Source organism: Miniopterus natalensis, chromosome 13 (genome assembly GCF_054644295.1).
Source record: "Miniopterus natalensis isolate mMinNat1 chromosome 13, mMinNat1.hap1, whole genome shotgun sequence".
NCBI lineage: Eukaryota > Metazoa > Chordata > Mammalia > Chiroptera > Miniopteridae > Miniopterus > Miniopterus natalensis.
Window position 1 is genome coordinate 53,110,341 of NC_142093.1, and position 143,534 is coordinate 53,253,874.

Here is a 143,534-nt window from a genome sequence, read left to right on the forward strand (position 1 = left end):
AGTCATTGATCAGCTGCAGCCCGCAACCCGGGCATGTGCCCTGACCGGGAATCGAACCCTGATCGCCTGGATCCTAGGTCGATGCTTAACCACTGAGTCACGCCCGACCGGGCCTGTATACTAAAATCATTCTCTCTCTCTCCTCCCCTCCCTCCCTCCCTTCCCTTGCCTCCCTCCCTCCCTCTTTCCCTTTCTGTCCACCTCTCCCTCCCTCTGCATAATTTGTAGGACTACTGGCCAGGGGTCATCCGATTACTTGTATATTTGTATGTAATATTTATCAAAGACCTCTATTGTTGCTTTTTTGCTCTCTGCAGTTTTCCTGATTGATTCATGACCTTATTTAGTGATAAGAAGAAAAGTCCTATCTTCACTGAAGGATTCACTGAAGGATCCACTGAATTGTCTCATTAATTCAACTACATTACATCCCTGAAAACAACTCCTCCAATGTAAGCCTTACGTCTTTCTCGGTCTCTTAGAAAACATCATTCTAATGTTAATACAGATGTGAAAGAACAGCCAGCCTCTTCCTTTCCTTCCACGGCCAGAAGGCCCGCAGGGTGCTAGTAGGGGAGCAGCCATGCCTTCTTGTAGAAACATCTGTTTGCAGTGCTTTGTGAAATCTTGGCAACTCTCTAGCTTTGCCTCGCATTCCCAGTGAATTTATCCGGTTGAAGAATGGGAATTACTATGTTTTGACTTCAGTGTTTGCTGTAGTCAGATACATTATAGGCACAGTAGTATCAGTGAAGCTAGACGGAAAAAGTGAAAGCTTTAAGGACAGATTGGGAGAAGGCAGAGTCAGAACAAGATTCATATGCTTTGCCAAACACTGAACTGCTGCTGATCCCCACATTTGGGGAATAACTAGGAGTTTCAGGTGTTATGCTTGTGTTTGGGTTTATGTGGAAAACCACTGAAGGATTTCTGCCTTGAATGTGAGCTTTCAGTCCATAAAAATATAGCTTTGTACTTCATCCTCAATAAACACACTATCGGTAACTCAGAACTGTGCTATGCCCAAGACAGAAACATAAGCAATGTGGATGGATTTGTTGTAGCTTTCCCATTTTTAATATGACAGTCATCCACAGTTTATATTTAGCCATGCTTTTTGATTTAGCAATTCTAAATAAATTTTCCAATAACTTTTGTAATGTGTTTTGTCTTTGATACAGTATAAGTATTTGATTCTGCTATATGAGGTGTAACAGTTAAATGCTGAGCCGTAACACACACATGAAGACAAGGCTTATTGTTTTAATGTCATATTTGAAATTTGTTTATTCAACATTGTATTGATATTGTACATTGTGTGAAAATGAATAGTAAATGTGCCAAAGAAGCATAAATTACCCTCAGATCTTAACTCTCTATGTTAATAGAGGTGAGCATGTTGGAGGTATATATAGATTCCAGATCAGTAAGAATCACATATCTATTCTATTGTGAAATGTATTTCAGTATATTTTTGTGTTCATATATGTTTATATGTGTCTATGTGTTGTGTGTGTGCCACAAATATATTATCACAGATGATAATGTGTGTATTACATATTTTCATAATTTTGCTTTTTTCCTAAGGCTATTTTTAAAAATTCTAATTTGCATTTTCTGTGCAGTATATATACATATATATATACATACATATATTTATATAATGAATTCTCTAATGCTTTTAGATTAAAGATATTACATATTGCTTTTGAGCATTATGCCTTTCAGTCAGTTGGGTCTAACACACAGACATGCTATCTTGATCTCACTTTATTTTTTTTAACCCTCAGCTGAGGATATTTTTTCCATTAATTTTTAGAGAAAGTGAAAGGGAGGGAGGAGAGGGGGAGAGAGAGAGAGAGAAACATCGACATGAAAGAGACACCCCCCCCAAAGGTTTGTGCCCTTGACTAGGAATTGAACCAGTGACCCTTCGGTGCACAAGCCAATGCTCTAACCACAGAGGAAAGCCAGCCAGGGCTTAATCTCACTTTAAATTCATGACAGATAACCTCAATGATGTATTATGATTATCTCATGAACAATTTATAACACCAAATATAATCATTATAGTATTTACATGAATAAAGATTGAAAAAGGACATCATTTTACATCAAAAATAATTATAATTCTAACACATCCATGAGAATGTCTGTTTGCACGCACTAGTGATTTTGACAAAATCAAAGTGGCTTTATTTCACTTATATATTTAACCACGATTAGATACATTGATAATTTACTTCCTGGTATTAGTTTGATTTATGTTGAGGGTAAGTCTATTTTTAACTTTTTTATATGCTTTGGATATAACACTGATTTCAAGATGCTAACATTTCCTCTTAATATTTTGCTTGCTCTCTAGTTGACCTACTAACACTTCACAATGTCCGAAACTGGATTCAGCAATCTCACTTGGGATCAAGTTAGAATACTCGATCGAGTGTTAAATGAAGTAGTTCCAATTCATGGAAGGGGGAATTTCCCCACGTTGGAGGTAAAACCAAAGTATATTATTCATGTTGTGAAAGATCAACTGATAGAGCAAGGAATTATTGTTAAAGACACCCGGTTGAATGGCTCCACCGCAAGTTACATCCTCGCGAGCCACAACGGAATCAACTATAAGGATCTGGATGTTATTTTTGGTGTTGAACTATCAAGTAATCAAGAGTTTCAGGTGGTCAAGGATGCAGTTCTAGGATGTCTCCTTGACTTCTTACCACCAGGTGTAAAAAAGGAAAAGATCACCCTGAAGACCATGAAGGAGGCTTACGTGCAGAAGATGGTGAAAGTCTGCAACAAGCACGATCGCTGGAGTCTCATCTCCCTCTCAAACAACACTGGGAAGAACGTGGAGCTGAAATTTGTGAATTCACTCAGACGGCAGTTCGAGTTCAGTGTGGATTCCTTCCAGATTCTCTTGGATCCCATGCTAGACTTCTACAGTGACAAACATGCCAAGCTGTGCCAAGACTCCTACCCTGCTGTGGAAGTTGAGAGCATGTATGGAGACTTCCAGGAGGCGATGAGGCACCTGCAGTGCAAGCTCATAGCGACCAGAAAACCCGAGGAGATCAGGGGCGGGGGCCTTCTGAAGTACAGCAACCTGCTGGTCCGGGACTTCAAGGCAGCTCACGAGGCGGAAATCAAGACCCTGGAACGTTACATGTGCTCGAGATTCTTCATTGATTTCCCTAATATAGTAGAACAGCAAAAGAAGATCGAGTCCTACCTCCGCAACCATTTCATCGGTGACGAGAAGAGCAAGTACGACTACCTGATGACCTTGCGCAGGGTGGTGAGTGAGAGCACCGTCTGCCTCATGGGCAACGAGAGGATGCAGGCCATCAACATGATCACCCTGCTGGCGCTCCAGGTGCTCGGGGAACAGAACATCCTGCCCAACACGGACCGCGTAACCTGCTTCTATCACCCTGCTCCTTACTTCGCTTCCGAGGGAGGGTACCCCTCTTACTACGCCATCCCTGGACAGCCACCACCGATTTTCTTTCAGACATATCACCCACTGCACCTGCATGTGCCGAATTAAACACCTCTTCAAAGCAAGTTTCCAAATTCCGTAAAACGTAAGACCTATTTTTATTTTTCTAGAGTTGCCATTTATTTTCCATCATAGTAAATAAAATATCATCTGTGAACTAACCACTTCGAGTGACTCTCAGGCGTTATTGATTAGCTCTAACTACCTTTCAAATGTGGGGGGCCGCTTCAAATGATTTTCAAACCTTGCTACTTAAGACTTTCAAATTTGCTGTGACAAATACACTGGAGATGCCTGCATCTTTGGTTAAAGTATAAAAGAACATACTCATGGGTCAAAGTGCAGAGGGGAAGACACATGCCAACATTCTGCCAACTCCTTTATTACACTCACTTCACTTTTCCTAGTGAATGTCATTGTCAATGGATTTTCAGTACTAAGTAGAAATGACGAATTTCAAAGACAACAGGTGTAGAAGACATGAAAACCCTGGACTTTACAACCGCTTATTTTGTTTCTCAATTAAATTGGCTTAAATACCAAATCCTACTATAGTTTGAAAGGACACTTAAAAAAAAATGATACTGGAAAACATGATACTGGGCATTAGTAATTTATCAACTACAAGTAAGTTAATTTGTGCATTCGAAGAATAGTATCGTCCAGCTGTACAACCAATAATGTGACCAGTTACATAGGTTTCTTCATTTCTCTCCCCCAAATATATTGAAAAGAATGAAAATGACCAGCTCTGGCCCTGGCCAGCTTGGCTCTGGTTAGAGCGTCACCCCGAAGGCCTGGGCTGCAGGTTCAATCGCCGGCCCAGTCGGGGAGTGTGCGGGAGGTAACCAATCCATGTCTCCCTCACATCCATGTCTCTCTCTCTCTCTCTCCCTCTTCCCTCTCTCTCTCCCATCCACTCTCTCTGAAAATCAATGGAAAAAATATATCCTCAGGTGAGAATTAACAAAAAAAGAAAGAAAGAAAGAGAGAGAGAGAGAGAGAGAGAACAAAAAACAAACTTTTATATGTGGAATGTGGCTTCAATCCCAAATTGAAAAGTAATCACTTTTAAAATATATTTTTTTAATACTAGAAACTGGTATTAGATAGCCATTGGCACTGAAAATTTGTTTTAAAAGTTTTCTCTTTACAAATGTTCACCTCCCTCCAGGAAAATTAGTTAGCCCAGACATATATGAGAATTGAAAACGATGTTCTTTACACCTCCCACCCGACCTCCTTGAACAAAAGGATTTCTACATACATTATTTTATGGTTTGGGGAGTTTTGCTAGAGCAGCTTTGAGACATAGTATCAAGTGCCTTCAAACAGCACTGGTTGCTTAGGCGGTGAACTCCAGATAACCACTGTCTCATTGCAGCTCCTCCAGATTTACTTCAGGGAAAATGCTTTCAGACAGTGTCAGCTGGTAAGAAAATGAACAGCATAAGGGTTTTTCATTTGTTTGTTTTTGAGAGAGAGAGGAGAGAGAGGAAGGAGAGGGGAAGAGAGAGAGAGAGAGAAACATTAATTGGTTGCCTCCCATACATGCCCCAACTGGGCATCGAGCCTGCAACCTGGGCATGTGCCCTGCCTGGGAATCGAACCTGCGACCCTTTGGTGCACAGGAGGACACTCCCAACGGCTGAGCCACACTGCCCAGGGCTATAACAGTTTTTAAGGTTAAATAGCTACTTTTAAAAGCACCGAAATACATGTTGGCATCATCTTCTAGGTAAATAGTCAGGGACATAGGCATTGTACTCCTGACAGTTTACAAAAAGGGGGGGCAGGTACTTCATGTTCCTGAAAAGCAAGTTTTTAATTCCTCCCCCTTTTCTGTTACCTTTTCCTTGTTTGCAAAAATGATACCTCTCTGTGTTCACGGTGATAAGCCCAAGAAAGACATGAAGCCTAGGGCAATTTATTATGGCTTAGAGTACCAAACGATAAAATGACGTTTTTCTGAGGTGAGTTTCCAGTTGAGGAAGAGTCTGGAAATGTCAGGATTATTGACTCAGAAGGAATTGTGATCCCAGGTGACACCTTTCTAGAGAACAAAGCTCCCATGGATGCGTTGTGCAGAATCCCATTCTCGCGCCTCTGGATTTTCCAGGTTTCTCTGAACTAGGACACACTAACAGCACTTTCATAAAGGCCATGATTCCAGAGATAAACATTAACTTTTCCATTCTTTAAGAACCCTGAAATTCTAGGCAACTAAATGTGAAATTACTTACATGGCTTACTGTGTCACTCAGAGTTCAGACTGGTGTAAATTATAAACTAACTTTTTTTAGTATGAAATAGTCAAAATTATTTTTAAGCATGTGCTTTCGTATAATTCTTGGGAATTTTTTAAAGTTAGGTAAGAAGATGTATTTTAGTTTTGATTAGTATATATAAAAATTATAAGTCAAGTCGATCAAAGTTTTAAAGAACAAAAGCTATATATCAATTTAGATTTAATACATATGTCAAAGTATACAAACTGACAAAATTTTTAAGTCCTATAAAATTAATACATTAAAATATAAAACTATTAGTAGATGATTTATCTTCATTAATTCTAATACAGCATCACATTTATTGAAAATTTTCAGTATATTTCATGTATTTCACTCACAAATACCCCATCGGAAATAGCCTGTTGGATTGTCTGAATTTTTCAGCTATCAATCCATTCTGATTGCATAATATTGTCCTATGGCTATTTTTCAAATTTTTCTTTAAGTTATTTAAGTTCTCAATTCACAAATAACTAATGATAAAACTTAAGGTGACATAGCAAACTCTTAACTGACCTTTAAATAAAGGTATTCTGCTGTTTTAAAACAAATCCCATGCATCTGAACAACATATCTGCTTCATGCCCAATTGGTCTTAGTAGGTTTAATTGAAAAGTCAAGTTCACTTTGGCAGCTTGTGACTACTTATTTCACCTCACATAGTCCGTTTAGACTGAGTAAAATCAGTGTCAGAACTTCCTTCTAGTTTGAAAAGCATTCTAGAAAGTTCTTTCTTCAAAGTTCTTCTGTATCTTAAATGAAAGTCTCAGCCTGCAAAGCAAAGAATTAAGGCAATTATTCAAACAATTCCACCAGAAACATGTTACTAAGTAATGAACATGGAAAGGAGGACCTAAATTATTCAGACCAAACATAATTATTGGACATGAGAAAAGCCCTACAATACCATTTCACTACAGTAAAACTATTCCTCCAATAAGAATAAATGTAGTTAGAAGATCTGAATTCAAAGCTTAGCAAACAAATTAAAATCGTGAGTTTTTATCTTAAAGATGTGTTTCAAGTTCTAGTTCATTCAAATCCAATTGTTTAGCATTAAGAAAATACCAGTAAAAGGAATTATAGTTACTGAGTGGGAAAAGAAATAGAAACATCCAAATTTTACTACAGTAAAATTGCCGATATGGTTTCCTACACTAAGTAGACAGACTTACATGTTAACATTCAACAATTCAGCATTTTAGGAAAACTGTGAATATAAATATAGCTTTATAAATATTTTAGGTGCCTTGCAAGCCTCATAGTTTATATCACCGGTTTTAATCTTTTACTGCAAAACGTCTCAAGTGCTCTTCAGAACTTACTATGTTTTTGTAAATGAAAACTTTAAGTGTCTAAGAGATGATTGAAATGTCCAGAGTTAAGTGAAATGTGTATCTTTGCTTTCATGTTGACTCTATGTTAAATTAGGTTAATTTTTCCCTTGTGTTACTGCTCTTTACATAGCTCTGAGACATGCATGTACTATTTTGGAAAATATACTTACTATTGACAAAAATTAATGTTATATGAACAGTGCAGGTCTTTTTGCTGGAAACTATTTTTATTTTTATTTTTTCCTATTGCTTTATCAGAGAGAGTGGAAGGGAAAGAGAAAGAAAGAGAAACATTGAGGTGAGAGAGATTGGTTGCCTTCTGCACGCACCCCAACCTGGGCTAGGGATCGAGCCTGCAACCGAGGTACATGCCCTTCCCCAGAATCAGACCCAGGACCCTTCAGTCCAAGGGCCAATGCTCTAACCACTGAGCCAAACTGGTTAGGGTGATGGAAACTTTTTTTTTTTTTAATATATCTTTATTGATTACAGAGAGAAGAAAGGAGAGGGAGAGAGAGAGAGAGATAGAAACATCAATGATGAGAGAGTCACTGATCGGCTGCCTCCTGCACGCCCCCGGCTGGGGATCAAGCCCACAACCGGGGCATGTGCCCTGACCGGGAATCGAACCCCGATCGCCTGGATCCTAGGTCGACGCTCAACCGCTGAGCCACGCCCAGCCGGGCATGGAAACTATTTTTAACTGGATGATAATTGTACTTTTATTCGTATAATAGCTCTTGTACCTATTTCATTTGCTTTGTCTCATGCTTTTGTGCACTGGAAAAGCACTACAGAGATTCTGTTATTAGATTAAATAAGTTTTTGAAATAATAGCACTATGAAACATGCAGCGTTGTGCCAACCGCAAAATGGGTAAATGCCCATTATTTAAAACACCACCAGATTAATTGTTTGCAGTGTGTTCAAAAAGTACTTGCAAAGGAACTTTGCCCTGGAATTTGTACAGAATGTCATTGATAATCAACAAGAAGGGACAGATCTTCAGTATCATAGGGTTCTATATAAGTGACCTTTACCATTTATAACGGAGTAACCACGAGATAACCCCATTCGCATAGCCTACTTATATAAATGATTTGTATTTATTCATTTCTCAAAATTCATTTGATTTTACATTGGTAAAATTTACATATCTTCTCTTCCCTCTGAAATAAATGGTGCCTACAATACATTGGATAGGAACATAACTGGTGGTAAAATAAATAAAATGGTAATATCGCTCAAGTTAGTCAAATGAGTCAAAATGATATGATATTGTATTACGTCTCCAACCAGACACGCGTGTGTGCACACACACACCAGCACCATACATTTGGCAGAGCCAGAGAGTGTTTCCACGTAGGTCTGTGTATGCTGACCACATATCCAAACAATGATGTTAAGTGATCACTCTGTGGAGTTAAAAATAGGCTGAGAGATAGCATTTATTAAAAAAATAAAGAACTATGGTAAAAGTGATCAGGAAGATAAAATACCCCTAGATATGGTTTGCTTGAAGTTTCTATAGCGTTAGCATCACCGTAGCAACTTTGTAAAGGATTAAGTATCTTATGTGAAATATAGAGCAATATATCAGTAAATACCCTTATGCTAAAGATGACATATTTTCTCTATACAATGTAAATTATCAGATTACTAAAGGTTAAAGTAAAACACATGATTACCATAAGAAAACAAAATAAACCACCAACATGATGAAGACGGTTTTAATCCTATAATATGCAAGGATAAATTGTGCCTTGTCAGGACTTTAAACTTTTTTAAAAAAATATATCTTTATTGATTTCAGAGAGAGGAAAGGAGAGGGAGAGAGAGAGAGAGAAACATCAATGATGAGAGAGTCATTGATCGAGCCCACAACCCGGGCATGTGCCCTGACCGGGAATCGAGCCCCGATCGCCTGGATCCTAGGTCCACGCTCAACCGCTGAGCCACACCTGGCCGGGCCAGGACTTTAAACTTTAACAGAAAACATCAATATTATCCACTGACAAAAATAACCAACTTTACATTTATTAACAAATGGTAAGTAACAAATGTAAGCCGAAAGTATTCCTGTTTTTGTCCCACAGTGCTTTCTTTGTAATGTGCCAGTTAAATCATGGGCAATATTTTTTTTTTAAAGGGGGGCCAGTGCTAGGGAGTCCAAGATGGTGGTGGATTAGGTGAAAGCTACACTGACCTCCCTGGACCGAACTGGAATTACAGCTAAAATACAGAAAAATCATCCTGAATAACCAACTGAAGACCAGCTGGAGAGAAGCCTTATAACCAAGGACATAAAGAGGGGCCACAGCAAGCCTGGTAGGAAGTGGAGAGGCGCGAGAGGGCTGGCCAGGCTCCCACAGGCAGCAGCTGAAGTTCCAGAGGGATATCTCAGCTGTGGGGGGTTCCCCCTGAAGAGTCTGGGATCTAAACTCCAAACCTGGCTCCCTAGCCCAGAGCAACATGTTACTGGAAAGGGGACCTGGCCCTGAGTGGGTGTGTCGAGGGCCAGCCGGTAGTGTGTGGGTTCTTGACTTCATGCAGGAAAAACTTCACAGCATGAGTTCAAGTAAAATTTAGAGAATGTTTATTAAAGCTGGGGACAGTGAAACAAGGAAGGGCTGGGGAAATAAGCCTAGGCTGGTCTGCTTTGGCTCACTAAGAGGTCAGAGACAGGTTGGGGACAGGTTCAGGGGATTTGCCCAGGATAAATGCTACTGCTCGATGCTGTCCTGGTTGCAAGCCTCATGAGGTCCCTTAGAGTTTAGGAGATGCTTGCCGGTGGGGAAAGAAGGTGGGGGGAAAGTGCAGGTGTGCTCCTGGGAGGGAGAGTGTGTGCTGGGACCTTTGTTTTAAGGGATTTTAAAGTCTGGGTGTTTAAGGGAGGTCTTAGGGGAGGATCTCAATAGAATATTCATCAGCTTTATGCTGATGTACCAAAATAAGGTTTATTGTCTTAACTTTGTCTGTCTTAATTGGATTTCTGCTATCTCCCTGAGTAGTGTGATTTAAGCTATTTACCCTCTGGTTGGGGAGGAGAAGTGCAAACCATTTACTCTTAAGTGTCCCTGGTTTAGGGAAGATAGGCTTTACTAGATGGCTGCAAACTGCTTGGCATCTAGCTTTTCTAGATGGCTGCAAACTGCTGTTTAACTATCTGTCTCAGTTTCCCTATTCTGTGTGTCCTGGCTTACTAGCCTCCCTCAACCAGGACTGGGAGAGCACCCACATAACATCTGACTGTGAAAAGCAGCGGGTTTCTGTCTGCCAGGGGGAGACAGCTACAAATACAGGAACCCTCTTAAAGGGCCAAAGCACAAAATTTTGTTTGCAGCCATTCACCTTGGGTTCCAGCAGAGGGAGGGCAAAGTGGACTAGAGTCGTGTGAGGAGAGTCCAGAGTTGGTGGCTCTGGGGAGAGAACTGAGAGGATAGCCACCTGGATCCCTGTGTTGTCATTCCCCCATACTGCAGAAGCCATCTATCTCAGGCAGACCTTTCCCATCCATGCATTAGCCTGGGGGAAGCAATAGCCCCACCCTTTGGAACCCCTCTTGCCCCACCCTGTGGAACTTATACCTTGACTACAGCCAAAGGCTCATTAAGTGACTGAGACTAACAGACAGCCTGCAGACAGAGGCAGATCCCCGGGTGCTTTGAGTCTTTGCCTGACCTGTTCCTGGGTGAGGGCTACTAAAAGCAGACCTTGGTGTGCAGCTAGGTCCTTTCCATATGCACCTAAGCTGTGAGACACAAGCTGTGGATCGCTGATAGCTCCAAACAGGTTGCTCAGGGCCAAGCACAAACAGTGTCTGACATTGACCTGCACCAGAGTCCCTCCAAAAGAGGCCCAGAAACAGTACACTCAGTGGCTAGCTTCAGGCAACAACGGAGCAGGATCCAGTAAGCTTCACAAGCAGCATATCCACAGGGAGATATCGACAAGCAACAAACCCTGCTGAGGCGAATTCCATTGCATATGATCAGCATTTGCACAGCAGTCTACATGCTGTGTTGGGGGATCAGCCTCAATGCCAGCCAGACTGAGGATTGAGCCCACATACAAATGGGCCAATAGCAATCAAGACTCAAACCTAACTTTAAAATGTCTTTCAAGAAGAAATAGGAAATCTGAATAGCTTCTAAAACCAATCAAAACTCACACCACACACAATAACCCTAGCTTACCAGGTGAATGTAATTAAGCATTCAAGGAACATAAACTCTTTCAGAGTGAGAAAATTACTAAATTGGGTAAATCCCAGGAATGCAGGTATTTTTTAACATTAGGAAATCCATGAAGAGGGAAAGTAGTAGTAAAGGGTAAAAGGGGTCAAATATATGGTGATGAACAATGATTTGAATATAGGTGGTGGGCACACAAAGCAATACACAGATCATGATAGAAATGTACACTTGAAACCTATATGATCTTATTAACCAATGTCACCCCAATAAATTTAATTTTTAAAAAATAACTAGTCTGGCCGGGCGTGGCTCAGCGGTTGAGCGTCAACCTAGGATCCAGGCGATCGGGGTTCGATTCCTGGTCAGGGCACATACCACGGTTGCAGGCTCGATCCCCAGTCGGGGGCATGCAGGAGGCAGTTGATCAATGACTCTCTCATCATTGATGTTTCTCTCTCTCTCTCTCTCCCTCTCCTTTCCTCTCTTTGAAATCAATAAAGATATATTAAACAAACAAACAACTAGAAAATCCATGAATGTAATTTACTACATTAACAGGTTAAAGAAAACTATATGATCATCTCAAAAAATGCAGATTTAACTGGTGTTTAAAAAAATTATTTTTCAAAAGATAAAAGACACATTCCATTATATTTGTAGTCATTTTTATTGGGCTATACCAGCAGAAAGCATACATGATAGGTCACACAAAGGACTCTATAAAGAATACATAATGGTTATATAGCACTTGATACCTTACAAATCACTTCGTACTCATTATCTGTCTAATCTAGATACTCTCAAGTAGGTATCACATTTAAAAAACATAAACAGATTTAGCCCTAGCCGGTTTGTCTCAATGGTTAGAGCGTCGGCTCGTGGACTGAAGGGTCCCAGGTTCGATTCTGGCCAAGAGCACGTACTTGGGTTGCAGGCTCAATCGCTGGCCCTGGTAGGGCATGTGCGGGAGGCAACCAGTCGATTTGTCTCTCTCATACTGATATTTCTCTATTTTACCTTTCTCTCTCCCTTCCACTCTCTGAAAAGCAATGGAAAAAATATCCTTGAGTGAGGATGGAAAAAAAAAGAAACAGATTTAAAAGGGTGAAGTGATTTGTCCCAAATCCCAATTATTTTTATTCTTTATTTTGTTGGTTCTCTGATGTCCTGTGTTATATATCAAATTAAAAATGACAGATGTCTAAATACAGAGAATACATAATTTACAAAACCAAAATTCTGAATCCAGTTCTCCAGTGGTTCCCACATGCTTTTGGAACAAAAAGACCAAAAAAAAATGTTTAATTCCATAGTTTACATTCTTAGTCATATCTATCTTTCCTTCTCAAATTTGTAATCTATAATTAAACTCTACCTGCCGTGGCCTGTGTGGCTCAGTTGGTTGGAGCACTGTCAGGTAGACCGAAAAGGTTGTGGGTTCAATTCCCGTCAGGGCACATATCTAGGTTGTGGATTCAACCCAGTCAGGTCACGTACGAAAGGCACCCAATCAATGTTCTCTCTCGCATCAATGTTTCTTTCTCTTTTCCTTCCCCTCTCTACAATCAATAAGCATATCCTCAGGTGAGGATTTAAAAAAAATCACTGGTGTTTCCCCCATTTAAAAACTATAGTTTCTTCAAAGCTGGATGAAGCTTGCAGCCTGGTAGTTTCTACCTACCAACTTGGCAGCTTCTCTCTGGAGAACAGGTGAGCATGACCCTTGGTAGTTAATCCTGACTGGTTACAAACAACCTAGGTATGCCGCAACCTCTGACACAACTTGACATGTCACTTCAGTGTCAAAAAGGATGTCATGGAAAAGGTGGAGGAGTACTCTTTTCTATTTCTCTAAGTACAGCTAAAACCCTGGACACCATATACATATACAGTGTAAGAAGATTCTGAAAGGTGGAGAGGATCCAAGCTGCTGGGCGCCAGGGAACCTGAAGAATGACAGCACTGAGTCCCTTGGGTTTTCCTTTTGCCTCATCTATCCCAGGCTGGGTTCTGAGGATGCTGGCAACCCAAAAATGCCACAGGCACAGACCAAAAAAAGGTCTAAGAAAAGTCTTCTCTTTCCAGCCAAAGGACTAGGAAAGTAGACTCAAAAGACAAAATTTTTAGACATAACCACCCTCCTCCAGCCAAAGACCATGGGAGAAAACTTCAGCTCTAGTAATACCAACAAAGGCCAAGTGGGGTGCCTACACCCCCACCCAGTAGTAGTCAGAGAAGGTCAAGAGAGGAGATAGGATTTTCAAAAACAACCCCTCCCCCATTCCACTCCAGCAGTATCAGTGCAGACTATGTGGGGAGACCACGTGGGGAGAGCAGGCTTCTAACCCTACCCAGAGACCAGACATCACTCTCTTCCTTACTGGTTTGGACAGCGGAGGCCTAGTGGAGGGTCCGTACTTTCACTAACAGTCATGAGGTCGGTCACTCCCCATCCAACCCTACCCCATGGTGTCAGTGGAGGCCATCTGGGGAGCAGTGGAGCCCTTGTGGGGAGCTGTAACTCCCATTCCTGCCCAGCAGTATTGATGACCCCTGAGCAAAGAGAGGTAAATGATGAACCTGGACTTCCATCACCAACTTACACCACTTTCTCCACCAGGGCACTGTCAGAGGGCAGCCCAAATAGAAGACTTAAATGGTACAGAGTTTCCTAACATAATGCCCAAAATGTCCAGATTTCAATCGAAAATCACTCATCTTGAATGACAATCCACCAATGCCAGCACTGAGATGACCCCGATGTGAGAATGACCTGTTAGATTAAAACCACCGCCACAAAAACGCTTCAGTAAGCAATTACAAATATACTTGACACAAATTTAAAAACAGAAAGTCTCAGCAAAAAAACAGAATAAATGGGACTGAAAAATACAACGAAACCCAATGATGGGCTCACCAGCAGAAAGGGGCAGAAGAATCAGTGAACTTGGAGAAAGAACAATAAAAAATATCCAATGAGAAAGAGAAGAAATTGCTATGGACTGACTTCTGTCTCCCCTCCCCCAATTCGTATGTTGAAGCCCTAACCCCCAATGTGACTGTATTTAGACATGGGGCTTTTCTAAAGTAATTAAGATTAAGAGAGTCATAACTGTGGAGTCCTGATCTGATAGGTTGGTGTCCTCTAAGAAAAGAGAGTTCACTCTTTTTCTACAGACATGTACTGAGGAAGGGCTGTGAGGGCACAGCAAGAGCGTGGCTGTTTGCAAGCCAGACTCACCAAAACCAAATCAGCTGGGACCTTGATCTCAGACTTCCAGCCTCCAGAGCTGTGAGAAATACATCTCTGTTGTTTGAGCCCCCCCAGTCTGTGGTATGACAGTCCAACCAGACTAAGACAGATTGGGGTGCTGCTATACCAAATACCTAAACATGTGGAAGTAGCTTTGGAACTGGGTAATGGGTCGAGGCTGGGTTTTGAGGTGCATGCTAGAAATACAGATGTCAAGGACCATTCTGATGAGGTCTCAGACAGAAATGAGGACACGTTCCTGGAAACAGAAAGAAGGTAATCCTAGTGAAGTGGCAGCAGACTTGGCTGAACTGTATTCCACTGTTTTGTGGAAGGAAAAACTTGTGAGCAATAAAACTGGACATTCAGCAGAGATTTCTAGGCAAAGTTTGAAGGTGCAGCTTGGGTCCACCTCACTCTTTATAGCAAAATGTGAGAGGAGAGAGATGAAGAAACAATAGGTAATCAGAAAGGAAAAATAACTTAGGAGATTTGGAAAATTCTCTCTATCCATATTGCAAAATGAGAAAGCTTGTTCAGCTATGGCTGAATGGCCATTTGATAAAGAGACCATGGGTGTGACTCATGAATTTAATCAGCCATCTCAGCAGAAGCCAGGAATAGAGATGGGATTAAACCAGCAGAAACACTGCCAGCTGGTACTAAAGGGGACAGACAACACTAGACAAGATGAAGGCAGGCTGTCAGGCTTCTTAGATCCTACAGGATCAGGTAGTAGAGCTGCAAATGTGCCATATGCTGCAAGGAAAGGGGAGAATGATTCTGAATTGATTCAGAGGTCATCAAGCTGCCTCCTCAGTTCCAAAGGGTGGGGATGTCCCTGACGTGTTGACAGGCCACATGGCCTCAAACTGAAGCTTTAGGGGGCAGGACTGCTGCAGCAGAGGGTTGTGAAGGTGGGTCTGGAAGGTAAGGCATCAAGATCTGATGGAATTTGCCCCACTAGGTTTTGGGCTTGTTTGGGACCCATTTAGCTCTTCCTTCCTAGTCCTCCCTTTGGAACGGAACATCTGTTCTGTGCCTGCCCCACCACTGGTCTGGTTTTATAGGTTCACAGCTGGAGAGGAATCTGCCTCAGGATGAAAAATACCTTGAATCTCACCCACATCTGATTTATAAGATGTGTAGGTGAGAATTTGGACTTTAGAGTTGATGCTGGAATAAGTTAAGACTTTGAGGGTTGTTGGGATGAAATGAATGTACTTTGCAATTGAGAAGAACATCAATTTGGGGGACAAGGGCAAATGCTATGAGTTGTGTCCCCCCAAAATTCACATATTCAAATGCTACTTCCAAACATGACAGTATCTGGACAAAGGACTTTTCAGAGGTAATTACGGTTAAATGAGGTCATAAGGCTGGGGTCCTAATCTAATAGGACTGGTGGCCTTTAAAGAAAAGGAAGAGAGATCTCTTTCCACAGGCATATATCAAGGAAAGGTCATGTGAGGACACAGCAGGAAAGGACACTGGGAAGAGATCCAGCACCAGAGATCAAAGCCAACACCTTAATCTTGGACTTCCAGCCTCCATAACTGTGAGGAATAAATTTCTGTTGTTTGAACCACCCAGTCTATGGCAATTTTTTTATGACAGCCTGAGCAGATTAAGATAAAAATATACTGAAAAACAAGGAACAGAGCCTCAGGAACCTGTGGTATTACAAGCAGCGACCTAATATTTATATCAGCATCCTGGAAGGAGAAAAGTGGGAGTGGAGGTTGAAAATGTATGCAAAGAAATGATGGCTGAAAATTCTCCAAATCTGGCAAAAGGCATAAACCTACAGATTCAAGCTCAGCAAACAGGATAAACCCAAAGAAATCCACACAAAGACACATCTTAGTCAAACATGAAAACTAAAAACACAGCACTCAAAATATTTCCAATAACAACCTTCAAAGTTTCAATAAAATATATATATCATGTGATCTGCCTCTACCCAAAAGTAAAATGGTGAGAGGCAAGTATTTTAAAGTGTTTTCAAATTTTTGCAACCTAATATGCAGTGTCAGTTCAGGTCTACAACTAAATTTTACTATGGTATGAAAAAGTCTAAAGTACAAACTACATACAATGAACGTAAATCTGCATACGTAAGCACATTGTCAAGTAACTCAGACAGCTTAAAACAGACTGAAAACATCACAGGTCCCTCTGTACTCCCCATTTCTAGGCTACAGGTCTGACCCTGGTACCTAACATGACTCTCAGTAGATGTCTCAATAAGCAAAGACACAAAGTGCAGAAGCAAACTGCCAGGCCAATGTCTCTCATCAGGGGAAGCTGCTCTCATGAAAACTTTGTGACTGACCAACTCACGAGCTTCATTTTTTCCTGGGTATAATTATCTGAGTAGTTTTCCTAATCAACAATTTTCCCCTCAAGAATTGTTGACTGAGATACTCAGATGATTACTCACACCAGGAAACAATTTTACACAGTCTTATCCAGTATGAATTATTTTGCTAGCCAAAGGCTGAATGCTCACAAAAGGCTTTTCCAAATTCCTTGGTTTTCCCTCCAGCATGAGTTTTCTGGTGTTGAGAAAGGGATGAACTCTGGCTGAAGGCCTTTCCACAATCCTTACACTTATAAGGTTTTTCTCCAGTGTGAGTTTTCTGGTGCTTTGTGAGAGATGAGCTCTGGCTGAAGGCTTTCCCACAATCATTACATTTGTAAGGTTTCTCTCCAGTGTGTGTTCTCTGATGACGGATGAGGGCTGAGCGGTCACTGAAGGCTTTGGCACAATCACTGCATTTATAGGGTTTCTCCCCCGTGTGAGTTCTCTGGTGTTGAGTCAGGGCTGAACAGTAGCCAAAGGCTTTCCCACACTCATTACACTCATACGGCCTCTCCCCAGTATGAGTTCTCTGGTGCTGGATGAGGCCTGAACGATCACTAAAAGCTTTCCCACATTCGTTACACTTATAGGGCTTCTCTCCAGTGTGAATAACCTGATGCTGGGTAAGAAACGTGCTTTGGCTGAAGGCCTTCCCACATTCATTACACTCATAAGGTTTCTCTCCGGTGTGAATTCGCTGATGTTGAGTGAGATATGAGCTCTGATTAAAGGCCTTCCCACATTCATTGCACTCATAGGGTTTCTCTCCAGTGTGAATTATGTGATGCCGAATAAGGGCTGATCGGTGACTAAAGGCTTTCCCACACTCGTGACATTTGTAGGGCTTCTCTCCAGTATGGATTCTCTGATGTAGAGTAAGGTGTATGCTCTGGCTAAAGGCTTTGCCACAGTCATTACACTCATAGGGCTTTTCTCCTGTGTGAATTCTCTGATGCAAGACAAAAGCTGAGTAGTAACTAAAGGCTTTCTCACACTCATTACACTTCCAGGGTTTCTTCCCTGCACAAATTCTCTTATGCCTCATTAGATCTGAATTTTGTTTTAGGTTCTTTTTAAATGAATCACAATTACATAGTCTCTCTTCTTGCTGTTGAACAAGTAATGACCTTCGACCAAAATTTCTTCCAAATTCATCACACTGGTAACTTTTCTCTCCAGATTTCTTCTGAGTGACAACCTCTTGTATTAAATGTTTCTCATGGTTTTCCTGCTGACTCTCTAATGAATCCTCACATCCACTGTCACCTTCCTTGGGAAATCTTTCTATTAACACCCCAGGGGATGACTCTTCTTCAGAAGCATCGTGCTCTTGGGTTAGCTCCTTGCCTTCTGGTCTTGTCTCCCAGTCTAACAGAAACAAAAATGCACATGTGTCATTTCCTACACTGAGAGTAAAGTAATTACTGTGGTAGGAAAATAATAAAATAAACAAAAAATGCTACAAGGAACACATAAACTTGAAAGCTCTCAAAAACAGCCTTGCAATGTTGAGAGAAGATGAGAAAAGAAAATTGACTGGGCAAAGAAGTACAGCTGCATACAGGGAGGGTGAGTAGGCACTCACAAGTCCTCTGTCCAGTGGGGAGGAAATGAGGAACAATAATGGAACAAGACTTAGCAGAGGTGATAAAAAAAGAGAGTCTGGGATCCCGGCTGGTGTGGCTCAGCAGTTGAGCATCGGCCTACGGTCCAGGAGATTGAGGTTCAATTCCTGGTCAGGGCACGTTCCTGGGTTGCAGGCTCGATCCCCAGTAGGGGGCGTGCAGGAGGCAGTTGATCAATGACTCTCTCTCATCACTGATGTTTCTCTCTCACTCCCTCTCCCTTCTCTCTTAAATCAATAGACATGTTTTAAAAAACAAACCAGAGTCTGGGAAACTAGGCTGGGATCAGAGAAAGTTGGTATCCCAGAGACTGCCCACTGCCAGCACCACACCATGACCTTATCATTTCACGCTTGAAAATGACCATCATTAGCTGATCTCCTCCTGCTAATCTTTTCCCATTCCAAAATGTCCCACTCAATGCTAACATACTAACCTTCCAAAACTATCCCTCTCACATAAAAATTTCTGTTGGTTCCACTGTCTCAAGATGAGATGTATATTCTAGGAACTAGCATTCACCCTGGACAGTGTGGCTTAGTTGGGTGAATGTTGTCTCATGCACCAAAAGGTCGCCAGTTTGATTCCAGGTCAGGGCACATACATGGGTTTTGGGCTCAGTCCCCAGTAGGAGCCATGCTGGAGAATGCGATCAATGTTTCTCTCTCACATCCATGTTTCTCTCTCCCTGTTCCCTCCTCTCTCTCTAAAATCAATAAAAACATATTTAAAAAAATATCTACAAATTCAAATCATCACAAAGACCAGTAACTAAGAAGCAACTGGTCATCTCTGACTGTCCCACATCCAACAAACTGCAATGAGTAAAAAACAAACAAATGAATAATATGTAGAGAAGGGAAGGTCAAATCCCCATGTGCTCAGATTTGTCCCAACCTGTCAGGATACCTGTCCCAAGTCCTAGGCTTTCTAGTAAGAGTTTGGGGGGAAAAAGCTTCACTGCTAAAAATGTTTAAATATTTCCAGGCTTAAAGAGTCTTTAATATTCATTCCAACCATGATGGTACTTAAAATAAATCAACATGATCCAATGTTCTCAACTATATATTCTAATTAGGGAGGTGCCTGAGATTTTAAAGGACAAATAGATATAGGTTAAAGTCAAATGGGCTTCCAGCTAAGGGAAATGGGAAAAATTAAAGCCCCAAGTGTGCACGGAGAAAACACAGCTAACGGAGAAGAGTAAGACACTTGCCTGTCCGATGTTAAGGGTTCAAGCTGGAGAACAGAGAAGGTAAAATGGTTAGGCAGGTAGACTATCAAAGCCTTGAAAGAAGGTAGAGAAATGCAGAACTGAAAGAGTAAGAAACTCACTGTGGGGAATTCAGTGGGATTCTGCTGCCTCAATTAGACAAGACTAGACTAAAGAAAGTATAATCAGCCCTGGCCAGTGTTGCTCAGTGGTTAGAGCATTGCAACACTCACTGAGGGTCATGGGTTGGATTCCCAGTCAAGGGCACATACCTGGGTTGCGGGTTCGCTCCTTGCCCCCTGTCAGGGTGCGTGCTGGAGGCAACCAGCTGATGTGTCTCTCTTGAATCGATGTTTCTCTCTCTCTTTCTCTCTCCCCTCTTCCTTCCCTCCCTCCCACTCTCTCTGAAAAGCAATGGAAAAAACATCCTCCGGTGAGGATTAAAATTTTAAAAGTATAATCAGCTGGGAGTCTATTACAGTAATTCAGTCTGACAGAAGCAAGAGGGTCAAGGGTCAAATTCATGACATATTTCAAAAAAAGTTACCAGGACTTAATAGCTATCATTTGCTTAGCATATAGCCATCTACTGTTCTAAGCATTTCTCTTGGATTTTTTTCATTTGATCCTCACAACAACCCTATGAGTTAGTGTTATCATTGCCCCCATTTTATAGTTGGTGAATTTGAGTCAGAGAGGACAATTAACTTGTTAAAGGTCACAGAGCTAATGAGTAGCTGAGATTGGCTTTGGACCTAAGAAGGCTAGGTCCAAAGTCTGCACATGCTATGCTGCCTCTGCTTAGAGAAGGCGGCCAGGGAAAACTCAGAGATCAATTTATAGCCATTGCTGTCAGACAAAAAAAACACATTATACTCAGAGATAAAATAACATACATGGAAAAGCCTGATTTAGAGCCTTGTACTCATGCAAATTATTAACATACATTAAAATGCTAACTTCATTTCACCTTATTGGGGGGGGGGGAATTGGTTTAAAAGAGTAGAAAGTATTTACTTTCTAAAATGTAAATTATGAATTTATAACAGATCATCATTCACAGAGGGTAAGTGTGGCATGGGAGAAAGGGACTTCAACTTTCCCACCGGTCTACCAAAATCTGAAAGGCTCCTCCACAAGCCTTTCAAAGATGCTCTTCCCACTGACCATCTGGGTTTTAAGTTCCCTATTTCCAACACTCACTCACCTGGACTAGTAGCTTTTGAGGCTTCTCTCTCCAGCTTCTCCCCACACTCCAACTGAGAGATTACGTCAGGCTTGGAAATCGGAAGCCCTGTTCATGGGGAAAGAAAAAGGAATCCGGTAAAAGACTCCAGGGTTAGCTCTTTGGTCATTAGAAAAGACAGTATAAGAGAGAGGTGGGTTGTGGATTTCTCCTTCACCAGCGCTCAGAAGGCAGGAAGGCTGATATGGGGTCTATCTGAATTCGGAACAACTGAGTCGCTTGTCTTTTCCTCTCCCTATTAAGAGTATAAGCACCCATTTCTTAAGAGATGTTTTCACTAGAACTTCATCTTAATATCCTTGGTCAGAGAGTAGAAAAGAAGGTTATTACCACCTGGGCAAATACAATAAAAAGGGGTCCATTTCTAACTCTAGGGGGTGTTAAAACCACATCCAGAAACAAAAAGTAGAAATTACATGTCCTGGGCCTTTCAGGAATTAAGACTCTTTTACCTAAGAACCTCTGAGTTCCTAGGAACTGAGGAAGCAAAGGTACCACTGAGTAAATTCACAGGGGAACGAGGAGCCATCCTTACCCAGCAAGACCAGATTCCTATGCTTCTCGGGGACATCTCCCTGCGGAGGGTTCAGCTGTCCCCACTGGGTGAGAGCCTCGGCCATATCCCTGATCATGAGCGACTCCTGAAAAACCAAACACATCTGTGCTCACCAAGGGACCTCCTTCCAGAGGCCTTTGGGAAGATCTCAAACTGACAGCACAGAAGACAGGAAGGACAGGAAGGTTAGACAAAATGACCTCTAACATCCCTTCCGACACTAAGATTCTCTGGTGTACAACAGTCCCCCCTTATCTGTGGGGAACATGTTCCAAGATCCCCAGCAGATGCCTGAAACTGAAGGCAGTACCAAACTCTATAATACTATTTTTCCTATACACTCATACCTTTCCGCTTAAAAGAAGCACTTATGGCTTGTCGTTGGCATATTTGAATTGCCAGCATCACTACTCTTACACTTTAGGGCCATTATTAAGTAAAATAAGGGTTACTTGAACACAAGCACTGCGATATTTTGACAGTAGATCTGACAACCGAGACAGCTCCTGAGTGACTAACGGCGGTAACGTGAACAGTGTGCAGCCGCTGGACAAAGGGACGATTCACCTCCCGGGAAGGATGGCGCAGAACACCATGAGGCTTCATCATGCTGCTCAGAACAGTGCACCATTTAAAACCTATGAATTGTTTATTTCTGGAATTTTCCATTTAATATTTTTGGACCATAGGTGACTGCAGGTAACTGAAACTACAGATTGGGGGGACAGCTGTATTTGTAGCCACAGACTGGCTCCTCGCCTCCATGCATTGGGGGGACTGCATGGAAACTGCAGGTAAGAAGGAAAGCACCTTTGACGTGAAATCTGAAGGTACCAAGTTATTAGTTTAGGCATCAATACATTAAGTTACAGAACTATAGACACCCTTACTATTTAGACATGGGAAAGTGGAGAAAATATAATTATGAATGACTTATTTTCCTTATGGTGTCGTTTTAAAATACAAGAGGTTTAAGAAATATGAAATATTTATCTAATTTTCCTTTGGGAGTAAAATCAGTCTAAAATATATTTAACATTAAGGTGTTTGCTACACACATCACAGAAATAGACTTATTTGTAAAGCAGTATTATTATAAATGTCCCCAAAGTGTTCTTGCCTTTTCTCATAGAGGCCCTGATGGGTCTGACTCCCTCTCGCCACCCACCCTCTGCCCAACCATACACTGCTCCTTCTGCAATCTCAGTGCTACAATTGGTGGCCGCCTTTCAGCTGCTTGAAAAGTGTGCAGCATTCCCTTTGGCCCCTGTCCACGCGCTGCTTCCTGTTCCTGAGTGCTCTCCCCTTGGACATCCTTTCAGCTTTCTACATCCCACTCATGCTTCAGATCTCATCTCAGGTGTTATCACCTCAGGGAAGCCTTCCCTGACTCTCCGGGTTGTAGCACATGTTCCTTCCCTTCTCTCGGATCATGCGCACATCGAGGAGACTTTCTGATTAACATCTCTCTGTCCCACTCATGGTCAGCTCCTGGAGAGCAGAGGCCAGGTCTGTTTTGCCAGCCCTAGTACCTGGCACACAGCAGGAACACTATAAGTGTTTGTCTGACAGTTGAAGGAAGGAAGGAACACTTGAACAGGAATTAGTAGAAACAGCTTTTTAAATGGTGTGTTCTATAAAAGTGTGCATGGGAACAGAGGTGGGGAGGAGAACAGAAGTGGATCAAACAGGAACTGTCTTCCTGGAGCTAGTGAGTCCAGCCAGGGCCATGGAGGGCCAGAGGGTAGAGAAGCTGCTGGCAAAGGCAGGATGAAGCCAAGAAGCTGCAGCGCATCACAGTGCACGAGGAGTTGGAGCTGGTGTTCGACCTGGGTAACCTGCTGGCCTCCAACTGGAACCCCCCATGGGCCTGCAGCACCAGGGACCCACGTTCGAGGCCAAACTGTGGGCTCTGGTGCAGGACAACATGTGGCTGCTCATCAACTGGCTGTGGCAGCTGCCCACAGAGTGCAGAGAGGCGGCACTGGTGGCATGGCTGCCAGAGCCCACTTGCCTGCCACGCGAGAAGTCGGTGCCCTGGCCACAGTAGCTTACAGGCTGGCAGCAGTGCACGCTCCTCAAGAGCATCCTACCCAAGAAGACCGTAGCGGGCGTAACTTAGCCCACGTGCATAAGATGCCCCAACTAGCTCGGCCAGCATGCACCCTACTGGATACCAGAGTAAGGAGGGGCAGGCCACACCTTGCAAGTGGCCAAGATCTCCACTGCTTCTGTGGGGCACTTCCAGGAGCGCCTGCCCAAGGAGAAGGCGCCCCGGGACTCCAGCAAGGAGAGGATGTTTCAGTCCCTTTTGGGGGACTTTGCAGGGGAGAAAAAGAGCCAGTCGGAGATGCTGTGAGTCATGAACAGCAAAAAGCCTCAGCCTGACATGACGAGGGCCACCAATAAGCAAATGAGGAGGAAGCGGCTAAGAAGAGAAAAATGAGCCAAAGGGGCAAGAGAAAGGGGGCCCAGCAGGGTCCTGGAGGCAAGAGGAAAGGGGGTCCACCCAGCCAGGGGGGAAGATGAAAGGCTTGGGAGGCAAGATGAATTCTGGGCCGCCCAGCTTGGGTGGCAAGAGGGAAGGAGGTCAACACAAGGAGGACAGGGGAGGAAGTAAAGTTCACTCTCCAGTTGCCTGCCTGTAAACCAAGAACAAGCCTAAATGTTAAGATCTAAGTCCTGTACGAGGGACGCAGAATAAGGTGGCCACTGCCTTCGTTGAGCTTGAGGTTGAAGGGGCAGGCCTCCTTGCCCTCAAGATAGTATGTAAGCATTGAACTTTACAAACTAATGTTTTTCCAACAACCAAGTCTTTGGCTGGAGGTTTAGAGGATATATTTGAGGACGTAAGAATTAGGGAAAGAATTTGGTCAAAACTGGGAATGAAACGGCCATCTTTTTTTTTTTTTAACTTTGGATGTGGTGTGAGGGAGAGTTGTTCATATTTCAGAGACTTAAAATAGGTTGATTTCTGCGTTAATTTTATAACAAGCTTCTGTATTTATCAAAGCAGGTGGGGGCACACAGAAAGAGTACATTTTCAGAACTGGCCTTTAAAGTAATTGTTGTTAAAGTTATTTAATAAAAGTGTGTCTGTTATCTTAAAAAAAAAAAAGTGTATCAAACATTGAAAGCATTGCAGGAATGTTTACTCTAGCGTAACCTTGATCTAAATGATAGGCACAAAGTTTAGGCTGTCTACTAAAATGTGGGGCAAGCGAGCAGGGTAGGTAATGCTATCCTGAATCTAGCTGAGTCTGCTAACGGCTAATAAGACAAATGTCTAATCATTTTTCCAATTCTGTAAAAAAATTTCTATACAACTTCAACTTAAATGAGCCACATTAAAATAGACCAGTCCCTGGGATGCTAGCAAATGACCCAGTCTTACCCCTTTTTGAGCCACCACTGTTGCCATAGCCCCCTGAACATATGTATAGCAGTTAACTGTTTATATTCAGCATTCTAACGTTCATGATATAGCCCTTCAAGAACAACAGGTCAAACAATTCACATAATGAAATAAGTTAAAAGAACTATCTACTTTGAAAATCCTCTGCCCAAAATAATTTAATTCATTGTTCTAATACTTGAAGTATGAAATCACTACTCTCTTTATTTTAGTTTATGGTCCCTTAAGGCCAAACACCTCAGGAGTGACTAACACAAGCAAAATACAGTTGACCCTTGAATAACATGGGGTTTAGAGGCACCGACCTCCCACCCTGCACAGTTGAAAATCTGTATACAACTTCTGACTCCCCCAAAATTTAACTACTAATAGCCTATCCTTATCAATAACATAAACAGTCAATTAACACATTTTTTGTATGTTACGTGTATTATATACTGTATTCGTACAATAAGTAAGCTAAAGAAAAGAAAATTTTATTAAGAAAATCATAGGAAAATACATTTACAGTACTCATTTAAAAAAACTGGCATAGAAGTGTACCTGTGCCATGCACACCATGTTGTTCAAGGGGCAACTATAATTTGTAGCCTTCCCCCTTTACAAACAATGCTCACAATAGCTGACAAACTGGCAGTTCCTTTCAGACTTCAGTTCCCTGAAAACCTCGGCAAGCAAATTCATTTATGGAGCTACTGCTCAGTGTAAGTGTGCTGGAGCTGGGGGCATGGGCAGACTAAGCAGAAACTGTTCAGCAGATGCTACCGACTTTCTCTCCCGCCTTCCTCTGAAGGAAATCTACAAATTCACAGATCAGAACCAGTACTGGTGTTTTCTCCCAGGGTTTTACACAAATCTTCATCTTCAGCACCTGTGTGCTACGAGGCTGGGGCTGAAGCTAAAAAGTAGTTCCAGTGCCTTTACCACAGGGTCTGCCGTTCTCTGTGTCCTAGGCCAGCCCTACAGAAGCATTTTGACCAGTATTCTCTCTCCAATCAGTTATGGCATGTTTCATCTTGTTGGGCCTCTAAAACTGTACTGGGGCCTTTAAGACCCAGTGTAGATTTTCCTGTGGTCCAGCTGCAACACACCCCAGCTTCCCTCACCACACTCCAACTCACTCCACAGTGACACACACACCCTTTGAAGGCCTTCAACTCTCTCATCACTTGGAGACTTTTCTTTGCCAAAGCTGTTCTCTCTCTTGGAACATTCCTGTATTCTACTCTCCAATTCCCTACTCTCTCTTGTTTTTCAGAGTATAGCTTTTACCCCAGTACTTTTTCCTCAAATACTCTAGAGGATGGAAAACCTCTTCTGTGGCCTATTATGACTTGTCTGTACCAGTCATTCCTGCATTTAAAAATATATATATTTCTTCTTGCTGTCGAAGTATTTTACTTATCTACATCTTACCTCCTCGGTAAACTTCATGAGATAGGAGCTACTGGCTTTTATTACCTTGTCTCTCACCATGAGGCCAATTACAGTACTGCAGAGCTACTAAATGTGCATCAAGCACTAAGTGGGCAGGGAAGAAGTAATGCCAGGAGGGAAAGTTCCGCACAGCAAGGAACATTTATCAAGAAGTTCATCACTCATCATCACTCATTACTGGGTAAACAAAGTGATCTAGGACTCCCGGCTGAGCAATTCCTTAACAATGGAAGAAACCATATCCATGCTCTGAGAACAGAAGGAAAACAAAAAAAAGTAATCAAGACCCACCTGGGATGCAGAGGTCAGCACGCCATTTTCTCCTGGGTTTCCAGCATGGGGAAGGTCTGAATCCTTGGAAAGTGACTCTAGAAGTGGAGACAGGAGCTATATGACTACTCTTGCCTTGCGGTGAACTCGCAGAAACTGCTGTACACATCTACTTGTCACCTAAGAAGAACCAACCCAGGGAACCAAGGGACAATCCCACAAGGTCCCTGAATCAAGACAGCCATGGCCATGGCCTGCCGCAGGTTCCTCCTACCCTCCTCTTCCCTTAAACTCCAACAGAACTCCACTATGAGAATTGGGACACATAAGTTAAACACATATTTCTTTCTTTCATCTGTTGAGTGATAGTCAAAATAATAATCAAAGAATCTGTGTCAATCCGCGTCTCACTTAACTTAAAAGATCCATTCCTGTTCTATTCCAGGATGAAGGAAAACTAAATTCTTTTTGAACACTGATACCATACTGGCTTTCGCAAAAAAGCAATGGGTCTTGGGGAAATATCCAGGATTCTAGACAAATCCTGTGACTGCTCAAATTCTCACTTTCCCCATCCGCCAAATGGGTCTAATAGTCTCCTTCCTACAACCTTATGGGGATCCTGTGAGGACAAGAGGATGTCGTTATTGAAAGTCAAATTGTCAGCTCTGTTGGTTTGGGGGGCAAGGCAGGCATGCGCCACCCCACAGGCCTGCGGGCAATGCAGGAGGTAGCTGCTCTCCCTCCAGGACCAGGCTCTCCCAGGGAAGGCGTCTGCAGCCCATTCCCGAGCTGGCCCCAGCCGGTGGGCAACCTTTCGCCTTTTCTCTCTCCAGCAGACACCGCGCCGCATTCCTCGGAAATTCTCACCTCTGCCCCCAGGCTCAATGGCGACTCCTTCCCTCGGCCGTGCAGGAGGACCCCGCCGCGGGAACCGGGGTCCACCGCTCTGTCCACCCGGAGGCCCGGGGACGCGCGCGACCCTCGCCGGACCGCCTGGCGCCTACCCGGGGGCCTCCCTGCCGCCCTCCCTCTAGCCACTCAGGTTTAGAAGGGCCCGCGCTCAGCCCTCCTCGACCCCAGGCTCCAGCTCACGCCAGACACTGAAGAACCCAGGCCGGGGACTGAGGCATCTAGGAGCCCGCGGGACCAAGACGCGCTGGCCCGAAAACAAGGTCGAACTACAAGTCCCAGAACCCTCCGCGCGGCGTGTCGCGTCACTGGACGCCGCTTCCCAGAGGCCCCCGCGGCACTCCGTGAGGCTGCCTTACGCTGTTGGTGTGGTGTCTCCCTTCATCGTGTGTGCTGAGACTGGTCCTCCGGGAGTGCTCTGCCGCTGGGAAGTCGCCTTCGGGGCACTGGGAGGGTTACCCCTTTCCTTCTTCGAGGCTGCCTCTGGGCTCTGGCCCCGAGAGAGCCCCTCGGCCGCGCCAAATCGCGCCTCGCATGGAACGCTCACTCCCTGCTGCTCGACCCCGCGGACTGCGGCGCCCGCAGCCACTGGATTCCCTCCTCCGCTGCTGAGCTCTCTCGGAGGGGAGGCGCCTCCCCGGCTTTAGGCCCCTTGTGGCGGGGACACAGATCACCCAAGTAACCCAGGATGTTTATTCCAGCTGCACGTCGGAGTAAGGAAAGTTAGGATCTCAGCCCCGGAAATTACCTCAACCCAGAAAGAGCCAGGTCCCGCTGGTGCCGCGGACCTCAACGAGACTGGAGCCTGCAACTCCTCCAGACTCCTCACGAGCCCTAGGAGCCGCCGGCAGGGAGGCGGTGTATCTTCAGGCTAGTGCATGTTCTTGCTTACCTTCCCATTATAAAGTCACTAATTTTCCATCTAGTTCAAATCCCAAGAAAGAAAATCAAATTAGCGAGTCTGCCGGTGTTTCGGTACAAGCCGTAGGGTAGGTTTGGCCTTTCTCTAATAGAGCCCCCCCCCCCCGTTTTGCTAGGCCTTAGGCTTCCCAGAATAAAGATTACCTTTCTCATCACTCCTGCCTCTTGCCAGAGGGGTGAAAGGAAAAGTGATTATTACAGTGAAGAGGAAAGCCCCATGCTGGCTGGGACGAGGACAAGTCGTCTGTCATGGAGCATGTGGACAAGGTTAATACCCTAAGAATGGCGGACCAACAAAACAGAAGTGCCCCTGGCAGTTTGGTGGAACAGATCTTAGGCTTTTTAACATGAGATAGGTATAAACTGGTATTTTGTGTAAACCCCTATTATATTTGGTTTCTGCTACACAGATAACCACACTTAGCTAACTGGTCTCTAGGTTGGCTGCTTTTGGCCTAATCACCTAGGCCTGGAGGAGAGGGATCGTGGAAAATATAGCCCTGCCAGCTCAAAGAACCGCTGAAGAGAGTTGCCCCCCTCCCCAGCTTCCATCAGCAGAAATGGGCAGTTTCTTTCCAAAAATGGTGTGTATGAAAGGCCCCACCAGCTGACATATCTGGAACACCAGGAAATACTCTAATTTTTATTAAATATCCCCAATACAGAAATCCACCTCCTTTTTAAAAGTATATTTTTATTGATTCCAGAGAGAGAGGAAGGGAGAGAGGGAGAGAGAAACATCAATGAGAGTCATTGATCTGCTGCCTCCTGCACACCCCCCTGCTGGGGATCGAGCCAGCAACCGGTGGACGTGCCCTGACCAGAAATCACCTGTGATCTGGATCATAGGTTGATGCTCAACCGCTGAGCCACACAGGTCAGGCTCCCCTATCTTTTGTTACCAAATCAATGGTCAGTTCTCAGTCCCTTTACCAACAGTAGTTGATAAAATTGATTATTCCCTCCTCGACTGGTCACTCTTCAGTCTCCTTAAATAAGTTCCTCCTCTTCCCAGCCCCTAAACCAGTGGTTTTCAAACTGTTGCATGATCAGAATCACCTGGAGGGCTTAGTGAGTACTGCTGAAAACACCCCTGTCAGGATGGGATAAAGCCTGAGGGTTTGCACTTCTAAGAAGTTCCCAAGTGATGCAAGAGCTGCTCATTTGGGAAGCAACTAAATGTTGGAATGTCCCAGGGCTCAACAGATAGCAGGGGAAACCTGTACCATCCAAATGTGTTCAACTGCCAATTTATGTCTTCAACCATTAAATCTGCATTCCAGGTAGAAAGAAGGGAAGGACAAAAGCAAAAGGGAGTTTTTTAGCTGTTCCTCTGTCTTCTAAGGTGCCTTTCTGGAAGTCCTGTCCAACAGATCCCAAATGTATCAATATATCATTGCCTTGATATTTAATATATCAATATAACATTGGACTGATATTTGATATAGCAGCATGTCACTGGCCTAATGCCTCCCTGTAAGGGAAGCTGAGAAATATTTGGCACCCTGCTACTTAGAATGGACCCAGATTCCCTACTAAAGGAGAAGAGTGGTGACTGCTTGTTAGGCAGTCAACAGCCTCACGGCAGGAAGCATCACCCAGTGCCCATGCGGGACACTAGTTATCACGAGTTGCTTTATCGTGAGGTTCTATAAAATGGTTCAATATGTTGAACAGCTGACCCTAGGATATTTGGTCATGTGCCTCTTCTGCAGACTTTGCACAGGTTTCATACACATGTATGATGTAAAGAAATCTGCATCCTTACACAGTACCTCTGGCATGTTCAACAGGCTGGGCACTATACCAGGGGCAAGATCTTTGACCTTGGAGACTGATTTTTGTGGCCTCTGCTACTGGGCTTCACCATCAGTCCATTTGTCCTCCTGAAGTCCCAGGTTCCTGCTTATTAAGATGAAAGGAGAAAATGCCATTTTAATTCTCCATCCTTCATCCACTGGAATGCCAATATGGCACAAAAAACATTAATTGTGCTTTAAAAAAAAAAAGTATTGATTTCAGAAAGAGGAAGGGGGGGAGAGAGAGAGAGAAACATCAATGATGAGAGAGTCAATGATTTGCTGCCTCCTGCATGCTGTCTACTGGGGACAGAGCACATAGCCCAGGCATGTGCCGTGACTGGAATTGAACTGCAGTCTCCTGGATCATAGGTTGATGCTCAACAGCTGAGCCATGTAGGCTGGGCAAGTAATTGTGCTTTTTAAAAAAACACATAGACATGAGGACCCCTTCCTTGGCACTCACGCTCTCTCAGCTCTCTCTGGAATAACTGCTTTATTTCTAAGCAGGAATTCTCAGAGATGCAGGTGTGAGGAAACCAACCTGTTTCTACAATGTAGATGTGAGTAGGAGTCTGCATTTAGTTTCACAGATACTGATGTTGAGGGCAAGAAGGACACCGTCTAGTAGGACTTGGTGGCCTGGCTTTCAGTTACATTCTCATGTCCGCTGCTTTTGTACTGAAGGATGACCACTTATGGATGAGCTATGTCTGGAGTTGACTTTGACTTGGTGGTATTTGAGATTAGACATAGCCCCATCTCCTGGGTCATTGTAGCCTACTTAAGGCTGCAGCTGACTGTTGACAACTGGACTTTGAACTTTTTCATATGAATATTTTTACCTTTAGCAGCTATGAGTGAAAATGTGATGAGAAAGGGAAGGCAGCATGTCCGTGGTATCAGTGGGATATCAGGGCCAGGCTAAGGAATCTTAGTCATCAATCAGATTAAAACAGATAAAAACAACCACCACCCTAGAAACAAAAACAGTCGGGTGACAGGTTGGTCCACCAGAGGTAAGGTTAGAGGGCAGAAGAGCCAAAGGTCAGAGAATCTAAGGGTCTTGAGGAGCTGAAGTGGAGAACGAGAGCATATAACCCAAATCAGAGTTCCTTGAAACTCCATGTAGAGTGGACTAAAAGCCATTAGCACAACAGTGGAAGATATTTGCAGTCCTAAATCAGTATTAGCTTGATGTTTATTTTCCTACTGGTTTCTAGTTCTAGAAAGTACATTTGATTTGGGACTCAAGTTCTCATGACTAGACAGGTATTTATTCAGTGCTCATATTTTCTCTACCTACCATGCTCTCTTCATTTTAAAGTTCCCTAGCATTGCAGAGCCTTTCCTTTGAAGAGTTGATTCGTGGAGTGCTTCTGTTAACTAGTGTGGTAAGTATTCAGTTATCTTAAAATTTAGACAGGGCTTATTTAAGCAACAGAGATTATTTCATTTCCTTGAAACTAATTTCAAAGTCTTAGACTAAACCACTACAAACACTACCAAGTCTTCCACCTTTTGTCTAAAGAATGCTGGCATACTTCCAATTTGACCGGTTTCTAATTCCAAGATTGGATCTTACTAATGGCCATTAGGTGAAGCTAAAACCTCAACATTTAAGGCCTCTACTACTGCATGTCCTGTTGTGAGATACCAATTAAAAGGTAAAATGGCCCTTTAGAACTTTTAGCAGATGTAACAGTATTTCACATTTTAAAACATCTGCAGCCCTTGCCGGTGAGGTTCAGTTGGTTGGGCATCATCCTGTGCACCTTGCCGGTTCTATTCCCCAGTCAGGGCATGTGTCCTGGTTTCAGGCTCAATCCGCGGTAGGGGGCATGCAGGAGGCAGTCAATGCATGTTTTGCTCTCACATCGATGTTTCTTCCTCTCTCTTTACCTTCCCCTCTAAATATCAATTTAAAAAAATGTTAAGAGGAAGGGTTATAGAACCAACAACAAAAAAATCCTCTTCAGGATACCAAATTTGAAAAGGAAACAACTATTAAATTTATGTGCCCACTCCATTTTATTTAACTCTATTCAAAAATATGTTAAAATTCTGAATTCTAGTCTCATCTTGCTGACATTGCCAGAATATCTTAGGGAAATATTTGATCCTCAATTTACATTTAACAAGGCAGTAAGTGAAAGATTCAGAACTTTCAGAGATAGTCACCAGCCAAAAGGTTATCATCATAGTCCCTTTTATTTTCTATGTAACATTATTAAATATTATCAGATATCCACTTCAGTAGATTCTGTATTCTGTAGTGTTTTTCAAGTTGTTTCAAAAGTCCACACATGAAGTCTTCTTGCCACTCATCTGCTTGAAGAAAGGTGAGCCAAGACCAAGACAGACATTAGTAGGTTGGGAGGTCCTCTCCAGTTTTACCTTAAGCAAATGCCTAGAGTCAAAGTTGCCTGATGCCTAACCTTTGATAAAATACAAATATTGGGCTAGGCCCAAGGAATAGAAGAGTTTGGAGAATCAAGACTTAAAAGTTCATCAAGCCAAACCTTTATATTCAAGAACACTTGAATTAATTGAGGAGCAATTTTGCATCCTGAGTAAAACAAAGATGAGCAGAAGGGTCATTTGGAAAGAATAGCCTAACAGTAATATGCAAAATGTAACCAACAGCTATTGATGTTAACCAAATATTGAGGTGCTTGTTTACTTTCCTAGCCTCTTGTTGGTGGGTTCTGGCTTATGAGATGTGGACATTCCACAAGATCCTGCAGCTTTCTCTTCCATGATCACCTTGGAGGCAACATGTTTTAAGTAATGAGGGTGGAGTAGCCAGACTGACCCACATTGGGTTTTATGTGAGAAATGAATCTTTTTTATTTGGGGGTTTACTTGTTAAGACATCATAGCATATCCCTCTTCAGTGATGAAGAGGGAAGAACGAATCAGAAAGTGATTATAGCAGTAATACAATCCTTTAATGATAAAGGTATAGGCTAGATTGTGAGAATTCAAAGAAAGGATGTGATTCTAAGAGGTGTTTTAAATAGAACTAGGTAAGAAGTCATTAGTTCAGATAAATATTTATTGGGCACCTATTATTTGCAAGGCACTATGTGAGCTACAAAGTGCTTACAAGTTAGTTAAGTAGATAATAGATATACATAAATTATAAAACCAACTTTATAGCATAATGGTAAAAGGGATAGATTTTGAAAGTAGACCTGTATTCAAGACCTGGCCTCACCTTTTACTAGCTGTCACCTTGGGCGACTTATTTAACCCCTCTAAACTCCAGTTTGCTCACATGTAAAATTCAGGTAGTAAGAGTACATACTTAATAGGGTTGTTGAGAGGATCAAATAATCTTGCAAAACTCGTAGCTGAGTGCTTACCCCATAATAAGTGCTCAATAATTGCTAGCTATTAGTAGTAGCAGTACTAAAGAGATCTAAAAGCTGGGACACACAAAAAATGTCAGTGCCCAAAAAAGCTCCGAGAGAGGAAATACAGTTATAAAAAGAACTATTTGGGAAACAACAGTCCTGCTCTGATATAATTTTGCCTTTTCCCTCCTCTTGCATCCTCCAGTTAAAGTGCAGTGATACCAGGGGCCTCAGATAAGAGCTGTGTCTAAGGATCACCTCCTAACACTTATTCTGTCATCTGAGAAACTTCTGCAAAATGTTGACTCTTTACAGTTGCACCCTAATTTCCAGCAGAGGTAGCAGAGGCAGGAAAGAAGAGCAGTAGCCAGAATAGGTAGAATGATTAATTGATGGATTTAAGATGGGGAAGACCTATTTTAAGTTTTCATGGAGGTCCTTCGAATAAAGCTTTCACTCCATTCAGTCTATTCCCTGTTTGGCATAGCGCCGTTGATGTTGAATAACTGATGATTTAGAACTAAACACTTTCCCACATACGCTGCATTCAAAGGGTTTCTCTCCTGTATGAACTCTCTGATGTCGCGTAAGCCTGCTTCTCTGGCTAAAGGCTTTCCCACATTCACTGCATTCATAGGGCTTGTCTCCAGTGTGAATCTTCTGATGCTGCGTAAGGGATGACCGGTCAAAGAATGCTTTCCCACACTCACCACACTGGTAGCGAGGCTCTCCAGCATGGGCTTTTTGATGTCTATTTAGAGATGAGACACCATAGAAGGCTTTCCCACACTCAGTACATTCATAAGGCTTCCGGCCAGTATGGATGAGCTGGTGTCGAGTAAGAATGCTTTTCTGACTGAAGGCTTTCCCACACTGATTGCATTCATAAGGACTTTCTCCAGTATGAATTCTCTGATGTCGAGTGAGGGATGAACGGTCAAAGAAGGCTTTCCCACATTCGCTGCATTTAAATGGCTTCTCTCCAGTGTGAATTCGCTGATGTACAGTTAGGGATGAACGGTCGAAAAAGGCTTTCCCACATGCGCTGCATTCATAGGGGCTCTCCCCAGTGTGAGACATCAAATGTCTGCTGAGACTGCACCTGTGACTGAAAGCTTTCCCACACTCACGACATTTAAAGGGCTTCTCTCCAGTGTGAATTCGTTGATGTACAGTTAGAGATGAACGGTTGAAAAAAGCTTTTCCACACTCGTGACAGTCATAGGGCTTCTCTCCCGTATGAGTCCTCTGATGGCGGATAAGGGATGAGTGATCGAAAAATGTCTTCCCACAATCTCTGCATTCCTGGTCTCTGTCCTTAGTGAGAATTTTCCTAGGAGGGGTTGACCCTTGCCGCAAGCTTTCCTCCTGGGAAAGGGATTTCTTGCAGGTCTCCACTGCAGGGCTTTCCTTCTCTGTTTCCAACCCACCTTCCAGTGCATGAACTTCCAATTTAGGACACAGAGGATCTTGTCTTCCAAGTTTTTCCCTGGACAATCCTTTTGACTTTTCTTCTTCTGAAGTACCTTGAATCTCAGGATTAGTCTCCCAGTCTGTAATGGACAGAAAACAGAGATGCAGTTTCTTTCCTGGGATAGAAAATATTACAGCAGAAAGAAGAGGTACTAAGATAAATCTGGGAAGTAATATGGTCACTGCATTGCTTGCTCCTGAAAATAGCTATACACTTTAGATAAAGACCAACACTTGGGAGTAAAGAAGAAACACGGGAATAGAACTGATGTTGGACATCTCAGAAGAGAAAAGAATTTCCATGGGGAGCATGGCCAGGATAATTAGGAGAGTATGCAAAGTGGAGGGATGGTGAGAAATAGGAATATCAAACTGAAGAGGAAACATGACAGATCTGAAGGTAACATTTGGTGAATAAAGATGAATAATCCAGCCCCAGCTGGGTGGCTCAGTTGGTTAGAGCATTGTCCTATGCACTGAAAAGGTTGCAGGTTCGATTTCCAGTCAGGGCACATAACCAAGATTTTGGGTTCGAACCCTGGTCAGGGCAAGGTCAAGGCACGTATGGGAGACAACTGACAGGTGTTTCTCACATCAGTATTTCTCTTTCTTTCTCTCTCCGCCTCCTTCCTCTCTCAAATCAGTAAACATATCCTCAGGTGAGAATTTTTTTAAAAGATGAAAAAAATGAAAGCTGTGTTTCATTTTAGGTATAGAAAAAATGAGGAACTGGAAGTCCTGCTCATGGGAGAAAGAAACAAACCAGGTACGTGACAAAAATACACAACCACTCCAAAGCTTAATCCTGGCCTCTAGGACTTTCAGAAAGAAAACACAACTTTCATTTTTTTAGGTACAGAAAAAAATGAAAGCTGGTAGGTGATAGAGAATAGCATTAAAGCAGATTATTTGAATTTGAGAAAAAGGTGATAGCCAATACTCCCTCCCACAACCCCCCAAATAACTACAAAACAAAACAAACTCTGCCCTACCCTGCTCATACGTAGTTACCTAGAGAAATCTTCCCTGGCCATCCTCTCTCATCAGATTCATGAAGATCAACTATCCAAGGCTTATCCTCTCTCTTCAACTGGAAAATCACATCAGGTTGAGGAACTGGAAGTCCTGCTCATGGAGAAAGAAACAAACCAGGTACGTGACAAAAATACACAACCACTCCAAAGCTTAACCCTGGCCTCTAGGACTTTCAGAAAGAAAACACAAAAGGCAGACCATGCGTGCCAAGAATGTGGAATACAAAGTAATGCTGAAGAGCAGGGACATCTGGATGGAGGTCAACACTGAGGTTCTAAAAAGGAACAAGTAGTACTTGGTCAAGAAGTTGATAAAATCTCCTTGAATGAATGTGTTTATTCTTCCTCCAGAGGTCAATGGGATGCTCCTGGCTTTAGCACTGGTAGGATGGGTGGGAACAGTCCTTGGCTCAGGGAAGATAAGAATGAAAAAAAGATCATCTTGAGTAAAAATGTGTAGTGAAAGTGCATTTTTTTTGTTTGCTTACCCTTTAGTATTAAGCTTTTATTTAAACAAGTGGGTCATGTTCACTGTAGGAAAATTAGAGGTATGTATAAGTCAAAAGAAAAATCACCTTTTCTACTTTTTTAAATTTTCTATTAATTTCAATACTGAAAGATACCTACAGATATACTCTGTTAAAAACTGGATAATGAAATACGTCCGGCCAGGCGTGGCTCAGCGGTTGAGCGTCGACCTGGGATCCAGGCAATCAGGGTTCGATTCCCAGTCAGGGCACATGCCCGGGTTGCGGGCTCGATCAATGACTCTCTCATCATTGATGTTTCTATCTCTCTCTCTCCCTCTCCTTTCCTCTCTCTGAAATCAATAAAGATATATTTAAAATAAATAAATTAAATAAATAAATAAATAAAAACTGGATAATGAAATAGTGTTGATTTGCAACCTTGATTTTTTTCACAGAACAATAAATTTAAAAATTATTTTATTTCAGTTAAGCACAGATCTACCTCACCACTTTAATGGCTACCTGATATTATATTGTATGAAACAATCTAATTTATATAATCTGTTGATAGATATGTCAGACTGTTTTTAATGTTTTTCTATTAAAAAACAATATGATGAATATATTATGTGCTGCTAATCCTATTACTTCCTTGGGACAAATTTCTAAAAGTGAACCTACCCATTTTTGGTTATATAGATTCCACTCCTAGAAATAGTCTTGAGGTCTAAACTTCCCTTGCATTGGACCCCCAACTTGGAAAAGAGAGGCACTTTCTTACTGGGCCCCAGGATCATCTATCTAGTTGTATCCTGATTCTCTGCTGACAAAGAGGCCATATCCATCACCTCTCTGTGGCTTCCTGTCTCTGACCTGAATTCTATATTCCCCAGTATTTCATCCCACCAAAGCCTGTGGCAAAGGCTTAGTCTCCCTTAATGCTCCATGAGCACTATTTTATTTCCCATATTTAGCCTGTTTAAGCTAATCCAGGGAGTGTTACACTTGCTTTTTTGAACTGCCTCGTATGAAACCTGCAATGTGACTCCTTTACTGCCACCTGCTGCTGGTTGTAAGCCTGGTTCTGAATCTGTGCCCTCTCTCAGCCTGTTATTCTGGAAGCTCCTGAGAGGTTTTCATCACCTACAGGAGCCCAATCTTTCTTCTCATGAATACCTGACATCAGCAGTAATTCTTAATTTACCCTTTGTCATGCAAGTCTGTAATTGCAGAGTTCCTTCTGTGAGCATCTAAGACTGCAATTAAGACAAATATTCAAAACCAAACACAACTCTAGTGACCTATTCTGAGGCACAACATTGTATTCCTACCTCCACACCACCTTTTAAAGTGAAACACCTCTCCCCTCCTCCTGTGCTTCTCTGAGGAGAACTTTTCCCTCAACAAGATGGCCCCTCACCCCACTCTTACTTGTCTGGATGAAGCTGAGTAAGTTACCTAACTGATGAGCTGGGCATAAATAATTTGGCTTCTTCTGTTCACCCCTCTGGAGAGCCAGCTCCCTGCAGCAGGTATACATCTGCTCTGCTCCTCCAGCCCTCTGTGCTGCAGGGCCAGGCTGCTGCCATAGAGCGAGGGAGCCTGTGGTGGTCCCTGCTTATGGCTCAGGGAGCAAGTCTGTCCAATGCTGGGGTTCAGGATTAGGAAGCCCACTGTCACTGTACACCTGAGCCACATCCTTTTACTTGTCTATCTTGTCTCTCAGTGGTTCAGAACTCAGGTGGGAGGAGAGGTATCAATTTATTAGCCCTCAACCTCACATTAACACAGCACAGGGTCCAGCTACTTATGGGAAGCTGTCCTTACCTAGTGAGACAATGCTCTCATAATTTTCCAGCATCACCTCCTTGTAGAGCTCCCTCTGAATTGGGACCAGATGCCTCCACTCTTCATCCGTAAAAATCACGGCCACATCCATGAATGTCACTGATTCCTGGAAGCACAATCACATTCTCCCTTACTCACAACCCTTCTCTTCCTGTGGACCAGACAAAACTGTCATAAAGATGACAGCCCTGGAGGTTGTGAAGGGAGAGGAAGGAAAATGGTTCTGACAAAGCAGGGCTTTGATTCACTTGGGGAAAGTAGCATCATCCCCCTTGGTCATAACCCCACCCCACCACAGTTACAGCTGAGCCTCTGAGTATCACGGGGTTTTTTTCAGACTCACAGAAAACTTCCAAGAAAGGAACAAAGAATTCCCATGGACCCCTCACCCAGCTTCCCCAAATGTTAACATCTTCCATATTTACTCTACCTTCCTATTTCTCTGGTATATATACCTTCTCCTGTACTCTTCCTGAACTTCCTGAGAGTAATTTACAAACATGGTGCCCCTCTGCTCATTAATATTCTAGTTATATTTTATAAAAACAAAGATATTCTCTTGTATAATCACAGTATAATTATAAAAATCAAGAAAATAGCATTGACATTTTACTATTATCTAATCTACAACTTTATTCAAATTCCACCCATTGTCTTTTTCCCCCCCCAAACCCTTAAAACAATGATGTTGATTAGGTCATCTTTAGGATCCCTCTCATTTTACTCCAAAGTTCTGTGATTCTGTAAGATTGCACCTTTACCCCACATCCTAAAACCCCAGATGAGCCTCTAGTGTGTCTGCAGAAGTTTTAAGCCAGAGCGTGGAATTCAAGACCTTTTGTCTTTGGGTGCGAATGGGGCAAGCACACATCTCTGCCCACCAAACTCTTCTCAGGACTCTAACAACCTCACTGAGGTACTCTCATTCCCCAGCCTAACCCAGCATCCTTGGAGTGTCTGGGGCCTGCTTTCAGTCCATACAAAGAGAAGTCAGGACTAAACCAGCTCACTGTTCCCCAAACCTTCCAATCAGACCCATACAATCATTTTTTAGGCAAAATCACTAAGTGTGAAGGCCACAGGGGCTGTGTGCCTGATGACAGGCTAGTGAGCACGTGTTCAAAGCAAGAAAAGGTCACTGAAGGTCACCATAAGTCACATGGGAAGGAAGCATTCCCTATGGAATCCTTCCTCCACCTAGTGGATCTGATAAAAAAAAAGAAAAAGAAAAAAGCTCCAGGATAGAGAAAAAAAGGGGTTACATAATGGAGACAAAGTATTTCAAAAACAGTAAAGTCTACGTCACCTGGCATCTGGCAGTCGGAGTCACAGCAGCCATTCCCTCCTGTGTGCTCTCCATTAGGAAAGGGCAGAGTCCTGATGAAGTAAAGGTGTGGGGGGAGAAAGAAAGTATGAGAGAGACCAGTCTTGTTTGTAGTTTTTTGACCCATGAAGCAAGAAATCTCCATATACCAGTGAGTTACATATGCATCCTCAACTCAATACCCTACACAAAGGGAAGGAAAGTAAAGCGGGGCCAGGGGCAAGCCCACCCCGCCCCAGACTAGAGCAAAAGGCATGGATACTGCTCTTTTGAACACAATGTGGTGCTTGTTTTCCCGTGATCCTAGAGGCAAAGCTTTGTTCCTGGGAGTCAAAAACAGATTAAGCCTCATACTGTACTTATCAATTCACATTCGATATTGCCCTGAATGGTTACTGGATAAAAAGCGTAAGAAATTTTATAAATGACTACATGGATAATATATGTCAAATAAATACCCAAAGCCTCTTCAAAGGAAAAATACCCTCTTTAAAACCCTGTGCTCAAGGACATGGGTAGCCATGTTGAACGGGCCACGGGTGGGCTACGCACAGGCTGACTAGCAGGTTGAAATGTGATCTGACTTGAAGAGATGGCATCCTTCCTCAGGAATGTAAACTAAGAAATGTCAGGACAAGTGGGTGATGAGCTGAAAGGATATGACAGACTTGGAAGTAGCCATGAGGATTAGGGGAGCCAAAGTTACCAGGAAGCAGAACCCATGAGTATGCGGGAGGTAGGACGAAATGCAGAGGGGAGAGCAGCCCAGTCACATTAGTGGTAAAGCACTGAAGCAAAGACCCAAGAATTCCTAGCCCCGAAGTACCCCCCCCCCCCGGGGGCTCCAATTTGCATGGAGACCAGCCTTATTTATTCTTGGATTTCCATAAGACTCCAACCCTCTTAGGCTTTGTGTGAATCCTTACTACTACACTCTCTTTAGCTAAGTATGTCTCATTTCTCACAATCAAGAGCCTAGTTGAAACATAGTTAAATCAAGCATTGCTGGGATTTATGAATGGGATGGGGAGAGAGTGTGGTTTGGGAAGGAGGAAGGGGTAGGGCTCGCTGACTGCTCTCCTGCAGTCAAGGGAGTATGTTCACTGATCCTTGTTTTTCATTCATCCATTATCCAACCAACATGTATTCAGCACTAACTACTGATACCAAGCCCTAAAACTATATATGACACTTTACTTGTCCTCTAAAAGCTTATAGCCTAGCGCATAGGACAAACAAACAGCCAAAATAATATTTCACCACAGGATGGATAAGTGCTGTAAAGAGACATGCACAGCAAGCAGACCTTGAGAGCGCGTCAGCGGCTTGCCTAACCCAGATGGAGGGAGGGAGGAACAGGGCAGGTTTCTCGGCAGAAATGGGATCTAAGGTAAGTTGTGATCCTGGGGAGAAGAGTCTAGGCAGGAAAAACACCTAGTTTTCAAAAACGAGGAGGTGAGTCTTTCAAGGAAAGAACTGACAACTGCAACTACTTTAGAATGGCAGGTGCCCAGGCTGCGAGCGGAGCTGTGGGGAAGGACCAGGATGGAGAAGCAGGTGGAAGCCAGCTGGATCCAGGAGAGCCCTCTGCGGTCCCTTTTCTCTACGTGGCATGGGGATCACGGGAGGGTTTAAGCACGCAAGGGTCATCATTCGATTTTAGAAAGATCATTGCAATTTGTATCAAGGGCCTGGAAATATACTCTTTGAGCCAACAATTCTCCGAGTTTATCCTAAGAAAATAAGAATATATGCAAAGCTTTATCTTAATCACCATTAACGCTAACATTTATTTATTTGTTTGTTTGTTTATTTATTTGTTTTTATTTTTTCAGTCTTCAACTGAGGATATTTTTCAATTGCTTTTAGGTAGAGTGGAACGGAACGGGGGTTGCGGTGAGAGAGATACATCGATGTAAGAGAGACACATCAGTTGGTTGCCTCCCGTACGTGCCCCAACCAGGCCTGGGGAATGAACCCAAAACCCAGGTACAGGCCCTAGACCAGGAATCAAACCCACGACCCCTGGGTGTGTAGGCCAACTCTGTAACCACCGTGCCACACCAACAGGGCAACACTAACCTTTATCAAGAAATTGAAAAGTGTTTTCTCCACAAACACTGAGATCCAGGAATGGCACTGTGCTAAGTACTCCTTATGAGGATAGTTTAATTCCACCCTCATAAGTCAATAAGGCAGGCACTGTGTTGCAGTTTAGTACTGTGTGTGGAAACCTTCTAAGCTCTTTGCATGTATTATCTCACTTAATCCTTAAAATAATACAGAAAAAATTTGAAATATACTGAATTTCTAAATAGGAAATTTGATTAATTTATGATCCAGCTCATCTATACAATGGAACACCATTAAACAGGATATTGATTAGCATTTTTTCAGAATTTGCATTTGCTAATTCTTTTCCACGACTGTTCCTGCTCAGAATCAGCACCTTGCATTACCCATTTTCTCCAGCATCTCCCTTCTTTCCAGTACCTTCTTCCCCTATGTTCAAACAGATACAGTCATCCTCTATCTGAATCCCACGGCCTACCTCTTGCCAAACAGTTCTCATTTAGGCTTTCCTTTCATGACCAAGCTTCTTGGATGAGTAATACACACCTAACCACTCCGCATCACCACCACCTATTCTTCTTGAATTGTTACTCTGCTCCTGCCACCCTTCACACACCTGAAACGGCATGCTTAAAAATTAACGATGCCTTTCTGAGCTCTTTCCAATAATCCTTCTCTCCTTAACTATTTCTCTGCAGCTTTTCACTGTTTTGACAAGTTTCTGCTTCTTCAGGTTGCTGTAGCTGCTCTGATAATGCACTAGCCTGACTTTCTTCCTCCCACTAACACTGCATCTCTCTATGACTCTTTTTCCTAACCTTGCCCTGGGAACACTGATGCTGCCCAAGGCTGTCTTTGTACAATGTTCTTCTTGCTGTCCTTCAGAAAGTCCATTCACACTTGGCACTCCACTTTCCACGTCTACAGAGATGGTTCCCAGCGTAGTCCCAACACCTCTTCCAAACTCACCTTGCATTTCCAAATGACTGAAATTTTGAATTAGGCATTCTGCCAGCACCTCAAAACCACCTTCCCCTATGCGGTCCCCCACATCAACTCTTCTCCCTGGTTTTACATTTCTATCAGATGTTCCAGTATCCTCCCAGGTGCCCCCAATTCAAACTCCTACCTCCCTCTCTTTCTTTATCTAGTCAGTCACCAGGTCCTTCTGACTATTCTTTTGCAATGTCATCTGTACTCTTCCTGTCACTGACACCATCACGACTGAGGTTCATAACAGCCTGCTTCAGGATGACTGCCACTACCAACAATTCCTAACTGGTTCCCTGCCACTAGTCCCTTCCTCTCTCTAGTCCTGGATGTGTCCTCTAGAACAACTGTCCCAAAATAGTTTTATTCCCGTCAGTCCCTGGATCAGACCCCCACAATCATGTTGCCTATGTGTCTTGTCCTGGTCCTCTATGGGACCTCCTCCATGAAGCCCCCCTTCACTGTGGTCACTCACATAGAGACCAAGTAGGGAGCTAAACAGTCGATCTGAGGTGGTTTCTGGGAAAGAGGGACTGCAGTGGGGGACTCCCTAGACATGGTGTCAGTTCGACCCATCTTTAGTAAGCACCCATAATGGGAAGAAGGGGCAGGAGGAGTGGAGTATTTTAATATCATAACTTTGGGGTCAAGTATCTGTAACTTTATGCAGTTTGATTTCTGGCTCTGCTTGAGTGACTAAGCAGCTCTGCAATTTGAACTCTGACTCTGTCTACATGACAAACCGCACTCCCTGTACGGTCTGTTTAATCATTACCTGTTTTACAAGTTTGTTTTACGAGCTCCAAGGGAAACTGAGGCAACGGTCCCAGTCTTGCGACACCTCCTGCTGCCCATGTCTCTTGACTTACAACCGTTGGCCATACCTCCTAACTCTACCTGCTGACCATGAATTAACGGAAACTACAAAGCCCGGTTGCTCTAATCCATCAGAAAATGTATAGTGTATACTTATGGCTTTGCTTCCTTTGCAGCCAACCCCCTTAACGGTCAGCTTCTTGTCGTTTTTGCCTTTAAAAGCTCTGATCCACCTCCCCTGTGATTCATCCCAGAGGCTCTGTCTCCCTGGTCTGCAAACCATTTCTGAACAAAACTGTCTTCTGTCTCTCAGGAAGGCCTCCTGAAGGTTTCGTTGGCCGGAAGACTCGAACTTCCAACCTGAAAGTTGGCATGTGACAGACAGTGTATAGTGGGTGTACCTGAAAGCGCACACACACACACACACACACACACACACACACACACACACGCACTGAGGCAGGCTGTTCCGTGTCACCCCGTCCTACTCCCACAACACCTCCCCCAGGGCCTCAGTGTCCCCTTCTCACGGCCGCTGCGCTCACGCCGCATCTCAGACACACACGGCCGCAGCCCTCACCTCTGCGACACCGCGCTCAGGACCCAGGAAGACCGCTTCTTCAGGTCGGGGAGGCAACGGGCCTGCGCACAGGGCTCTGCCACCTGCGCGTCCAATCAATGCTCGGCCTACGGCACGGACTACATTCCCCAGAAGTCTCAGCGGCCGGCGCACTTAAATATGACGTATGAAAATCTGCGCACGCACACGCCTCTGAAAGGCTGGCAGTGCTGAAGTGAGAGGGACGTCGCTGTGCGATAGCCGCGACCGGGAGAGACAACCGCTGTGGATGCCCAGGCTTGTGGTCACCCTGAAAGTACTGACCACGCGTGGCGTCACGTTCCTCCAGTCCTCCGGTGGGACATGTGGCTTTCCGATCCTTGGGGCTGTCCTTTACCTCTGGTTTTCACCGCCTGGGGCATCGAGTCGTTTGGTGCTCGGAAGGGACTTGTTTCTGCTTCATTTTGCCCACCTTCCGGAATTTGGTTCTGAAATTTGAGCCAGAGAGACTCCCAATTTGGTTCCGAGGACGGGGCTGGGCCTGAGGCAGGGTGTGTGCACATTTCTGCGTGCTAGAAGAGCCTAGGATACAGGTGTGTGTTACTGGGGAGCCGCCCGACGGGCCAGCAGCTTGAGCGCGCACCTGCCTGTCTTTCTTGGTACCGCTGGAAGGGCCCTGGTTGGAGACATCGCAGGGATTCTCAACCTTTGCTGCGTGGGAATCACCCGAAGAGCTGTAGACATGCATATTGATGCCCAGGGCTCACTCTGAGGAGCAAGAGTTTGGAAAGATCTGCAGGTGATTTTAATGAGCAGCTAAAGCTAAGAACCACTGAGCTAGAGCTTCAGGGAAGACTGGTGATCACACAAAGAATACGATAAAATCCTACTTCAGGAACAAGTCTCCCCTTTTACTCAAAAACCCTAAATTACCATAGGCAAGGCATTCTCACAACCCCTTGTGACCACTGTTCTGTTTTCTACCTTTAGTTTTGCTTTTCCCAGAGTGTCACATAAACAGGATTATACAGTATATAACCTTTAGAGAGTAACTTTTTTTCAGCATCCAAAATCTTTTTAATGTCAGGATCTGAGATTAGTTTAAAAATATAGAACACGTCATGAATTTGCCCGTCATCCTTGCAGAGGCCATGCTAATCTTCTCTGTGTCTTTCCAGTTTTAGTATATGGGCTACCCAAGCCAGGCAGAGTGACTTCTTGCAGCATAAAGCTCTTGAAACCCGTTCATGTTCTCATAGAAGTGTCTGACTAGGAAGAAGCAGCAAAAGGGACTGTTGGGGGTAATGCGGAAAGTTATCAGATTATTGGGAACTAGAGCTCCCCTAACAGCACTTGACATCCAGTGGCATCCCAGAGCACTCTGAGTGGGGAAGGAGGCATCTCTGCTAAGCAGTTGGTTAACTCTCCTGTGTAACATGAGCCTCTGGATCAAGATCTGTCTTTCAGATTCTACATTTAAGAGTGGGAAATTTCAGAGAGATGCAAATTAAAACCACAATGAGGTATCACTTCACACCTGTCAGAATGGCTACCATCAACAAATCAACAAACGTGTGCTGGTGAGGGTGTGGAGAAAGGGGAACCCTAGTACACTGCTGGTGGGAATGCAGACTGGGGCAGCCACTATGGAAAACAGTATGGCGGTTCCTCAAAAAATTAAAAATGGAGCTGCCTGTTGACCCAGTGTTTCCACTCCTAGGAATGTATCCTAAGAATCCTGAAACACTAATCAGAAAGAATATATGTACCCCAATGTTCGTAGCAGAACAGTTTACAATAGGCAAGATCTGGAAACAGCCCAAGTGCCCATCAGTAGATGAGTGGATTAAAAAACTGTGGGATATATACACTGTGGAATACTACGCAGCTGTAAAGAAGAAGACTCTCATACCCTTTGGGACAGTATGGATGGACCTGGAGAAAATTATGCTAAGTGAAATAAGCCTGGAAGCAAAAGACAAACATCACATGATCTCGCTTATACATGGAATCTAAAGAACTTAATAAACTGATGAACAAAATAGACTCAATGACATGGAAGCATAGATGAGACTGACGAATGTCAGAGGGATGGAGGAGGGCAGATGGGTGGAGGGGGAGAGAGTAACCAAAGAATTTATATGCACATATGCACAACCCAAGGACACGGACGATGTGCACAAACCCATCATGGTTTGGGGAAAGGAGAACCAGCCTGTGCTCGAGAGAGCGGGGAAGGCTCGTGGAGAAGAGGGGACAGGGAGGTTCTGAGGGTGTGGACAGGTGAGGAGGCCGTTAGAGGCTGGGTCCCTGTTCAAATGTTACCTTCCCCAATTAGTGAGGAAACAAACTTCACTACTTCCTGGCTGTATGACCTTAGAAAAATCACATAAACGCAATGTATTAGTTATACCAGCAGTAAAATGAGAAAAATCCTGTTAGTGATAATGATGAAAAAATAATAGCACTTACTGACAATCAAGTATGCGTCAATAACTATCCTACACAATTTATTTACACTAACTCATTTCATCTTTAAAACATCCCATTTTGATGACTGGCAACTGAGGCACACAGAGGTAAACTGAGGAAGGCAAGGCACAGAGACATAAAGTAACTTGTTTATGGTTATCTAGCTAGTGAGGAAAGGAGCCTAGTTCCACAACTAGGTTATCTGGCTTCAAGATCTTAACCACTCAGCTATGTGACTACCTCCTGTGGTTGTTGGAGTCTTCTAGCAAATGGAATTGTGTCCCTGTCAGCTTCCGTTGTGATGGGGCTAATGGGGATGGATGCCAGAGGTGGATTCAGGTTGGGCTGTGGTAGGCTGGAAGTGGAGGGAGCACCAGGTGGAGGGCTGTGAATGCATCCAAGATGGTTGTTTAGTGATATTTTAGCTTGATGATAGACATATTTAATTTTCTAGCCAATGGAGGAAACCCCCACCTATAAGGAATCCTCTCAAGTAATTAGTAGAGTAATAGTTTAAACCTCTTTGGCCTTGATGTAGACCGGTATATCAGAGAGCTTAGCCTAGATCAGCCCTCTCCCCCCCCCCCCCCGCATCTCAGTGGCTCACACTAACCAAGGTGTATTTCTTCTTTAACAAACCAGCAGTGGGCTGGCCGTGACCCTGCTCCCACTCTCTTTGCTCTGGGATTCAGGGCGAAGGATCAACCCTGCTCTGGGATATGCTGTTCTGTGGCAGGGAGACAGCACAACATGAGAAGCAGGAGATGGCTCTTCAAGCTTCTGCTCACAACCCGTTGTCCCAAGCAGGTCATGTGTCCAAGTCTCATGTCCATTAGGTGGGAAGTATAAGCCTCGTAAGCCTCACATAGTGAGGGACCCAAAGGGAGAAGCAGTGAATATTTTGAACAAATAATTAGTCTCCCCCTGCCTATGTTCTTACAAAATTCACTTATCCTACTCCACATAAAATCTCTCCTCAAGAAAGAGAACCCCATCCTAATCAAAGCATCAGGATGAAAGTCCTGGGTGGTGTGATAGTCTTAACATCAGGTCTGGATGTTTCTGAGTATCGGGACCTGTGAACTAAAAGGAAAAGTTGTCTGAGTCCATATGTATGACATACAGTGGAACAGTGGGGACAGGATAGCCAAAATAAACACCCCAATTCAGAAAGAGGAAGCATGGGAGGTGCCCAGCAGTCCCAGGGCCATGACAGTTATGAAGTTCCACTGGGCACACTTAGTGAGGCTCACTGACCTCGGAGGTGGTGACATCTTTGGCTCTGCCCTTGTTCTGCTCCTGGGTGGAGCTCTCAGTCCAGTGTTTTCCTACGCTTTTGGCTCTGCCCTTGGAAGTCACTTCCTTTGCAGTATCCTCCTTGGTCACAGACAAAGGTGATAGTGGAATAGAAGCTCTTGAGGGCTAAGCAGCTTTTACATCTTGCTTGAGTAGGTTGATGGCCCAGGGATTATTTTCAGGTTATGAACATTCAAGTGTAATGCTCAAAAACATAATCAGCTTTTTATGTATTTGCTTCTGTCAGCTCCATGTGTTAGTAGCTTTATACACAGTTCTTTTGGAAATATGCCCCTCTCTTTAGGGGCTTTTGGGGTTCCCTTAGAAAAGCCATACTTTTGGTCACTCTAAGCAATTTGGTCCCACCAAAAGAATTTACTGGGATCCATCTGAAATTATCCAGAGGTTTAAACAAAAGGTTTGATAACCACATCCATGACTTGGTCCTTGTCATTAGACTGAGTTTTAATCACTCAGTGCCATGCAGAAGTCTTATCTATGTTGTCTTTGACCAGTAGGAAGTGAAAATTGGTTAAATGTCCAACCTTGCAATTCCTGCAACTTCTGGACGTTTTCTTTTGCCTTCCATTTTTATTTTGCAAACCAGCAAACTCTCAAGCTCATTTTTTCTCTTGTAATATTTTGTCCAATGCTGTCAATAACAACCAACTCACACTACTAACGTTTCCAGCGTCTTCTCATAACATCACAAGCCCATGCTTACATTGTTCATCTGTCAACTTACTATAGGCAGCAGTGTCACCAAAGAGTTAACCACCCATTACAGGGGCTGCCATCTTGCCAGTAGTTTCCTCATTGCCTAGCCCTGAAGCCAGTGTCACATATTTTAGGCTTTCTGCTAGGACAGAACCCCAGTTTGAGCACCAGTTTTTTTAATGAGTCAGTTTAGACTAGTTATGCTGTGATAATAGCAAACCCTCAGAGACTTACACTCACATCACACGCAAGGGGTGGCTTTTCCCACACCTCCTTCACTCTGGGATCACTTACCATTTTCAGAGCAAAGGGAAGAGAGCAATTGCAGAACTCTCATGGGCTCTAAAAGTTTTTGCTCCTAGTAGCTCATGTCACTTCCTCCACATCCCACTTGTGAATGATTATTGGACCACACCTGGGTCAATGGGATGGGAAGTTATATCCTTGGGGAGGGGCAGTGAATATTTTGAACAAATAAGAGGTTACTATGGCAGTGAGTTTTCCTCATTTGATTATTTTGGATTCTTTTGTTAATGTAAAGTTGTTACTTTGACTTGTCCTATGGAATCTTTAGTGTCTAAGTGGGATTTGATTTTTAAACATTTTGGGGGCAAAGTAGTGGTAGTTTATGCTACCTTCACTTATCTGCTTTTTAGTTCGTGGTATATGGATTACTGTGTAATCTAAGTCATGTGGGAGGTGTTCTATTGCTATTATAGAGGGCGACAGGATAGTTCTGGCTGGGACCCACAGAATAGTTGTATCTTGTGGTGACTTGGGACCCAATTCCATTCAGGAATTGAAAAAGTTAGGTTTTGGTGGAGAGGGTTCATGCTAATCAAACTCACAAGTCCTATTGATTCACTAGATGACTACTTGATTTACTGTAGCTGAACTGGGTGCTGGCTGCAGATATGTGGATAAATTATTATAACCCCCAATTATTTGATTTGGCCTTAGTAAGAATTGTCATTAAAATCATAGGTCACAAGTTTTCAAAATACTTAATTAGGAGACTATTAATACTAGTGCATTTGAGAGTACAAATTACTCGAATTAATATTCTTTTTCATTCTCAAATGCACTGCTATTAATGTCTGTTGTTTAATTGATTCTAATTAAATGCAACTAAACTGAGAATAAACCTCATGAGGAAATGGATTGCATTTATCTCCCCCACCTAAGAGGAATGTCTCTGTGGGCCTGATTCTTGGACTACATTTTTAAGCAGCTTGATGTTGATATAGGTGGACATTAATGGGATGCTCAACCCTTGGAGTGACTTAAAATATTTTTGACATGACAAATCCCAAAACTTGGCATTGGGCTAGCCAGGAACTCTCGGAATCCCTTCTTGCATATCCCCAGGTTCCATTCAGACACCCTCCACTCTCCTCCTCAAGGCCAATGGTATGCTCCTAAGGGTGCAAGAGTGTCTTCTGTGTTTCAGGGCCTGTTGGCATTCAAGGATGTGGCTGTGGAATTCACCTGGTGGCAGTGGGGACATCTGGACTGTACTCTAAAGGACCTGTACAGGGACGTCATGCTGGAGAACTTCAAGAACCTGGCATCCCTTGGTGAGTTCAGCTCCTTCAAAGCCTGCCCATCAGGCCATGTTTATTACCATGGTATTTAAAAGCTAGGAATGTCTGGGCCTGTTGGCTGAGTTTCACCCTGGGGTTCTGGAATCAGACATTTACAGTTCTCTTTGGGGCCCAGAGTTACAGTATTTTTGTTGCTTATTCCTCAGAAAAGTCCTGCTCCATACGAAATTGAAGAAGTTTCATGGCTCTTCCCCCTGATACTTCACATTGCCCATTCTTTGGAGGCTCTCCACACCTACAATATTTCTCCACCCTCAAGACCAGGGGCCACAACCTTGGCCTGTAACATAGGCTGACACGATCTTTTCTTTACCATCAGGACTTCTGGTGTCCAAACCATATGTGATCTGCCAGTTGGAGGAAGGGGAAGAGCCAGGCATGTTAGAGAGAGAAATCTTAGCAGGTGCCCACTCAGGTGAGTATGACCTAAGCTGCATTACATAGTAAGGACCAGGTGTGGGTGTGAAATTGCCCTGAATCCTTTGTCAGGGGCACTTCTTTGAGAAGACTAGTCCACTTGCCAGGAGCCCTTAACTCCAGTACTTTGAGTACTTGTAGGCTTTTGTAATTATCTCTGGTGTCAGAAGAAGAGATGTTCATTTCTTCCTCTAGTGTTTACTCTTCCTGGTATACCTGACTCTGCCCACCTCTTCCAGGGTCTTGGTGCTATACACCATCACTGGATGTCACACAGTCAATGTTAGGTGGAACCTAAGGATCAACAGTTGTATGTGGCCAAGCAATCCTATATTAGCAGGATTATGGGGGCTAGTACGGGATCAAACAGAACAATTCAGTAGCCCAGAAATTAAAAGTTCATAGGCCAGGACAAACAGATGATGTCAGGGAGATCAAGGTGAGTATACTTCAAGCTTGATTAAGCTGAGCTGCACCAGGTGTTTCCAGGAACAAGAACTGCTCCTTGGAAGCTGTTAATGGCATATCTCTAGGATTATTTATTCCTAGGTGGCTTGAGAGTACCTCATGAGCTCCACTCCTGGGGCAGAATTCTGGACTCAAAGCTCTCCTGACTGCCATGTATAGTCCAAGCATACTAGAAGGAATAACAATCTGTGCCATCTCTGAAGCAGAATCATAGCTTCAGGCCAGAGTTAAAGCTTAGGAAAGTAGTGCTCAAAAATCCTGAGACCACAGTCTGAGGGTTATCACAAGAACCTAGAATAGAGGACAGAGAGGGAAGATGCTGATCTCTGCTCATCTCCTCTGTATTAATACTTTATCGATCTTTTCTCCTTCCAGAATGAAAGCAAGGGTCTGATGTCTGGATCTAGTCTCATGATCAATATGTCTGTTTACAGTGGTCTACAAATGTGGCTGTGTTTCAGAATCTTGGGGAACTTGTTAGACATTCAGATTCCCAGGAGCCACATGAGAGTGACCGGTTCAGAATCTGGCCTCTGGGAGCACTGGCTAAGCCTCACCAGTTATTTCCCTCTATGGAAGTGTCATTATTATTGTATTAGCTTTCTATTGTTGCTGAGACAAATTGTTACAAACTTAGTGGCTTTAAACAACACAATTATGTCACAGTTCCTACATCAAGAGTATGGCATGGGTCTCACACAGTTACAACCAAGGTATCAGCAGGGCTGCATTCCTTCCTTGAGTGTCTATGGGAGAATCTCTTATCTGTTCATTTGAATTGTTGGCAGAACCAATTTCCTGCAGTTGTAAAACTGAGGTCCTCATTTTCTTGCTGGCTAAACTGAAGGGTCTTCTCAGCTTCTGGAGACTGCTACATTTCTTGTCTCATGGTGCTCTTCCTCCACCTTCAGAGCCATGAATTATGGGTCAAATCCTTCTCACACCACATCTCTCTGACTGAGCCAAGAAATGTTCTCCCATTTTAAGGATGCATGATTAGATTGGGCCCACCTGAATGATCCAGATATGATTAATCCTGGATCATTCAGGTGGGCGGACATCTTCCTACTCCTCTCTCATCTTTACAGTCTTTGGATTTACCTCATGTACTTAGACTCCAAACACTATTCTCTCAGGTTTGCCTAATCTCCAATCACCTGCTTATCTCTTATGTTTGACACCTCCAAAACCTTCCTCAGACATATACCATTCTTGGAAGAAATTGTACACCTCTTTTAGATATTATTTTAAAGGTTAATTATCCCATATCCATTCTAGGACTTCACTTCCTCTTGGCAAAGAAAACAGGTAATAATAGAATGTCTCTTTTCCCCCCCTAGACTGGGAGAGAAGGCCTAAAGCCAAGGAATCATTATTAAGTCAGGGAAGTTCCAAAGAAGAATTATTCCAGATAGCATCAGTGGAAAAACACAGTAGAGATGCATTCTGGTCCTCCAAACTGAAGGCAACCTGTGGTTGTGATGACCAGTTAGAGACACATCCAGAAAAACAGGAGAGACATCTGAAAGAAATGTCACTCACTCACAAGTCTGCTACCACCCTTAGGGGAGATCATGAATGCAGTGAATTAGGGAGAGCTTTAGGCTTAAGATCAGTCCTTGTTAACCAATGTGATATTCCTACTGGAGAAGGATCCTATACATACGATACAGAATTCAGACAGACTTCAGGGAGAAATAACTCTCAGAGAACTCATCCAGGGAAGAAATCTTGTACCTGTAATGAATGCGGGAAGTCCTTCCATTTCCAGTCAGAACTTAGGTGCGTCAGAGATTTCACACTGGTGAAAAGCCCTACGAGTGCAGTGAATGTGGGAAGGCCTTTGCTCATATTTCATCCCTTATTAAACATCAGAGAACTCATAATGGGAAAAAGCCCTATGAGTGCAATGAATGTGGGAGAGCCTTCAGCCAGAGCTCATCTCTTGTCTTACATCATAGGTTTCATATTGAAGAGAAACCCTACAAGTGTAATAAATGTGGGAGAGCCTTTGGTCATACTTCATCCCTTATTAAACATCAGAGAACTCATACTGGAGAAAAGCCCTATGAATGCAGGGAATGTGGGAGAGCCTTCAGCCAGAGCTCATCTCTCATCGTACATTATAGGTCTCATACTGGAGAGAAACCCTACAAGTGTAATAAATGTGGGAGAGCCTTCAGCCAGAGCTCATCTCTCACTCAACATTATAGATATCATACTGGTGAGAAACCCTACAAGTGTAACGAGTGTGGGAGAGGCTTTGCTCACACTTCATCCTTTATTAAACATCAGAAAATTCACACTAGGAAAAAACCACAGTGAATTCAGCGAAGATAGGAAGGCTTTCAGCTGAAGTACACATGTCACTAAACCTCAGAGAATAGATATTGGAGCGAGATCCTGTAAGTGTCATGCATGAGGGAAGACTTGGAGGACCCATCTTGTTCAACATCAGGTAGGACATCCTGAAGAAAAGTGCTGTGGATGTCAAGAGGGAAAGTGGGCTTCCAGTCACACCTCCTCCTTCATCAAACATCAGAGAAACCGTGTGAAAGAAGTCAGAGAAACCATGTGAATGCAATGAATTTGCAAAGGCTTTAGTCAGCATCATATTGGGGAGAAGCCCTTCAGTCACATTGTTCTAGGAAAAAAATCAGGTAACATACTGGAGAGGAACTCTGCAGGTGTGGTAAACGACTTCAGCAATACATCTTCCCTTACTAAGCATCAAGAACACACACTAAAGAGAAGCCTTGTGAAAGCAGCAGATGTGGGAAGGCCTTCCGTAAGAGCTCATCCCTCATTGATCATCAGATAATTCATTCTTGAGAAAAACCCTATGGACATGGTGAATATGAGAGAGCCCTCAGGCAAACCCCTTCCTTTGATAAACGTCAGTGAACTCATCCTACAAGCTACATACCCTGGGAATGAAATGCATGTGGGAAAGCCTCTGCTGGGTGTCCCACTCTTTTTGCATGTCAGAGAACTTGTACTAGGGTGACTCTGAATTTAGTGAAACTGGGAAAAACCACTAATATATAGTTCAGGCTCCAGTATATGATCAGGCTTCATCCAAAAGAGAAACCCTAGGAGCTTCATGTGAGGAAAGTTCCTTCAGATTGGAGATTGATAAAAGTAGAGCAGAAAGGAAGTGGAGATTTTCACCTGGTGGGGACTATTTTTATAAGTACACTTGCGTCCTGCCTCCCCATCCTGTCAGGGGAGAGGGGTGTTATTTGGGTGACAAAAATGGAGGCTGAGAGATCTACCAGTGATCTAGCCCAACCATATTTTAGAGCTAAGTGATCTTCAGAAAGTGCCACGCCCTCGCCTGCACTGGCCTGGGCCTCCCCTGGTTCACAGCTGTAGTTTGGGGACCTAGAAATTGAAGGCCTTCCCTGCACAAGACCCCCATGCACTTCTTTCTCTCTAATGCATGTTACCTTTTTCTAAGAGGCAATGCAGTGGTATTTTTAAGTTTGAGCAGGAAACCCCCACAAAACCTGTTTTATTAGAACTTTATGCTACTAAACTGGAGTTTTTGAAATGAAATGAAAACTTTTTAAGTATTAAAATCACTGAAATATGGGAATTATAAAAATTTCAAAACCTCAAGAACATTATTCTAAGTGAAAGTAGCCAGGTGCCAGGGGCCATATATTGTATAGTTTCATTTATGTGAAATGTCAAGGAAATGCAAATCTTTAGAGACCAAGTAGATTAGTGATTACCTGGGGCTGAGTGGCAATTGAGAGTGACTGCAAATGTTCCAAGGAATCTTATTTGGGTGGTGAGGTGTCCTAAAACTGGACTATGGTGATGGTTGAACAGTTTGGTAAATTTACTAAAAATTGTTGAACTGTGCATATAAAATGGGGAGAATTTTATGGTATATAAATAAAACTGTTCTTTAAAAAATCAAATATACAGATACACTAACTATTGCTAAATTAAGTTTTCTATCATATCTGTTACTTCAATTTACCTGTGTATCTTTGGTATTACATTTTATTGTCTGTAATAGTTACCCCTAAGCTTACTGGGTCTCAAGTTCATATTATGTTGCCTCAGCAACTTTTGTCAAGAAGTCAAGACCAGGAGCTGCTATAGACCAGAGACATCTTGATAAAAAGAGCTTGGCCCTGGCCGGCGTGGCTCAGTGGTTATAGCATCAGCCTATACACCAAAGGGTTGCAGGTTCAATTCCCAGTCAAGGACACATACCTGGGTTGAGGGTTCACTCCCTGCCCCTGATCAGGGTGTGTTCGGGAGGCAATCAATCGATGTCTCTCTCACATTGATGTTTCTCTCCACCCCTCTCTTTCTCCCCACCTCTCTCTCTCTCTCCCCACCTCCTTTCCCTCCCTTCCACTCTCTCTGAAAAGCAATGGGAAAAAATATCCTCATGTGAGAATTAACAAAAAACAAAACAAACAGCTTCTACTAGAACAGTCCTTCAAGCATTTAAAGTCCAGATGAGGAGGCTGAGCCCAGAATTCAGAGAATCAGTTTAAAGTGAGTCTATGTAGACAGACGGGATCTAGGGATCCAAGAGGTTGGCCAAGGCAGAGGGAAGCAGGCAGGTGGGATGCACAGGAGCCATCTGGGCCACTGAGATCAGGATGCCAGTCTATAAGGCTAAAAATCATGTGCATTTCTTCCCAGAGAGCCAGCTTTCATAGGAGCAGAAGTAGCAAATATTTTACATTAGTAATAGCTTAATTTGCTTTATCTCACCTTTTCCCCCAGTGTTCTTCCATAACCCCCACTGAAGTTACTTTATACACCTGGATGCCTGCAACAACTTTGTAGCTAGTCTGGGTATAAAATTGGTCCCTCCTTGTGTATCTCTGCCATATTAACCATTATTGTGCACCTACTGCCCCTTCTGAAAGCCTTCATACTGCCTACAGGATAAATCCTCACCCCTCTGTTTGGCATTTGATGCCCTCTTCAGTCTACCCTAACCTGCTGCTGCTCCTGACAAGAACCCCTATTTCAGACAAAAGAGCTTGCTTGCCATACCTCAAACGTGCCTCCACACTTCCTAGCCTATAGGTGTTTGCCCATGCTGCTCCAACAGCCTGATGCCCTCTTGACTTATCTAAAGACTAATAATCAGTCAGAACCTGTTCAGATGGTCCCTCAGGGAAGAAGTCTCTTGAATACAGATTCAAAGCCATATCTATTCATTTGCAGTTGAACAAGCATTTTTTGTTTGCATACGTATTTTTAAATGACCGCTATTTGGACTTGGGGTAGTTCTTATCACTGTCTTGACCTATTTAAATCATTTGTTGTGTATCATCTTGCCCTTATCTCCTGAGCCAAATTATCAGCCACTTCAGGTCATTTCCCATACTTCCTCTGAGAAAGGAGCACACTATATGTGCTTGCTAACCATTTGTTGATTTGAAAAACAACTTGTATTGCCCAGGTTTTCTCTGTGCTTCTGATTGACTTTACACTATCATACTAGATGAAAAGCATTCCTTTTAGAAAACTACCAATTAAATATTTTCTTAGAAAAATACAATGTTGCTTCCTGTAATTATTTTTCAGATTTAAATATAGATTACCATTGTTCCATCTTTGGGGAGTGAAGTGTGTACACAAAAATGCATTGCTATTTTATTTTGTAGTGTTACCATGACTTCTCAAACCAACTACCCAGAGGTAGGCCAGACTTCACAGGTTAAGGATACAGTGCCAGACAAGGGTGCTCTCACTTCAGATACCAGCCACAAATTTGGGGGTCCCTAGGTGAACAACTTCTGACCAGCTAGCTACAAATTTGTGAGTTCCCATTACTCTCTCAGGTTCTCTAATTCTCTAGAACGATTCTCAGAACTCAGGAAAGTACTATATTTATTATAATGTTATTATAGCAAAAAGATACAAATCAAACCAGCATAAAGAGGAGACATATAAGGTGAGATCTGGAACCATCCCAAATGTGAGGCCTCCATCTTTTCCAGGAGCACATTACCCTGCTGGCATATCGATGTGTAACAATAAGCAGAGACGCTCACCAGGGAAGCTCAACCAGGGAAGCTCACCAGAGCCTCTGCCAGAGTTTTTATTGGCATTTTATTATCTTGGAATGGTTGATTGACCACTAAATTGAACTCAATCTCCAGTGCCCCTCCCCTCCCTGGAGGTGGGGCTGATAGTATATGGCTCAATGTCCTAGCCTTCTCATCATTTGGGTCGTCTTTCTGACATGGCCCGCCCCCATCCTGAGTCATCTCATTAGCACAAACTATTTGGCATAAACTATGAGATGTGGTTTCAGAGGCCCACTAGGAATATTACTCAGGGAATTCCAAAGATTTAGAGGTTACCTCCCAGGAACCAGGGACAAAGGTCTATCAAGTTCTTTATTACACAAGCACACACACTCAAATCAATGTGAAAATGCTGCTTCAGTTGTTATTCAAATAAACAAGTCACAAATGTTAAGACTGTACTTGAGACATCCCTCAACAAAGAACTGCAATATACCACTTCTGCCTAGAGACCACTGTCAGCTTAGACATGGACCCATGCCTGATGGCAAGGGAGGCTGGAAATTGAAGTCTTTTTCCTTAGGCAGCAATGAGCCCAGCTAAAATTTGGAGATTCTATTACCAAAGAAGAAATGAAAGATGGGTGTTGACAGATGCCATGAATCTGTGCCTCAAGACCCAAATACTCCAAAGCCATTTGGGAGTGAGGTCCCATGCATGATACTCTCTGGGTCTCAGTCTTCTCCTATTAGATGAAGGACTTTGCACTTCTGGAAATAAATGAAGACCCCAAATGAGAACAAACAGGCTATTTATTCAGAACGTGCTATAGCAAGGAATCAGCCACTACCACCTGCATTTGGCAGAGAACCAGAGGCATACAGAGAATAATAAAGCTTTATAATGGGGGGGGGGGGGGGGGGGGGAAGGAAGCTTCAGGTATGCCCTAATTTAGGTCGTTGGCACAGAATGCTGGAGGGAGCAGGCACCTTATGTGATTGGTTTGGGAGCATATTTGGCTTTCTAAGGTTGGTCCTAAGTTGGAAATTGGGGGCAAAAGTAGGAGAACTAGCAGTCTTTGACTAAGTTGTGCCTGTTGTGAGCTGACAGTCGCAGAGGCCGTGGTTTGGCTTTCAGGTTGGTTGCTGCAAAGGTGCAGGTCAGAGTTCTATTGTCATATGTGGTGTATCTACTGTCCACTGGAATATTAAGTCCCTCAGTTCCCCCTGTTGGCCATTCTCTTGCTTGAGAGAGGCTGACCAATTCAGAGATCCAGATCTTCACCACTTGGGGATTGTTCAGTTGTCCACAGTAAACTTATGAGGTCTTTTGGATCTTTTATGTTGTTGCATCATCATGGCACTCAACTGATGAGACAACAGTTGTACAGAAGCATTGAGCCAAGTAGCATTTTTTAAGGTGATATAGAGCCTGTTCTAGCATGCCTGTTCCATCAATCCACACATAGCGAGAAGTAAGAGCAATGGCCCAGATGCTACCACAATTAGTCAATAAGAAGTTTATACAATTGCTCACAACTGCTTGTGCCAGTAAGCTGAGGCAGATCTGCACATCTTCCATCAAGGGAACAGGTGCTGTCATTGATAATTTCTGCCAGAGGCAGTGATGGTTCTTACAGTCTTTTTGTTTCCCACCATTGGAAATACTGCTCCAATTGTTCACTGAACAGTGAGTTGGCAATTCCCTGAGGTAGAGCGCCTGACAAGGGTGGCCTCCTTGCGGAGCTCCTGCCTGAGTTGGATTTCCCAACACTGGTGACTTAGAATAAGTGTTTCTATATATAGACAGGTTTTCAAATACTATTCCTAAACTGCATGAGTTTTTAGTCTGAGGAAAACAAGACCAGTTGACCTGGCTACAAGGAAGTAGAATCCAGTAGGGCCCATAGAGATCCAGGAAAAAGGAGTTGTTTATGTAAGATTGAACAAAAGCTTTATACTTGCTGTGTGACATGTTCGGGTCTCTATTAGTTTCTTTCAGGTGATAACTGACCCATTACCTTGCAAAGCTTGAGTTCAAGTCTAGAATTACCTGGGGTCTGACCAATAGATTGTAATAATTGGCTCTTTTCTGGGAGAGATACTAGCCATAGGTTGATTTGTTCAAGGTCATTTGCCCCTGTAGGTGCAAGTTGAAAAACCATTGGCTAAAATTCCCTATAGTTTCATTTGATAAGACCAGAACTGTTCACATATATTTATCATGGTGGTCTGGCAATGGGTGGTATATCCAGCACTGGTAAGATCAAGAGCAGTGGCTACCGTTTGGAATGATCTAAGAATGGTGTTGGAATGAGTGTGTTTTGACCTGACAATTACAGTAAAGAGGAAAGAAAAAAGGGGCCATTATGACAGGTGATGACCACCAGGGATTCATAGAAATGAGAACAATAACTCCAAGCAAGCAGATGAAAAACAAAACAGGACTTCAACACAGGTCTTGGTCTGACATCTTGGGCAGAAGCTATCCACTAACTGAGGTCATCTATTTGCTCCAAAGATCTTCGGTTTGTACACTTCTGAAGATCTGTTGCTTCCAGAGTAGCTTGGAGAAATCTCAGTTTGAAGTGCTCTCTTGGAGTAGGCTTCCAGTTGCGTTGATTCTGAACTTCTTTAGTTGTGAAATATGGACTGAAAATGGACTGCCCAGGGTCTCACTGCTGTATTTGTTAGCAGTACCTGGTAAGGTCCTATACAATGAGGTTCAAGAACAGTTTTCTCTGATGTCTCTTCCAATAGACAAAATCTCATGGTTGAAGATCATAAAGAGGCTATTTAGGAAGATTCTGTGGGAAGGTGGCCTTCATCTATCGATGATAGCACTGGGTATGGTACATGAATCACTTGTAATATTTTGCATGTGTGCACGCAGCCAGGTAGAGTTTAGCATTGAAATAAATCACTAAATAAACAGGCCTTCCAGTTATCACTTCTTAGGGAGATAATTGATGTATCCTCAAGGGAGTGAACCATATGGCCATATGGGTTTCTGGCAATACCTTTGGCCAGGGAGCTAGCACGTTTCTGAAAGTTTTGCTAATTTTAAGTTAAGAACGCCATCGGTTCTTTCAACCTTTCCAGAATATTGTGGAAGGTAAAGGCAGAATAGTTTTTGAGTAAGGGTTAGTGCCTTATGGAGTTCTGTTGTAAAGTGTGTGCCCCAGGCTGGAAACACAAAATCAGCTTTTAGTGACTGTAAGGACTGTAGTTTTTCAGCAATGAAATGCTTCAACCCATCCTCAAAACAGACATATAATCACTAAAATACATTCAACTCTCATGAAGGGTGGAAGCTGGATAAAATTCACCTCAAGGTGTCCAAGGACCCTTGAGGCTTTTTTGTTCCTGGCCATGTCCCACCTTTCCATTTTTTTCCAGGATTATGTTTATAGGTGACACATAACCTAAAGATAACCTGTTAAAAATCTGTCTTTTAAAAGTTTATTTACTAATGTTAATTTATGAGAGTAACCAATTTGTACTATGATGGGTAGTTTCATGGAAGTTAGCTGATAATCCATTTGAAATCATCTGGTGCCACCAAGTGGCCATCTTGGGAGCGCCAGAGATGACCTGAGTGAAAGGGTCCAATTATTAACTCCACCCCCCACCCCACTGCCTCCCTCTCCCACCCCCCAAATAGGGGCTAACCACTGATATCTTATAACGGCCTCTTTGGATTCCTCGTTAGGAACCTCACCTTGGCTAAGGCCACTTGCTTGCCATAATATCTTGCTAGAGCATTTCCTTTCACTTGCATCTTACCTCTTTTGCATGGGCCTCCGCCCTTATAATAGCCCCCTCTCTAGGAAGTAGGAGTGAATCTGTGAGTTCCTTAGGTTGTAGTCCATTTTTGGTGAGGATTCTAGCAGAGATCAGGAAACATTTGTTTTCAAGGCATCTCAAAATCATGTGCTGATCTCGAGTACATCTGCTATCTATGTGTATGCCTATTCCCTGGTCTCTGGTTAGTCAACAAACTATACATAGTAAGAGTAACAAGTTCTACCATCTGGGCTGGTTTTACCCTCACGTAGACGACTATGTTCTAGAGAGACCATAAATTAGTAACAGCATATCCTGCTTGATACTCTCCAGTCTCATTTTTGAGATTTGACTCACTAACAAAAAATATTAGTTCAGGCCCTGGCCAGGTAGCTCAGTTGGTTAGAGCGTAGTATCAATACGCCAAGGTTGCGGACTGGATGTCTAGCCAGGACACATACAAGAATCACCCAATGAATACATAAGTAAGTGGAACAACAAATCTCCCTCCCTCCCTCTCTCTCTCTCTCTCACTTCCTCTATATATACTCAAATAAAAGAAATATACTAACCCCTGGCTGCTGTTGCTCAGTGGTTAGAGGGTCAGCCTGTGCACCAAAGGGTCTTGGGTTCAATTCCTGGTCAAAGGCACATACGTGGGCTGAGGGTTCCCTCCCTGCCCCCAGTTGGAGCACCTGCGGGAGACAACCTGTCAATGTATCTTTCTCACATCAATATTTCTCTTGCTCTTCCCTCCCTTCCTTCCACTCTCTATCTGAAAAGCAATGGAAAAAACATCCTCTGGTGAGGACTCACAAAACAAAAAAAGAACTATATTAGTTCAGAAGGGTTTTTTTGTTTGTTTTTTTACATATGTCTTTATTGATTTCAGAGAGACAAAGGGAGAGAGAGAGAGAGATAGAAACATCAATGATGAGAGAGTCATTGATCAGCTGCCTCTCCCCCTACCCCCCAGGATTAAGCCCACAACCACTGGGAATTGAACTGCGATCTCCTGGATCATAGGTCGATGCTCAACCACTGAGTCATGCCAGCTGGGGTAGTTCAGAGTTTTTAATTGAAGTCTCTAATAAGTCTGAGGTTTAAGCATGGTACAGAAAGTTTCCTAACTGTGGTAAGACAATTGTGAGGTCCTCCTGTTAGGAGCAGGAGAGGGGCAGGATTCAGGGTGCTGCAGCAATGTGAAAGGGAGAGCGTAACAGATTAGCCTAAGATGTTAATTAGCTGGCTGAAAGTGTAAAACTATCTCTATTCACAGAAGGAATGATCTTATATATAGAAAGTCCTAAGAAATATATACATTAAAAACCTACTAGAGTAAATGAGTTCAGCAAAGTTTTTGTATGCAATCAGATCAATATACAAAAATCAGTAATATTTCTATACTTCATCCATAAAAGAAAACATCAGCAAACTGGACTTCAACAAAATTAAAGACTTTTGCTTGGTAAAAGACCCTGTTAAAAGAATAAAAAGACAAGCTACAAACTGGGAAGAAATATCTGCAAACAACCTGTTTGAAAATGTACTGATATCTAAAATACGTAAAAACCCTCAAAACAATGGTAAAAGATGCCAAACAATCCAACTAGGGAGTGAGAAACCATTTCACCAAAGAGGACATACAGATGGCAAACAGGCACATGAAAAGAAGTTCAACACCATCAGCTACCAGGGAAAGGTAAATTGAAACCATGATGAGATATCACTACACAACTATTAGAGCAGCTAAAAAAAACTTTTTTAAAGTGATAATACGAAGTGCCGCTGAGAATGTGCAGGGCCTAGACCCCTCACACATTGCTGGTGGGAATATAAAATGGTATGGCCACTTTGGAAAAGAGTTTGGCAGTTTCTTAAAAACTCAACATACACTAACCATACAGTCTAGAGATCTCACTGCTTGGCATGCATCCCAGAGAAATGAAAGCACATGCACACAAAACACGTACGCGTTGGGTATACATCCCAAAGTAGTGAAAGCAGGGATTCAAAACAATATTTGTACCCCCATGTTCAGAGGAGCATTATTCACAGTAGCCAAAAGATCTGTTGACAGATGAATGGATAAACAATATATATATATAATGGAATATTATTCAGCCTTAAAGAGGGAAGGAAATTCTGACTCAGGCTACAACATGCACCATCTTTGAGGTCAGGACACTATGCTAAGTGAAATAAGCCAGTCACAAAAGGACAGAAATTATATGATTCCTCTTATATGAGGAACCTTGAGTAACCAAACTCATAGAGACAGGAAGTAGACTGGTGGCTGCCAGAGACCGGAGAGGAAAGCGAGGGGGGAGCTGCTGTTTACCAGGCACAGAGTTCCAGTTGTGCCAGATGAAAAGTTCTGGAGATGATGGTGGTGACATGATGCCAATGTTCTTAATGCCTCTGAACTGTACACTTAAAAGTGGTTAAGATGGTACATTTTATGTTATGTGCATTTTATCACAAATAAAACAATTCTAATGTCAAAAAAAATGTGCATGGATATTCATAGCAGCTTTGTTTGAAAAAGCCAAATATTGGAGACAAACTAAATATCCTCCAATGGGTGAATGGTTAAGCAAAAAGGAAGAAGCTACTGATGCATGCAACAACTTGGATGGACACCAAGGTCATTATGACGAGCAAAGAAGACAACCTCCGAAGGCCACACACTGTAGGATTCTATTTATATCACACTCTCAAAATGGCAAAATGATAGACATGGAGAACAGGTTCATGGTTGCCAGGGGTTAGGGAGAGAGTGGGGAAGAGAGAGAAGAGAGGCAAATATGACTGTAAAGGAAAAGCACCAGGGCTGTTTGTGGTGATAGAGCAGTTCTGTATATTGATGGTGGTGGTTACAGAAATTGACACATGATAAAATTGTATAGAACTACGTACGCATACACACACACAAATGAATGCATGTAAAACTGATAAAAATCTAAGTGAACTCTGGATTGTACCCAAGCCAATCCCCTGGTTTTGGTATTATATGATTGTTATTTGCAACCTTTGGGACAACTGGGTAAAGGATGCATGGAGCCTTTCTGTACTATTTCTGCAACTTCTTATGAATCTATAATTATTTTAAAATAGTCAGAAACAAATAAGAAACACATTAACCCAAACCTGAATGCTTGACCATGGGCCAGTGGGTTCTCATGTGACCTGAGCTGTTCATCATGAAGTGTCTGCTCCACTAGGTCATGAGGTTGGGTGCACAGCAGCACTCCATCATCAAGTGGAAGCAATTTGTATGAAAATGGGCTCTAGAAGATCCTGAAGGCACAAGTTGCTGTGTGATTTCCTCATGACCATGTCATCTACTCCATGGGAAGTTCCCATGACCAGCTGCCTGAAGAAAACTCGGGCTCTGCTTGATATGCAGGCACCACCTGAAAGTGGAGAGTGGTGAAGGGAAATCCTCTCAGTGGATGGCTTTTTGAAGGCTTGGTTATGGTACTAGGTAGATGGTAGCATCCTGGGGCAAGGTCCTCCAGGATGTGGTATACACTCTAAATCAGCATCCAATATATGATGCGGTTTCCCCCATAGCTGGGATTTACGGGTCCAGTTATCAAGGGCTGGGAATGGGAGTACCTCCTCTCACTATTATGCTTAGTAATTGACTGGTAAAAATTTTGCTTCCTGTCCCTGCTTATATAGAGATCTTAGTTCTAAAGGAAGCAACGCTTCTACCAGGTGACAATGATTTCATCCAACCAGAAGTTGATGTTGCCACCTGGCCACTCTGACTCTTCCTAACACTGAGACAACAGAAAGGCTTTCTTCTGGCTGTGATGATTGGTCCCGACCGTCCAGGGGAAACTGGGTTGCTGCTACACAATGGGGATAAGAGGAGTGTGTATGGCATGCAACAGATCCTAGGAGACCACTTAGTACTCTCAAGACCTTGGTTACTCAAGCCAGTGGAAAACTACAACCACCCAATCCAGTCAGAAGTTCTAATGAGCTAGATTCTTCAGGAATGTTTGGGTAAACCCAGCAGAAAGGAACCATGACCAGTGCAGATGCTTCCTGAAGGCAAGGGGAACGTGCAATGAGTAGAAGATGGCAATTATAGATACTTGTTATGACCACATGACCAGTTACAGAAATGAGATCATGATAGTTATAAGTATTACCTCATTTTGATGTTTGCATAAAATTAAAAAATATTTAATTTCCTTCTTTTATCCCCCTAACAGCCAACAAGGTGCTAATTTTTTATCTCAGTACTTAAATAACAGGATATAAAAGGGAAGTATGAACTAGAGTAACGATCAGGAAGCATAAATGTCACACAAGGACAAAAAAGCCTTTGTATCCTCTTTTGGAGAAAAGGTTGTACCATATAAGGCAGAAGTATGATTTTTTTAATTTGAATTTTAAGTATGTTTTACGGAGGTGTATATGGATGCCAAGTTGACATGGGGTGGACTGTTAAGACTGTATGTCACCTTGGTTATGCTGAATTGCATGTCTTTATAGGGTAGCTAAATACCAAAGGGAGTAAACTGGAGGCTCCCAGTCCTCTCTAGGCCTTGGTTGGATGTCCCCAAACACCACTTCTTTCCAATGCAGTCTTCAAATATTTTTGTCCCTTTTTCTGTCTCTGCACCTTCTGAGATTCCTTTTACTTGTATGTTGGAATGCCTGACATTATCCTACCAGTTTTTGAGGCTTTAATATTTTTTCAATCATTTTTCTCTGTTCTTTGCACTGAGTGATTTCTATTGTGAACCCTGAAAAAGAACACACCTAGTAAGAAGGGCTCCTGGTGGCTAACTGGGCTAAATTGTAAAAACAAAAACCACCACACACGGAGCCGAGCAGCCATTTCTACACAAACTGCATGCAAACTGCACTTAAAGAAGAAACCCGCACTAAACTGCCCACCTGCCCTGTGTCTGCTGTCTGAATCATTTCTTACAAAGGAGTTCCTGGAATCCTATTTCAGCCAATAGGACTGAGGCTTTCCCCATCCAATCGGAGCTGTGTAACTCCAACCAACCAGAGTGGCTCTATTCTGACCAATCAGGTCAGTACTCTTTGGGCCAATCAAACTGAGAGGATTTGGAGTCCTTATTTACATGGGGACAGACCAAGGAGGGACCAGGGGTGTGGCCTTCTGTCCCTATAAAGTAGCTCCCTTCCAGCTCTAGGAAAGGGGTGGGGAGCATTCTACCTGTGGGCTGGTTGGGCTGGTTCAGCCACAGCAAATGCAGGAGGGCCTTGAAATTCAATAAATCTGGAAGCGTTTTTCATAGCTAATCTTTAAGCTGATAATTTTGTATGGCCTGCGAATGACATTATAAACATCCAAATGGCCCTTGGCAGAAAAAAGGGTTCTCCACCCCTGCTCTAGGAGCAACCCTTTTACTCTTTTCATCAAAGATGGAAGACTGTCTCTCCCTAGGTGAGTTGTAACACAGATGTCTCCTCAGAGCAGCCCACTAAGAATTTGAGCAGAGCTGTCTAGCTGGTGAGGGGCCTGGCCCCAGGGTTGCCTCACAGCTGTGCTGTATCACAGTTGAGCTTTTTATACTGAAGAAATGTCCCTTTTTTCAGCACATCCTAAATTGAGGATTCCTACTGGCATTGAGTTGGCGCCTAAGACCATCAGTTGATAAAACTGATCTACCTGCAAGGTCACTGGTTCTCCCTTCGGCACACCCCCCCCCCTGCCCCCCCAGTAGGCCTTCTACCACTTTCAGTTGATCAAAGCAGAAGTAGGTCAGTAGGTCAGCCTGGATTCAAAGGAGGGGACATAAACTCCACTACTGGACAAAGGAATGACATGCAAGTACAGAAAGAGAAGGATGTTTTGGGGGCCATCTTCGCAGGCATCCTACCATACAAGAATTAATTAGGCAGCAGTTCTCCTTCCCCAACCAATCCGTGTGTGCCTGTTTCCCAAACCCCTGCCAGCACTGGATATGATCAGTCTCTTTCCTTTTAAACAAGCCAATTTGATATGTTAAAAGTCTATTAAAATTTAATGCATTATAAAATAAGCAGGAGTGAAACCAGTTGTTTCGTTCAGGAAAGAAAAAATAGTAGTAGATGAAGCAACTGTATCAATCCTGATGATCTGGACCCTAGCTTGTCACTAATTTTGCTTTTATCTATGTTTGAAAGTGTCATACTAACTTTGAAAACTGGAGGTCTGTCCGAGCAGGATTCCCAGCTTCCTAGAGACGGCCGTGTCTCCCCCCTTCTGCGTACCTGGGTCAATCCGGGCACACCCAGATGAAGCCGTGCCCAGGTGGGTAAAAAACGGCAGCCCAGGCTCGGGATGCAGGCGTGCGGCCAACTCTTAGGATTAGAATAAAGCGAAAGCACTTCATAGCCCTGCAGGAATGGGTATGAACAACCTCCCCCACACTCCCTGTCTGCCTTCCTCACCCCGTGGACCTCCCCTCGGACCCTTTCCCTGGCGTCTGTACCTCGTCCAACTAGGGGATCCCCTGGCTCAGGAGGAGCTCCCGGTACTGCGTCTCGCGCCTAAGAGATCGAGCTCTTCCCGCCTCCTCCCGCGAGACCGCACCGAAGTAGCCCTAGCCCCGCCCCCATTGGCGGCGGCGAGCCCAAACCCCGCCCTCGGGTCCTCACGCGAGGACCCTGCGAGGCTGTCCGCAGCTGCGCCGGACTTGCTGCACCCAGTGCAAATTCAGACACTCTCCCACCCTGGGCTGCGCTCCGGGGCGGCCGTCTGGCCTCGGGAATTACGCCCCGGGGAGCAGAGGCCGGCCGGGCGACGAGCTGCAGTCCGGCAGTTGGTGGGGAGGGCTGCCTGGACGAGGCGCCGTGGGGGCTGCACCATGGCGGCGGCGGTGCGCGCGGCGGGCTGCCTCCCTGCGCTGTGCGGCGCGTCGGCGGGTGAGAGCGCGGACGCGGAGCCGGGGTGCGAGCGGCGCGGGGGCGGGGGGCTTGACCAGGCGGAGAGAAGAGAGGAGCCGCGCGCGGACCCCGGGCCCCCTCACACCCGGCTCCGTCCCGCCTGGATCCGCTGTGTGACCTTGCGGGCGCCCTCGCCCTCTCTGGGTCGCAGGATCAGCCTGTAAAGTGAGGAGGACTGGACACGAGGGCTGGACGCGGTTCAGCAGACCGCTCGTGCGTGCTGGGCAGAGAGGGGCTGGGAATCGCTAGCAAGTGTGGCGGGCGCGACCCACGGGTTCATTCGGTGATGTGGACGCGGGTTCGAGGTGGATGGCGGCCGGCAAAGCTTAAGGGAGAGAGGCCTTCCTGCAGCTCGAGTCGCATGGAGTGGATTAGGGTCAGTCGTGTTAGATTCTGGGCTGGTCAATGCCATTATTAAAAAGAGGGGTATTTCGCTCTGGCCGGTTTGGCTTGGTGGTTAGAGCGTGGGCCCACGCACCAAAGGGTCGCGGGTTCGATTGCTGGTCAAGGGCTTGTACCTGGGTTGCAGGTTCGATCCCCGGCTCCGATTGGGGCGCCTGCTGGAGGCAACCAGTCTCTCGCATGGATGTGCCTTTCTCCTCCTCTCTCTCCTCCCCTACCCCCGCCCTTCCACGCTCTAAAAGAATCAATGGGAAAAATATCCTCCTGAGGATTAACAAAATAGGGGGGAAAAAGGATATTTCGAATGTCAGTTTTGCTGTCGCCCCCCCATCCCCAGACCTGTCCACGCCGGTTGGCCGTTAGCAGCTATCATTTAGCAGTGCGTGAGGCTTCTCATCTCTCCGTGTCCTTGACAGCCTTTGTTGTCGGTCCTTTTGATTATATAGTAGTCATCTTAGTGAGTCTGGAGTGGGATCACACTCTGATTTTGATTTGCATTTTTTGATGGCTAGTGGGTATCTTTTCTTACTGCTTATTGGCCATTTGTATACAGTCTTTGGAGAAATGTCCATTTAAATCTTAGCCCTTTTTTAAATTGGGCAGTCTTTTTTATTAGTGAATTGTAGGAGTCCTTTATATTTTCTAGATGCAAGTTTCGTGTCAGATATGTGATTTGTAAAAAATGTCTCCCAGCCCAGCCTGTGTGGATCAATGGTTGAGCATTTACCGAAGAACCAGGAGATCAGGGTTGGATTCCTGGTCAGGGCACATGCTCCCGTTATGGGCTGGATCCCCAGTAGGGGGTGTGTAGGAGGCAGTGGGTCAATGATTCTCTCTCATTGAAGTTTCTATCTCTGTCTCCTCCTTTCCTCTCTCTGAAATGAATATAGTTTTAAAAATGTCTCCCATTGTGTGTGTTGCTTTTCATTTTCTTGATAGTGTCCTTTGAAACATAAAGGTTTTAAATTTAGATGAAATCTGATTTACCTATTTTTTGTTTTTATTGCTTATGCCGTTTGTGTCATATCTAAGAAACCATTGCCAAATCCAAGGCCATGATGATTTAACCTTATGTTTTTTCTGAGTTTTTTAGCTTTTGCTCTTACATTTAGGTCTTTGATCCATTTGGAGTTAACTTTTATATATGATGTAAAGTAGGGCTCTGACTTGATTCTCTTCTATATGGGTATTTAGTTGTTCCAGCACCACTTGTTGAAAGAATTATTCCCTCCCCACTGATATGCCTTAGCAGCACTCTTTTCAAAAGTCAGTTGCTGGCAAATGTCAGAGCCTTTTGTGAAGCACTGTAGTTTATGAAGTGGTACACAATACAGCTACAGCCTGGAGCTGCAGGGGCTCCAGAGGGGAGAGGGGAGCAGAGTGCTGGGGGAGCACTGTGGGAATCAGGGAGGCTTCACCAAGAGGTGCTCTTTCAGACAAACCAGAGACCATGTCAGACAAAACGATGCCAGAGCAGAGTGTGTTCAAGACTATGAGTCTGGTGTGGCTAGAGGGAGATGAGGCTGATGTGGAAGATTGGGGCCAAGTTGCAGCCCTGTAGGCCATGCTGAGGAGTTTTGGCTTTGTTCTGCAAGCAATAGGGAGCTAAAGAGTGGTATATCGGGACTGTGAAGGGACCAGACCTGTTATTTTAGGTCTGCCTGTCAGCAGATGGTGAATTACAGAGGAAGAGACCAGAAGCAGTGAGACCTACTAGGAGACTTGTTATTTACCATATGGCTGGGGGATGATGAGGCTTGAACTAAGAAGGGGCAGTGAGGTAATAGGAGGGTTCAGCTGGCAGGTGGATCAAGTTTTCAGGAGAATTTATAGGGCTTGGTAGCTGGTTGGATGTGAGAATGAAGGAGATGTGATGTGATGTGACTTGAGCAAGTGGTCATGGAGCCCAGAAATTACTCATTTACTTGTCTTGGTTCTTTTATTCTATAGATATTAATATTAATGTTAATATGGGCTTTACTGTTTTTAAAATTCCTTTTCATGTAAAAATATATCTTAAAAAATATTTTAAAATAATTTACAGGTCATTTATGGTCCAGACAGCTTTACCTAAACACCTTTCCAACAGCTTCCAGTTTGGCCTTGAAGACTGTTCTCAGCAATGGTGAGATTCATTTATTTAACTACCTTGTCTTATAAGATTTAATGTTAGAGTACTGCATGTGATTTTTAGAAATATCAGTGAACAAAGCACACTCTTTATAGTGGAAATGCATAGAGTCTAAAGAGTATTATTTATTTATTTATTTTTTCATCACCCTTTATTCTCTCTATGCCCTCTTCACTCCCACCACAATCACCACACTGTTATCCGTGTCTATGAGTTCTCTCTCTCTTTTTTTCTTTTTTGCTCAATCCCCTCTCCCACCCCCAAAACACACACACACACACACACACACTCACACACTTACATGTACACCCCACGAGAGCTGTCTGTCTGCTCTCTATCTATGAGCCTGTCTTTGTTTTGCTTGGTAGTTCAGTTTGTTCATTAGATTCCACATATGAGATAAGTCATATGGTATTTGTCTTTCTCTGGCTTATTTCACTTAGCAGAATGCTCTCCAGGTCCATCTGTGCTGTCACAAAGGGTAAAATTTTCTTACTTTTTATGGCAGAGTCATATTCCATTGTGTAAATGGACCACAACTTTTTTATCACTCATCTACTGATGGGCTTTTGGGCTGCTTCCAAATCTTGGTTACTGTAAATAATGCTGTAATGAACATAGGGGTGCATGTGTTCTTTTGAATTAGTGTTTCAGGTTTCTTCAGATAAATTCTCAGAAGTGGAATCACTTGATCATAAGGCAGTTCCATTTTTAATTTTTTGAGATAACTCCACACGGCTTTCCACAGTGGCTGCACCAATCTGCATTCCCACTTACAGTGCATGAGGGTTCCCTTTTCCCCACATCCTCGCCAGCACTTGTTTGTTCATTTATTGATGATAGTCATTCTGACAAGTGTGAGGTGATATCTCACTGTGGTTTTAATTTGCATCTCTGATGATTAGCGACATTGAGCGTCTTTTCATATGTCCTTAGAGAGTATTACTGATGATTGCAGTTGTTATAGTTTAAGGCTTTAAAAATAGCTACACCAATGTCCACGTCCATGGGCCATGCCTATAAACATACAAGTTCCCTGATTAATCTCTCCCTACCCACACACCCTCCCTGCCTTCCCTCTGAGATCCCTCAGTTTGTTCCAAGCTTCTGTGTCTCTGGATCCACTTTGTTCATCAGTTTATTTTGTTTATTATATTTCACATATAAGTGAGGTCATGTGGTACTTGTCCTTCTCCAACTGGCTCATTTCACTTAGCATAGTGCTCTCTAGTTCCCTCCATGCTGTGCCAAAGGCCAAAAGGTCCTTCCTTTTCATAGCTGCATAGTACTCCATGGTGTAAATATGCCACCGCTTTTTTATCCACTCAAACTGAGTGATTTAATTGAGTGATAAGCCTGTGTGTCAGGCTTATAACATGTAATCTTGGTTAATCCTCACACCAGTGCTTATGAGGAAGTTGTTATTCCCTTTTTACAGATGATGAAGTAACTCTGAGAGGCAGAGTGACTTGGACAAGTCATACAGACAGTAAATGGCAGGACTAGGTCCTGAGCTGTCTGGATACCATGATGCCTCCTCCTAACAGTCTTTTAGGGGCCTCTGCTCCTTCACCAACATAGTACAGGGCTCTCTCTTCATTCACTCTCCAGAAAGGGAGGACACTAAGCTCTGCTGAGCCTGTGTTGTGCCTGTGGTCAGTTAAATTCTGCCTTTTCCATATGGACTGTGCTTAGGGCAGAATTGAAATCCCATTGTGTCTGAGTTTTAGGAAGTCTGTGCTGGGCTTTACTGTCGAGATGTCTGAGTACCTTACTTGAGAGGTCCAGCAGAGGAATCTGATGGGCCTGGGCTCTTCCCTTTATTTGTTCATTTGTTGGTTGGGTCATTCATTCATTCATAAGCACTCTGCCCTTTATCAGCCAGGCAGTGTCCCTGAACTGAGCTGATGTGAGGAAGGCCAGAGAGGAGCTCTCTTGGCTGAGGGGACAGCCCTGCGGAAGGCCCTGAGTGGGGAAGAAGGGTGACTGGCAGAACAACAGCACAATTCTCTGCTGCACCACTTTCTACCCTTTCAAACATGGGCAAATGTCACCCCTCAGACCCTCAGTTTCCACATCTGTAAAATAGGGACAGTAGTCCGTGTTTTAAAGATTGTTGTATTAGTTCTTAAAATATTGTATTTTTACAGAACACTAAAAGGTTTATATCTCAAAACCAGTTCCCTTTCCTACTCCTTCCCACCTTCCATCTTGTCAGATGCTTTCAATTCTTTCAGCTTTCTTCTGGTTATATTTCTAAATAGGTGGTATATATTGCTTTTGTCTCTGTTAACATTGTTATGCTAATTGAAGAGCTCTCTTCCACCTCCATCCCTGCTTTTCCCCAGGAGTTATTTGCACAATTTGGATGAACTCTGTGGATGGTATTTTCATTATTAAGGTTATGTGTATATTATTACAGCCGAGCTAGTTAGTATTCTATCATTACATTTTCTTCTTCAACAGTTTCTTTTTCCTAGAGTTAATGATTGCCTTGGCTAGTTAGTATTCTGTCATTACATTTTCTTCTTCAACAGTTTCTTTCTCCTAGAGTTAATGATTGTCTTGATTTTTAAAAGTTGCTCTTGCCCGGCCAGTGTTGGTCAGTGGTTGAGTGGCAACCCTTGAACCAGGAGGTCACGGTTCGATTCCCAGTCAGAGCACATGTCCAGGTTGCAGGCTAGATCTCCAGTAGGGGGCATGCAGGAGGCAGCTTACTGATGATTCTCTTTCATAATTGATGTTTCTATCTCTCCCTCTCCCTTTGTCCCTCTGAAATCAATTAAAAAAAAAAAAAACACACCAAATTTTTTAAAAATTTGCTCTAAAAACATTAAAAAAAATTTTTTTTAAGTTGCTCTGTTTCCTTTGTACCTATTGCAATATTTTTCTAAATGCTACAACAGATTTGTCAGAAACCTAGCCATAATTTTTCTAAAATCTCTCAAATATCATTAGTTAACCAGTTTGATTTAAAAGAGGAGGTTTAATTAGAAGGAAGAAATTCTTCATGGTGAAAACTATTAGAAAATGAAGTGAGAATTTCAGGAACAGAGTCTGTGTCTTTGAAGATGTCCACTTACAGGGACTTCCTGGGCATGGCTCTCTGTAGACTCCATGGTGACTGTTCCTGAGACGGGAATGTCATGGTTTGAAATTAATAAGAATTCAGAGGATCAGAGCAAAAATGATCATTGATTATCAGTGGATAATTACCTGTAACTGAGCTTCAGAATGTGACTTGCAGGAGCTGCTGCTGTCTCCTGTTTTAAAAATCACAACATAATCTAAGTAAACTTAGTTGTAGCAATTGTTTTAAAAGAGATTATTTCTGCCCGGCCAGGCGTGGCTCAGTTGTTGAGCATCGACCTAGGATCCAGGAGATCCCCGTTTGATTCCTGGTCAGCGCACATGCCCAGGTTGTGGGCTCCATCCCCAGTAGGGGGCGTGCAGAAGGCAGCTGATCAATGATGACTCTCCCATCATTGATGTTTCTATCTCTTGCGCTCCCTCTCCCTTCCTCTCTCTGAAATCAATAAAGATATTTTTTTTTAAAAAAAAGATTATTTCTAAACTCTAAAGTCAACTTATTTCTACTTTTGACAATTGGACCTTTTTGGGCTAAGTACATTATTAGCTATGAATAGTATTCCAATCTTTCAAAAAAATTAAAGTATTCTAAATCTGATGGTAGTGATTTTTACACTCAAAGTATATCAGGTATATCAGAGATTGTAGTACTAAATGCTGCAAGGTGAAATTCATATGCAGTTGATATTTTGTTGTAGATTGAAGAAGTTACAAGGAAAGCTAAAATGTGTCCCAACAGAATGAGGTTTGGAATGATCATTGAAGCCCTGAATTTATTTAACATGAAAAACCAGTATTTTCTATTTACTTTTTATTTGAGTAATTCACTAAGTGAGCTACCTCACAGTGTCATCTGAGCCAATTTCCACCCTCATGCCATTGAGTAATTCATCTGGGATTGAAATTGGTGTTTAACTGTGATCTACTAACTTGTCTCATGACTTTTGGCAAATCCCTAACCTTGTAGGCCTAAGTATTTTGTGAAACAAAGGGGTTGGGTAAAATGATTTTTAATTATTAACAGAGATTATTTATTTTTTTCAATATCTCTTTACAGTGGAGATATTTTGACAACATATTGCCGTTATTTAGTGTCAGTTTTCCTCACATGCTCAATCAGATTCTTCCTGTTGCCACTAAGATCATTTCTGGTTTGGCCTTGTGGGACAGGCAGTTGTTACCTGTTCCTATTTATAGCTTCTCAGACTGGAGGATAGCTGCTGTCACTCATTGGCTTCCTGTTGGTCAAGCCCAGTACCCTTAAATGACCCTTTTCCTCTCGAGAGCTCATTTCCCTTGTAGTCACTAGGCTCCCCACTGAGATGCAAAAGCTCAAGCATGTACACTTTTTTCCAGTATTTCTATTTCCCTGAGTTCGCTGGTTTCCCTCACCCCTGCCATCTTCCTCACAGGACACCACCATCCATGGCATTGATAAAATGACTGCCTCTAAGACATGGCTGTTTAAAAACACTTTTTAAAGTAATACATATATATATGGTTAAAACATTCCAAAAAAGCCAGTCTCTCATCTCCAACCCCAAATATATCCATTTTCTTCCCCTGAGGCAACCATTGTTTCCAATTTCTTGTATATGCTTCTGGAGTTAGTCTGTAAAGTGAATTCACACCCACTCCTCATTTTTTAAACAAGAGGGGTAGGATGCTCTAACACTGTTTTGGACCTTACTCTTCTAACCAGGTCTTTGCTTTCCCCGTGGGTCTTTCCGTTGTCCGGCTGCACGCAGCAGAGGGCGCCATTTGCTGCGAATAGATTGCAGGGAGCATGGGGTCCTGTCCTGCAGTGTAGCAACCCTGCTGTGGGCAGGTCGCTTCCTTCATTAGACAGCCCCATCCTTTGTGTGAATGAACTGTAACTCTAACTAGAATGGCCATTTCGTTTATCAGTCCAATGTTTTATTTTAGTTTTAAAAGAAATACTGTTCTCAAAATATGATTCTTAAAAGTTCAGGATTTTAATGACTTATTTTTATTAGGAATAATTAATTATTTGGTACTGGCAATGTTTCTTCACAGCTGTGGAGCATCTAACTCAAAAGTTTTATTCCATCTACCTACAGGCCCTTTGTTACCTCCAGGAACCAGAGACGATTGTCATTTCAGCAGCTTGACCCGTGCACTGCAGACACAATGCTGGATTTCTTCTCCACACAACTTGATGAGCCAACAGTATAGATCCTATAGTTTCTTCACTAAATGTACGTAGACTGGCCACAAACCTCCCATTTCATGAAACAGGAAAATGAAAGGTGCTTTTCTATCTAAATTTTTCTTCTTCCTTAAATGAATTAACACTTTAGTGATTAGTATGTGATGTACTATTAAAATAAAAATGTTCCTTGCCCTGGCTAGTGTTCCTCAGTAGTTAGAGCATTGGCCTACAGACCAAAAGGTCTTGGGTTTGATTCCCCATCAAGGGCACGTACCTGGGTTGCAGGTTCATTCCCTGGCCCTAGTTGGGGTGCTTTCAGGAGGCAACCAATTGATGTGTCTCTCTCACATCCATGTTTCTCTTTCTCTCTCTCTCTCTCTCTCTACCTTCCCCTCTCTCTCTCCCCCACCCCTTGCCTCCCTTCTACTCTCTCTAAAAAATCAATGGAAAAAATATCCTCGGATGAGGATTAACCAAAAAAAAAGCTCCTTCATGTACCTTGTAGAATTATCTCACACGCTGCTAGTCGTATTTGTATTATACTTTGGGGACTACTAGTTTACTTTAATGCCTTATTTGGGTCACTTGAGGCTGATTTAGATTCACACCAAGAATATACTCAAGAGTCTGTTTCTAGTTGTGCTTTAGTCGAGATAGGACATCTAATCAGGAGAAGTTTATTTTAAGTAGACATTTTGTTAACACAGCTCCTACTTATGATAGAATTTGAACTGAACTCTGAACTGAAATAAATGGAGATTGAAGTTACAACTCAGCATTAGGCAAATTTTAAAAAATTAGAATTATAAAGCCAATTTATTTTAAACTATTTGGCAAATACAGAAAGTCAAAAAAGGAAAACACCTACAACCCTACTGCCCTGAAATCCTGGGTTTGCCATCTTTTCATGCAGCGATATATTATACACTTTCTACATTGGTTCATAAACTCCCCCAGTGCCTTGTTATGACGGCTGAGTAGTTCACTGTGTGGGTGCAGTTCACTATAACGTGGAGGTCTCCTGTAACTAGGTCACCTGTGTAGTGGTGCAGCAAAGAGGACCAGGTGGTAGGGATGTTGCAGGTAGCATAGGCTTCAATGAATCTGCGGATTTGGGTGCAAAGAGAAGAGAGGTGGATGGAGTTGGAGTCTCTTGGAGCCCCTAGCTCCAAGTGTTTCTCAGAGCTGACTTTGTACTTTGGGGACTATATGAGACTCAGAGGCCTTGGGAATTTTTTTAAAATACTCTTTGCCCTGCCTTAAAACTCCTCTTGTTCTGAGGTGCCTCTTGCCCTCTTAGGCCCCATTCCTGCACTGTCGTCTCACCTGCCCCTGACTCTGCATTAGCCTGTGTTCTTTCTCAGCTATGGGGCTCTGTGCCTTATGGGTTTATTGCTCCCCAGTCATATTGAGATTAGCTTCAAGGGTGCGAACTCAGCTGAAACTAGCATGGGGCTAGTTTTTGCTGTTTCAGTAGGAAATACTCTTTGATTGTCCAGATTTCCTCCAAGAAATAAAACATTTTTACAAAGTTCATTAAGATTTCCTAAGACTAGTGTATTTTATTTTACATAACTGTGGTAGTTAACAGGAGTATATGTTAACCTACTTGTGCCCTTCCAGAAAATGACAGAAAGAGTTGAAATAATAGTAAGTCTATTCTAAATAGCATTTTAAGTTAATTAGACTCTTAGACCAGTATGTCCTGTGTTAAAATATTAAAATTTCTGTCAAAACAATTTAATTCAACTTGTAGCCATTAAAAAATTATGTTTGTGAATAATACTAAGAGTATGAGATAAAGCTCACAATATAATAAGTTAAAAAAACACAGGATACAAAATTGTGCATGTGTTGTAATTCCAGTTTTGTCTAAAACAAATACACACACACACAAGTATGCATGAGTGAATAAAGAAAAGATAGAATATACCTACTGATCTAACAGTGGTGATGGGATTCTGATTGTTTTTTATATTGTTCATACTGTGTATATTTTCCAAATTTAAAAAAACTATTTCTGTTATAATCTTAAAAACAAATTAAAACCATTTTAAATAGCATAATGCCATTCAAAAGTTGACATAGGATTTGCTGTCTTTTTCAAAGGTAGTTAGAAATTTTATTTTCCCCTTATGTAAAAAAGATGAACTAAACTCTTTGGTCTTTTACATCTTTATCTCAATATCAAGTTATTTTTCAAATAGAATCCCTTTTAGTCTTAATGAGTCATTTGCTTCTTCTGATTCTAAGTAATTAAAAACTCTACCATTGATTGACCTCTTAATACGCCCCCATTAGAAATGCTCTTGTGATCTTTCAGGTTGGGGTGGCATTTGTAGGCACTACCATTTTTAAGCAGTCTGGAAAGAAAATCAAATGTGTAGAGTTTAGTCTGAGGCTGGTAATTTTATTTTGAGCCTGGGCTGCTTTTAAGTGGATCAGTGTCATCCTAAAGTTTGAGCTCAACCTAAACCCTTTGCTCTGACCAGGGATAAACAAGCAGCATGTGATGTGACATCTCACTTACTTTTAAGACCTTCAGTTATGGAGATCAGCTATAATAATATGTGTGTATTTGGAAAAACGGTATACTGTGCAGGTTAAAGCACTTAACAGTATTATAAATGCAAAACATTTTTCCCTGTCCCTCTTATCCACCCTGAGGGTCAAGGTAAGGCTTTTCAGGAAACAGCAGGTAGAACTTTGAAACCTGAAGGGCCCATCAGAGAAAGAGGGTGAAGATGCTCACTTGTCTTTCAGGTATGTCAATATTTCAGGCAGGCAGCTATATGGAGCTCAGATTTTTGACTAATACAGCATTTGTGTGGCTTGATCCTTTGTTAAATAAATTGATAACGGAATGGAACCTGTGGTTATAAACTCAATTGGTGGTGCTGTGAAAGGCTGGAAGTCCTCGGGAAGAGAGAATTCAAATCTAATAAATGGTGTAGCTACACCAGTAAAATTCAGAAGAATCTGAACATTCCACAAGTACAAAGGGGAAAATACTGATTGAAATGTATGGTAGAAAAAGATTTTGGGATCCTAGAAATTCACAAGTGGAACTAAATCAGCAGTGTCAGAGTCTAAACTTAAAGTAAAAGACAGGCATGATTTAGAAAGGACACTCACATGCAGGTATTAACTGTCAAACCCCTGCTCACTTATTCTTCCCTGTATATGGATTAGACTTTAATTAGATTTGAAAGTGAGTCTGGGCATTTAATTTTGAAGGCTACACGGAGCTGTTTAGATCATTCACAGAAAAATAAAGCAAAAAACCCAAATTATTAAGATTTTGTGGGTTCAGATTGACATGTCAATTCTTGTTTAGGCTAAAAAATCTGTATTTATGAAGGATAGTTATTGATTATCTCTGTGGTTGTAATGGAGGCAAGAGGGCAGGGAAGAGACCTGTGACAAAGTTGATAAAATGTCTGGGAAACAAACCTGCTGGAGAGTGGGATTTACATGTTGGCTGTCTTTTGTGGAGGAAGGCCATATTTGAAGGTAGTAGAATTGTCACCTCTTGTGCTTTCCAAATATAGCCACGTGATACGTGCAAAGAATGATTTAATTTTACTTTCATTGCTGGAATGATGCAGTGGTCTTCTGTCCTCTCTAGTCAATGGGAGACCATAGATCATTACTTAAAAATACAATGAATAAAAACCTGTTTCATTGCAGTGACAGCAGATGAGCTGTGGAAAGGTGCTTTAGCAGAGACTGGTGCTGGAGCAAGAAAAGGAAGAGGCAAGAGAACTAAGAGAAAGAGAAGAAAGGATTTGAACAGGGGTCAGGTCATTGGTGAAGGTAAGCTTAAAAAAACAGCTAAGGTGCTTTTTAAGGCTTTCCCCCAAATTTTATAGATATTTTTACAGTCTAAAAGCATTAAAACAATTCTCTTGAAGGGCATTAGGATCTGCTGCTTACCCCAGGATTCTAGGGGAGGAAAATTTCATAGAAAGGGATTTATTCATTCATTCGTTCGTTCAACAAGCCTTCAGTGTCGGTCTGGCATCTCCTTTGACAGTTCCCATCCTTAGCTTATGATTCAGGATAAAAGATGGAATAAATGGTGAGTTGGCAAACTCTCTACAAAGAGCTAGATAGTAAATAGTTTCAGCTTTGTGAGCCACATGGTCTCTGTTAAAACCAGGGGCATAAAACAGTTTTTGACAATACATAATGAAATTGGTATAGTTCGTTCTAATAAAACTTTATTTACAGAAGCAAGTGGTGGGCTCGATTTGGCCCATGGCCTTTAGGTTTGCCAACCCCAGAACACATGATTATTTATTGAAGAATAAAAATAGTATGGTGTACTTCAGTTGGCATTTTGTACTGTGGTTGCTGACAAATTATCATTGATAGTAATAGCCTTTCATGCATGAAAAAAATACCTTCACTGTTCTAGTTACTGCACGTCTCCTTGGATGATCATCTCTGACTTACCGTGTATTTTATTTTTAACATTTAAAAAATTATAACTATCATATATGCATACTTCTCAGTAAAAACTTCAGACTGTAGGAGAAACTTAAGTCCTTCTGGTGCCTTTTGATACCCCTTTCCCAGTTGCCATCCCAAGGAAACCACTGATCTCATTTTGGTGTGTTTCCTTCTGGCATTTTTTAATGCTTTTATATACATAAAAACCCTAAAAGAAATATATATTTTCTTCTTTTTAAAAATAATTAAATTATATCATGTGCTACATAGTGTCTTATAATTCACCCTTTTCACTCAGATCTTGGAAATTGTTCCACATCAGAACCTATAGAACCACCTCATTATTTCAGCTTGGTGCAGAAGATTTCATAGATTGGCTATGCCATGGTTCATTTAACTCCTCCAATAGTGCTGGACACATAGCACATTTTTTCATTTTTTGCCTTTACAAATAGCTCTCCATGGACATCCTTGTCTAGGCACACATTTGCCTCCTACCTATGTGGGAGTATTTCTCTAGGCAAGGGGTGGGTAACATATAGCCCTGCCAAGGCAACTGCAGGGACTCAAAATTCAATCAATCTAGGAGCTTTTTTACATAGCTAATTTTTAAGTTGATAATTTTGTATGGCCAGTGAATGATGTTATAAATATCCAAATGGCCCTTGGCAGAAAAAAAAAAGAAATCCATGAAGTGGAATTATTAGCTGTTAGGGTAGGCACATTGAACATTTTAGTGACTGTGCCAAGTGGTCTGCCGAGTGATTATGTTAGTTTAAACTCCTACCAGCAGTGCCATCTATGCACCCATTGCCTGGCATTTTAGCATTCAAGAAATGCTTTAAAGAAATTCTTATTCATGTATGTTTTTAAACTTTCAGGGCGTAGTGGCTTCTTGTGGCCTGGTCTGAATGTCCCCCTTATGAGGGATGGCGCTGTGCAGACCATTGCCCAAAGAAGCAAGGAGGAGCAGCAGAAGGTGGAGGCCGACATGGTCCAGCAGAGAGAAGAGTGGGACCGCAAGAGGAAGATGAAGGTTAAGCGGGAGCGAGGCTGGAGTGGAAACTCGTGGGGAGGTGTCAGTCTTGGCCCCCCCGACCCTGGTCCCAATGGAGGTAGCAGAGTCCTGGTTTTGCTTACCTTTGTGACAGAGAGTACTTGCAGTTCTAGAATCCTTAATGTGACTTTATTTACTTGCCTGTTTAGATTGCTTGTTTCCAAAAAAGGACTTGAACATCATTGACAATAGCTTTACATTGTTATCCAGCTATATTTTGTGGAACATTAGAGGCCTGTAACCAAGAAGTACGCCACACGCAGGATGCAGAGCACTGGGTTCTGACATCGTTACTGTGCTTTAAACGTGGCAGTGTGCGTTACGGATCTACACGGCAGTTTCCAGCACAGTTGGGCACTGGGTGCCTGTGGAGCGGCGTGGCGTGGGCGTGCCGTTTCCGTAACAGGGTTTCCGTCCCAGAGGAGGAACAGATCGTTGTCATTAAGCCTCATAAAAGGCACATGTGAAAGGAAAATTGATAATCCTAATTAGGCCAAATTAGAAAACAAAGTCCTCCCCCCTCCCCACCCCGCCCCATGTGTGTAGAGGAAAATCATCTCAAATATTCATTCTTGAGGAGGTGAAGAAATAGCCAAGAGTGCAGCTGCTTGCTTAAGTTTGGCCTAAAGAGAAGAGCAGAGGTTGAGATGGAGAGACTGGCGAGCATGCGTAGAGCTGAACAGAATGCTTCAGTTGGGATGAGAAAGATGATATGGGAGGGACAGAAAAAAAAGATCAGCCAAGGCCCCAGTGGGGGCCAGATTCAGAGTAAAGAGAAGTGGGCTGCTCGGGACAGAGTCAGGTGAGCCTGTATTCACCAGAATATTTTGATGAAAAGTAGGGTATCTGGGGCTTTCTTCCAAATTATCCAGTGGGGTGGGAATTGAAGTTTAGAGGAGTAAAGACTAACATGAGTTGGTAATTGTTGAAGCTGACTAATGAGTACATAAGCTGTCATTTTGCTGTTCTTATTTGTATATGATTGAAATTGTCTATACTAAAAGGTTAAAGGAACATAGAGTATGTGAAGTGGCTGTGTGGTGAGTGGAGAGAGGCCTCACTAAAAGGACATGGAAGGCTGACCGGGAATGTTTAGGGGTCCGCGTGTGTGCTATGCTTTGACTTCAGTGGCACCCAGCAGGCCAGGTGCAGCCAGGCAGCTGCACTGCTCCAGGCCTGGGCACTGCGGGGGAGAGAAAAGGGTGAGAGAGTCGAGGATATTCCCAGGGTCTGGGAGAAATGACAGGCTGCGGCATGTTGGCTGAGTGGGAGAGGCTGTGAAGACCAGTGGGGGTGAGAGAAGGGAAAGCAGTGGGTAAGAGCCCAGAGGTGCTGGGAAGCTCCTAGAACTGTCACTGGGGGAGTCACTGAGTCAAGAGAGCTGGAGGGTAGGAGGATGCGGTCGAGGTGGCGGAGTTTATGAATTTCGTGGCGGAGCAGCGGTCGAGTGATGGTGGAGGATCAGAGCATGGCCTCTGAAGTGGCACCAAAAGACTCAAGTTTTCTCACATAAACATCGATAATCATGCCTGTGTTGAACATGCTTTCATACACTAATTGTATAGACACGTATCTGTATGCCTGTCTCTTTTCTTTCTGCAGAAACATATGATGATTTTGATACCAGGATACTTGAGGTAGGCATGCTGAATTCATTACCCATTTAAGCCTTTGGAGAAGTTGAGAAAGTTGGGGCAGGTGATGTGGGGATAGGGCAAGAGAACTGTGAGGAAAAGCCTTGATTGGTGACATTTTCTAAGACACAGAGCTGATTCGGGTAAGAAAATAATGAAACTTGAATTTCAGTCACTTGATACAGGTTCTCCTGACTATTCCTCTTTGGGGGGGCTACCAGTTGAAGTTGCATAACAGGACAACTTTGGTGTTGATAACAGAACTTGATGATTACATTTAGATTTCCTCCTTCTAAAGCTAAAGTAGCATTAGCAATCTGTCCTCGAATTATGAGCTAGCCGAATCTGGCATCAGTTCAGGGAGCAGAGATTGCAGGAGCCATGGGGCAGGGCCGGGAAGCGTGGAGCTGCTGTGCATGTACAGCTCTTGATGGGAAATCACCCAGCAGGCCTTGGGAACTGAAGCCTGTGCCAGGTAAACTTCAGTCACTCTGCAGGGAGATCCCCAAAGTAGTCATCTTCCCTTGGAGGGGTGCTGCGGGGTTGTTAGTGTTAACTGCCTTATGGAGCAATCCTTTATTGAGTTTGTGATTGAATTTGTATGTTGTTTCTTCAATACCAGTTTATTATAGAATTTAAAATATGTTTATAAGCATGTAAGTCTTTGGGCCCCAGTGTATACCTTTTGGAACTTAATTCCTTTGAGAATTCTTGGTGTATGTGGGTGATTTCCTGTAAGGTGACCCACAGAAGTATACTCCAGCTCCCTTTTCCTGTAACCTCGTTTTATGAGAAAGGGGCTGCAGTGTAGGCTGTTTAGTTAACAGTTTCCTGGTTCCTGGCCTTTTATATACATTTAAAAAAATAATAATAAAATGCAGGTTTTCCTGTAGTTCATAATAAGCAGGTATTTCCAAATTTTCTATTTTTAGGTGAGCCTAATCCTTGGTGGAGAGATCCAGTTTTATGCTAATTCTTTCTATATATTGCATTTTGTTATTTCTAAATACACATTTTTTCGTATTTCAACATCTCTGATACTGGGATGTGTCTTATAGCCATCAGTTATAAACCATGTCAAAGTTTAATCAGCAACTTGAAATTTTCCTTTATATACATTTGTTAAAATGGGGTCCATTGAGTTGTGTAGTTTCAGATCCCTTTAAGTTACCTCAGCTGAACTGCTAATAACCCTGAGAAATAGGAGGAGAGAGTCTTATTTCCAGTTTCCTCCAGAAGAAACAGTCTAGGGAGAGGCTTTCTGTGGAGGAAGTTTGCTGTTTGTGCTCGTGGACTAGAGGATGGCGTGTCTCTGTTCACAAGTGTGCGTGTGTGTGTGCACGTGTAAGGAGGCCGCTGCAGTTCCCTACTTCAGAGTTTTCTTAAGGTGTAATATTTATGAAACATCTTGTCTTTTAGGTAAGAAATGTTTTCAATATGACAGCAAAAGAGGGAAGAAAGAAATCGGTCCGTGTTCTGGTCGTCGTGGGGAATGGCAAAGGAGCCGCAGGTGAATGAGGTGTAGTGACACTCGAGGTGCTGGTGGCGGAGGTGGGGATTGGTGTGGCCTGCATGCAGCTTTGAGTCATGGTTCATGCTGCTGGCCAGGCTTTTTCTACTGATGAATGAAACCTTTTAGGGTTCGGGCTCGCAAACCTTGTGGTCAACCCATGAAATCACTTAAAGGGAAAAGAAAGGATAGCTCTCGCATCCCTTTGCTGTGAGGAGCAATGGGTATATTTTAAAAAATATGTTTTCATTGATGTTAGAGTGAGAGGAAGGGAGAGGGAGAGAGAGAGAAACATCAGTGTGAGAGGAATATTGATCGGGTGTCTCCTGCACACCCTGTACTGGGGATCGAGCCCAACACCCAGGCATGTGCCCTGACCAGGAATTGAATCTGTGACCTTTGGTTCACAGGATGACACTCAGCCAACTGAGCCACACCAGCCAGGTCTCCGATGGGTATTTAAAAACACTATTGTGTTATTTATGATAGTGAAAAGTGAGAGGGAAGAAACCACTGCATGTTCACCAGTAGGGACATACTTACAAAAAGCATACAGCCATACGTCTAATGTTCTGTAGCCACTGAAGAGTTATGGGAGCTTACAAAATAATACTAAGTTAAAAAAAACAAAAAACTTCAGATAAGACCAAATATAATCCCAATTTTTGTTTTTTTTTTTAAAGTATCATAGGAATGTACACTTAATCTATATGATCCTATTAACCAATGTCACCCCAATAAATTTTTTACTTAAATTTTTTTTTAAAGTATGTTTATATGCAAATAAAAGACTGGAACGATATACACCAAAAAGGTTAATAACTTTTACTCTAATTCATAAGTTTGCCACTCATTTAATTTTTCTTATTTTCTATAAAGTTTCCGTAGTGAATGTCTACTTTTGAAATGTGTACCTGAATGTGTAAGGGAAAGAAAACTGCCTATTTAACCACATTGACACTTTTAAAACAAGTCATACAAATGGATAGTACGTTGCCAAAGGAAACCAATCTCTTTTTCTTAATTTTTTAAAAAATATGTTCCTATTGATTTCAGAAAGAGGAAGGGAGAGGGAGAGAAAGAGAGAAACATCAATGATGAGAGTTGATCGGCTGCCTCCTGCACACCCCGCACTAGGGATTCAGCCTGAAACCCAGGCATGTGCCCTGACTGGAAATCGAACCGCAGTCTCCTGATTCATGGGTCAGTGCTCAACCACTGAGCCATGCTGGCTGGGCAGGAAACCAATCTTAACAAATATTTTTTGTATCTTTCCAGAAATTCTTTATTCATGTATCTTTTTTTAAATTTACGCAAAGGGATCATAGTATATCCATAATGTACCTAACTTTTCTCACTTAGCATTACCCTGAGATTTTCCTGTATTAGCAAAAAACAGATTCCCCCTTATTCTTTGTACTGATTGCATAGTGATCCACTGTGTGGGTAAATGTAACTTTTGTTACCTTTTCCCTATTGCTGAATATTTATGTTGTGTCCAATTTTGTAGTGTTTATTAAAAACAAAAACAAAAATAGCTGCTTATACATATAATTGGTTGTACTTTGGCAAGAATGTCAATAGGGAAAATTGCACTGAAATTGCTGCCTCAAAATTATATGCGTTTTGAATGTTTGTTGCCAGAACCCTTCCCAAAGGCTGTTCAATTTATGTGCATCTGTACTCTCAGGCCCTTTCCAGCCCTGAATATAATCAAACGTGACTGGTTGTCAGTGTCATAGTGAGACACTGTCTTCATTTCCATTCTTTAACCATGAGAGTTTGGACACCATTGTAGATGTTTATTGGCCATTGTTATTTCCTCTTTGGGGCCTGTCAGTTCATTTGCTTTGCCCGTCTTTCTGTTGGATGGTTCTCCTTATTGAGGGTATAGCTCTTTGTAAGGTAAGGACATTGGCCTATTGTCTATCATATATTTTGACTTCTTTTCTTTTTTCCATGTGTAAGTTTTAAATCCACAGAAGTTTTAAACCTTTATGTAGCAAGTTTGTCAGTCTTTTTTAACTTCTGGTTTTATGTCTGGATTTCTGGTTTGGTGCTTAGAAAACCTTCATTTGAAGGTTATAAATACATTTACTCATATTTTCCTATAGAGCTTGTGTGGCTTAAGTTGTTGTATTTAAATTAGGAATTGGAATCCATTTGTCCCAGGTTCTCAGATGTCTTGCATCTCTCATGGAGCAGTGTTGTCTTATGTTACTTTTAATAATTGATGGTGACAGCAGACAGTGGAGGCATTCCTGGGAACTTGTGATAAACCTCACTTCATGGGGTCAAGCACTCGCAAACTCAAGAATCATTGATTTTATCTCCCAGTTCATTGAAATCTGAATTGCATTTGAAAGTTCTAGTGAAATCATGGTTTTACTCTATAGCAATCTATGTTTTCCCAACCTTTCCAGTTATTTTAATCTATTTTTTAAAATATTCAAAACCATGTACCTTATTAATTTAGGGCGTGGTTAGTTTTATTTTTTTAAGTGAGTATATTTAGTTTTATACAGAGATTTATAAAAGGTAATGTTATGGATTAGATATCCAAATGTACTATTTCCCAAATGCCCCAGAACAGACAAGCAAATCTCTAGCCTTCTGCTTTGGCACTCGTTTTAGATAGCAGGTTTTCTGCGGGTGGAGGAAAAATGAAGTGCTGTGAATTATTGTGGGAGCTGAAACTTGAAATGTGGTGAAAGGCATTATGTGCCAAATGTATGCCCTATTCACATTTTTGCTTTTTCTTTTAAAGGGTTTGCCATTGGGAAAGCCACTGAACGAATGGACGCTTTCAGAAAAGTATGTATATTTTCTTTAGTTGACAGTAGGAGATCAATAAGCTATGTGCTAGACACATTAGGAACCACATACAAAAATAAAATAGAATAGAATAAGACCCCTTCCCTCAGGCCTCCTGTCCGAGTTTCCATATCTCACAAAGAGCAGTTTCTGAAATACCTGTATGCTTTCCCATCGTTTTCATCAGACTTGTGATTGTTACCAAAATTGTGACAACTGAGAAAAAGTGTCTCACACAAAATGTTCAAGGATACTAAAGATTATTGTTAATTTTTTGAGGCTGTGAGAGTGATATTGTGGTTAAGTTTTGTGTGTGTTTTTTAAATTAAATCCTTAGCGTTTAGAGGTATATACTGAAATTGTTGTGTAAGTTTGAAATTTTCTGTAATAAAATACGTTATGAGAGTTTTTTTTGTTAAGCTTCACCCAAGGATATTTTTTCCGTTGATTTTTAGACAGTGGAAGGGAGGGAGCGAGGTCCGGCTGGGGGGAAGACATCAATGAGAGAGGACACATCCATCGGTTGCCTCCCGCATGTGCCCCTACTGGGGCTGGGACCGAACCTACAACCCAGGTACTTGCCCTTGACCGGGAATCGAACCCTTTCGTGCATGGGCCAGTGCTCTAACCACCTGCCAGGGCGAGAGGTATTTTTTTGAAATCTCTGAGAAAATGTAAATTCCAGCAATAGAGTTAAGAAGAATATTTTTCATCTTTCAGGCAAAGAACAGAGCAGTTCACTATTTGCATTATATAGAACGATATGAAGACCATACAAGTGAGTGTTAATCTTTTTAAAATCTGCAGGGTTGTGCTTGCTCATTATATGCGGCACCATATCTCTTTGGTAACTTTTTCTCTGCTTGTTGCTACGTTCTTACAATAAACAAAATGTAGAAGCAAACTTTCTCTCCTGAGAAGGTGGCGATGGGTAAATCAGACTCTGTCACTCATCCTTGGCTGCTTATGGTCGTATTAGATGCTCTGTAGTATTTGAAAGGGCGTTAAGCTGCACACCTAACTGCTCATCTTTATGTTTTCCCCTCCAGTATTCCATGATATCTCTTTGAGGTTTAAAAGGACACATATCAAGATGAAGAAACAACCCAGAGGTAACTAAAAAACTCTTACAATTTTTTGAAGAGAGAGCAGAGCAGTTATAGGTCAGTTTTGCTCACTTTTACTTGAGCTCATTTTGAAGATGCCAAACAGAAACACCTAAGTTAGGTTTTAAGAAGTCGGAATAATTTTTATATCTAAATGATTTTTGAAACACTGCCCCACCCTGGCCAGTGTGGCTCGGTTGGTTGGAGTGTCGCCTCATACACCAGGGGGTGGCGGGTTTGATTTCATCAGGGTGCATGCAGGAGGTAGCTGATTGAGGTCTCTCTCTTCCTCTCCCTCTCTCTCCCTCCCCCTCCCCAAATCAATACAAAAAAGAAAGAAAGACTGTCCCAATTTTACTTGTTGAAGTTAGCATTTTTTATTTTCTCTGTCTTCTAGTCCGTTTTATTTTTCACGTTTCTATATAGTTTAACCTATTTCCTGTGCATTGGGGTTAAATATTCTAATTTTGAAGCTAAAACAGTATGATACATTATAGATAGCTTTTCCTAAAGTATGTTCCTGTGTGTCCCTATTTCTGTGAGAGGATATTAATTTCAAAAAGAATGCCAAGTAGAAAACTGGATTCAGGAAAGTAAAAAAGATGTTTGTGTATCTGTGAATGTTGAAGTCTTTAAGGCATTGCTGTAAATGTGCATCTTCAGGGGGATGAAGAAGCCACCTTCCCAGGCTTCAACCATGGGCACTTCTGCCTTGGCTGTAGGACAGTATCCGCTTCCGCACATAGCACTACAAAGCATTTCCTGTACCCCACACAGGTGAATTTAGCTTTTATTAAACAAATTTTTTTTTTTTTCTATCCAAGTGTGTACAGTAAGCCATCACTTAACATTGTTGCTAGGTTCTGCAAAACAGTGGCTACTGTTGAGGGAGTGTCTCATGTGGTCCAGGTGCTGTGCAGCCTGCACGCCCTCCCTCGAGTGCTCCCCATCACGCCCCGGTCATCCAGCAAGCAGAGCAGGGCCCTCCAAACATCTGCCTCGCACGTCCTTGCATGTGCACCTCTCCAGGTGTGTGTGCATCTATATACATCAGTGTACACATGCACTGTTCACACATGGACACGTTCTGTGTGTGTGCAACTCCACACAAAAGAACAACCACCCTTTGTTAGCCTGTCGTTAGCCACCCTCTGAAGCCCTCAGTTCTCAAATGATCTGGCACAGCTACAGAGCCTGCAATATATTTCCCTTTCAAATGGGAAGGACAGTTCTAGGTAAGAATATAGTCTTTACATGCATATATGGAATCACCAAGAAAAATGCAGCACCTTAAAGTGAGTGGAGAGATTGCTGAGCTTCATGTCTGGCTAGTCAAAGGTTAACATCTAAACTTGGGGCTCTTTTCTCTCATTCTCACCTGCATTTGCCAGGTACTGATCTAGGCTCTGGGAACTCAGCAGTAACCATATCCACCTCTCATGGAGCCCACATTCTACTGGGGGGAACATCGGATAGGCTCTGCTGAGGCCTGAAGTGGCAGTCAGGATGCCGGTGTGGGGCATTCTGGCCTTGGGAAGGAGGGGCGAGATCCTCAGTCTTGTGGTTAAAGAAGACCTCTCTGAGGATGAGGTATTTGAGTGAGACCTTGAAGGTGAGAAGTAGCCATACAGGGAGAGCAGGCACAGAAACACAAGTTCAAAGTTCCCCAAGTGGGAAGCCAGCAGCAGGAGGGCGGAGTCTCTGCATGAGGTCAGCGAGACTCAGGTCACAGAGGGCTTTGTGGGGGTGGAGTTCTTTATTTTATTTTATTTTTTATTTTATTTTATTTTATTTTTTATTTTATTCAGAGGACAGTGGGAAGTGAGGGCTTTAAAGAGGAAGTGATGTGTTTGGTTTGTGGTTTTCAAGCTCCGCCTGGAGAAGGTATAAGTAGACCTGAGTAGGGCATGTGGCTGGAGGGCAGGCCAGCAGGGAGGTGAGGACAGGCAGAGAACGTCCAGGGAGAGTCTTACAAAGCCACAGTCTTCCCAGGAGGGGAAAGTGGCCACCTCTGCTCAGGGCAGCTGAGCAACCTAGGGCACATGTGTTCCTCCATCCTGAGTTCTTAGCAGGATGCCAGGAACTTTCAGGCAGCTCAGTCAATCTTCATAACAGCCCTGGTTTTTTGCCTATTTGCTCAAGACATTTATATTATTTCTTTTAATTCAAATAACATCTCACTTAAATAAGGGTCATCAGGGAAGTTAAGTAAGTTGTCAAAGGTCACCCAGCTGGAAAGTGATGAAGCCAGACTGTGATCCATTGTCTTCTAAACCCAGAGCCTGAAACTGTGTGAAAACCAGCAGGTGACTGACTGCGATTCTCCCCTTTTCTAGGCTACGGTCTCCACTGCCACCGGGCCATCATCACCATCTGCCGTCTCATTGGCATCAAAGACATGTACGCCAAGGTCTCGGGGTCCATGAACATGCTCAACCTCACCCGGGGCCTCTTCCAGGGGCTCTCTCGCCAGGTAACCATGCCCGGGTCTGAATCAGAAGTTCTGCTTACATTTTAGTTGTGTGCATTGACCACCGTTTCCTGGAGCCTCCTGAGGACACGGGTTCTGTGCTGTTTAATTGGGTAGTTCATCCAACTGAAGACTTAGTTCATGAAGATAACCTTTAAAAAAATACTTCATGTGTGTTTTGAACTTTCAAAATTAAGTATTTTTAAAAGCCAGTAATTACAATCTGTGTTTTATTATGAAAAGAATACATGCTTGTTCTAAATCTCCAACAATAGAGAAAGTAAAAGAGAAAGTGCATTTCCTAATTTAGACCTTTCCACTGGGACTGGGGTGAAGCCTTTCACCCCTTTCCACTCACACTCACTAGAGCTGTCTTTAGGGGAAGCAGTGTCCATCGTCCCTGTGTAGGTCGTTCAGACAGATCCTGACTTACGAAGAGCCGTGAGCACTAACATGCCAGGTTATCTCTCTACTCAGCTGGGAGCCCTGGGCCGCTCCCACCTGCGCCCTCATCCTGGTGGGGTCACAGTCACTGCTCCCAGTAGAGAGGAAGGGCTGAGTGCCCCTTGAAAGGATGGGTAGAACTTAGCAGAGCCAGGTTTAAGAGACTCCCTTTTTCTGGCCTCGGTTTGTTGAGGATTTTGACAGGCTTCCTTACAGGGAGTTTGATGGCTGTTTTTTAACAAAGTGATCTATGGAATCATTGTAGCTCTCTCTGCTTAAAATAGGAAAATTAATTTTTAAAAAAAAAAGCTTTGGCCCTGGCTGGTTTGGCTCAGTAGTTAAAAGAGCATTGGCCTGTGGACTCAAGGGTCCTGGGTTCAATTCCAGCCAAGGGCATGTACCTCGGTTGTAGGCTCTATCCCCGACCTTGGATGGGATACGTGTGGGAGACAGCCAATCGATGTGTCTCTCTCACATCTGTTTTTCTCTCCCTCTCTCCATCTCTCCCTCTCTCCCTCTCTGTCTCTGTCTCTCCCCCCCCCCCCCCCCTTCTACTCTCTCAAAAGCAATGGGGAAAAAATATCCTCAGGTGAGGATTTAAAAGAAAAAAGAAAATACTTTGTTGCCTTGGCCAGTGTGGTTCAGTGGTTAGAGTGTCAGCCTGTACACCGAAGGGTAGTAGCTTCAATTCCTGGTCAAGGGCACATACCTGGGTTGTAGGTTCACTCCTCGCCCCCTTGGGGCGCATGCGGGAAGCAACCAGTCGATGTGTTTCTCTCACATCAATGTTTCTCTCTTCTCACCCCCTTTCTTCCACTGTCTCTGAAAAGCAATAGAAAAATATCTGCATATTTTTCCAGGATTAACAAAAAAAAAAGAAAAAGCTTTGTTTAAAAGATTTTTTGAACAGCTGTGTGTGTGTACTATCCAAAACATAGTTCAAAAATACTTCTAAATTTAAACTTATTGTTAGAGGTTTAATTACTTGATGTGACAAGATTGGTGTTACATAGCTCATATTTATGATCAAGTACACTTGTTCACTTATGTGATGTTTTTGTTTTATGTTAGTATTTTGAATCTTCTAGTGTAATTACTATATATCAAACCATCTCAGATATCATCAGTTATTAAAAGGTTGCATTATTTAATGTGCTACTCATGAGAAAAAGCCCCACCAATTTAAGTAGCATGTTATTGATTAACGAAATTATTTCGTTTTTATGAAACAGCTCTTTTCTAATTTCAAACATATGTAGAATTAGAGAGAATACTACAAGGTGGACAGAGCCTGAAAACATGAGATTGAACAATCAGGTATTTTAGTAAACCATCCATCCACTAAATTAATTTTCCTGTTTCCAGACTTTGATGGCTGCCTTCTGCCATGAGACCACTGGTGCTCTCCTCCATGTCAGCAGGAGCACCTCATGGTCAGCTTTGTTTCTCAGTACCATCCCTACCCAGCTCCAGTTATTTTGAACCAAAACTCAGACATCATTTTATTTCATCCATAAATATGTATCTCTGAAAGATAAGGATTTGAAACTACCCCCCAATACTATTTATTATCTTACTTAAAGAATTAACAGGAATTTAATATTACCACACATCTCATTAGTGTGCATAGAAATGTCCATTTGTCAATGAAAAAAATTTTTTTATGCAATTTGTTTGAATCAGGTTGCAGCTGGGTCAATACATTGTAAGTTTTGGTGTCTTTTAAGTCACTTTTAATGTATAGGTTCCCCTCTTTTTTTCTTGCATTTGTTTTATAGAAGAAACCAGGCTGTTTGTCCTGTGGTTTTTCAGTCTGGTGCTGACTACATGTGGATCCTTCACTTCTTCTCTCCCTGTGTGTCCTGTGAATTGGGAGTTAGACTGGGGCTTGATGAGATTCAGATTGATTTTGGGCACAGTATGGCACATGATTGCCAGGGCTTGGAAGGCCAGAGACCAGAGGCCAAGGCCTTTCCTCCATCCCAGTTGGAGGTGGGGAGGAGGGGCTGAGATTATCCCACTTAGAACAGGTCACCCCAGAACCAGCTGAAAGGGTATTTAAATCCCCTGAGTGGCAGTGTTGTTACTGCCGACTTCCCTCTGGCTGAAGGCTGTTCCTGCCTTTGAATTACAGATGTGCCTCACAGACCTAACTGCTCTTCTCCATTTGGTCTTGCTCAGGAAACCCACCAAAAGCTGGCTGATAAGAAGAGCCTCCACGTTGTGGAGTTCCGGGAGGAATGCGGTCCTCTGCCCATCGTGGTCGCCTCGCCCCAGGGGGCCTTGAGAAAGGATCCAGAGCCAGAAGATGAGGTTCCGGACACCAAACTGGACTGGGAGGATGTGAAGGTGGCCCAGGGAATGAAGCGCTCCGCATGGTCAGGTTTAAAGAGAGCTGCCACCTGAGCGTCCCTCAGCCTCATCCACAGTGTTGGTCAGGTCAGCACCTGGAGGAGACTCAGCTCTCACACCTTGGAAAGCCAGGTTTTTTGTTTTGTTTTAAGGGGAAAGATCAATCTTAACTCCTTTATTTACAAATAAATAATTATAGTTTTAACTTATTGAGTATGTGGTACATATAGCAGTGACTGTGATAGGGACTTTACATAATTTCTTCATTCAAGACTACATTAAATGTTCATGTAAACAAGTAAAAGTGAATGAATTAGGGGGATCGCCTTACAGTCTGACCCAATCAGAAATAATATGCAGTCAAGTCACAGCTGAGAAGTAGAGGAAAAAAGTCACGCTGTGTTCTTTTTGACTCTAGGAATTTTATTTTTATTAAGCCTTTTTAAATAGAAATGTTAGTAGTTACTTTATATGTTGCATTATGCGTACATCAGTTATCATCAGTCTACTGATGTTGCCCTTTTTTTTTTTTAAATATATCTTTATTGATTTCAGAGTGGAAGGGGGAGAGAGAAAAACATCAACAATGAGAGAGAGTAATTGATCGGCTGCCTTCTGCACGCCGCCTACTGGGGATCGAGCCCGCACCCCAGGCCTGTGCCCTGACCGGGAATCAAACCTCCATCTCCTGGATCCTAGGTCGATGCTCATCTGCTGAGCCACGCTGGCTGGGCCGATGTCTTTTTACCCGTCAAGTGACATGTAGACTTGATCTCCCTTTAAATCCCTTCACCCTCCCATTTCTTTTTTAAAATTCCCTCTGCCTACATTGAAAACCACATTAGACAATGCTATATTTCCTGCTTTAAGCATTAGACAATCGAGAAAACTCAAGAAGCAGAAAAAGCCTATCTCACTTACCCACAGTTTTAATCTTCTAGTTGCTCTTCCTTTCTTCCTAATATTCCAGGAGTCCTCCTTTTATCATTTTGTGTAGGAAAAAAACAGCTCTGTGTTTCTCCTTTACTGTCACTGCTACCACACTCACAACACTTGACAGCAGATGTAGGGGGTTTCTCCCCCACCAGGCAATTCTCTGCAACAGCAGCAGGGTGTCCTACAATTAATTCTGACACTCTTTGCCTGGAGATAGCATCAGATCCCACAGGGTAAGGGCTCAGTCCCACAGACTGTCCTCCCTTCAGTTCACATGACAAACCCAAGTTGGGTTGTCAGCTGTGCTTCCAACTGACCAGCTGTAAATCAAAAGATTCCATGAACACCCTCACTGGGATCCATTGATTTGCTGGAGTGGCTCACAGAACTCAGGAAAACAGTTTACTTACATTTACCACTTCCTCACCTGAGGATATTTTTTCCATTTCCAGAGAGAGAGAGGGACACATCGGTGTGAGAGAGACACATCGATTGATTGCCTCCCACTCCCGCCCCAACTGGGGCTGGGGATCGAGCCTGCATCCGAGGCCTATACCTTTGGCTAGAATCTAACCCTTCTGTCCTCAGGCCGATACTCTAACCACTGAGTCAATCCGGCCAGGGCAGTTTACGACTTAATTATAAAGGATGTGCTGAGGTACAGAGAAAAGAGCTGCTTAGGAGGAGGCATGTAGGGAAGGTGTGGAGCTTCCACGGCCACTCGGCGCCACACTCCCCAAGCTCACCAACCCGGAAGGAAGCTCTCCAGACCCCATACATTTGGGGTTTTATGGAGACTTTATCACATAGACACGATTGACTGACCAATCACTAGCTCTATTTCTAGCTCCTTTCCCCTCTGGAGGAGGGTGGGGGGCATTGCTGGAAATGCAAAACTTCTGTTTTTAGAAAGAGAAACCTCAATTTGTTGTTCCACTTATTTATACATTCATTGGTTGGGGGTTGTGTGTGCCCTGACCAGGGATCGAACCCACAATGTTGGCATATGGGGACACTAACCACCTGAGCTACCCGGCCAGGGCTCAGAGCTTCTAATCATGGCTTGGTCTTTCTGGTAACCAGCCCCATCCAGGAGCCCACCCAGAGTCACCTTATTAGAACAAAAGACCCTCCTGTATCACCCAAGAAATTACAAAGGATTTAGGAACTCTGTCAGGAGCCAAGGTCAAGTGCCACACTGTTTTCCCTGGTGGCTGCACCATTTTACATTCCCACCAGCCACTGGTGAGGTCTCCACATCCTTCTCAACATTTGTTTTGTCTTTCGGCGATAGCTGTTCTAGTTGAGCGTGAAGTGGTATGTCGTGGTTTTGATTTGCGTTTCCCTGATGGCTTATGATGAGCATCTTTTCATGTTCTTACTGGCCATTTGTTTACATTCTTTGAAGAAATATGTAATCAGGTCCTTTGTCCATTTAAAAAATGGAGTTATTTGTGTTTTTATCAAATGTAATAGTTTTTTAAAAAATATGTTTTTATTGATTTTGGGGGGGGAGGGAAAAGGAGAGAGAAACATTGATGAGAGAGAACCATCAGTTGGCTGCCTCCTGCACGCCCCCGCTGGGGATTGAGCCCGAAACCCCAGGCATTTGCCCTGACAGGGAATCAAACCAGTGATCTCTTGGTGGATGGGAGGATGCTTGACCACTGAGCCACACCGGCCAGGCAAATGTAATACTTTTTTATAGATTCTACATACAAGCCCCCTATTAGATACATAACTTGCAGAAGTTTTCTCCCATTCTGTGGGATATGTTATTTTCTTATTTCTTTGAATGTTTTTTCCATTTATACCCCCACCCTCCTTCGGGGACATACTTGGTGCAAATGTTAGATCTTTGGTTATGGTCCCACACATTCCTGAGGCTTTGTTCATTTTTTACAGTCTGCTTACTCTCTGTTGTTCAGATTGGGTAATTTCTCTTGTTTTATCTTCAGGATCATTGATTCTTTCCTTTCCATTCTGCTTTTGTGCCCATTCATTCAAAATTTTTATTATGACTGTTGTGTATCCCAGTTCTAAAATTTCCATTTGCTTCCTTTTTTATCTTCTATTTCTTTGATGAGTTTTTGTTGTTGTTTCAAGCATGCTTGTAATTGTCCTCTGAAGTAGTTTTATGGTGGCTGCTTTAAAATCCTTATAGTGAACCTGAAGATGTGGCAATAAAAGAAATACCCCAATTTAGACGGGAAACAGACTGAGGAAGAAAGTATCTATGGTTTCTACCCTCCGGGCGATGGCAGAAGAGCCTTGCATGATGCCTTGGTCCTAGTGTTGCTGTGGAAACTGCAAGGGAACCAAGCCAGACAAGCCAGGACCCCAAACCCACATCTGCGCATTTGGTTGTGCCCAAGAAAAGAAGGGTTCTTTTTATCCATCCCTGTGCCGCACACCTCTCCCAGCCTCCTGGCCGCTCGCAGACCCTGACGACTACTGCAGGCACGTCCACTCTCCCTCATATACTCTGTGTGGGAAACAACTTATCTGGGCCCACAGAGAACAGGGCCTGCCTAAGCAAGCTGGGGGCTTCTTACTGCTCCCCAAGACTGGGAGCTAGGTGGTTCTACCTCAGCAGGAATTCTCATTGAAAGAAGAGTTTTGGGACAGGAGAGTGGGATCCTGTCTGAAACACCATCATTAAGGACTTTTTTGTAAATTTTCAAGGGTCTTCCAAAGCAAGTAGCCCTTCTAAACCCAAAGGTGAACGGGGCATCTGAGAGCCAGCATTCAGCCAGGCCTGTGGGTTGGGGATAAAGGGGGGTATGGGGGAGACCTTCATCTATGTGACACCTGCAGGATGGCCCAGGCCCTGCCTGGGCGCTAGGTTGGCCTGCCCTGACTCCAGGCCTAGCTAATCCTCGTAGCAGAGAGGCCCCGTGGACATGATTCAGTGCACAGAACTGCTTCCTTGTCTTCACAGTGGAAATTGTCGTGAGGTGGCAGTAAAGAACGTGTGGGGAGCTCTTAGCTTTAGTCACACTGAGAGTGAAACCAGTGACTGGGGGCCTCATGTTTAACACTTGAGGGAACAGCTGAGTGGAGGGTGCTGGCCAGAACAGGGCCCAACGCCGACCACATGGCAGTTCCACCCCCCCATCACCCCTCTCTCCCCACCTTCCTACCTAGTGAGGGCGGAAGCCCTTGCCCTTTCTATTACTTTGGGGGGCTTACTATGCCAGGGCAAGGATGGCACCCTGGAGGCATAGTGTCCCCCAAAAGAGTCAGACACCTTTGGTGCTAGCACCGGGGGGCCAGGGAACTGTTTGGCCTGGGTTAAGTGGGGCGAAGGGCAGCACAGCCCTATCGGAGCATCTGGCCACACATGCCAGCTCACTGGGCACGCTGTCTCAGCGTGCATTCCTGTCATTGTTTGCCCAAGGCAGGGCACAGGCTGAATCTGGAGGCCCCAACCCCACATCAAAAGCGAGAAGTTCATGGAAATATGCTGTCCACCTGCACTTTCCTGCTGACCATCCCTTCTTGGCCTGGGTGACAAGCATGAGTCAGGGGGCCTCCTGGACCAATTCATTTCCTCCTCCCGCTGCCACTTTCCATCCTGGGAGCTGTAGAGAGCCACCTGTTCTAGCCTTACTCTTTCCTGTGGGGAGTGGGGGTGGGTCAGGGCATCTGGCTGGGATGTGGCGGGTGGGGGTGGGGCGTGAAGAGCCAGGACAGCCAGGAGCGGGAGCTCCCTGGAGGACGTGGCCTTCCAGCTGGGCAGGGTTTATGCTGGCAGCTGACATTGTGGTCATCACCATCATCATTGTCACCAACATTCACAACACAGTGTACCAAAGAGTGTGCTGGGTGATTGGCACATGATGCTTACAACAGCTATGCCTCACCCCAGCTGCTGGTGGGTGTGTTTGGTGTGGTCCACAAGGTCATCATCAGTTCTAACCCCAGAAACTGGAGGCCTCTGGGGGGCCACAGAGCCTGAACACTGTCCCCACACTCGGGGACAGCTCTCTCCGCTTTCCTGTCATGTCCTCAGTGCAGGTTGCTAATTCAGCCCGCTCTGCTCTGCCTCAGTGACAGTGGCAGAGAGCAGCTGGATATCTTAAAAGAGGAGCGCATACTGCCTGAAGGTCCATCTGTGTTGTCGCAAATGGCCACGTGTACCTTCTCTCTATGACAGTAGTAGTCCATTGTATGTGTACACTACTTTTTCCATTCATTTATTGATGGACACTTAAGTCACATCCTTTTCATGGCTGTTGTGAGTAATACTGCTGTGAACATGGGGGTGCAGATGTCTCTTTGGGGTAGTGAGTTCCTCATGCTAAGTGAAATAAGTCAGCCAGAGAAAGACAAATATTTGTGATCTCATAATTGGAACATTTTTTAAAAACTCACAGAAACAGGTCAGATTTGTAGTTGCCAGAAGCGGGGGTTGGAGGGTGGGAGAATTGGGTGAAGGTGCACAAAAGGCACAGACTTCCAGTTACAAGATAAATAAGTCTTGCGGATATAATGTACAGCATAGTGACTAGAGTTAATAATAATGGATTGTATATTTGAAAGTTGCTAAGAGCGCAGACCTTAAAACTTCTCATTATAAGGGGAAAAATTTGTAACTACGTGCAGTGGCAGCTGTTAACTAGACTTACTTCACAGTATATATAAATATCAAATCATTCTGTTGTACACATGAAACCGGCTGGCTTCTGGTGCCCGAGCAGCTGAGAGGACTAGAGGGCCGGTTGGATGGCCCTGACCCTCGGGCCCTCACGGCACACTTCTCTCAGTGGTCAGAGGGCTCTGGCGGAAGCCGTCTCCTTCCCGAGGGACTAAAGTTGGGGTTACTGGGTGGGGCTGTTTTAAACTGGCGTGGCTGATTAAACGTTCTGTTCTGTGGGGAAAAGCAAAAATACCCATCAAAGTTCTGGACAATGTCAGGAACATAGTTAATGAACACACACTGTGAATAACTATTATCTGCCCTGGTTAGAAACTTCAGGATCATTCCAGACCTTTTCCTGCTCATTCCTGTACTTCAGCCTTCCTCCCTCCAAAGTCCTGGAATTCTCCCAGCAACCTATGAATATTGCCATTTTGCAAGCAAGGGCTCTGAGGCTGAGGGACACCCTGGGCTGGTTCAGGGATCGGTGCTGTTGGTCACGCCCTTCCACTGTCTCTCAGTTTACCAAAACCTGGTCAAGTCTGTCTTGGGTACAAACCAGGGGCACCCTGGGCCCCACACAGCCTCCTGAGACCCCTCCTCTCCCCTATTCCTACCTGGGCTGGATTACCCCTGCCTCTGCCTGGGAAAGCTCTGTCTACCTTCTTTACCTGACAAGGCAGGTTGGGCTTGTAGGTGGGTTCCCCTGCCTCTCAGGTGTCATTTGGAACCTTCAGCATTATTAGGCAGAGTTGGGGATGTGAAGGACTTGCTTGGCATGTCTGTGCTCCCTGCTCCTGGAGGGACAGGGGCTCTGTCATGGCAATTTGTGGCAATGACAGGTAATTTGGGGGCTCTGGAGCCAGACCCCTTGAACTAAAATCACCAACTTGCTGTGTGACCTTGAGTAAATCATTTAACCTCTCTGTCTCAGATGCCTCATCTAAATAGTATCTGCCGCCTATGGTGTGACAAGGATTAAGTGAAGAAGCGAAGCATTTCCAGCAGCCCCAGGCACCCAGGCTCGTTGGCAAGTCCCTCCGTGCCCTGGTGTCTGCGTCCTCCAGGCTCTCATTGACCATGTGTTGACTGAAGAAAGTCCTGGAAGCTGGGCACCCTGGTTCATCAAACCTCCCAGGGTGGGTTCCATCTAGAGAGCCTGGCACTATGACTGTCCCCATATTAGCAGTGAGGGAAGAAAGGCCACAGTAGAAGCCCCAGCACCTGCTTCCAGCACCCCAGCTCTTAGAGGAGGCCCGGCCAGCAATGACGGAGACTCAACAAAGGCCTCTGAGTCACCGGAGTGGGGTGGAAATCACTGTAATGTTTTTCCAAATTGTGGTGTTCTAAATGCCCTGGGCAGATGCCCATGTGTGCAGGGACATGGCTGGGCCAGAGGCGCTTTGTCCCCTGAAAGGCCCCATTGTGACCCCAAAGTGGCCCAAGTGATCCCGGAACAACAGGCCCTTGTGTGGCCCCAAAGGCTGCTCCCTCTGCCCACAGCTGGCAGTGCGAGGCTTTGCTGTCTTTAGGGTCAGCATAGGGTAGCTGTGGGGTTCTGATAAGCGGTCTCTACAGGTCTGTTCTAGAATGTTGACAAGGCCCAATTCCTGTAAACTGTCCTTCCAGAAGGGCGTGTCCAGTGGGGACCAGTGTGAGCAGAGGGAGGATCAGGGGTCTGTCCCACAGGACTGAGTGCAGGTGAAGCCCCTCCCAGGCCCCCTGCCCTGCCGTCTCGGGGAAGGCTCCCAGGAGGTGCCTCCAGAGCCCCATGAAGCCAGGGGCCACGGGCACTGAAGCCACAGGCCAGGGAGGAGCTCCAGCAGCCCAGCTGGGTGTGATCCACAGCTATCTTTTGCTGTCCTTCGTGATGCGCCCCCTCACCACGCACTGTGGCCGTGGTTGGGGCTGCTCAGAGGCTTTGGCTCTGGGTCACGTCGCAGACATCGGCTTCTTACTGAACAACTTTACAAAGCGTCAGCTGGCCTGGGTGGGCCGCAGGCTTTGTGGGGGCTGCAGAGTGGAACTCACTGGCTGCCTGCCCTGGCACCATTGTGACTGCAGCTCAGAGCAGCCAACTCCTTCCAATAAGACAACTGAGTCCAGGACCTGGACCCAGCACGGCCTCCTGATAGCCCTTCAGTGGTCAGGGCTGTCCCTTTGAAGGCCCACTGGCATGGGGCACACTACAGGGTCTCATCTCACTGTCACTTCCCAAGGGGCTGGAGGACAGACCCGCAGGACGACAGGTCAGCCCTGGAGGACAGTAGGTGAGCACAGCGCTCCAGGGACAGAAGGAGCAGACCCTGAATGCAGCTCCTGTTCTCACCAGCTGAGTGACTGTTTCCTCACCTGTAAAGCCACAGTGGTGGTCATCTGCTGCGGCCACTGGGCAGATGACAGGACACTACAGGGATGTAAGGTGCATATCAGTAGGAGAGGTTAAAGATGGCCCAAGTGAGAGCTCTGAAGACGGCGGCAAGATGGTTACACAGGTGCAGATTTGGGTCTCTTGAGATTCATGTGTGGCTGTTGGTGCTACCTGTCCCTTGGTCCAAGTCAGGGCCACCAAGCAGGCAACGTGTAAGGAATGCCCCACCTGCCACTGGGGTGGCACCAAGATATGTCCCAGAGGAGGTTCCCTCCTGCCCAAGACCCAGAGGCAGAGGGAAGGCTTGGTGGCCACAAGAAGCTTTGGGGGGGCAGTCGTCATCCCACACCTTGAGGGACCAGTGGTGCCAGCACACTGTCGGTGCTCAGTCAATGCTCATTCTTTGTAGAGACCCACCCATCAACCAGTATTTGGACCTGCAAACACTTCCAAAATAGCTGGGTGCAGAGGAGCTGAGCAGTGAGATGCATGGGGTAGGGGAGGATGGGTAGGGTGGTCTGGGTAGAAGGAAATCAGGCCAGGAAATGGCATTTGTGAGGCTGCCCATCCCATTAACACCCATTGCAAATCGGATGCAAATCAAAAACCAAATGAAACTGCAAACTGTAAAATTGGGATGGGAAGAAAGAGAAATGGGGAGAATCCCCACAAAGCCTTGGGCTGATTAAGGGTTCCACAGGCGGGCCCATTGCAGCTGAGAGAGAGAATAGAGAAAGATCATACTCAAGATTCTTAAAAGAGGAGGATTTCCCGGCCAGCCTGGCTCAGTGGTTGAGCGTCGACCTAGGATCCAGGAGACGGTGGTTCGATTCCCAGTCAGGGCACATGCCCGGGTTGTGGGCTCGATCCCCAGTTGGGGGTGTGCAGGAGGCAGCCGGTCAATGACTCTCTCATCATTGATGTTTCTATCTCTCTCCCTCCTTCTCCCTTCCTCTCTCTGAAGTCAATAAAAGGTATATATATATATATTTTAAGAGTAGGATTAAAATTTTAAAACCTTGAAAAACTCAACTAAGCCTTTCACTTCTCTTTTTAGATGGGGGTCAAAAGTGAGGCTCTGTTAGCATCATGGTGCCAGCTCACTGGCATTTGTTCAAAAATGAGACTTCCCCCAGTCATCTGATTGTAAATATTGTTAAACACGTGACAAACTTCCTCATTTCTTAATTCGTACTTTAATTTTTCAGGATAAAGTCCCAGTCAAACCTTTGCTCCTGCCCTGGCCAGGTGGCTTAGTTGGCTAGAATGTTGTCCTATACACAGAAGGGTTGTGGGTCCCATTCCTGGTCAGGGCACATACATGGGTTTTGGCTTTGATCTCCGGTTGGGGCACATATGGGAAGCAGCTGATGGATATTTCTCTCACATTGATGTTTCTCTCTCCCTTCCTCTCTCACCCTAGCCGGTTTTGCTCAGTGGTTAGAGCATTGGCCGCCCCCCCCCCCCAAAGGGTCACGAGTTCAATCCCTGGTCAAGGGCACCTGAGTTGCAGGTTCAATCCCCAGGCCAGGTTGGAACACGTGGGAGGCAACAAATCAATGTCTCTCTCTCATCAATGTTTCTCTCCCTCCCTCTCAATCTTCCACTCTCTCTAAAAAATCAATGGAAAAAAATAGCCTTGGGTAGGAATTAGCATTAGATGATGATGATAGATAGATGACAGATGACAGATGATAGATAGATAGATAGATAGATAGATAGATAGATAGATAGATAGAGATAGATATGATTATTATTTATATAATATATATATCTATATAGAGAGAGATATCTTCAGGTGAAGATAAAAACAAACAAAAAACCTTTGTTCCTAATTTACTATGAATATTTCACATACGTTCTGTGTTAAGTGGACTCACTAAAAGTACCCCTTTTCTGCTGCCATTACCCTGGGGTAGCAGAAGACAACCTGAAGATACCACTGAAACCCAATTCAGTGATGAGTCCCCAAGCTGGAAAGGAATTCAACTGTCTACTAGTCGAACCTCTGCCTGAAGCCTCAGTCTTTGCCCTGCGTGGCCGCTGGCAAGAGTCACGCAGCCTCTGCCTGCGCAGCACCAGTGTTTGAGGCACCTCTCTGGTGTCCCAGGTCTGAAATATCACTAACTTCTTGGGCGACAGGACAAAGGAGCGCTTGATAGTGAGAGCTGGGCTTTCAGGAGGCCTGACTGAGCGCCCTCCTTTCTAACAGTCCCGTCCTTGCAACCCAGACATCTCACCCGCCACGCGGCGCTCACCCCTTGTCATACTCCACTCTGTAGTCTGGTCCTTGCTCTCTCCTGTGAAGTGGCCCCAGGAAATGCTCAAACAGTTTACTACCCACGCCCCCAGGGAGCAGAGTCAGCGCGCACTGCCCAGGGCATTTCTGATCAGCTACCCAGAGGACTCTGCACCTTGTTCTCTGGCTTAAAGACTTTTGTAGGAAAAAGAATGGGGCTCTCGAGCTGGGACTTGGGGGGTGTCTGGGGAGGGCGGAGCTGTCCTGGCAGACACCTTGGTAGCTGGGGAGGGTGGGATGCCCAACCCCAGGCTCTGAGATGACAGTGCAGTGGCCAAGCACACAGCTGTCACCTGAACTGCCTGCCATCTGATGCTGCCTCTAGAGTCACTCAGCCCAGGATTCCTCAGAAAGAAAGCTGACAGGATGGCATTTCTGATACAAAACACAGTCACAAAAGTACTGAACATAAAGGCACTTTATGAAGTATCCCGAAGGTGTATCATTTTCCACCGTGGACATCTGCAAATATTTGTCGGTTTTACTCCCCATGATGGGTAGACTCTCCATGAAGACTTAGAAACACGCCGTGAGATGGGGGGGCTCAGAGAGCCTGTGGAAAATTCCAAGAGTTCTCAAGATCCATCCAGAGGTCAGCAGAGGGCCTTTGTTTCATGGTCTCTCAGATCACAGCCCCCACTTCCTACCCCCACAGTGCCCCCCCACCCCCACCCCTACCCCTTGCAAAAAACAGGAAATGACCCCAGAAAGACAGCCCTCATTGGATGTTAAAGGTAGCTGGCCCGCAACCCTGACATGAAGGTCTATGGGACAGTAAACATAACACCCGCAGGAAACAGAGTGTTGCTTGTTTTGGTTTGTTTTCTTTTTTCCACCAGAGAGCATGCCTGCATTCTAGAAAGTTATGCTGGAAGGAGGGCTGATCAGTTATCACCGTTTGGGTGTGCGGCTAAAGTTCTTCTGCTTTATGAAGACTTCCATCGGATTAAAGAAAACACGGCGTGGGCCACGTACAGCAGAGTGGCTACATATGAAAACACCTGAAACCAAGAGAAATGACCATTAATGGGCAGGCATGGGGACAGGGCAAGGAGTGGGCTGTCTGCATCAGGCTGGCTGCTCATGTGGCGTTTGTTCAGGGTGACAGACCTGCCATGTGTGGCCAGCCACTGCTTCCCACCACTTAAGTGACCCTCTTTCTTGCTGAGCCCAGATGTGGTCCCAGAATGCTTTCGGCACAGAGCTCGAGCTGACAGACCATCCACTGGACTTGGGGTGCAAGGTCAACTATCTACCTCCTCATGTGATCATATGGGTGCCACCCAACTGGAAACAGGGCCTCAAAAGAAGAGCATCCGCCACTCTCCATGGAAAACTTCCCTCCACACCAGCAAGACCAGAGCCACCAACTGTGGCCCCAGCATCCGCTGCTAGGAAATGTGAGCATGTGGGTTTGCTGGCTCTGGTAAATGCCGATGCTGCCTGGACGTCCTCAGACCCCACAGAGTCGTATTCTAGTACCTTTAAAGTCACAGGCCTGGGTGAGGGGCCAGGCTCCCAGGAAGTGGGGGCAGGGACACAGAGGAGGATTTTGAGCTTTTGCACAAAGGGAGGGGCTTACCAGGAAAGCTGCTGGGAAAACCCAGCCGGCCACTCTGGTGCTGGGAATGAAGGCCCTGGAAATGTGGCAACTGGTCACCTGATGGCTGTCACACCCCTGACTTTTCCACTGGGCTCCATTTACTCCTAGCACCCTGCTCTGGTGGCTGGCCTCCCTAAAGGCTGCCTGCTCCCCAGTCAGCTCTCTGCACCTGGTTTTTGGCCTTGGGCTTGGGGTCAAGAGTTTCCAGGCCAGGCACAGCATTTAGGGTGGCCACGCTTCTATGGCTTTGGAAAATGCCCATAAACAGTGGCGGCACCGTGCTGCTCTGTCCCCTACTCCACACATGGGTGAGCCCTTCAGCCCCGTTGGCCAGAGGCGATGAGTAAGACCAGTTACTTAATAATAAACATAGGAGAACTCATCTGGGGACTCCTGAGTACCCTGCCTGGAAGGAGCAGTCAGACATGTGTGAGCAGCCCCCGAAAGACACCTCCCCCATTAGCAGGGGGCAGTTCACTGGGCAATTCCAGACCCATGAGAATCCTCGGCAGAAGCCCATGGGAACAGGAAACACGTATTTTCTAAGTCAGGCCAAGAAATGACACACTGAGAGCCAGGGACATAAAGTGACATTCTTAAGCTTTCAGAAACCCCTCTCCCTAAACAACTGCCATCAGTGCCCACCCAGATCCAGAAACCTCCAGATTTGTGCAGAAATTTCCTGCCACCCAAGGCCAGGAGTTTGGGAGGTCATGAGATGCTTCCCACACCCCCGGACCGGCCACCCCCTGCCCATCTGAAGGAGGTTCTGGTTGGTTGGGGTCTGGGGCTGAATCCCGAGCAGTCATGGCTCCTGTGCTGCGCCCGGATACCACTGGCACTTCCAGCAGAGAGGTGTGACTTTACAGGGAACCGGGCTCCTGTTTCTGGGGTGGTTTCAGCCCAGTGCATCTGCCTGCGGGGACACTTCCATCTTGCTCCTGGCACTGCTGACTCTGCCTGGGCACACTCATGGTTCTCCAGCCTAACTAACAAAAATGTGGGGGCCCGATCAGTCGTGGAATGAGCTCACATGTTGGTGTGCTCTTCCGTGGCATCCCACATGGCAAAAAGAACGGACACTACATGTCGCCCAACCATCTGGTGGGCCTCACAAGCCTGAGGTTACGAGAAAGAGGCCAGACATAGAGGATCCATGCAGCACAGCTCCACTTACAGGGAGTTCAGAAGCAGGCGAACTGACCCGGGCAGCTAGAAGTCAGGGGGGGGACTGTCTGTGTCGTGGGTGCGCAGGGATGGGAGCAGGACAAGAAAGGGGCCCTGGGGCTGTTTGTTCTGTTTCATGATCAGGATGCTGGTTATACAGAGTTCACTTTATGAAAACTCATCAAGCTATACACATGCATCCTCTGGGTGTATGTTGCATCTTTTTAAAAAGTAAGAGCCCTGGCCGGGTGACTTGGTTGGAGTGTTGTCCCGTACACCAAAAAGGTTGCAGGTTCGATCCCCAGTTGGGGCTTACACGGGAGGCAATCGATTGATGTGTTCTTACAGTGATGTTTCTCACTTCGATGTTTCTCTCTCTCTTCCTTACTCCCTAAAATCAACTTTAAAAAAAGTAAAAGAGGAAAGTCAGAACACAGTAGCTCTCAGTGGTTCTCCACTAGAGACCTGTCCCGCTGGCAGGGGCATGAACTCACACCGTCGGGGTTGCTTCGTAAGTGCTGACCCACTAGTCACATTCCGTCTACATTTCACGACTGTTGCCCACGTAATTTTATGGAAGGGACTGTCAAATGTCTTGCCGATGTCTGCTAGAAGAGAAGGCTTCTGGGTTGGGATGGGGGAGGCAGGAGGCTCTCAGGTGAGAGGGGAGATCACACCGAGTCATTTGAAGGATGACCAGCCTCCCAAGGGAAGTAGGCTAGCCAAGGTGCCGCCCAGCTGTGCTATTAGAAACCAGCCTTCCTGGGAAATAAGCCAAAATGAGAGCCATTCCATACTGTGGGCATGAGGGGTACCAGGAACCACGAAGGGGCCGTGCTTACAGAACTGGGCAGTAGGCTGGGAGCTTAAGGGGAACATGTGGCTTCCCCAGGGTGGGGGATGGGCCCATAGGAAACAGGGCACAAAACTTGGAGGAACTTTCCCCCAGACCCCTGGCTGTGGGAGCAGGAGGAGCACCCTCACCAACCCCCTTCCCAGAGCCTACCGCGGTCCATCCCTGTGGGCTTTTGCTCAGCCTCTACTCCACCCTTCCAACAAGGGGGGCACGGCAGAGCTTTGGTACTTGGAGCTGCCTATCATCATATTTGCATAATTCATAGGCTGACTTCTAGAAATCTCAGGAGTGCTAGTTCTGAAACATTTTCTTATTTTTTAAACAATATCCACAGTTGGAAATACATCAGCATCGTGAGTGAGCACCCAGTACAAGCCCACGCACCCACAACCTTGTGGAGCCATCCACTCTCGAACTCTCTGCCATTCTGATCCTTTCCATTGAAAAGAAAACCCAGGTCCTGACCACAGTCCACCAGCAGGTCTGGTGAACATCCTTTCTGGAGCTTGGAGACCTGCCCTGTCACACACAGTCGGCACCCCCACTTGCTCTGCTGATTGGCTGAGAGAGGTGCAAGCTCTGTCCCACCCACTGCTCACTGGGGTCCTCAGAGGAAGTGGTTCACTCCCTCTGTGTTCCTCAAGGGACCGGGCAGGAAGTACATCCCATTTTACAGATGAGCAAGCCAAGGCTGCGAGCACAGGGACCCATACAAGGAATCAGTGGAGATGTGACTCCGGTCCCTCCTCCACCGGTCAACTGCCAGGCAGTAGACAGCGTCACGAAGGCCTCTGAAGCAGCCAACACCCACAGCTGGGGGGTCTGGGCCCGGGTCTGGACCAGGGCTGGCAAGACTGGCCACTCGATCTCCCACCTCGGTGCTCCCCAGCCCTGACTCGCCTGCATGGCGGACAGACGGCTCAGTGAAGCCAGGAGGCCCAAGTGGCCAGACTCCCCGCCCAAACCTGCTGCTGAGTGCGGGTGACCGCGCACCGGGCCTGGACGCCAGGCCCCACGATTCCTGTGACCTCAGAGCAAGTTCTCCGCGCTCAGGGCCCTGGTTCTCTGCCTGTGACATGGGTGTGATGACAGTGCCTACGTCCTGGGGCTGCCGTGAGGGCTGACTGTCCACAGAGAGCTCACAGTGCTGGGCCCTTGGCGGTCACGTCTCCTCACAGGCCTGCCCCCCGCAAAGCCCCTAGGACAGACCCCCGGGCCAGCCCAGGCCTGCGGGGACGCTGACCGATGCCCCAGAGAGTCCAGGGCACATCCCTTCCCTTCTCCAGGGCTCTGCTTCTTCAGAAATGAGGGGACAGTTTACTTCATGCAAAAGCTAATGAACTGAGGCAAGAGGAAGGAGCCCGGCGGCGGGAGCCGCGCGTGGAGGCCACGCACTCACCACGGCAGAGATGTTCTCGTGGTATTGCCGGTAGGTGAAGCCCTCGTACATCTGGATGGTGGCCAGAGCCTCCAGGACCGAGGCGCTGAGGTAAAACAGGGCGGCGGTGCAGTGGTAGGCCGCATCCTGCAGGGTCAGAAAGCGTCAGAGAGATGGGGGCCCGGGCATGGACGTGAGGGCAGCCGCGGCCCGGCAGGGCCTGCCTGCACCCCTGTCCCCGCCAGGCGCGGCTTCGGCGCCCCTCATCCGCCCATCGCCACCCCGCCGGCCCCCTCCTCACGGACGGTCTAATCAGCGCTCCCTGCACAGGCTTTTCCCACCGGCTGGGGGCCAAAGCAAGGACTTCAGTGACCAAGGGACGCTGCTTTCCCTTCAGGTGGGGGCAGAAGCGCAGCTCAGCGGTTAAGAGGCAGAAATCGGTTCTGGGCCTGAGAAGGATCACACGTGGTCCCCGTCCCAGTCAGGGTGGGGCCTTGGTGGCAGTGCAGGGCGAGGCCCAGGCCATTTCCAGTATCCTTTTGTTGCTCTATTTGCGGGGGTGGGGGTGAGGGGGCATCCAGGTATCTTTAAAAGCAAACGAGGAGATATATTTTTTTAAATAATAAAAATTAAAAAAAAATAAACGAGGACCTTTGAGAAGCTGTCATTTGGAAATGACTTCAAAGTCTGAGTAGGAGGCTTTTTGAGAGAGAGGCTCAGCCAAATCCATGGCCCCTTCCAGGGCAGGTAATTGAAGGTGTCTCCTGTGTAAGTTTTACCCTCTCCATGGGTCTCGAGGCAGAATTTATGCGAATGGAGACCACAGGTCATCTCTCTCCCCCCTCCAAGTCCCTTTCTGGTGACCCTGCTTTAGAAGGTGTATCTGGAAGCTGGGCAGTAAGCATGGCCTCACACTGGGCAGCCAAGGCCCACGCCCAGGACAAGGTGGAAACCAGCCCTCCTGGAGGACGGGAGGTGCCACTAGCACCGGGCAGATGCAGGCAGTATGGGCAGGGGGCTGGGCTACTGGCTCTCCGTGAAGACGGCAGTCATGCACGAGAAGGCAGAGTAGGCCCAGGAGGGGCAGGCGGTGACCATCAGCCTCTGCCTCCTCCTGACCCCCGGCTGCAGGGAGCCCTGGAGGCCTGGCCAGCTTGACGTCGGAACATGGGTGGGAGATGTCTGTGGGGCAGCCTCGCCCAGCATAGGAAAAGCCAGCGTCCCAGGGAAGAGGGTCCAACACTGCCCACCCCCTCAGACATCCCAAGCTGGGACTCACCAGGGTGACCCAGGAAGCCTCCCCGCCGTGGGCGCCAATTATGTACAGGACGAGCAGGGTAGTGGTGGCCACGAAGCAGAACACAGACACGAACATCACCCATCCCTGGACCAGTGGCAGGGGCACCAGCGACGAGGCTATCAGGATCCACACCAGGCCCCCGAAGACCTGCAGGGGGAGAGCGGGAGGGAGGGGTGAGCATGGGGCCAGGAAGGACCAGACCCAGAGGTCCCACCAGGCAGAAAACGGAAGGGAGGTAGAGAACAGCGGTGGGCACTTTCCTCACCAGGTGACTCCCTCATTCCCTCGGGGATCCAGCCTGGATCTCTCATCCCAGTCAGTCCAATCCCCTGCCTGCTTGCCGTTTTCATTTTTTAAAATACAATTGAGATTTTTTATTTAAGAAATGCTTATATCACATTTATATACCAGGCACTGTCCTAAACACTTTAAAAATATTAACTCAGGCCCTGGCTGGTATGGCTCAGTTGGTAGGAGTGTTATCAGGTTCGATTCCCAGTCAGGAGACATACCTAGGTTGCAGGAGGCAACTGATCGATGTTTCTCTCTCTCTCTCTCCCCCTTCCCCTCCCTCTAAAAATCAATGAAAATGTCCTCTGGTGAGGAGATATATATATATATACACATATTCAGTTAATCCTCACAATAACACTATGAGCCAGGTACTGACCCATTTGTCAGATAGGGAAACTGAGGTACATGGAAGTTAGGTAATTCATTATCTAGATTATCATTAGAAGGGTTGTCCTTTATTCTGAGATTATATCCTTCCTAGTATTTTTATATTAAAATACTCTTTCTCTTATGAAATGGTAGTGAACAGCAAAATAAATTAGCCACCCTATGTCATTAGCATTTCATTTTTTGAGATTTGACCCCTGAGATCCCCAAGTCCAGGAGGTGCTCTGACAGCTGGAGTCCAGGCTGGAATGGAGAGGGCCCAGGTCAGCGGGATCTCCCCAGGTGACCTAGGACAGACACGAAAGAAGCACTGCCCATTGCTACCCAGAAGACACCCCTGTGATGTCCACAGGGTCAGTGAGCCCCATGTTTTCAAAGAGAAATGTGAGGACAGATATGGTGGTCAGTAACGGCCCCCAACACCACTGTCCCACTTCTGGAGGACTGGCGCGCACAAACCCATGCTGGGATCTTCTGTACACTTTTCCCTCTCCTTGTCCCCCTTCATCCCAGTAAAATGGGCTTGGCCTCCCCCCTACTCCCACCCAGACAAGGACTGTACTTGGAGCTAGAGATAGGTGAAAGGCTTTGCAGTCAGAGGTTCCAAGGTCCTGTGGTGCATAGCACAGTCTTCCCGAACATCTGAGGGCTCAGAACAGGCTGGTGCCCCCCAGCCCTATGTGCCCCATGGTGTGAACTCACGTGGTACCTGCTGCCCACCTGCTGGGTGAGAGAGCCCACTGTCCTCACAGGCGTTCTCAGCCACTTAGCTGAGAAGCAGCAGGAAAGAATCACATTTGAATGGAAAAATCAGTGCAGTGAAGAATCTGGACTTATCGAAACCAGGCTGGGCCTCTCTGCCCAGAAAACGATGTAAGGGGATCTGGACCTGTCTAAGTCAGTTCCCCAGTCACAGGATCTAGGGAGTCTGTACTTCCCTTTTGCAGCACTGAGCCCCAAACAGGTATATTTGGTTAGTTACCAAATGACACTTTGCCTGACCAGGTGATGGAGGGGATGAGGTCCCCCTTGCTTACGGCTAACTCCTGGGTGTGGGACACCTGTCCAGCCACACGTCAGTGTCTGAGTCAGGGTCCTGTCAGATGGGTGTGGCTGAACTAGAGCCATGTGTGAACCAATCTCAGAGGACCAGCTTGGGATGCTCGCTCGGGGGAGTGCACTCTCAGTGGAACCTGTGTGGGAGCCGGTGGGCAGGAGGTGTTTGTGCATGGTCGGCAGGCATGGCACTGAGGAACGCTGACTGCCACATCAGGAAAATTATTGTCTTTTTCACTCTCCCATTTTTCTAAGGCAGAGAGACGGGCTCAGGGTGGAGCCAGGCATCTGGAGCTCCCCTACATACTGGCTCCAAGGGCAAGTGGGCAGAGGGAAGCTGGAAAATAACACTATTTTATTTTTAACGCAGTGATATAGTTATTTTGGGGAAAAATTAACTGTAAAATACATATGAGGTAAATTAACACACAGGTGGTGCCTGGAAATGGCAAAATCGGAGGAGGTCGCTCTTAGATCCTGGCCTACAGACCATTTAACTTTCATCTGTATCCTTCCCTAGGTTGCTGGGTCAGGAACCAAAGGCCAGGGAATCAGATGAATTCAGAGGGAAGTCGCTGTACTGAGCGCTCGCCTTGGGGTCCTGAGCGTGCGCTTGCTGGATGTGACCTCGACTCTGCCGTCCAGCCCTGGCACCCGGAGGCAGAGGGAAGTGGCACCTCCTCATCGGCTTCAGGTATTTAAGGTGTGTTTTCACCTGATGAAGACTACGCTCCAGATCCCTAGAAAAAGCATCCCCTTTCTCCTCTCCCCTATCCCCCTCTCATTCCTGGAGTCATTGGTAAGAATCCATCCCGCCTCTGGGTGTAGCCCACCTTGCAAAGGTCCTTTAGAAAATTATGTCGGTTTTCTTTTCTTTTCATGGTTTATCTATAACAGTAGGTTTCATAGTGAGATGGGGGGATGGAGAAATTCTTTTTAAAAACAGCTTAAGTGAGAGAGAATTCACAAGCCATACAATTCACCCATGTAATGTAAAATTCGATGGTATTTAGTATATTCACGGAGCTATGCAAGCATCACCCCCAGTCCATTTTAGAACATTTTCACCACCTCAGAAGGACCCCTGTGCCCTAGAGCTGTCGCTCCCCTCCACCCCTCCCATCCCTACTTGACAACTCATGAACTTTGTCTCTATAGATGTCCATGTACCCAACCTCCATGTGAGTGGACTCAAACAATACGTGGACTTTTGTGATTGGCTTTTTTCATTAACATGTCTTTCCAGGTGAGAAATTCTCTCTCAGGGGGACTTTTACAAAATACCTCTATCATCACAACACACCCACGGCCCTCTCTGACCCCCGCCATTTGGGGGACACCAAGTGAGTGCCTCTCATCTCTCTGGGGCCTCCAGGCTGGGAAGAGCCAGGGACTCGCTGGTCCCCAGGGAAGTTCTTATAAGACAGATGCCACCAGGCCCCACCTGTCCCAGAAACATGTTTTAAGTTACACATCACAAGAAGGGAATGTCCTCTGCACAGATGAAGTGATTAAACCCTGGGAGTTTTGCTCCCAGGAGCCGGGCAGTGGGCCCTCTGCCCTCACGGCCCTGCCCAGGAGGTGACCAGGGAGAAAGACAGGAGGGCTGCTTCGGGAGGGAGCCATAGGGGACCACCTGGGAGGGGTGATGAAATAGGAGGGGAACAGCCGTAGGGACGAAAGGCTGAGCTGAGGAGAGACCCTATTCCCAGCTAGATGTGTGTGAGCAGGGCCCTGGGCACAGACACCACTGTTGTGAGAATCCCAGGGCGGGTGCATGTTAGAAGCGGTAACAGCTGTGAGGGCCCGGCTCCCTGGCACAGGTGAGGTCCCACAGCTCCAGCATCTCGCAGCATTTGCTCGTGAGCCCTGAGAGGGGTGCCACCGCATCCAATGGCAGAGGCTGTAACAAGCGATTAGCCTGGTGGCCTCAGCTTCCTGGTCTGTAAATGTCAATTTGCCACTGTCACCCCACATTGCACTGGTGCAAAGTGGCAGCAACTATGGATGTGACAAAACTTCTGGCACCATCTTCAGCACCACCCAATACCTGGGGTAAGACACACTCACCCAAGAGGCCCACAGCCCAGTGGAGATGGACACAGAGGCCACCATAACTGGCAGGATGATAACCAGCCTGCCAGGGCAGGGGCCCAATCAAACCTTGAAGGGAGAGGTGGACTTGGCTGGTTAACTGGGCCAAAGGCTCAGGAAATAGCTTTCTGGAGAGCAGAGAGAGGACAGGCCAGCCCAGGGCATGCTGAAGCAGCAGTGAGAGCGTCAGGAGGCCGGGAAGCTGCGCACGAAGCGAGGGCCAAGGAGTGGCAGGATGTGGGGTTCCAGGGAAGGGGAGCCTCGAGACAGAGCTGACCGGCCAGGGTGAAGGCCTCCCAGGCCCGCACAGTGCAGAGCTGGGATTCTGTGTGAATCATGGGACCAAGCCAGGGCCTGCCCCACTCCACCCACTAAGTGTGCAGAGAGCAAACAGAGAGCAAGGGTTGCACCCACACCCACCAGATAAGGCACCCTGTGCAGGGAGCAGTCACTCTGTCCTAGCCGCAGGACCCCACTGGCCAAATATTTGTCAAGAGCAAAGGGGTAGGTGAGGGTTCAAGCACTTCCCTTCATGAACAATCTCAGCGACCCAGCTTCCAGGAAGCAAATGCTCAGTGGCTGTCACCCTGCACCCAGGTCACCATCCACCATGACAAGGATGGCGCAGCTGCTAGGTGGTCTCAGACAAACGTCTCTAAGTCCCCTGGGCTGAGCTCTCTCTCTGGGACCCAGATCCCCAAGCTGGAAAGGGAGGTGGGACCTGGGATAAAGCGCTGCATTTGAATCACTTGAGACACCTTGAGACTCATGCCCAAGTACTGACTCTACTGGAGAGAAGCAGTTACAGGACAAGAAACAGACATCCAGGCTCTTGTCTAAGGCCTTGGAACATGTTTCCATAACAGCCTGTGGAGGATGCTCTGGAAACTCCTGTCAGACAGAAGGAGCAGCTCCCATCTCCAACGCCCAGCCGGCCAACAAGTGACACCAGCCCATACGCTGCTCCAGCTCCTGCCTGAGTTCTGGGTGCAAAGCTCCCTCTCCTTCCTTTCCTCTCCTCTCCTTAAGCCTCAATCCCTGTCTTACCTTGAATGTGAGCTTGTCTGGGGGCTGAGCTCGTGATCTGGGCCCCTACCTGTCCCAGTGTACAAAACTTGACAGAAAATTCCCAAAGAACCTAAAGAGTTCCCATCTGGTCTACCTGATCAAATGTTTTTTGTGGGGGAACAAAAATTCCTTGGGAGACAGTCGTGAGGGGGACTCTCATGTAAACTCAGAGAAGGCTCTCTCTTTTTCTTTCTGGATTAATCCACAGGGGCCAGGCAAGTGTGGTTCAGGGTGTAGACTTCAGAGTTTGAATCCCAGCTCTGCTACTTACTAGCTGGGCAGCCTGCTGCCCCTGGGCAAGTTACTCAGCCTCTCTGTTCCCTATCTGAAAATTCGTGATACCGGTAAAGCCCACCCCGTGGGGCTGGAGTGAAATGGGATTATACCTGCAGAACGCCGGGCACACGAGAGCACTCTGTGCTGCAGGCACAACTGTATGTGATGAGGTCACAAACTATAACCACATGAAAATCCCAGGAGGGCTAGGATCCACATGCACAAGTATCCGCTCCAAACCTTGCAGGGACCCAGAATTTAAAAAACACCTTCAAAAGCATCAAACAGAGAAAAACCTATGATTTCCCAGAAAAATGTGTCTGCCTCTGCAAAACAACAACAACAACAAAGGACGCCAAAGTATGAGAGGTCCTTCCTTTGAACAATGAGCCTCTGCTACAAAGGGGGAAAGGAATCTTGCGCACATTCCTGAGATGCAGGAGGCCGTGCCCTTGCCTGCGCGGTGCTGAGGGGCTCGGCGTCCACAATGGCCCTCTGTCTCCGCCGGCATTTGGACAATTGAGCTCAGTGCAGAGAAATTGCTCAAATTCTCCGGATATTCTCCTGGGGCTCCACTGTATTCTTTCAGGGTCTCCACCAGCAGACGCTCCTCCAGTAACACGTATGTTAGGACGTGAACCAAAAAGGGCTCCCTGCACAGGGCTTCACATGCACACCTGGAGGTGCAGCCCGACAGCTCTGAGCACCTGGGGTCACCACAGTGCCCATGTACAGAAGTCGGTGCCCTGGGCTCTGGAGAAGTAAAGGAAACTGTGCGCAGAGCATGAGCTGTGCACCAGCACTAGGCTGTCCTGTGGCTTTGCTCAGGTCTCCCGGGGGGGGGGGGGGGGGGGGGGGGAAGAAAAGCCTGCCACAGCACATGAGATGCGTCCTCATGGTAGGCACCAAGCCTGTCGACGCCCCCCTAGGCCACCAGGGACAGCAGCCCAACCCGTGTGGCTGGAAACATCTTCACTCACTGACCTACTTAGCAGTCCCAGGTAACTGCAACATCAGGAGGGCACAGGGAGGGAGTCATCTGGCCAGTACAGGACATAAGCACCAGGTGGTGGGACAATGCAGAGGGAGGTCAGAGGGGAAAGACCCAGCACCCCAAACTCTGAAGCTTTCCGCAGGATTCCTTGGCTCTTCCCTTCAGAACACGGGTCTGAGAGGGAGGCTGGGGGACTTTCCTGTTCTGAGGGGCAGGGACGGCAGGAAGCAGACACAGAGGGGCCCATGCCAGCTTCTCTGGCTCTTGCATGAGCCTCACTTCCCTTAGGGAGAAACAGCTCCCAGCAAATCCAAGGAGATGCTTCCTTCCCTTGCTCCTTCACCTACTCGTTCATTCATTTGCTCACTTGTGCATCTAATACACGCCGAGAGTGACCAGGAGTCTGGCCGGCACTGTGGGCAGGTGCACCCAGGAGACACACACTACTGAACAGCCCATCTCTCCTTTCCTGTCCCCTCTCTTCCAGTCTTGCCACCAGGTCCACTGGAGCAGTTCTGGGTCCACCAAGGGCAAAGTCTTAGTGAAAGTATTGGGGCCCCAGTGAGGGTGACCAGCTAAACACCTCTGCCCAGGACAGAAGTGTTTGACCCCATGGGGAGGTGGCTGGGGCAGGGCAGATTATTACGAGAAGTCCCCTTCTCCCTCTGCCAACTGACAAGGCAGCTTATTGGGAGTCTGACCTCTGAGGCTCTCTCAAGGTGTACACTGGGGTGGTGCTGAGAGGACCCCTGACTCAGTTTACTTGTAGCAGTAGCTCTGCCCTCTTGGTTCCTTCATCAGCAGTTTCCTTCCCCCCAGAGGGATCCATCATGCCATTATCCCTCCCAAGGGGTCTTAGATTGTGTCTCTTTATCTAATCTGAAGACAAGACCAGGACTCAGGGTGGGGGGCTGAATTCTGTTTGTGAAAAGAGGGTAGAGACTTGGGATTTAAAGAGATGGGGGTGAGAGCACAGGCATAGTTGATATTAGCAGGGCGAGTGTGCCCTGGGAGGAGGCCCCCACTCAGGCCTACTACCCCACTCCCCCCAGGGCAGGGATGTTTTCTGTTCCATGTGCCCACCACACCTCTGCTCTACCTCACAGGCCAGAGCATCCCGACTGCTCTCCCTCGCCAGGCAGAGGGCAGCCGCCAGGTCCCAAATGAATGAGCACTCCTCTCAGACCCACAAAGCTAGGGGCTCTCCTCAGGCATGTCCTCAGCTGGATGGAAAATTTTTACCTACCACGCCTATACCCACTGGCTTTACTCAGCAGGATAAACAGAAACAGGAGGTTCTGTGAAAAATACGGGTAAGCCACCTGTGAAAGACGGAATCCACCTTGGACGTGCTAGACAAGGCGGGAGTGGCTTCCGTGCAAAAACAAAAAACAAAACAAAGGCAATGTGAGTAAAGCAGCAAAACAGGTATGTACCTATAAACCGCCCAGATAGGGCCCCACGCCTCTCTCAAGGGTCCCAGGGATCTCCTGGGAATTGGTGGTGATTGTCAGTCTCATCTTCTGTCTGCCTTTGGGGTCAAGGACTCCTTCTGTGATGCATAAACATCAGCCAGGTGGGAGCCCAGCTGCTAGCCTGTCCCTCCAGCCCATGCACGGTCTGTGCCAAATGTGGACAAACTTTTGGTAGGAGACAGACCACAGCAGGGAACTTGGGTGCCCTCGGGGGCAGTTTCCAGGTGCAGGTATTGGGGAAGCCCCAGCCTGAAGGATAGAGGACTTAGCCCCATCCTGCCATCTGCACCAAAGGAGCACTATGGATGGAGACCAGTGACGGCTACAAGGCTGGTTTGCAAAAGGACCCTAAGACCCAAAGCTGGTAGGTCCCTCCCAGGCAGGCTCCTCGGCCCAGCTGTGCCTGGCTTAGCAGCAAGCAGTGCAGGGCAGGGTGGAGGCTGGGAGAAGAAGGGGCACGCTTTCATGCCCTCCCCCTGACCCGATGACTTCCAGACGGTGAGGCTCTGGCACCAATGATGACAAATCATTTTTGAAAGGTTTAACCCTGGGCCACTGGTAACTGGTTCCTCTGCCGGCGGGCAGACACAACAATTTTCATCACACTCAGAAATCACAAAGCTCTCTGTACCTGTCCTGGCACCAGGCTGGCAGGATAGAGGCTCAGGAAGTGCCCCACCCCTAGGGCAGGGCCGAGGCCCGCCTCCCCCTTGCCACCCCGTCTGCCTGGCCAGGGGGCAGCTCCAAGCTGAGGAGAGTGGTGTCTGCAGTACTAGGTGACTCTGGGGACAAGCCAAGTGTGGTCTCCACATCCCCACACACTCTCAAATCTCACTCACCCTCTGCCTCGCACACCCTGCTCGAGAAGGCATCCAAGGCAAAAAGGGGGTGCGGGATGAGCCTCGTAGCCCCTTTTACACTGATTGGCCAGCTGATCCACAGCAGGTGTGCGAGTTTTTAGTGAACTCACAATAACACCCTGACAGCTCCTGAGCAGTAAGCTCTGTGCATCACTTACAGTGAGAGCTTTGCGTCTGTTACACTCGCTTATTTCTCACAGCTCCTAGGGGCAGGTGCTAGTATCCCCATTTCACTGCTCCGAGGGCCGCCTCCTTGCCTGTGACAGTCCCCAAGGTGGCCCACAGGCAGTCCACCCGAAATCCCCGCGAGAGCAGTAATGTGGAGGGAGAGCAGGGAGCCCCTTAGCCTTTGTCCTGCTCCCAGCACCCTGGGCCCAGGCATGCAGGCTGCAGAGGAGCTGGGCGGAGGCTCCCCCCCCCCCCCCCCCCGCCCCGCTCCTCTGCTCAATAGGCTCTGTTCTTTTAGGGCAGAAGAGCAGCAAGGTTTGTGTTTAAGGTAAAAACACAAGCAGAAGATCAGAGCTCCAGGACAGCCCCCCTCCTCCGCACACACAGGCTGCAGCCCTCAGCCCCTGCCCCTCAACACAGCCCTTGACCCTTGTCACGGCCTGTACCCCACTCCACCTCACTAACAGGTTTTGGGATGCAGTTTGTCTTCTGTTCTTCCCCATTTGCTCTTTTCCTGGAGTGTCCCCCCAAGCCTGTACCCTTGGCCCTCTAAGGGCCTCCAAAGTTGGAGCCAGGAGTTTCTGGGGTCCTCCTCCCCTCCTGCACCTCCCCTTCCTTCCCTCCCCTCCCACCCGATGCATTCTGACAGGAATGGGGCTCTGGTGTGGAATTTCGGGTCAGCTGGCCCTGGGCCTTCCTTCCCACTGTGTATCAATGTGTGATGCTGGCGATGAAACCGTGCTTCTAGCTCCCACATATTTTTCTCAGGCCCTAGGGCCTTGGTGCATTAAAGTGAGTCAACACAGGGGCTATTTTGCCCCAAGGTGAGCAGAACATGAGCTATGAGTAAGGTGGGACTGGTAGAGCCCAGAGCTAAGGGTGGCAGAGAACCCATGTCTGGGTATTGCCCAGGTGCCTAGCGGGAGCCCCCAGGAACCAAGCCCTTCTTCCACCAGAATGTAGAAGGCAGGTCAGGCCCCGATGCAGAGAAAACCAGGCTGCTGCTCAGCGCTCCCGGGAACAATCCGAAACCTGCCAGTCCACCTGCACTTCCCTGCGGCTCCAGTGTTCGGGGACCAGGGATGCCACTCACCCACTGTCCTCACACCCATCAGCACCTGAAGAGAACACCTGCTGGGGTACCTTATCAGCGCCTGCCCCCTGCGGCCTTTGGTCCAAAACACTACTGAGAGGCCGGAGGAAGCCCTGCTGCCTGGACTCTGGGCTGCACCCATTAGTCAGCACCAGCGTCCATCCAGGCCTGGACAGGCTGGCTCCATGGCACCTGAGACGGGCCCCAGATGGCTCAGTCCCCGCCCCCAGCCCATCCCTCACAGAACTCGTCTGGAGCCCAGAACCAAGCCAAGCCATTCCTAAGCCACTAGCACCACGTGCTCCCCCACCCTCCTCGGGCAGCAGGCACAGTGGGTGTAGGTCAAATAGTCAGCCATTGTCCCCGGCCTGAGCTGCCCCTGCAGTGGCATCTGGCATCCTCCCACCCTCCTGAGACCACTACAGGCATTGCCCCGCTGCACCAGGTCGGAGCCACTTATGGAGAGCTTGAAGGCCCTCTTCCAGTGCAAGCCCATCCCCGAGCTGAGCCCATCACCACACTCAGCAGTTTCCATGAAACAGCTCAAAGTCACTGACTCCGGATCAAAGCAGGCCTCTGGATCTTGAAAAACTGGAAAAGTCACTTCTCAACTAGAGGACAAATCCCTTAGAGACCTCTACCTGGAACTCTTCCCTCCCTTTAGAGAGGAAAGGAGAAACCCTGGGCAAGTGCCCTTGCCCCCTTCTAAGTAGCTAGGAAGAGGAGCCCACAATGCAAGATCAGGACAAGGCCAGGAGTCGGTGGACACAGCAGAGAAGGCCATGATCAGTCACTGTCCTGCACTGGTTGCAGGGCCAGCCCCCAGCTCCAGTGACCTAGGACAGGTCCCTGGCTGGAGCAGCAGGAGAGTGTCCCTGAGAGCTGAGGGGCGCTGCTCTGGACCCAGGAAAATTGAGGGCACCTGGCTCCCTGCCCCAGCCGCTCACTGAATACTGTCCCCGCTATTTTTTCAAGATTAACTTGAATTTACTGAATAAGCAAAGGCTGAAAGAAAAAGCCATGGGGAGGCTGACCAAGCTACAGAACTGCTGGTGAGAGGTGAAGGGAAGAGGGTGTCACCAGCCAGCGTCACAGGGAGTTTCACTCGGTCATCAGAGGAGATCCTGCCGTGACTCTGCACACACCTTAGAGGTGTCACAGGTCATCGTGACAAGAGCCTACATTACGCTAAGTTTAAAGTGCTGTCTCATCAGTTCAAGGTTTAAGCAAATTTTAAAAGGGAGAGGTTAACGAATTCACGTGAACATAGTGAAGAATTAGACGGAACTTATTTCTCATGACACTTTACAAATATTCAAACAATAATTATACTGTGCAAAATGTATTATCTACTTTCTGGAAGATCAAAGTCATTTCTCATTCATGTCAGCCTCCATAGTGACTTGCAGGGTGCCACGGGCTTTCCCAGCTCCTTGTCTGCCCTCTTCAACCCTCTTCAAATTTTGTTTTGTTGATTAAAATCTTGCTCAACTGCTACTGTGCGTGTAAAAATTCTGTATTAATTTTTTCCAATTCTGCTACCTGTTGCTGGAGAGAAACTTCAGGCTGAGAAGCTGGCCCATTGCGCCATGGTCAGGCAATGAGAGAGTGGGGATGGGCAGGAAAGTGGGGTCCCAGGCTCCCCTGTGTCCCCGCTATTCTGTCCCCCAATTAAACCATTGAGGGGTGAGCTGGCCTACAGATGACCATGGGGCCTGTGCAGCGCTTATCAAATGCAGATTCTTTTTTTTTTCCTTTTTAAATCAGTAAAATATTTTTACTGATTTGCAGAGAGAGGAAGGGAGAGGGAGAGAGGAAGAGAAACATCGATGTGAGAGCGAGGCATCGATAGGCTGCCTCGTGCCCACCCCCCACTGGGGATCAAGCTGCAACCCAGGCAGGTGCCCCGGCCAGGAATCGACCAGCGACCCTTTGGTGAACAGGACCACTCTCAACCAACTGAGCTGCACCAGCCAGGGCTCAAATGCAGATTCTTCAACCTGCCCTGGACATAGTGTCTCAGACCCTCCTGTGTGTTTTTGACAAGCAGGCCCAGGAGTCGTGAGCTCCCCAATGGCTCTGAGCTGTCCTTTCATTTTCAGGGTGGGAGAAGGGAGCCAAGCCTTGTCCAGGGCTGCCTGGGGGGGGGGGGGGGGCACCTAGTCATGGTCCCTTGTGGGTCGTGGGCATCTGAGGAAATACAGAAACCTGGATGGGATTTGCTGTCACTGCAGGAAGTGCCACCCTGGAGACTGAGTTACCTGGGCAGCTCCCTCCTCTCTCTGAGCCTCAATTTCCTTTCAGCTCTGCAAAACTGGGTTTCTGTGACTTTGCATCTCTCCTCTCCTAGGAGTTCAAACGCTGCCTTCTTAGTGTAGCCAGAATGTGGACCACTCTCCAGAAAATGGCTGTACCCCAGTGCCCACCAGAACCCCTGTGCCCACTCCTGCCAGGTGGAGATCTAGGGCAGGTCCCGGGCTTGTCTGGTCACTATTGAATAATAAGAGGTCCCCAATCACTTTGAGTCACAGAAACGGTCTCATTTTAGTAACTAGTATGTCCAGTTCACTGTAAACCAATCCCAGGTGGCTCCCCAACTCCACCCCCACCCCAAAGTGTGCCCTAAAAAGCACTGCCTCTCACCACCTGGGAGGAGGGGACTGCTGCCCCAGAGAGGTGGGTGCCACCCCTAGCACACTCTTTTCAAAGAAATGTTATCTCTTAATCCCAGCCATGCTTCCAGTGGCTCCACCTCCTATACAGGCTGGGAGGGAGCTGTGGGTTGGTAATTTCACAACCCGTTTTCAGGCACTTCCTTTACAAATTGTGGAAGTGGGAGGGGGGTTCTCCAGGCACTTTGTGAGAGCCTTCCTCCTAGGGCTCTGGCTAAAGCTGAGACCAAAAGTGTCCCCTGTTAGCACTGGGTTCTGTGAACGGTGGCTTGAGTGTCATGAAGCCCTTGACTCAGAGAAGGAGAAGGGGGAAACAGAGACTGTGGCTTCAATAGGAAAAGTCCCCCATGTGTGGGGACAGGTGGGCAGGACAGAAGCAGAGCCCAGGGGTGAGTTGTTGGGGGCGGGGAGACGTTGGACATTCCATCTGGGTCCATAGGGGGTGCAACAGCAGCATGGCCTTGTGTGGCTCTGGGGGTGCTCACTTCCTGTGAGGACCCTGCCGCATTCAGAGGTCAGGAGCTCTGGGGTGGGGGTGCTGGGCCAGAGGGAGGCTGCTGGGCCTCACCCTGAGCCACCTCCCTGCCCTGCTCTCATGGGTGGTCTCCCTGCCCTGGGAAGGAAGTGAGCTCCGCTCTGGTTACTCCTGAAGGCCCCACTTTGACATCTGCACCTCCCAGGCCACCGGGACACCAGGCATGGGGACATGAACTGTGACTAATCAGCAACTCACCGGACTACAGATTTTAAAAAAATCAAGCATTTCACACCCATCAGATGAGCAGAAAATCACGTCTGACGCTACCAAGCGTGGCAAGGACCAGGATCAATGGTGAGTCCCATAAGCTGCTGGTGAGCTGCAGGAAGGTCCAGGTTCAGCCTGAAGCTTATAGGATTTAAACTCTTTTCTTTTTTTTTTTTAATATATATATATCTTTATTGATTTCAGAGAGAGGAAAGGAGAGGGAGAAAGAGAGAGATAGAAAAGTCAATGATGAGAGAGTCATTGATCAACTGCAGCCCGCAACCCGGGCATGTGCCCTGACCGGGAATCGAACCCCGATCCTAGGTCGACGCTCAACCGCTGAGCCACACCCGGCCAGGTTGAAGCTTATGGGATTTAGAGACCACCTTCTTTATAAAAGAATACAAAATGGGGCAGGGCCTTGGAAGGGGCTGAGCAAGTGGGGGTCCTGAGCTTAATTAATCTTTCGCAGCCTAGGAAGTCTGCTCCTGGGGTATGTAGGTCAGAATAGCCCAGTGTGAACGTGTGTAAACCTCAGCGTTGCATGGAACGCATGCTGCAGAAAGACACATACAAGAGGCCACTGTCCTCATTGCGTGAAGACAGATAAAGCGGGGCCACGTGCAGCTGACCACAGGTAGCCTAAGAGGGGTCCTGGGGATGCAGGGAGCAGGATAATGTAACAGCAGAATATCTGGGGGTTTCCATGCCACCTGAAAAGCTGCATTTCCTTAATACTAAGAGTAATAAGGCAAAATATTCAGATTTGACAAAGTTGAATGATAATTACCTGGGTGCCAATTAAAGTATTTTTTATATATATATATACTTTCTTGCAAGATCTGAAATACTTTTACAATTTTTAAAAATGGAAAGTGACCTTCAAATAACATAAAATTAGCCATTTTAAACAGACCAATTCAATGGCATTTAACATGTTCACAATGTTGTGGGGCCACCATCTCTATTGAATTCCTAAACATGTCCATCACCCTAAAGGGAAACCTGCACCCATTAAGCAGTTGCTGCAACCTCCTTTCCCTCCTGTCTCAGCCCCTGGCAACCACCCGTTTATGTTCTACCTCTATGGATTTACCTTTCTGGATATTTTATACAAGTTGAACCAACAACAGGTGACCTTTTCTGTCTGGCTTCCTCTATTCAGCACAGTGTTTTCAAGGTTTATCAACTTTGTAGTATGTATTATGCTGAATTCCATTCTATGGCTGAAAAATATGCCATTGTATGGATATATCACAATCTGTTCATCTGTTCATCCGCTGATGGAGCTCTGGGCGGTGTTTACCTGCTAGTTATTGTGAATAATGCTGTTATGAACATGCCTATGTACCTAGCCAGGTACCTGCTTTCCACTCTTTGGTTATAAACCTAGGCATGGAATTGATGGGTCATATGGTCATTTTTTCTGAGAACCGGCCAGATAGTTTTCCATAGCAGATGAACCACTGTACCTTCCCACCATCAGTGCACGAAGATTCCATTTTCCCCATGGCCTGGCCAGCACTTCCCATTGACTTTTTTTTATGTCATGCGTATTTTGCGTGAAGCGGCACCTCACTGCGGTTTTGGTATTGTTTGCCTAAATGACAATCATGTGCTTGTTGGCCATGTGCGTATCTTCTTTGGAGAAATGTCTGTTCAAGTCCTTTGCCCATTTTTTAATTGGGTTGTTCACCTTTTTCTTGTTGAGTGGTAATAGTCCATAATTTAAAAATACCTCCGGGGCAGCAGCGCCGCCTGGGCCCTTTAACCCTACTTTCCCTGCACACTGAGACACAGACAGCGCTGTATTTATAGTCCTGCAGAGGCAAACTCCCGGGGCTTTCTGCTCTGTGTCTGCCTCTTTCTGCTCTCCCAGCCCCCTGTGAGCCCACCCCCAATCTACAGAGGGAGAAAGAGAAGGCAACCGAGGCATCCAGGGCCTCTCAGGAAAAGGGTAGAGGGAGTAGGGAGAGAGGTGGGAGAGAAAAAACAACTTCTAAGCCAGGTGAGAAGGAAGTGTTCCAGCAAGGGAGAAGTGTTTCTCTAGAAGCCCCCACCATCGCAGGTCACATACCACCCTGGAGGAGTAAGTTTCCACTAATCCCTGGCTCTGGTTATATTTCCAACACCCGGTTCTCTCCTTTCACTTGGTGGGGGGGTCCTCCTGTCCCCTCCCCTGAAAATCACCCTGCCTGGCTGGGCTGTTTTTACCCACAGGGACACTCCTTCTCTTAAGCTGCAACCCAGAGAGGAAGCAGAGGGCACCGGGAGGCGGTCCCTCCTGTGAAGCCAGGGCCTGCCCCCTGCCCCCACCTGCTGCCACCTGAGCCAGCTCTTGTGAAGTCCAGAGAAGGAGGGCACCGGAACCTGCATGGAGCCCAACTAACACACTCTCTCGATTCATGTTATAATACTCCCCAAACACAGAGTGAGCTGCGCACTTGAGCAATTTAAGAGGCACTAGGAAGAGTTTTTGTGGTTATGTCTCTGCTCCATCACACCTCTTCTGGTCCTGAAACTCTGCCTTTGTGAAAACAGTACAGTAGCATCTAAGGAGCTGCCATTCCTTAGGAGCGCTGCAGGCTCTAATCCAGCCTCAGGCAAGCACAGGTAAACCCGAGTAGAAGCTGGGGAATGAGCCATTGGGGAATGAATGTTCCAGTGGTACAAGCCCCTCCCCACTCTGGGAGGGGGGAGAGGGGGAGTGTCCATATCTACATAAGGGGGGTGTTGGGCTTAGTGGTGTCCCGGGTTTCTTCTAGATGTCACTTCCTTGATTCTGGCTAGCTCCAGGATTTGAATCCTCCCTGGATACACCCAGGTTTGGGTTCGAGTCAACTCTCACAAATTCAGTGGCCAGGAGCCACCAGGCAACCCCGACCCCTTAGCGCATCCCATAAATCCTCCATGGATGGCAGAACCTGCTTCTTTTGGTGATCACTCTCACCCCTCCATCAGGCAGTAAGAAGCCGGGGTCCCATTTTTTTTAAACAGTCAGGGTGTGGCCAATTTCTTTTCCAACCAACTCTCCAGGCAGCCACCTCTGTGGTGGGAGTAGAGGAAAGGAATGTCCTCCATGTCTTTCACGTCGGAACCCCTGGGAAGCACCTCGCCATCCTCGCAGCCACCAGCGGAGCTGCGTGCTCCAGGGCAAAGAGAGACCAACGGCGCGCAGGTGCGGAGGCCTCAACTGCTCAAGGTCAGCCCAGACCGGGATCGCTCGGCCGGCACCCCCACCCCACCCCCAGCGCCCGCGCGCGCGCGCACACACACACACACACACACACACACTCACACACACACACACACACACACACACACACACACACTCACACACACGCAGAAGGCAGAATGGCTGGTGGCGCGAACCACGGCCTCTTTTATTGTGTCCAGATCAAGGTTATTTTAAATACGTTCGCTCGCCAGAAACTTTCAAAGGCCAGAAGACAACGAACGATCCGGGTTCAACTCCTACGACACCAGCCCCATCTCCAAACCTAGGCTGTCCGAACTCAGGTGTCTTTCGCAGAGTTTAAAAAGCGAAATCCTAAGCCTAGATAAAGCTGGACACCTCTAGGTGGACATGGCTTTACAATAAGGGCTTCTTCTCTGCGGCCCATGAGAAGCGGGTCCGGGCGCAGCTTTGGACCCCGCGCGCAGCTAAGGCGCCTGGCCCGCTTCCAGCCTCTGACCCACGCTGAGCGTTTGGTTTTCCCACTTAAGTGTGTGTCCCCCCACTGCCGTTGGTCTACAAGGAACCAAACGACTGGAAAGGTAGAGGGATCGGGGAGGGGGAGACCCTCCCTCACCCCGGCCCCGCTCCCCCGATGCCGCCGGGACCCACGGTGCGGACCGCCCCCCCTCCCCACTCCCCAACGCGGGCGCGCGAGCCACTCACAAACTCGAAGATGAAGAGCAGGTCTGGGAAGGTGGTGAAGACCGAGATGCCGCTGGGCAGGGAGCTGCCCCCCGACGCCGCTGCGGGGGCCATGCGGGCGGACTGTGTCGGCCTCGGGACTGGACGCGCGGTTCCGGCTCCGCGATGTCTGCTCGCTGGCTCGGCGGGGACCAGTGGCCGGGCGCCCCGGAGAGCGATTAAGAGCAGGGGCGGCGGGTGGAGGAGGGAGGAGCCCGGCCGCCGCCCGCCCCGCCCGCCTGGGCCGCCTGCTCGCGGGGCGCCCCCCAGGGGACAAGGCTGGGGAGCGGCCGGGGAGCTGGGGGCGCGGCTGGCGGTGGCCTGACCCGCTCAGAGGGCGCGCCGCGGGCCTGTGGAGGGAGGCCTGGCCTCCCACCCCCCGTGCCACCTCGGGCGGGGCACAAGAATAAGCCACTTGGGTTGTGCCCTCTCCGCAGGTGCTCTCCCTCCCCTTAGGAACGACACCGTCGATGGCTACGTCCCCACCAGGGCGCGCCACGGGTTGCCATTGCTTTAACTCTTATTAAATTGGGTCCTTCGAGCTTTCTGCGGGCGCTTGAATATGCCCGACCTCCACGTCCAGGCTCACGGTAGGACAAGTGCCTAGTCCTACTCCCTGGGGGTCCGCAGGAGTGACCGCGAGACCACCTCTGGCCACCCACCCCTTCTTTCTGCGCGCCGGACACTGGGAGCTTTAGCTGCAGCCAGTCTCCGTCTGAGGGTCGCTCTCAGCCGCCCCAGCCCGGGGTGGGGGGAGGGCTGCTGGTGCTGCGGCGGGTGCCGGGGCAGATCTGCATTGAATCCAAGGGACTCCGCGACACTTCTAGAGCAGATTTACCCCCTTCACTCAGAGGGGCCAGCTGGCGCCTCTGACTCCTCCCCATGCCCTTTGACTGCCTGTTAACTGCGGTGCTTCTGCCGCCCCCACCACCAGAATTTTTTTCTCTCTTTCTCTCTTTCCTTCCTTATTGATTTTATTTTATTTATTTTTTAATTTAAAAAAAATTTTTTTTAAATGTATCTTTATTGATTTCAGAGAGAGGAAAGGCGAGGGAGAGAGAGAGAGAGAAACATCAATGATGAGAGAGTCACTGATTGAGCCCGCAACCCCGGCATGTGCCCTGACCGGGGAATCGAACCCCGATCGCCTGGATCCTGGGTCGATGCTCAACCGCGGAGCCACGCCCTGCAGGGCCCTTCCTTATTGATTTTAGAGTGAGAGAGAGAGAGAGAGAGAGAGAGAGAGAGAGAGAGAGAGAGAGAGAGATTTGTTGTTCCACCCATTTATGCATTCACGGGTTGATTCCTGCATGTGCCCTGACCAAGGGACACAACCAACAGCCTTGGCTATTGTATCCAGGGAACACTCCACCCAACTGAGCTACCTGGCCAAGACTTTGTTTCTTCTTCTTCTTCTTCTTCTTCTTCTTTATTTTAAAATAAGTATCACACTCCCAGAGTTGCCTGTTTGTTTTAATTTAGGTACTATTACCAGGGCATGCCCCCAGCTCAGACTCGCCAGCACTTCTGTGGCTTCACCCACAGCCGGTAGCAGGGCAGCCAGCCAGCCAGCTCCCCTCTCCCCAGTGGAACCTTCGCTCTTTCCTCCCTATACAGCTCTCTTTCCTTCCCTGTCCCTCTGGAAAGAAGTAAATTCCTGGACACATTTTCCAAAGTAAAAGTCCTTGCCCATGAGCTGTCCATTCTGACCACTTTGGGAGAACTTTAGACCTCCTCTGATAAACCCTAAGATGCTACAGAGGATTAGGAAGCAGCCTGGCCAAGGTCAAGGGGGATTGTCCCTTTCTCTGTGACCCACTCCTCTCCCCTGTAGTCCTCTGCTTCCTGTCCACGCTCTACCCTCTACAGAGAGTCCCTCACCGCATCCCTACCAACCGCTCTCCTTCCCTGTTATACCGTATCCTTGGTGCCTAACCAAGAACCCAGCCCATAGTAGGTGCACAATAAATGTTAGTCCAGTGCCAGGACAGACCCAGCCTTGCCTGTGCTTGACCACAGAGGAGGAAGTGGGATGATTCTGTTTGGGCATAAAGAGTATTGGGGAGCAGACAGGTCTGTGTTTATATCACAGCAGAGCGTCCCCAGAGGGCTCTGGGCCCCTTGCTGTGGTTCATATTAATAAGAAACCCAGGATCACACTTTGGTTTCCAGCAGAATATGAGAAACAGCCCAGCCAATAATAAGTTATAACAGTGTCCTTACCCTTCTAGCAGCATAACAGGTGTGAGCTTGGGGGTCAGTCTGAGCTGGATCTGGCGCTTCTGTCAAAATAATAACATGGCCTGCCCTGGCTGGTGGCTCAGTTGGTTGGAGCATTGTCCAGTACACCAAAAGCCTGCAAGTTCGATCCCTGGTTGCAGTGGGTACAGGAGGCAACCAATGTTTCTCACTCACATCGGTGTTTCTCTCTCTCTCCCAACCTTGGTTCCTCTCTCTCTAAAAATAAATAAAAACATATCCTTGGGTGAGGAATAATAATAATAATAATAATAATAATAATAACAACATGGCCCAGGGTGGGTTTCTACAAAGTAGAAAGTAAAAGTTACATTGCTATGCTAACCGGAGGGCTAAAGAGGTCACCTCCCACTTGTGTATGGGTGGGAGGGGATGGGGCAGAGGGACCTGTTCTGAGAAAGATCCATGGACAGGAAATGCCAATAAATAATAACAGATAATTTGTTTTGAGGTCTGTAGAATGACTCCCATTTGACCGATAAGGCCACAGAGCTCGTGAGGGTGGAGCTTAGCCTTGAACCTGAGTGATGACGTGCTTGCCTCCAAAGCTACAAGTACTTAAGACCATGCTGAAGATGGACAATGCCAATCAAATGCCATGCTCCATGCAGACCGTCGGCAGCCACTCAAACACAGACTCAGTGGTCGCCTCAAGCATGGCACTGGGCTTGCTCTCCCAGGCGTCGCTGCCCGGCTGACAGGGCTGTGGACCCCGACAGAAGGTTGGAGGTCATCAACCCTGTTTATGGCTGGGGAAGCTGGATGAAGGCCAAGCTCGCAGAGCTACTGTGGGCCAGCATTTACCCCCAAGGGATCCTATTTGTTTCACAGTCACTGCAGCCCTGAATCTCCATCCAAGGCATTAGGCAATGAGGGCGCCTGCTGGACGGATGGGTTAAAGGCAGTCACAGCGGCCTTGGCTGTAGCCCACTAAGTGCCCAGCACCACCATAGGCACTTTGTCCACATGACCTCATTTAATCCCACCGAGCCTATCTAATAGGTGCCACCCCACCAGGCAGGCTCAGAGTGGGGAAGGGATGTGCCCAGACCACAAGGAGGGCAATGGGACCTCTGGACTCCAGAAGGCAGACCGCTCCCCCTGCTTCCGTGCCTACTACATAAAATCTACACCCTTGAAGCTGGAGGTGGTGTTTGCTCCCCAGAGAGCAGTCCCTTGATGGACCAGTGGGGCACCTGTACCATGCTGCCTCCAGTGACAATGAGCCACCACATGCGATCTTTTTCTCTTGTTCCTAACCTCTTCTAGGTTCGTGTTTCCTAGTGCCAGGGAGGCTCGGCATGCCCCCACCACCTGAGAGAGTCATCGCAAGCTCTGCGACTCTGACATGCCAGGAGCTGGCAGCGTCTGGGTGTCTCAGGCACAAGGACTGAGGGCAGAAGGTCTGCAAGTCCAGGCTCCCTGAGGTGAATCCCATCTAAAAGGGACATCAAAGGCCCTGGCCTGGTAGGTGGTTGGTATGAGCATCACCCTAATAAGCCAAGGTTAAAGGTTCCGTCCCCGGTCAGGGCACATACAAGAAGCAACCAGTGAATGCATAAATAAATGGAACAACAAATTTATGTTTCTCTCTCTCTCTCCATCCCTCCTGTCCTTTCTTTCTCTTTCTCTAAAATCAATAAATAAAAATAAAAATAAAATGAAAGGGACATCACATGCAGCGTCAGTAGACACAGGGCTGGGCTTGCACTGGCACTTTCCCCATCTCTGCAAATGCTGAGCAGTGAGGCCTGAGTCAGTCACTCTACATCAAGGCTGGGATGGAGACAGGCCCCCATTTCTGAGCACCTGTTGGGAGCACTGAAGATGCAACTCTGGTAGAGGCCCCTACCTTCAGTCCCCCATCAGTACCAGCTCAGTAAGCACCAGGCAACAAGGATAGCATGGGAGTGGGCTGGGCATGGTCCCTGCCTTTTTGAAGCTTATCATGGGTTGCAGGAGTCAGGAATCTACCAGATGTTCACATAATAAATGTGCAATGAGGTTTGGTGCTAGAAGGAGAGAGCAGGGAGTCCTGAGAGCATCCACTAGCACAGCCTGGCTTGGTTTGGGTCGGGGGAGCTTATGGGAGGAAGTGACGCTTGAGTGAGCGAGCAGTGGTTGACTGGGGAGGAGAGAGCCTTCCCTGCAGAGGACCAGCCTGCCCCAGGATGTCTGCAGAGGAGCATTAGGCACTGCTCCACCCTGGGATGGCTGCAAGTACAAGGAAGGAAATCCATGTGCAGAATCAGAGGCCCTTGGGTGAGGTGGGGGGCATCCAAGGTAGAAGGGAGTAGACACTGGCAGCGAGTTCTGGCAGAAGACAGGAGAGATGCTCACAGGGGCACTGGAGAAGGCAGAAGGGGTGTGACAGGCAGAGGGAGCAGACAGATGAGTCCTGGAGGCCCCAAAGCTTTTGATCTCTGTGGGGAGCAGGGTGGTTCCTAGGACAGAGCTGGAAAGGCCAAGGACAGGCTGGTTCAGAAGAAAAGAGGCTAATTCACAGGGTGTAAAGCCTGCTTCAAGCTTAGTCATCTCCCTGTTCAGCCCTGAGAGTAATCCAGCTCCTTCTGTCTGCCACAGAGAGGGCCAGAACCTGCACCTATAGCCCAGAGCTTAGGCCCTGCCCAGAGAGTCACACCGAGAATTTGGCCCAAGTTGCCAGAAACATCAGGAAACATCAGAGGCACAGAGCAGGGATGGGCCTGTGGGTCCTCGGAATGTGGTCCCGGCAGGTTTGGGGCTGGAATGGCTTGCTCAGGTGTGAAGCACCTTCCTCGGAGGTTTCATTCACCCTCAGATAGCCTTTGCCACACAGCATGCTTCCTGGACCTGGAAGCAATTGCCCAGAAAATGCCAGATTTTAGCAGATGCATCCTGGGATAGCCTTGGCTCCAGGCCTTTACTCTCAAACTCATACTTCTACCTGGGGCTTCCTCTGAAGGCTTCCCCACTGGAATGACCCCTCATGAATGACCAGCAACCCACCTTCTAGAAAAGCCACTTGCCTCCAGCCATTGAGAAAGTAAAGGCAACTGTCAACATCCCACCTGCCATGCCCATGGTCCCGCTCAGGCTATCTAGTCTTCTTAGCATTCCTGCTTTCTATTGGAAAAAACATACTTAAACTTAGAAAAATGTAAGAGAAAAATTGTGTTAATGGTCCCTGATTCTTCCACGTCAAGACAACCCTTTTCATCTCCGCAGTTATCTTCTAGAACTCATGACGAGGCAGGCAGTTAGCCTCTCTGAGCTTCTGTTTCCACAGAGTGACTTGTCCATTCATTCAGCTTTAAGTGCACCCTCCAGGAGCCATGCCCAAACTGTCTGAGTGCAGATGGCCCGGCTGGAAAGGGGGCTGTGTGGGGGAGCCTCGTGGCAGAGGCGAGGCCAGTGTACCTGCAGGCATTCCGGGTGGGGGCCACCAAGGCCCTTGCCAAGGCCAGTGCGAGTTCTCTTCTGGGGGAAAGGTGGGGAGTCCAGCAGGTGCTGTGTCTCTTCAGTCCATGTGATGCTTAGTGAGTGTCAGGCTCTTGAGAAAGAGCCAAAAGACACAGGGGCCAGAGACCAGCCTAGAGGTCTCTGAGTTGGCCCAGGGTCCCTGGAGATGCAGATCAGCATGAAGTGCAGAAAACATAGTGAAACCATAAAACCTCAAATAAGCAGAATGAGCGACTTGGTGAGAAGGGGATGTTCTCATGGAGAGGGGCAGGGCCTTGCTCGCTCACCTGTGGGTGCCCAGTGCTTAGCGAGGGCCTAGTACATGGGACGGGCAAGGAGTGAAGGGAAAGAAGATGGGGAAAGGGAGAAAAGGGATGAAGGAGGCTTCTGGAAAGCAAGGGACCCTCAAACTCCATTGGTTTCCTAAAATTGCGAACAGTGACACCGAGTGTGTCCCTTGGGTGAACTGGTTCATATCATGTCAAACAGACCTGTTTTTCCAACCATGGGGCCTAAAAGAAGAGGGAGGAAATGCTCTTGGTGGCTGCAGGTCCTTCCTATGACTCAGAGCAACTAAACCCTTCGCAGGAAGGGAGGAAAACTGCCACCTCACCTGGTTGACAAAGGAGGGAGCTCTGAGAGGTATGCACAGAGGTGTGCAGGAAACAGCCCAGCCAAAGAGGGTGGATGACAACCACAGCCTGTGGGGAGGAGGGCTGTACCCTCGCCGACCAGCCTAGCTGGTTTGGGGAGCAGCCCGGACTGGGCAGAGCTGGCCACTGCATCGTGGAAGATGATTCAGAACATCACCTTGGCATCACCTCCCAGAAACTCACCTCCCAGACCCCATTGTCTCCCACATCCATTACCTTCCAGACCCATCACCTCCCGTACCCATCTCCTCACAGACCCAGGACCTCTCAGACTCCACCATTTCCCCAAACCATCGCCTCCCAGAAAGCCACCTCTCAGATCCATCATCTCCTCTAAACCCCTTAACCGTCAGAGAGACCAGACTTTTAGCATCACCAGGTTCTCTGAGACAAGACATCCTCTCCCCACTGCCCCCCACCTCTGATCATTGCTCAGAGGGAGCAGCGCTGTGAGAAAGGACAACCACTTCTCAAAAAGGCCTGGTGACCACATCCATGTGGCATAGGACAAGACACCCAGACACACGAGGCTGTCACACAGTGGGATCCCATGCCAGCAAGAGAAAGGACAGCAGGTGTTCATGTGCTGACACAAGAGGTTGGCCAGGAGAGCATCTTTTGCAGGTGAAGAGGAAGTTGCAGATCAATACATAAAGCAGGATTCTTGTTTTTCTTTAAAGAAACGATTAGTTTGTAAATGTGTAGATGAAGTACCTGGAAGGAGAGAGAAGTCACACTTTTCACAGTGGTTCTCTCTGGGGGTGGGATCGTGGGTTAGGCAAAGGTGGGGCCCAGAGTAGGAGAGAGAAATGTCACTTGTTTTTATTTATTTATTTATTTATTTATTTATTTATTTATTTATTTTTTATTTTTTATTTTTTATTTATTTACATTTTTTATTTTTTTAAAATACATCTTTATTGATTTCAGAGAGAGGAAAGGAGAGGGAGAGAGAGAGATAGAAACATCAATGATGAGAGAGTCATTGATCGGCTGCAGCCCACAACCTGGGCATGTGCCCTGACCGGGAATCGAACCCTGATCGCCTGGATCCTAGGTCGACGCTTAACCGCTGAGCCACGCCCGGCCGGGCTTCTTTTTTTTTTTTTCCTTTTTTCCACTTGTTTTTTAAATAGTGGACATAGAATATAGAAATTGTCATTGGAAAACCCATTAAAGGAAGGCACATTGTCGCTCCAGCTTGCTAACCTGAGGTGTCCCCTTCATTCTGCGGCGCTGCAAACACCGGTGTGCTGCAGAGTCAGACAGCAGGGGACAGGAGACCCAGGATCTCAGAGCTCCCCACTTCTGGAAAAGTCATTCCCCCCCCACCCTACCCCAAACGGCTCCAACCTCCAAGAGAAAGGCTAGAGTGTGGCCGGACAGAGACAGTTACCTTTCTGAGGCCAGGGACAAGGCGGCAGGCCTTCTGGGCCTGGCCCGGCTGACGATACTGCTGCTTGGCTGGGCTCCCTCAGTCATCTGCTTGTCACAGCCCTCTTGCTTTGGGTGTCCTTCCCTCAAGAAGGAACTAAGCATTCAGGCGCTGGCCCTTCTGAACTTTGGCCTCTGGCTTTCCCTTCTCTCTATTGCCTTCCCCAGAGACAGCCGAGTCATACCGAGTCAGGGCTCCACCTCCGATTTTACCCCAATCGTCCCCCTTTTTCTGGTCCTATGCTAAACGCACAACAGACATCTAATGCGAGACCTTGGAGAGCCCTCAGATTACGGAAAGAGAATTAAAAATCTCCCTTCTGGCCCTGGCTGGGTGGCTCAGTTGCTTGGAGCATTGCCCCATACACCAAAAGGTTGTGGGTTAGATTCCCAGTCGGGGCACAAACTTAGGATGCAGGTTCAATCCCTGGCCTGGGTGCATATGGGAGGCAACCGATGGATGTTTCTCTCATACATTGATGTTTCTCTCTCTCCCCCTTCCCCCTTCTCTAAAATTAGTAAAACATATCCTCAGGTGAGGATTTAAAAAAATCTTGCTTCTGCTATTTATTTGCTGTGCAACTTCAGACAAATTACTTGATTTCTGTGCCTTGGTGCCCTGCCTATAAACAGCCATCATGATCCCTCTTTCCCAGGGCTTTTGTGGATTAAATGAGACACTGCAGGTTGAGCGCCTGCTGTGAGGTAAACTGCAAGATTAACAGATGCTCACAAAACTCCCCCAGGTTACCACCATCACGCCTGCGTGTGATCTCCCACATTCCTCACCTCAGAAGGAAGGTTTTCTCCCCTGGATGGAAGCAGAGTCCGCTAGGGAACATTCTGGCTCTCCCTCACACACCTGCATCTCCGCCTCATTTCCTGGCCACCACCTCCTGGGCCTGAGGCTGTTTCTGTCCCTTCCTGTTTCAGCCAGTGGAAGTTTCTGTTCTGTCACTGCAGGAGCCACCAACCATGAATTTCTCTAACTCAGCAGATCGAAGGCCCTGAGAGTCAATCCCACAGTTGGCAGCTGACAACTAAAGCAGCGGATGACACCCCATCCATTCAAAGTCATCACTGCCTGACTTTGAATTTTTTAAAGGGTCCTCACAGGCTTATAATGCTAGGACAGGAAAATAAATTCAGAAAGGTCCCAGAGTTTTCATCAGCAAGTAAAACCTCTCAGCCCCGGTAGGAGACCCAGCCATTGGTAGGCCGGCTTTCTCCTTGCTTCAAGCCCATTGCTCTCACTATGCCATCAGCTGGCACCACGTTATGATATAGACCAGGTGACACACCTGGGGCAGCAGCTGGACATATGCTCCCCTCCTAGCCAGGCCTTAGTCACTCCGCCAACCTGTTCTGGGGTTTCACCCTCCGGTGGCCTCTTGGGTCTGTCCAGGTAGATGGGGGCCTGCCCAGCTCTGAGGTAGGAGACAGAAGCAGAACTGCCACTGACAGCCCCTAGGGCTCTGCCTTGGGTCAGGCAGGTTCACTGGGGTCCTGAATGGCTACCTTCAGCCCAGAAGGCTCCACCTTGCCTCTGTGATAACCCCTCACCTCCTGCGCCTGCACTGCTGGCTCAGAGGGGCTGGGTCCTCTAACCCACCCAGCAACTGCACCAGCTTGTCTCTGAGTCCAGCCCCGGGAGGAGAGGAGGGCGAGCACTTTCACCTCCTTGGTGAAGTTAATTCCTAGGTATTTTATTCTTTTGATGCTCTGTAAATGAAATTGTTTTTCAAATTTCCTTTTCACACCATTCATTGTTCATGTATAGAAATGCAACTGAACTTTGTATCCTGCTACTTGGCTGAATTTATTTGTTCTAACAGTTTTTTGGGTTAACTCTTTTGGGTTTTCTACATATAAGATCATATCATCTGCAAACAGGGATAACATTATTTTTTCCTTTCCAATTTGGATACCTTTTATTTCTATTTCTTGCCTAATTGCTCTGGCTAGAACTTCCAGTGCTATATTGAGAGTGGGCATCCTTGTCTCGTTCCTGATCTGAATGGAGAAGCTTTCAGTGTTTTACTATTGAGTGTGATGTTCACTGTAATTTTTCATATATGGCTTTTATTATATTGAGGTAGTTTGCTTCCCTAGTTTGTTGAATACTTTTTTTTTGGTCATGAAATGGTGTTGAATTTTGTCAGTTGCTTTTTCGACATAATTGAGATCATCATGGTGTATTCCCTCCCCTTCATTTGTTAATGTATTATTACATTGGCTGATTTTTCACATGTCGAACCATCCTTGCATTACAGAAAAAATCCTACTTTCATGGTGCATAATCCTTTTAATACGCTGCTGAATTCTGTTCGCTAGTGTTCTGTTGGGAATTGATCAGTGTTCATAAAGGATATTGCTCTATAGTTTTTTTGTAGTGTCTTTGTCTGGCTTTGGTATCAGAGTAATGCTGGTCTCATCGAATGGATTTGAAAATGTTTGCTTTTCCTCAATTTTTTGGAAAATTTGACAAAGATTGGAATTTGTTCTTCTTTAAATGTTTGGTAGAATTTACCAGTGAAGTCATCAGGTTCAGGGCTTTTCTCTGTTAGGATATTTTTGATTACTGATTCAATCTCCTTATTAGTTATAGATCTATTCAGGTGGTCTATTTCTTTGTGATTGAGTCTTGGTAGGTCTTGAGTTTCTAGGAATCTGTCCATTTCATCTAAGCTATCCAATTTATTGATATAGTTGTTCATAACATCTTCATAATCCTTTTTATTTCTATAAAGTTGATAGTAATGCCTCTACTTTCATTTCTAATTTTAGTAACTTGAGTTTTCTCTTTTTTTCTTAGTTTACTTAGCTAAAGGCTTGCCAATTTTGTTGATCTTTTTGAAGAGCCAACTTTTGATTTCCTTGATTTTCTCCATTGTTTTTCTATTCTCTCTATTTTATTTATCTTTAACTTTTATTTCTTTCCTTCTCTAGCTTTGGATTTAGTTTGTTCTTCTTTTTCTAGTTCTTTATGTTGTAACGTTGATTTGAGATCTTTTTTTTTGGTTTTATAATGTGTTTATAGCCATAAGCTCCCCACTTAACACTGCTTTCACTGCACCCCACAATTTTTGGTATGTTGTGTTTTAGTTTTCATTCATCCGCAAGTATTTTCTAATTTCCTTTATGATTTCTCCTTTGGTCTTTTGATTGTTTATTTATTTATTTATTTTTTTAAATATAACTTTATTGATTTTAGAGAGAGGAAGGGAGAGGGAGAGAGAGAGAAACATCAATGATGAGAGAGTCATTGATCGACTGCAGCCCGGAACACGGGCATGTGCCCTGACCGGGAATCAAACCCTGATCGCCTGGATCCTAGGTCGAAGCTCAACCGCTGAGCCACGCCAGGCTAGGCAGTCTTTTGATTGTTTAAAAGCGTGTTGTTTAATTTCCAGAACTTTGTGAATTTCAGTTTTCTGTTTGTTACTGATTTCTAACTTTATTCCATTGTAGTGAGAGAAGGTACTTTGTATAATATCAAGCTCTTTAAATTTATTGAGACTTAATTTGTGCCCTAACATATAATCTGTCCTGGGAAATGTCCCTTGTGCACTGGAGCAGAATGTGGATGCTATTGTTGGGTCAGGTGTTCTGTATGTGTCTTTTAGGTCTAGTTGGTTTATCGAATCCTTTAGTCCTCTATTTCTTTACTTATCTTACGTCTGGTTGTTCTACCCATTATTGTGAGTGGAGTGTTGTCATCTCCCCTGGAAGTTGCCAGCCTTCAGTAGACTCCAGGGTTCCAAAATAGTTCTATTGGATTCTACCAGTGTAATTGTCATCCACGCAGGGAGACAGGTTCCTGGTGCTTCCTGCTCCACCATCTTTCCAGAATCTTCCAACCAACAGCTGTACTTTTAAAAGTGGAAACTTGCCCGGCCGGGCGTGGCTCAGTGGTTGAGCATCGACCTAGGATCCAGGCAATCAGGGTTCGATTCCCCGTCAGGGCACATGCCGGGGTTTCGGGCTCAATCCCCCGTCGGGGGCGTGCAGGAGGCAGCCGATCAATGACTCTCTCATCATTGATGTTTCTATCTCTCTCTCTCCCTCTCTTGTCCTCTCTCTGAAATCAATAAAGATATATTTAAAAAAAAAAAAGTGGAAACTTGTCACCATTGCAAATGGAAAATGGCATCATTGATCACATTCCAGAAGATTCTGTGGTGAAGTCAGGGTCTCCGCCGGAGCCTGAGAAAGTGTGGCCCCCGGGGTGCAGCTCACCTGCAGCTTCCCGTGGAGTGGGGTGAATTGATTCTCCCTCCCCCAGGGTAGGGAACTAATCAATACAATAAAAAGGACAGTTTATTGAAAAGTTAAAAAGGGGATACTTTTCTCACCACACTTACAACCTGAAATCGCCTGGCTTGGGGACTGGCTCTCTGAGTAAGGAGTACATTTACATGGCTGATGGAGAGATTGGCTCAAGTATCGGGCTCCCCGGGGAACTGTCAGGCTATTCCTAACAGACCAAGAACTGACTTAACAACCTCTCCCCTGATCTTTCTTGGTGGTGGTTGTTCTTAACAGGCAAGGACAGCTGGCTTCCCGAACTTTCTGAATAACTGCAACCCTCAGGGAGTTTCTAAGCACTGCTCCATTTGGTGTTTCTAAGTTTCTAAGCAGTCTCTAAGCACTGCTACAATGACATTTGGTACCAGAGCTCAGCATTTCCCTCAGAAATCTGTCTGCTGAGGATTGTTTACAGCTAAGGCACCTGCTGCTGGGCCTGCATACACCCACGTGGGTGGTTATGATTTTTACAATTTTGAGAAAGGTCACCATAGCACAGTGTTGTCCTGTGTTTCCAGTGGCTTTTAATTGCGACTCCATTCATATGAATTCATACAGCCGAGAGTAAGTCGCTGCTTTCTTTGGTTGATTGCTTTGTTTCCATGTGGCTGCATCATTTCCATTGTGTTGTGGTCTTTGCAGTCTAAATTCTTCCTGCCGGAAAGCAAGAACCAGTCTGGTGGCTGTGTAGTGTAAAGCCTGATATTTCTTTTCTTTTTGTAATGCAAGTGCCTGGCTTAGGCTTTGATTGCTGAGGCATCCACTTCAAAGATGGCTATCTGGACAAACCACTGCTGGCCACACACTAGAGGAGAGCCCAGCCATTGGGGCTCCTTTGTGTTAGAGATCTCAGTGGATTTAAATAACTGACCGTTTAGGCCACCTGTTTATTTTCTCTTCCCACATTTTAAATTCCTGCTCTTACGTTTTATTTTATTTTTTCACATAAGGAAGCATTTATTTGAGGCTTAACATGAAATCATACAAACAAAATTTGTATACACACAAATCTACCTTCAATCATAATAGAGATAGCAAAAGACAACGTGAAAACAAAGAAAACAAATTGGTGGCTATATACAAGTTGGACACAGTTGGGTCTTGTACACTAGAAGGTCTTTTATAAAATAATCATCTTAGATCAACAGAAGACTACTCTTCGATGTCATCCTGAAAGATGGATTACTTTAGCAATATCCTTATGTTTTCTCCAATGTCCTATAGTGTGGCTGACAGTTGTTTGGTGACTGCCACCCCTTCAAGACACCTTGCCTTAAGTGCTCTTATGTTTTCAACTTACCAATAAAGAGTGAGCCCAAGAAAACCTAAGCCCCTACCCTCCACCCCTATAAATGTTCATATGGAAAATAATACAATAATTAATAAACAATAATTCCAGCATAAACTGTGTTTTGCATGCTCATAACTGTAAACTGACTTTTGTTCCACCCTATATATTCTGATAAATTATTATTTTTAATTTCCCTATGTATCTGTTACTGGGAAACCCCAGTAGCGTTCGGGCTGCCTGTTCCTATTCAATTCAATGGAGAGAGGACTGAATCATATAAGGCGACCAAGAAGACAGGGAGCACTCGAGCATCCAAAACCTGTCTTCAGGAGTGGCCTGAGGGAGAGGGTTATATAGGGAAATGGGGCAAACTGAGGCTGGGAACGGAATGCAGCTATTGTGCAGCCCCGGAGGCCCGCAGGCGTCAGCTATTGTTCTTGGTCACCTGGTGCTGTCTCCATAAGACCGTATCTTGACTCCTGGTTGGGTTGGCCTGACCCTGCCTGTTCAATGATACATTGTCCACAGCTTCATCACCTCCTGATTGCTTCATCCGGGATCAAGGGGAGTGTAGGGGCGCAAAGGCCTAGGAGAAAGAAACTTAAACCCCTGCTCACATGAGTATATGTGTTCTATAATTTATAAGTAATATAATTATATTTCAGATTAATTCAGATGCTCAATCTTTGGACATTATAAGTGCCCCTATCACTTTCCCCTCTGATTAGGTAAATTAGTTGGTATCTATCAACCTCCTACTATACTAAATCGTATTCTTAAGTTTATCATATTGCTGTAGTGCTAACATCTTTGTTTCTGTCTCGCAGCACCTGTCTGGCTTGGGGTGGACAAACTGGCAGAGGCTGGAGAAGAGAGGCACACATCGTAGACAACAACATGAAATAAGACAAATGAGTATGGAAAATAAAAAGACCAGGAACGTTTCCTTTATCCCAGTCCAGCTGGGTAACCAAGAGGTCAAGACAGCGAACTCCTTAGTAAAGAAGCCTTCCCTTTGTGTGACATGGGAAAGAGTGTCTTTGACTTTCTGTAACTTATGCTCTATGAGTTCAATTATCAGTTAGATTGAAACAGCACATGCCCTTAAAATCTCCATATCTCTGATTGTGTCTGAGTAATAGGTAGTCAATGGTGGCTCGATTTTCTAGGATGGCTTCTCTTGCTTGCCCTAGGTCCTGACCCATCGCTGCTATAGGCTGGGACGTAGAACTCAGAGCTTTTACCATAGCACAAGCCAAGTTAGTTACTTCAGCATTCAATCATCCTACCATCACTGGAGTGACAAATACAGCCATAGAGAAATATTCAGCCTGGCTGAACAGATGTGCTTCGCCGTCGCAGTTGTCATCTCGTATGAGCTCACGGCGCACTCGCTGAGGACGGGGCTTCTGTGGCAATATTACAGCCGGGCGTGCAATGGTGCAAGGGCCCCAGCACTGTTCACAGGTACAGAAGATACGCTGTTAAACCACAGGCAGGGACCAACCAGGGGGAAGGCGAACATGCCCATTTCCATAAGATACAGAGGAATTTTCTTTTGTACAGTTCAATGGGTGCTGAGTTTTCAAAGACAAACAGTTTCCTGGACATCCTGTAAGGTAAACACCCTCTCCTGTGGAACCCCTGCTACTTTAATAGAAAACATAGTACGATCCCTTTCAACAACCACAGGGAGCATCAGGCCCCAATGCAGGTAAGTCTCCCGACAGTTTTGGCTCCTAACCTTTCCTGAGGCCTACATGTTATTTTTACAGAGGAAAGGTCAGGGGGTCCAAACAGCATGACCAGTGATATGCTAAGACAGGCCATCCTGGTGGGGTGGTCCCACCCTACCTACAATTGTCCCTTGTTAGGCACCTGGGGCTTTCCATCCTATGACCTTCTGTACCTGGCCCCTTGCCCTTGCCCGGCTCATGTCTGTCTGACTGCCTACTACATCCCCCTCAAGGATCTTGGCTCTGAATTATTTCAGAGAAAAGAGGCGCAGGGTTTCTTCTTATGGCTACTTCATGCTGAAAGGGGGTGACGTTTTTCTTCACAGCCAAGAGATCCTTGCTCTCTGCCAGAGGGACAGTGAGGCCCGGGCACGAAAGGAGGCGGCGGTGGTATCTAGAGCTGGTTTTCCCTGAGTACGGGTAGGGCTTGTAACCTGGTGGAGACAAACTGTGTTATAAATTTTAGTATTATTGGGGCAAAGCTAGAACAACAAGAATTATGGCAAATGGTCCGGTGGGAGGAAAAACAAAACAAAACAAAACAAAACATTTCAGTTCTAATATTTTCCTATTGGAACAATTTACCCCCCTAAAATCACCCTCATTTTATTGAAGAGCCAAATTAAGACCAATCTCTTGACTGTATTATTCAGTTTCAATTTGGCCTGATTGTATGAACCCAATAAGCATAGCACTTGACCATATAGGCTCTTTAAAATTTGCTTTGCTGGAATCTCACGATTGAGCTTTAATCAGCCCCTCAGGGCAAAGAAGCCGAGCTACCTAGTTGCCATCAGGTTTGCCTGCAATACCTATAGACTTGGGTGAATTCCTCAAGTTTTTGAGGTCCCCAAGATGTCTTAAGGCTCTTTGCTTGTCATCTCCCAGGAAAGCAACCTTCGTCCCTTACCTGGAAAGACTGCCATGAACCATATGACCAAGCAAGGTACCAGGCTTTCTCCAAGGTGCTCTTACTAGCTTCGGAGTCAGCCTTCGTGTTCCTCGAGGCCTCCTGGTGACATCCAGAGTCCAGGCATGTCTTCCTCGGACGTGACATTCCAGTCCAAGTCTTGGTTAATAAAACCACAATTGAAAGCTGGTCTTATTGAATTCATGCAAAGAAATGTATTGCCACAA

At 45.8% G+C, this 143,534-nt stretch overlaps 5 protein-coding genes and 2 pseudogenes across 5 annotated transcripts; 4 read left to right on the forward strand and 3 right to left on the reverse strand.

The window, feature by feature from the left end:
• Positions 1-2,386: 2,386 nt before the first annotated feature.
• Positions 2,387-3,553, forward strand: LOC107534517 (terminal nucleotidyltransferase 5D-like). Its single transcript, XM_016209639.2, has one exon. The coding sequence runs from the start codon at positions 2,387-2,389 to the stop codon at positions 3,551-3,553; it is 1,167 nt and encodes a 388-aa protein (XP_016065125.2).
• A 13,496-nt stretch (positions 3,554-17,049) lies between these two features.
• Positions 17,050-40,045, reverse strand: LOC107534509 (uncharacterized). The gene is given in 10 exon segments (XM_087823766.1): positions 17,050-17,074; positions 17,076-18,315; positions 20,993-21,079; positions 21,567-21,672; positions 26,731-26,807; positions 27,580-27,712; positions 34,184-35,253; positions 36,185-36,298; positions 38,496-38,631; positions 39,832-40,045. Coding segments are annotated over 10 exon segments (3,042 nt in total). The 5' UTR covers positions 39,886-40,045.
• LOC148091695 (ribosome biogenesis regulatory protein homolog) lies at positions 23,580-24,235 on the forward strand (annotated as a pseudogene).
• A 5,345-nt stretch (positions 40,046-45,390) lies between the features above and the next one.
• Positions 45,391-45,491, reverse strand: LOC148091696 (U6 spliceosomal RNA; annotated as a pseudogene).
• Positions 45,492-49,259: 3,768 nt separating this feature from the next.
• ZNF514 (zinc finger protein 514) lies at positions 49,260-53,634 on the forward strand. The gene is given in 5 exon segments (XM_087823767.1): positions 49,260-49,265; positions 50,223-50,349; positions 50,696-50,791; positions 52,602-53,042; positions 53,045-53,634. Coding segments are annotated over 5 exon segments (1,260 nt in total).
• Positions 53,635-67,874: 14,240 nt separating this feature from the next.
• MRPS5 (mitochondrial ribosomal protein S5) lies at positions 67,875-93,831 on the forward strand. The gene is made up of 12 exons (XM_087823698.1): positions 67,875-67,963; positions 70,431-70,511; positions 75,689-75,826; positions 79,471-79,596; positions 81,117-81,350; positions 82,895-82,929; positions 84,346-84,436; positions 87,204-87,250; positions 87,971-88,028; positions 88,300-88,362; positions 90,693-90,829; positions 93,452-93,831. Exons 1-12 carry the CDS (start codon positions 67,906-67,908, stop codon positions 93,674-93,676), a joined length of 1,293 nt encoding a protein of 430 aa, XP_087679824.1. The 5' UTR covers positions 67,875-67,905; the 3' UTR covers positions 93,677-93,831.
• A 10,873-nt stretch (positions 93,832-104,704) lies between these two features.
• On the reverse strand, positions 104,705-127,350 carry MAL (mal, T cell differentiation protein (MAL blood group)). The gene is made up of 4 exons (XM_016209630.2): positions 127,258-127,350; positions 110,154-110,321; positions 108,896-109,021; positions 104,705-104,871 (listed from the first exon to the last, which is right to left on the reverse strand). The coding sequence occupies exons 1-4, from the start codon at positions 127,348-127,350 to the stop codon at positions 104,797-104,799; spliced, it is 462 nt and encodes a 153-aa protein (XP_016065116.2). The 3' UTR covers positions 104,705-104,796.
• Positions 127,351-143,534: the final 16,184 nt, after the last annotated feature.

Coding starts and splice junctions, on each gene's coding strand:
- LOC107534517 (XM_016209639.2), top strand. CDS start 2,387: ATGTCCGAAACTGGATTCAGCAATCTCACTTGGGATCAAGTTAGAATA.
- MRPS5 (XM_087823698.1), top strand. CDS start 67,906: ATGGCGGCGGCGGTGCGCGCGGCGGGCTGCCTCCCTGCGCTGTGCGGC. Junction 70,512..75,688: donor GAAGACTGTTCTCAGCAATG/GTGAGATTCATT, acceptor ATCTACCTACAG/GCCCTTTGTTACCTCCAGGA. Junction 82,930..84,345: donor TTGATACCAGGATACTTGAG/GTAGGCATGCTG, acceptor CTTGTCTTTTAG/GTAAGAAATGTTTTCAATAT.
- MAL (XM_016209630.2), bottom strand. CDS start 127,350: ATGGCCCCCGCAGCGGCGTCGGGGGGCAGCTCCCTGCCCAGCGGCATC. Junction 110,322..127,257: donor TGCTCTTCATCTTCGAGTTT/GTGAGTGGCTCG, acceptor CTCCCCCTGCAG/GTCTTCGGGGGCCTGGTGTG. Junction 104,872..108,895: donor ACGAGAACATCTCTGCCGTG/GTGAGTGCGTGG, acceptor TCTTGGTTTCAG/GTGTTTTCATATGTAGCCAC.